We start from the raw sequence: 115,728 nt of genomic DNA on the forward strand, positions 1-115,728 counted from the left end.
CCCCCCCCATCCTACTCCTCCAAGTTTGAATAACCTTGCTCGATCAAACATCGTTTTGTCATCTATTGCAACTTTGATTGTGCTGCTTGTTGCTGGTCACTTGACATTTTGATCAATCGGGCCTGTGCTCAAATCAGAAATTGAACTGAGGCCCTTCTTGTTGGGAGGCAGTGTTACCAGCGCGTCAACTGCTGCCCAAATGTACAACTCTTAACTCCAACCTTGGAATACCGGGTGTCGGAGGCCCGTGGTGAGAGTTGTTGAAATGTTAATGCAGCCATAGCCCTCTTTGTTTCCATGAGAATTTTAATAATCATGTAACCTTATTGGGTTAATGTCTGTGAAAATTGCAGAGTGAAGGGGGCATGACCAGGGAGTTTATTGGCAACATTTTCTTTTTTCTCTCTCCAGACTTTGCCACTATATGGCATCACGTGACCAGTGCCGGATTATCCTAGGAGCAAAAGTAGCTACCAATGCCACGGGCCCCGCACTTTCAAGGGCCCCGCGCTAAATGATTTCAAGCTCTCAATTCCTGTTCAGTGATTCTGCACTTGCTCTATTACTGTAGTACTATACCGCCTTCAACTTTTACGAACGATTGGGTGTTTAAGATTATCTGGCTTATAGCAAATGAAAACATACAATTACTTTACTGTGCAAGTTAAACATTTGTGTTTTAATATTAATGTGTTTTTTTTAATTTATGGCCCCCTTTATAACACGTGCTACAGGCCCCGCACGAGCTTCATCCGGCACTGCTCGTGATCAAAGATGCCTCGCACCCCTTGTGCGCAGCTGCACATTGGCAGCAGCAACGAGCTGCCGCGTTCGCTTCTTTGCCCCCCCCCCCCCCCCGTGAATGAAACTGCAATACGGCGACGACAACAAGTGTAAGGAGCTCCTGGAAGCGATCGGAGACGGTGGAACGCAACGCGTCAACTTGCGAGGGCGCCTCGCTGCAACCGAGCCTTAACCCAAATGTCGCTGTGCGCCGAACAGGAAAGCGTTCCAGTCCGCGTGGTCTGACTGGTCGCCCTGCAGCGCCTCGTGTGGCAGTGGCGTCAGCTCTCGGGCCAATTTCTGCATCGGAACGGGCGCATGCAACGAATTACATCCCTTGGATCAACGCTTCCAGGTCCGCATCTGCAACGCAGGCGTCTGTTGCCCAGGTGAGGGGACTGGGCAGAGCTGGCGTGGCTGTTCGTGGCCGCTCTGCGGGGCCCGTTCCAGGGCTGATTTGTGGCCCAGGCAAAGACCACTCCGTGAGAAAGTTGAATGGTGCGTCTGTGGTCCAGTACAGGCTGGCCAGTTGGTTGCCTCGGTGAAGAAGGTCAATCGGTGTCAGTGTTCATTTTGTTGATGAAATTAGTGATAAAAAATATATATTCACCAGCGCAGTGTTTTCATTTTACATCATGGGATCCCCTTTGCCAGTACCAAAATATTATCGTTGGTTTCTCCCCTTTTTTCTGGCAACAAAACAGCTGTGTTAAGATGTTAAAACACCAAACTGAAACCTTTTACAAGGAATCATGTCTGCATTAATCACAATACTTGTGGTCAGAATGCAAACAAAAAACATACTCTGATAATATATGCATTGTCCTTGAAACTGATTGCTGCACACCAGAGACAGCTTTCAATCAGTCAGGATTTCCCAAACTCCATTTCTCGTTTGTGATCCACCGTGGTTTTTCTTTTCGAGTCAGCCCTGCAATTGACCGCTCGTGCTGCTGCTGCTGCCCAAAGGGCCTCCACTGGAGGGACCTCTCGTGAGAGCCCTCAAGAGGATATTTGACCTACCCTAAACTGATACGAGTATATCCTCAGTATTTCTCAGTTCGTTGCAGTGGTGTGGCTATTGAGTGTGCCAGCAATGCAACTGCACTGTAGGGGCACATGGGCTGGAGACGCCAAGGCACTGAGAGCTATGAAGAGAAGGGGGCAGAGAAGAGGGAGGGACAGAGAAGAGGGAGGGACAGAGAAGAGGGAGCTCCTCATTTCATTACTTGCACGAGGGCCCACTGCCAACATTGTTAATTCATCATCATCATTTATTATCCATACCGCGCGACCCATGCAGTATGTATGCAGGCGGGGGAACAAATGGGTGTTTGAGATCAAGTTATCCGTACACTAACTGAGTTATCCGTACACCTTCTGAAAATAACGTTCTGTAAATAGACGTTCGCGTTAGGGCGCCCAAACATCGAATTGTAAGCCGCGAAAAGCCTTTAGTGTGCCCATCGGACCCTGCACCCTGCCCACCTTTGTTAGATTTGTTTGTTTCCAGCCTGCGTGTGTTTTTTTTGTTTTGATGGGTTTTCTCATCATGTCCAGAAAGTGTTGGATTTGAATCATTGTTGTCTTTAGCCAAGTGCTAATGGGGTTCCCCATAGAGTAAAGGTACAAGCCCTCTTGATATATGGGCTCACAGAGGGATAGGTCAAGAGTGAACATGACAGACTGGACTATATTGGACTGATGGAACTTTCTACAAACAAACTGAGGGCACCCCAATGGGCTCCCCCCTATCTCCAGTTGTAGCCAACATTTTCATGGAGAAATTTGAGACTGACGCCATCCAGACTGCCACTGCGCCCAACCTTATGGAAGAGGTACGTGGATGACACTTTTGTCATCTGTCCACATGGCCGGCCTGCTCTAGACCAATTCTTCGACCACATCAATTCCATACACCCAGCCATCAGATTTACCATGGAAGTCGAAAAAGATGGCAAGCTACCTTTTTTTTGGATGTCCTAATAAAAAAGAGACCTGTTGGTTCAATGAGCCACTCTGTCTACAGGAAAGCTACCCATACGGATGCTTACCTGAAACCGGATTCCCACCACCATCCATCCCAGAAGAATTCCCTCATCAAGACTCTGTACCATAGATCCCAATGCATATCCGACCAGGAACACATAGCCAGTGAACTCAAGCACGTACACCAAGCTCTTAAGGCTAATGGTTATTTTGACTACACAATCTGCAAAGCTATCACTCCAACCATGAAGAAGGACCCTCTTGAGGAGCCTTTCAAAACCATCAACTTTACCCTACATTGCGGGGATCACAAAAAAGATCTCCAAAATCTTGAATAAACACAAGATCCAGGTCCGATTCAACACATTACATAAAATCCGTGATCTGGTTCCGTCTGTAAAAGATGTGATTCCGGACATACAGTACCCTGGCGTCTACAAACTAAGTTGCCTCTGTGGAAGTAGTTACATTGGAGAAACCAAACGACATGTCTCGGACCGCATTTGTGAACACAAAGCAAACCTGAAACACGGTAGGACCAACACCTCGGCCGTGGCAGATCACTGTTATAATTGAGCAGGTTCACATGACATTGACTTCTCCAAGACAGAGGTGCTTTGCAAGCTATCTGGCTACCATAAGAGATTCGTTCATGAGGCTATCCACATATACAAACACAGAGACAATTTCAACCGAGAAGATGGATTATGGCTTAGCAATCATTGGAAGGAATTGATAAACCATTTCAGGTCTTAATCGATTGATCACGCTTACGGTGGCTTTCAGACCGCATCTATTATTTTCGTCTCCCCCTTCCTCTTTTCCGAACATAGATGGACTCTTTTGATTTAAAGCTTTCGTGACTGCAGTAATTCATATTCTTAGTTCTTTCGGTAAAGTAACGTTGAAGGGAAACAATAAACTAATAAAATATATATAAAACAATAAAAAATTCTCAAGACGTTTCGACCATAACACAAACGGTCGTCATCAGGTGTGTCGGTTTGCAAAAATGTATTTATTTTTAAACGGTGCATTTATTTATTTATAAAAAAAAACGTTAGCGCCACGCGCAGCGATTTGGCAGTTTATTTAGAAGGACTAGTCCATCTATGTTCTGAAAAGAGGAGGGGGGAGACGAAAAACCATTTCAGGTCTTAATTGATTGTTCAAGCTTACAGTGGCTTTCAGACAGCATACATTAAATTTTTCGTCTCCCCCCTCCTCTTTTCAGAACATAGATGGACTAGTCCTTCTAAATAAACTGCCAAATCGCTGCGTGTGGCGCTAACGTTTTTTTATAAATAAATGCACCATTTAAAAATACATAAATTTATGCAAACCGACACACCTGATGACGACCGTTTGTGTTATGGTCGAAACGTCGTGAGAATTTTTTATTGTTTTATATATATTTTATTATTTTATTGTTTCCCTTCAACGTGACTTTACCGAAAGAACTAAGAATATGGATGGACTCGTCCATCTGAACAAACTGCCAAATCGCTCTCCGTGGTGCTAACGTTAAAAAAACGCCACTTTTTTCAAATTTTCTTGCTGTGGTTTTCACACCTGATGATGATTGCTGCTTGTGTTGCAGTGGAAACGTCGTGAGAATTTAATTGTTTTACATTTTTATTATTTTATTGTTTCCCTTCTACGGGACTTTACCGAAATAACCAAGAATATGAATCCGTGCAGTCACAAAAGCTTTCAATCAAAATTTAAGTAGAACGTGTTGTCTACATTGATTTAAAGTTGCGCATTTTTATGTGACGTCACATTTCTCAAACACCCCCCCCCCTCTCGTCACACATCGTCACAAATATCTCACAGCCCCGCCCCCCCGATGCGTGACGTCATTTATGGGCGGCCCCTTCGTCTGTGCAGGCTGCACGAGTGGGTGGGAGGGATCTTTGTGTTGGCGTCAACGGCCCAGCGAGCCGGGCAACGCGCCACGATTGGTCCAACGCCTTCCCCCGGCGGTCGCCACGGCAACGGTTGTTTGGCGCGCTCTGATTGGTCCGTTCAAAATCCGCCCGTTGTTTTTGAATGCGAGGCGCGCCCCGCCCCCCTCCGCCACCACCACCTCGCCGCCACCACCACTGCTAAGTTTCAAGCAAAAAGTTTGGCGGCGTTCGTATAACCTTATGCGAAAACAAACCCCCCCCCACCCACCACCCCACGACTATTAAGCGTATTGTTTGACGTTTGAAAAGTTTCGCTAGGTTTACCTTAAAAATGCGGCCTCAAGCGACGAAAATGAGAGCGGCGTGCGAGGAGAGGCCTCCCGAGGGGGACACTCCGCGGATGAAGGACTCGCGCAAGTGAGTTTGGGGGACGACTCCCAGACGACAGGGTCCTCGCATCCACAGCTGGATGAAGGCCTCGCCGCGCCTTGATCCGTCACGGCTCTGCGTTGTGGCGATGTACGCGTTGATTTCGTCGATCCAAAGCGCTTCGCTCCGCGGCTGGCTCCCACCAACCCCCTCCTCCCGTTCCGCTGTTCCGTGACCGTCGTGACAGGCTCCTTGAAGTTCATCACCGGTTTTTTAATTGCCCTGTTAACCTACGCGGTGCTCTATAATCTCGTGTGTTCCGTCATGCCGCCTCGGTTTCATTCCATGCGTCCCCTTCCCTCCGCGCTTGTTGCAGCTGCCACGGCTTAATGGGGGCCTGTGATAATGGATCATAAATACGCGTGCTCCAAATGTGATTTAATGTAACGAACGAGCCAGGAGAACGTGTCTTGTGTTGCTTTTTCATTCATTCATCATAAGACATGCACGTATGTGCGCGCTGTGTTGAACTTCTTTCGCACCGTACGCATCCAAACCGTGCTTAATCGGAGGTTTGAGTGATTGCTGAACCGGTGGATGAAGGCTTTCCACCGTGCCGTCTCCATCTCTCACGATCCTGCGAGGGGATCAATAATCCATCTACAAACCTTATAAGTTCGCACGAAAAGTACTTGGGTGAATTGTTCAGGGACAGTTTGGTTCAAGGCGGGTCCCATTGGCTGTCATTGATTTGTTTTACGTATAACCGCGTTCATTAATTGTTAATTTGCTCACTTTTACAGGAACGTTTTAGTGAGTGGTATTCTAGGAGGGTTCAGCGGTCGGGTGTTGGGGATGATTAATAAATACTTGAGCGCTTTTGCATTGATGGTTTGTTTGCCTGTCAGGCAGGTAGTCGACCCCTTACCAACCTAGTCGTTTCGTTTTATGTTTAACCGCTTTGGTAATGAATTGACGTGGCATATTTAACATAATGGTCGGTTCCTTTAACCTACATGTGTAATTCGCGTGCAATGATCAATTCTGCACTATTTGATGCATGTATTGTAAGAATGTGTTTAATCATGAGCATCCGGCATTGTGTGCTTAATGTTTACAACACGGTATTTAAAAATGATAATTTTAAATGGATATACACCATTGAAATGAAGGAGAAATTATTGAGAAAACAACGTTTTATTTCAAAGTCTCTACATTTCCCACCAATCTTAATGCACTTACTGAATATTTGAACACGCCGTATCAAATGGAGCCATCACTATCATAATACACTTAAGAAGAAAGATGGTAATTTGACATCAGTGGCGTGTATATACACGAATCGCCCCGTTTCTGCTGGATACTTTTTGGCTGAAGTAAAACGAGTGTCTTAATAGTGTAACATTCTTAGTAATACTTACCCCTGCCCAAGTAATGTGGAATTTTAACTCCTGGTTGATAGTGACTTTTTGAAAGCGTTCACATACGCCAATTATGTTTGAAAGTCAACGGTGATGAGGTGCATTTAAACTTCGAGATCTTAATCTGTACGAGCAAAGGAAATGATGGGGGCTGGATTACTGCTGTGATTTTTTTGCTATTTAAAAGTGAACTGACCAAGTTCAACGGCTTCCTGAAATCTGATTAGATACGGAATGTACGACGCAGTCTTGATGTGAAACATTTGTCTACACACAACTAACTGCCTTTTGTTTACAATTAAATGTATATGTTCGTTTTTTTATTTGACACACCTAGTGCTTTTAGCAACATTTTATGTTTACGTAAAAATAAACTTGTAAATGCAGTAATTATGTAATTAAATTTGTCAAGTAATTTTAAACCCATGTGCATTATCGACTCAATCTTACTTTATGGAGTAAAAATTGTGTTATATTGAAAATGCAGTGCCTGGTGGAGACTGCTCCGTGCCATTTAGTTAATGTGGGTTAAATAGTTAATATTTTGTGCTTAGTGGTGTAGTTAAGTGAGTAGCGTGGAAGTAATTGCTTAGTACTTAGTGCTGCCTTTTATAAGGCTAATGGGCCCCTGAGAGACCCTCTGTATAGGAATAGGTTTTACCCTTTTAACTGGCACAAAAAACTGACACCTTTATTAAAAGGGTAAAACCTATTCCTATATCTTGTTTCTGGCAAAGGAGGTCTCATAATGTAAAAGACCCTCTGTAGTTAGCTAAACATTGCCCCAGTGTAAGACTATGTTGAGACCTACAGGGGGAGCTGTGTGGACATCTTTTGGAGGGGCCGGTGTGCGGTAGTTGTTCATTGTGCCAACGTAATCACTGACTATTGTACGCTGCTTGTGACAGAGTGGTGCACTTGCCAAACATTGATTTAGTGGTTTAAAAATATGGTAGTGGAGGGATAAAAAGTATGAGTCCTAAGACAAGAATACACACGACATGTCCATATAATCCTTACCGTCAGGATTGTTTGCTGCTGACAAACAGTAGATGCCAATGATGCTGTATTTACGTAATTAGGAACCATGAAAGAGTTAAAATGCTCAAATGATCACAAAAGCCAATATATTGTGTATAGAGCTGAGGGGTGGCTCAGTGCTTCTCACACATTGCATTATTAACCCATCCACCTGATTTGATTCACTCATACACACCCCCCCTCCCATTTCACGAAATTTCACCACTCACTGTGGTAGTGTACGGTCAAACAAAACCTCATGACGGACAATGTCGGATGGGGGTTCTTCATCCGGCAGTGGATTGACATTTGGCTGTGAATTATTATTACAGATTAGTAGAAAATTGGCAAAATGGTAATACGCGCAGTCGAAAATTTTTGTGGAGAGAACTGTTTAAAAAAAGAAGCTGGCCAAAACATGATTATTTTGAGTAATATGTGAACACATATATACTTAACCGTTTAAATGAAATTGTGTACTTTTGCTAAAGCAACAATTTTTTTCCATTCATAGTACATACTTTCAAATGTTATAATTAATGTAGAAATACTATATTTAAAAACGTGTAGCTTTTTTGCATTACCCTTTAATAACCAACTGTCTAATATTAAGTTTTAACAGATACAGGCGGTTACTAATTAACATGTTTAACTGCATCTGGCGCTCTCAGCTTTTTTTGCTTTAATTCACAATGGCACGAAAGAAAGGCTCTCAAAACAAAAGAGCATCGTGCCAACTTGAAAGTGGCACGCGCTCGTGGCCCACGGTCGATTCAAACTATTGGCAAGAAGCAGTTGCTCGCGGCAAGTGCCTGCCTCCTATTTATTGCGAACACACAGGCCTGTCACTCAGTGCCATTGGTGGCCCGTCGGGATTAGAGGCAACTGAAACCCTGGGCTTTATATAAAGGATTTCCCCTGGTGCATCTTATTGCGCCGGGTGGATGATGGTGGGAAGGTCACCCTTGCAGCTGCCCTTCGCATTAAAACTTGATGGAGCCAAGAGCACAATAAAAGTGCGTTTCAAATCCCCAGAGAATATATTTGACATTGACTCACCAGGGACTTGTTGGAACGAATTTGCTAAAAATTGAGAACAGAGTTGGTGAACCTTTTAACAATCCCTGGATAACTAATGATTGCCAAAATCTCAATGTTAAACACTTTTTTGTGGCTAGAAAAGAGAAGTAAATATACAAATTGTGTCGCCTTTCATTACAATGATATTAACTTTAAGATGGTAGGCCGCTCTTGAGTTGGACTTGGCTGTCGGTGTATTAGGAAACATACCATTCATGTTTGGTGAGTTCAATAGTAGGTACACACCACACTAGAGCATTTACACTACACGCAGACTTTCATTTCTGTAGATGAAACTTAAATTCATTTAAATTAATTAGAATATTTTTTAATCTAGCAATAGGGCATCCCTCAATTCCAAAAGACTGTGCCTTAGTTATGGCGAAGTGGTGGGGTGGCTGTTATGTTAATTTCAAATGAATATCGTCTTGCTTTCTTCCCCCATATATAACTTCTGTAAAAAAGAGCGAACCAGTAATGCAAACCGAAGACAATTTCATCCGAAAGATACAATTTTAGCCACACATCATGGCATGCATTATTTTGGCTGACCTAGGTTTTTATTACATTTTGGTCAGAGGAAATAGTGATTGCGGTAGGAGTCACAAATGATAAAATGTCTGCTGGTGACGTCTTGACTGCCCGTAATGTGAGTGAGCGTGCATATCTGATGTTTGTCCTTTACCTTGTCTGCCCCACGTGTGAATGTGCAGGCCTCCCATCCGAAGGGGAAGTTCCTTCACCTTTCTCACCCCAGGTCCCTATGCTGACTCCACACTAGTAAGAGCAAGGCATGCAGATACATAATGGCTATGCCTACCCCCACACTGGTGGAAATGAAACACATGGAGGCATACCTTTTCCATCCTTCCCAGCTCCAGAATACCATTTTTGTTATGAGCTTGAATATGTATTCAATGCAATTTTTGTTAAATCATTCAGCAAGGTTTTCATTGCTTCGCTATAAAAAGTACAATGTTATCTTGGATTACTTTCGCAGTTGCTGCCTATATTAGTTCTTGAATGTACAATGCAATGGCATTCTCCTTTTTATTTTTATCTCTCTTACCGCCACCCCCACCCATCCCTCATTCTCTTGCTGCCCTCTTTGCTTTGTGGTACACCCACTCGCTCCTTTGCTGTAGCGCATCCTTTATGTTCCCAGTACCTTTTGAAGGCCAGTTTTAACTTAATCGGTGAATGTCTTGTGTTTGTTATTCCAAGTGCATATTGATCCAATATTTTTTTTATCGTAGACTGTTGCATTTTTAGGCAACTTTGGGCCAAATTTTCTTCCCGATTAATTATTCACATAGTTGTGTGTTTCTTGAATGACAAAAAAATGGGTCCTCTTTGCATTTCTGAAGGTAAATTATGATTTTGGCTGCATTAAACAAACCTTGAACTTTTAACAATGCTGGTGATGGGATGACGGTTGAGTTAGAGCACTCATATTGGAAGGTCACCAAATAAGATATTTACACAAACTATATTTTTTATTTTACCCGGTAAGGCCTACTGAGCTATATAGCTCTTTTTCTGAAGCGACCTGGCTACAACTGATAGCTCAACGAAGTGGCTTATCATGTGGAAATGTATAGCAGCCATATACCCTAAAGGCATGTTTTGAAATGGAGGGAAAAACCAGAGGACCCGGAGAAAAATCCATTTGACCACGAAGAGAACATGCAAGCCCCACATATACAGGCGTCAGGGTTGGGATAGAACCCATTGCCTCCTGTATAACAGTCGAGGTCGTTCACATCTCGCCACGAACTGATAATCTGGCCACTACAGAATGAGGTAGTATGCAGCTGCACAGAATTAGTAACTTTACCTTCAACACTTCTGAGTCCAGGATCCTGCTTTGGATAGTGCTTAACTATACATGTCGACATGAAAAGCGACACCTTTTACCATCTGAATAAAAAAAATTCATGAACAAAATGTTGTCTTTAAAAATGGCAGAGTATGTCCACTTGGCTTAATTGTTTCATCCTATTGTGTGGCAATGGGAACTGCTTATTGAAGTGAAAATGTATCATTTTATTCTACAGCCCTGCTGAGACACCCTATTGGGTGACATCTGGAAGCAAAGGTGCATTGCTCGGCATTGGAGTCATTATCTAGCATTGGTCAATATTTCAATCCGCATCATAACCGGAACACTTTAAGTAACACGAACGCCTTGATCCCCGTTCTGCCAAACATTCTGCCACCAAATATCTGCATAGACGTGCAAACTCCAAAGAAGTTACGTTTTCTTTCCAACAACAACCTACCCATCAACCTAAACCTCAACAATGTACCTCGCTGGCGACTCCCGATTCGCTTTCTGGGATCGCAGTGTTACCGTCCTCGAATTTTACCCAGATCGATAAGAACGCTGGCGAACAGTGGAACAGCACAGCTTCTCGTTTGAAATTCCCAGAAGACACTGGTGTACCATTAATCACATAAAAACATCAACAGACCGATTGGCACATCTTCATGAATGTAAAATTTAAGACAAGCCAAAGTACAATTGTGGCCAAGGAGCCCAAATTATGGACCATAAAGTGAAACCACTCGCTAGCCTGCGTTCCTTCCATGGACGAACAGCAAAACTACACGTGTCTAGCAGGGCTTGATATTGGCATTTAGCTCCCGACATGTTTTTCCATGTGCAAGAATAGATGGAATTGGTCTATTTTATTGAGTGTGCGGAGATGGCCTTTGGTTCTCCAAGTGCCATGGTGCCAAACGAGATGACCTTTCCATTAGATGGAAGTCATTAATGGCAACAGGGACCCAGCAAAATAAAATATCGCAATAAAGTAGCGGTCAGCAAATCCATGGGCACAAATCCATGTCCTGTGAAAAAGAGCTTCATAGCTCATTTGATTCCTCCAGTCTATAAGATTTTGATTCTGAAATCTAGAGGAAATACTTGGATGATCAAGTTCCTTACAGCTAGTGGAATAGTACTTATTAGAACAGGCAAGCACATGTTGTAGATGAGTACAGGTCAATTAAATATTAGGTGTGTGTTGCACCAACTTTAATGTGTGGTTTGTCTTGAAATCTGTTGTTTGTTATTATTAGATACCATCAACAGAAAAATAAAAATGCTCTTAATATCTGTTAGAGTAAAACCTTGGATTGCGAGCATAATTCGTTCCGGAAACGTGTTTGTAATCCAAAGCACTCGTATATCAAAGCACTCGTATATCAGTTGTGATCACGTGACGCTCGGCAGACAAAGCGTATACGTACTACTCGTATTGCAAGACCTCGCTCGTTATGAAATTCATATTTATTTACAAATGTTGCTCGTCTTGCATAACACTCGCATTCCAAGGTTTTACTGTATTTTGAAAAATAAGCAAATGAGCTTTAAGTCTTTGCTCATATTTTATATATTCTGGACACTATGCGTGGTACATGTACGCATATACGTGTTCATTACTTTTAATTGCACGCAGTTCCTATAAAAACAATTTTTAATCTTTGGCTGTATTATACACAAAACATAACATTTCTTAACAGCAATTTTGTAACTACAACTTGAGTTTACTCAGGCCAGTCACATGATTGAAAGCAAACATGAAATGCTTTGGTGCACACAATTTCCAGTAATTCACTGTCACAATATACAATTTGGGCCATCTATTTACATGTATAAGCAAACTCCATTTTAAAGCCTTTCATTATAATGGTATGTATATGGTTGATGTTGTCCCGCACCTCTGATTAGCATAATTGGCTACGTACGGTGCGAAAGAAGTTCAACATACATACAGCACATACGTTCAGCCTCTTCAGAAGCGGACCCCTGGTGATCCGCGAGGCTACCACAGGGGGTCCACGGAAAATCTAAATAATATCACCAAGGAAATGTAGACATTTTAAATAACTAGTGGCTTGTGGTGGTCCGCGAAATGTTTGGAGGTTGAACAGAGGTCCACACTCAAAAAGGTTGAGAACTGCTGGCTTAGAGAATGTTGGAATCAATGGTAATGGATATTTTCCAATACCACTACAACATGTGTGTACTGTAATCCTAAACAGTTTTCATTTGGCATGGCAGGAGCGAACATTGCTGATCTGGAGAAAGTGTATTTTTTGCTTTTTTCCATAAGCTTTTTAATGTTATCATTTGTGAGAATTGCATCAAATGCTCTGCCAGGAATTGATCGATAAAGCAGGACCTCTTTGGGTGAACGTTTTTTTTTTCAAAAACATCGGTTGCGTTGATATTTACATATATATGGTAGCAATTGTGTATCTTTTTTTGGCATTGTGCTTTACAGTTACCCACAGGCTTGGCAGCTTGTTTTATTCGCTCTTAGATGCTAAGCAAGATCAAGGTTATTTATACATTGTTTGGATGGGCAACCTTAGGGGGAAACGTTGAGGTCACTACAGGATGTGGTGGTTGCTCATTTAGTGGTGTGGGCTCCCATCTGGGCTTTACTTCAAACCAATGCCCTGACATGTGCTATTAAAAGTGCTGTCTTATCATTTGAAACTCTAACTTGATATTCTCACTTATTTATGATGATCGTAGAGCATGTGGTTTTCGTGAATAAGAAGTATTAATGCCAGTAAACTATAAAAGCTCAAATTTCACTACAGATAAGTATTATTTTAGGAATGGCAAATATAGACACGAGTCAAATGAATTTTTTCTGTAAACAAGAAGCTTCTAAATATTATCTGAATTATATAAACATCTACATAAGACTAAAACATTAAACTGTGGCAGTCTTAGCGATTTCCGTATGTGCTTATATCATTGGCAGCTTGCCTCAACAATTTAGTGAAAGATGATTGAGGACAGTGTATTTTTTTATTCATTAAAATTATACCAAGGTACATGGTGTTCCAGGACACACATTGTAATTGTCACGTGTACCTTTGGAAGTGTGGTGATAATCAACAGGAGTCACCCTCCTTTGCTCTCCTTCAATTATTAATTTGCTAATACCTCAAGTCACCAAATGGGCCCCGGTGTGACGTCTACCCCAGGTGCCGAGGACAGCCGCGCTGTGAATAATTTAAGAGCGTCACGCGCGGTTTTCTGTAGCCATTGATGCACGCACCGGGATACTCACAATGGTCTTATTGTGAGAACCTAATTATCGGAGCACTTCTGGACTTATTTATTTCCGTGTAAAGTTTGCTAGATATTGCAGTGTTTAGTGTACATTCTAGTAAAAAAAAACACTATTTTGCTAGGAGCAAAGAGCAGTTTGTTTTGGTGGCTGCCTTGCTGACCGCTTGCTTTATTATGTTGTTGGTTCCGCATTAGTCTTGTGCCGGTACAGCTACCTCCAATGTAAAACTGCTTTTAACAGTCAAACAAGTGTAGCTGTGACCTGTCAGTGGTGCCTATATCCCTCAACTCTTGAACTCGCGTCCAGCCGTGCCCACACCAGATAATCTGTAAATTAAAACAAGCTCAACACTCCCCTGGGGGCATCATGCACCGACACAACAGCACACCCACGCACATTGACGTGCTTAAAACTAAATTCTGGCCCCAATTGCCCAGACATTTGCGATGCTCCCTTAACGACGTAGCTTTGCATAGTAATCTGCTGGTGTATATCCCGTTATCAAACACATTGCCAAGACCAACGCTCGGAGCATTCCCTCTTCGTGAGTCCGGTATTTGAGGTGCTAAAAGTTAGCTCGGCGGGGTCCTCGTGGCTGGCACCTTTGGACGAATGATGGCCGAGCGCTCTGGCTGTTGCGCGCACTTCCGTGCCGCTTTGAAATCGTACGTGTCATAGCAGTCCAATGCTTTTTTGGGCAGCAATTTGGACTCCTTGGAAAACCAGAAGCAGACATGTATGGCTGTCCCGGCGGTGCATGCCCCCATGATGTCAAAGGCCCTTCCCCATAAGCTGTCCATTGCTGAGGATGTATTGATCCTGCAGTACACCATGCAAGGATGGTTCTTGATAGGAAGTCTTACAGGCCATGGTCATGATTATCAGGGCAATTACTTATTTAGCTTATTCTGGGACATTTTCTTTAGAAGGCCCTGGAAAAGCAGAAACTACAGGGATTAGAAAGCTATTCTGCCAGGCAGCCATGAAAGCAGCTGGAGATGGTTGGTGGCATTCTTGATGGACGCCACCTTTGATCTCGTAAATCAGGCTTCAAGGACAGTTGGTGCTGCAGAGGGGAATGTGTGTACATGATGGTAAAAACGGGAGGCGTTGGTTGGATTACTTTGTCGATTAGGAACGCTTTTGTGTATGTTGGTGTCATTTATGCAACTGCAACACACAATGCTGCGCAATCTGCAAACACGGAAGCGAATATATTCATAAGTTTTCGGCCAATTAATCAGTGTTTATACATGTGGGAGGAAAGCAGAGCACCTGGAGAAAACCCACTTACAGATGAGACAGATGGATATTACTACAACATGCTGTGCCACCTTCTGGCAATCCCAGGGTATGGCACCTTGACACCCATGGGAAGGGAGTTTCCCAACATTTGGGATCCCCCAATCCTTGCCTCCGCAGTGCTGGATTAGGAGTTTGATAGTCTGAAGGAGCCAAAGACATCCTTTTGTGGTAAGAAGCACAGGGTCAACTAAACTCACGCAAAATGGTGCAGGGATTCTCGAGGTTTGGAGGAGTCCTTCCATTTTTCCAATACAGAGACTCGTCCACTTACGAACGAGTTAGGTTCCAGAGGTCTATTCGTTATTCGATTTGTTCATAAGTCCAACTTTACTCCTGTCGATTTCAAACATCTTGTACGGCATGTTCACTAAACACGGAATAGCTTTAAAAGTTGTATAATCTCTTGTAGATGTAGATGCCACTTGTTCTTCTTTCTACCACCCTCAACACTTTCACCACTCTTACGCTTCTGAGACACGGCGGGGGTTGACGATGTTCGTGAAAAGCACAGAGAGCGTCGTAGTGAACCGCACAGTGACAACACAACAAGAGACAATGACCGCGGCCCAGGCAGAAATGCTGGGAATGCTGGGTAATGACACCGAACAACCACCGCCATCTATCGCGCGGCAGTGGAACTTACGACTCTCGGTCTAAAACAGGCAACTGGACATGCGGACAGCTTTGTTCGTATCTTTGAAAGTTCGTAAGTCGAATGTTCGTAAGTCGAGGAGTCCCTGTGCAGTTGGAGGATGCGGGGACTTCTAGAGGAGTCAGGCAAGGGCCAGGGGGCAGCCTGAGAAATGAGCTACGTATCGGCCTCCCCCAATCCCAAGAGTTAAGAGATTACCTGTCAGGGAGGCCCTCTCTTCAAAAAGAGTCCCTTGGTCATTGAGTGATCTGATCCTGTATGGTCTGAGCAATGTAAAGCAAATACATGAACCCTAAGACACGTCGCATAAAAACCTGAAAGGCACTCTCACTGTCTTTGCACCTTGCGACTGCGAGTTTCTGCTCATTAAGAGATAAGAACAGACCAAACTACAGATACGTGTACCACTAGTGGTGGCACAAGCCACATGTGTAGTCTGTTTTGTTTGCATGAGGCCAATAAGTGTGTATGTGTCGCTCTGGAACGGTTGCAGAGAAGGAAGAGGAATCGCAAGCAAGATGCTGACTCTGTCAGTCTCTATAGCCTGGATGTGAAGGTAAGGTTGTGATTAAGTTTATTGTGGCCAGGTGATGGGAGTACAGGTCAATAGTAGTATTCAGTGTCTTGTGTGTTCTGCTTTAAATATTTCATCTTTGGCTGCAAAATATCCCACAGCATAAGTCCTCTGCAGTCAAAGATTCTGTTGAATCACAAGGCAAGGAGGCAACTATTTGTATCTAGTGACTTTATTGGCAACCAGTAAGCAGGGTGAAATCTCTTTCACGTCGAAAGTGACGTTAGTTGCTCTGCAGAGAGTGCCATTTTTTGCCTGAAGCTTAGCTAGCATAGAGCAGTACTTAAGAAGTACTGCTTTAAGAATTGTTATGCTATGGATTAACACCAAAAAGTATCAGTTCTAGGCTATGATGTCTTATTTTAAATGCCACTTCTGGTTTACGTGGGTAATTTGCAAAAGATGTATTCTAGCATAAGTAACCAAATGTGTATTTTAGCTTATAATATCGTCTTAACGATTAATATCGCTTAAAACACTGCTAAAAAGTGTCTGATTTATCATCGAGCGGTGAAACACCATTTAGTAACGCTGCAGTGAAAACAAATCGTTTGAGTTATCAGTTGACAGATTATGAATGTCATCTTTGCGGTGGAAGCCTGCTTATAAAGTTTTTTAGCTTTGACTCGGTAGCCTCCAACCGAATTGCACGCCCACTCCTGACCCTGCACTGGCAGGCAGTTTTTTATCGCCCTTCATCAAGATGTAAGGAGCGTAAAATTAAGCCTATTAAAAAAAAGCAGTTTTGAGCGCGGCATGAGCTTTTGCACCCTGCACATAGAATGCCTAATTATCTTGTGTCTTGCCGAGATTCGGGCGCCTCCTTTACGGCAATCATTTGTGGTTTTAAAGAGCTTGCTCAGTTGGTGCTGTTTTTTTACGCTTGTCACATGGTGTGAGGTTCCAAGCCCCTTTAACCACTGTGATACTAAATGCTCATTTTTCAGCTTCCCACATTTCCCTCGATTTGTTTCCTGCCAACTCTGTTTATAGTCAATAAACCACATTTTTAAACAACTCTGTATATAAGCAGACAATGCGTCACCTTTCCATATCGTAATATAAAATACTTTTTTCACATCCCATCAGCCACAAGGTCTTGTCATCGGGCAAGCCAATGCTGATACAATTATACAGTAGCATATGGAATGTATACAAATATTCATATTTTGTGGAGGGACAGATATGAGAAGATGTAATTACTACTTATATATTTTGTTCCTTTGCGAATTATTATTTTGTATTACCCTGAAATGAAAGCTGTTCCCCCTTTTGTTATGGACAACGGCACCACTTGTCCTCAAACACTGCATGCACCCAGATGCTGAGTTTTTGACGAATGTTGGTTATTACATTCAGTAAAACCGGGTGAAGATGAAGAAAAAATAATGTACCCTACTGTCTTTCATTTATATCATACAGCACAGACTACGGAGTAACTCGGTTTCACCTGTAAATTAAAATGTTCAGTGAAGCCCTGTTTCCATGCTTCCGGGTGAGTTAAGTGCGATAATTGCGGGGTAATTTGCCAGACATTTGTTTTCAACGCCAACACGAAGTTGCCCACTCTCGTGGGTAATTTGTCACGGGGCCTTTCCTGTGCACTGGATAGCAGATGGCATCACTCCCAACAACAGGGTGCCCATCTGCAATTGTATCAACCTATGGGTCCACGTGAAAACTCCGGCAAAAATGTGCACAAAGGAACCACATTTAATGCATCCCTGCAATGTCCCCTCATGGCCACTGCAGTCTGGCCATTGTGCATATACAGTGAGGGAAAAAAGTATTTGATACGCTGATGACTTTGTACGTTTGCCCACTGACAAAGAAATGATCAGTCTATAATTTTAATGGTAGGTTTATTTGAACAGTGAGAGACAGAATAACAACAACAAAAAATCCAGAAAACCGCATGTCAAAAATATTATAAATTGATTTGCATTTTAATGAGGGAAATAAGTATTTGACCCCTCTGCAAAACATGACTTAGTATTTGGTGGCAAAACCCTTGTTGGCAATCACAGAGGTCAGACATTTCTTGTAGTTGGCCACCAGGTTTGCACACATTTCAGGAGGGATTTTGTCCCACTCCTCTTTGCAGATCTTCTCCAAGTCATTCAGGTTTCGAGGCTGACGTTTGGCAACTCGAACCTTCAGCTCCCTCCACAAATTTTCTATGGGATTAAGGTCTGGAGACTGGCTAGGCCACTCCAGGACCTTAATGTGCTTCTTCTTGAGCCACTCCTTTGGTGCCTTGGCCGTGTGTTTTGGGTCATTGTCATGCTGGAATACCCATCCACGACCCATTTTCAATGCCCTGGCTGAGGGAAGGAGGTTCTAACCCAAGATTTGACGGTACATGGCCCCGTTCATCGTCCCTTTGATGCGGTGAAGTTGTCCTGTCCCCTTAGCAGAAAAACACCCCCAAAGCATAATGTTTCCACCTCATGTTTGACAGTGGGGATGGTGTTCTTGGGGTCATAGGCAGCATTCCTCCTCCTCCAAACACGGCGAGTTGAGTTGATGCCAAAGAGCTCCATTTTGGTCTCATCTGACCACAACACTTTCACCCAGTTGTCCTCTGAATCATTCAGATGTTCATTGGCAAACGGGCATGTATATGTGCTTTCTTGAGCAGGGGGACCTTGCGGGCGCTGCAGGATTTCGGTCCTTCGCGGCGTAGTGTGTTACCAATTGTTTTCTTGGTGACTATGGTCCCAGCTGCCTTGAGATCATTAACAAGATCCTCCCGTGTAGTTCTGGGCTGATTCCTCACCGTTCTCATGATCATTGCAACTCCACGAGGTGAGATCTTGCATGGAGCCCCAGGCCGAAGGAGATTGACAGTTCTTTTGTGTTTCTTCCATTTGCGAGTAATCGCACCAACTGTTGTCACCTTCTCACCAAGCTGCTTGGCAATGGTCTTTGTAGCCCATTCCAGCCTTGTGTAGGTCTACAATCTTGTCCCTGACATCCTTGGAGAGCTCTTTGGTCTTGGCCATGGTGGAGAGTTTGGAATATGATTGATTGATTGCTTCTGTGGACAGGTGTCTTTTATACAGGTAACAAGCTTGGATTAGGAGCACTCCCTTTAAGAGTGTGCTCCTAATCTCAGCTCGATACCTGTATAAAAGACACCTGGGAGCCAGAAATCTTTTTGATTGAGAGGGGGTCAAATATTTATTTCCCTCATTAAAATGGAAATCAATTTATAACATTTTTGACATGCGTTTTTCTGGATTTTCTTGTTGTTATTCTGTCTCTCACTGTTCAAATAAACCTACCATTAAAATAATAGACTTATCATTTCTTTGTCAGTGGGCAAACGTACAAAGTCAGCAGGGGATCAAATCCTTTTTTTCCCCTCACTGTATCATTGAGTGAATCCACCTTGACTGTGAAGACTGTCGTGATGCAGTGTCCAACCACATCACTGCCTTGTTGGCAATTTTCGTGACGAGAAAGTTGCATCTGGAGAAACGCCCGTGGCTACACTGGCCGGTGTGGGCCCCAGTCGCTGTTGCTGAGTGAGCTCAGACTGCGCCTACTCTGTGTGTGTGTGTGATGCACGCGAGAGGATCCCTGTTGTGTTGGGGCGAGGTTGGGTGACACCTATTTTGCACAAGGATGCTCTTGCCATGACCAGATTCCAGGCTCAATCCAGATACCACTTTTCCCAAAGAACATTGCGTCTAATTGTGTAATTTGCACAGCACCATACCGCATTTAGTTTTTCGGAAAATAATCTTAAGTATACATTTTCATCAGTAACTACTAGCAACCCACGCGTCATTTGGAAGTCACCGTCCATCTGTCCATCCCATCCAACCAGCCAGTATAACTTTTAATGTTATATACAGTCATTTTTTCCTTCACCTTTCTCATGCCTTCTTTGTACCATATATCTAAATTTATCTTGTATTCCCGCTTTGTCTCTGTTTCTCTATTCCTCTCTCCCCTCTTCTACCTCATTCCCTCGATGGTGCTGTCCTTCCTCCACTATCTCACCTACTTCCCTCCCCGTTATCTCTCTCCCTGTTTCTCTCACCTCTCACCCTTGCTCTCCTTATGCCTACCATTCTTGTCTCAATATTGCCTCTCCATAATCTTCCCTCCTAATGTTTATCGCTTATCCTCGCTCTCCGCTTTTCGTTTTGCTCTCTAAGCTATCCACACTCTCAATGTTTTTACTGCCTTGGGCGTGAACACATCCTGGAGGAATGTGTTCAGTGCAGCGCTCTGCGTGATAGGGAGGGACAGAACACGTAGGCTCGCAGCTTGGCTCCAAAAAAGCCACGGCAAGAGAGGGTGGCACAATAAGAAGCCACCTTGCTCTGTCCGAGCTTGAAGCAGTGCTGCAAGCAGCCCCCAAAGTCATAATTGCCCCGCAGGAGCAATCTGGGGCCAGCGCTGTGCCCCCGTCCGCTTGTGAATGAGTGGCCGGGCGAGGAAAGAGCTTCTGAAAAGAAGGGGGTCTGAGACCCAACTTGTCAAGGTGCGGAGCGATTCGCGCCATCGGCTCTACAGCACGCACAATTGACACCGTGCTGTGTGTAAGGCAAGCCTGAGTAGCGGGTTGTAGCCCTCTAAGCATGCCACAATGACAGAGATGACTCGGATCTTGTCAAACACACAAGCAGAGAGGCTAGCGCGGAGACCCACGGCCTCAAGCAGAGGAGGCTGTCAGCTCGGCTCAGGAGAAATCCTGCTGGGGTATGTGGGAGGCGCGTGGGAGGCTTGAGTATGGTGATATTGAGCCTGTTGCTGGACCGGGGGCACAACTAGAGCAGCCAACGTTTTGGAGCGCAGGCGAGTTCCCAGGTATCTCAAGAGTCCCCCAGGGCCTAGCAGAGAGAGAGAGAGAGAGGAGGAAATACAAAGTTGGGGGCCCCGCAGGACGAGTGAGATGGACAAGGAACTCCCCCCCCCCCCCCCTTAAAAAAGTGACAAAGAGCGCTGCTGAAGGATGATCAGGCCCTGTTCCTTCTGGACGTGTCAGACAAGGTGACTTATTAAAGAGCAAGAAGGCAGCCTTCATGGTCACCTCGATGTCTGAGAGCAGGGATTTACCTGGCTTACTGCAGAAAACTAACCCGGAAGAGATTGGCTATACAGTATTCAAAAGCAGGGCAAACAATACAGCCCTTAAAGAGCTTTATTCGACCAGATGCAACTCGACGTGGCATTTGCCACGGTTGCTAAGTTGCATCTGGTTAATTGGAACACTGGGCCGTCGCACCATCAGTGGTGACTAAATATTCCCTCTGCTTCAAGAGATTGAGAGCGCCTTTCTCACTGAATGCTTCCTTGACACATCTCTAGTTTGACAGTTTTGGCAAATTGAATGATTTTCATCGGGTTTGCCTCTACAAGAAGTGTTTAGTTCGTGCCAAGGTGATGAGTCGAACTCTTACAGCTACTTTATTTATAACATCTAAGCTTCGGCACACGGCGATGCTTAATTCCTCCTGTTAAAATCTATTTGGATGTGCCTGTTGAGAGTTAGCTATGTGTCGGTGTTAAGTATCATGCTACCCCCACTATGTTCACTGTGGGGATGAATGGTAGTGGGTTGATTTGTGAAAGGGTCGGGGTGATAGGTTGGGGGGGTGCGGGCAGGGCTAGGGGGAAGTCCCATCTGCATGATGTCTGCCTTCAATCCCTACCCCCTACCCTCAGTGGATCTTTACAAGTCTTGCCTATCACACGCCTTGCTGGGCTAGTCGGCGTGGAGCCATGTCGGATAGGCGGCGATAAACCGAGCTCTGGCCCATTGTCCGAGTCGGACCTAAACCACTGGCTTCACCCGATTGCATGCACCCACTATGGTGGCCAAGGATTTTCCACTGTACTTTCCTGCCAAGAGGAGGAGCAGGGTTCGAGAAGCACTCGCCATTCACACGTCACCCAAGGAGGCAGAGGTAACGTATGGGGCGAGCGAGTGTGTCGTGGGTTCCTACCGCTGTTCACAATTCACCTTGTCTTTAATACATCGTAGGTATCCATTGCGATAGGGCTGTGCTCCGTGATGAGCAAGATTGTTTTACTTCAATATATACTATATGTCTTTGGGGTGCTGCCAATGTGTTCTGGTTAGCACACTGAACTTGTACTCCAGAGATCGCTGGTACGGATGGGACATGAAATAATAATTGCAGGTTTTCTCTTCATTGTATTTTTCATTTATACCGATTGGAAATATTTCACGTAAAGTTTAAGAGAGGATAATATCCACGAGTGGGTCATTGTGCTCAAAGATCCTCTGATAAGCCTATTCAAAGTGTTACTAAAGTGTTAGCGCTGTGTTTAATGGCACACATCCGCGTAAAGTGGGCTGTGTCAACAAATAAACAATGCCGCTGCCTGCGTTTCCGCAGCTGCAGCACCAGAGGCCGGCCATTCGAATGAAAGTGATCACAGCGTTACAAGCGCAACACAGGCAAGCGGCAGTGAGCTTTCCGATTGTGACGCGCGTGCTTGGCAGGGTGGGCACCATTCCTGACCGTTGAACAGCTGAGGCAGCAAAAACCGCTACAGCGCCGCGCTCGTAAAGAAGTGATGCGCTTTGGACTGCGGGAGATGGGCCATGCTGTGATGGGGGTGGGGGCAGTTGGAATGGCCAAACAGGGTGGCAGGCACAGGTGGGTAAACAGCCACAACCGAAAGGCGGCGTTGAATGACAAAAGTCCCTTATCGGCAGGGCTTCTTCAATTATAATTGAACAATTAGGATTGCCCAGTGGCTGAATGTGTCGGCACGCATTTGTATGGCCCTTGTGTGCAGCCCCGTGCTGCGTGGTTTGCGGCTTTTACGCTGATTTTCATGATTCTTTTCTTGTTTGTTTACATTCAGCAGTTTGGAATTTGTATTTGTCCTTAGATGCAGCGTCGGCACAGATTGGTTTTTTTTTTGCGTAGAAATGATCACACCGAGATCATGTCACCAGGGAGGATGTCAACTGACGATGAGATCTGGTCTTGGAATAGCAACCTGCATATGGAATGTACGCTATTGCACGATAACAGGGAAGCTGCAGAAAAGAGATTGGAACAGGAATTGTAGCTGTGCGGATCCGCAGGCTTCTGTATTACTTTGTTCGAATGGCAGCTTGAGAATTGCTGATGGTGGTTCAAATTTTGAATGGGCGAATGCTGAGGGGGGGGGGGGGCGACAGGGACATTGCATAGAAAACAATCATTTGTACATCTGTGCTTCTCTCCTTCACAGTACCGCACTGACCGGCTTGTTCACATATGGTCAAATAACCCACATGGCATGGGGCAGGCTCTTGTATAGCAGTGGATTGACAAAATGACTGTACATGTACATGAATGAGCGTGTAATGCAGTTAATGACTTGAAATGAACAAACTAATGCCTGTTTTAATCTAGTTGAATAAGACCCTGAGGCTAGTTTTCCTCTCTTTGCTTGGACCCCTTTTAAGTTTGATTATCCTGTTGAGCCCGAGGTTAAGGTTTCCTGAACGGGTGGCTGGTTTATTTATCTCGTTCGTCAGAGAGGATGTTTACAAAACATGGCTACACTTCCAGAGAGCGGGCAGCCGAAAGCTTTGCTGCTGTGCTTGTCTGATTGTGTCCTGTAAAGGTGTACCTCGTGATAGTCGCAGAGTTTAGTGATGCAGAACAGTGCTTCAAAATGTATATCTGCAGCTCAGCTGTGTTACTCGGGACTTATAGAGTGTCAGGACATTGTGCTGGCACTGCTGAAATCCTTGGTTTTAATCCAGCTTTCAGCCACCTGTGAATAAGTTGGGTTCCCAAGTGTAGCGAGTTGATGGTTGGTCAGATTGAACTAAAACATTTCATATTCAATTCATTCTTTAAATAAATCTCGGATAGTCAATCTCTGAGAATGAAACAAATTCACTATGATCTCGTGTAACAAACTCCTTTACAGCAGCGTATGTGAGAAGGTATACGTCATAATTATTTCCACGATGTGATGTCATCATCCAGTGGGGAATTGCTTTCTGTGAGAGTTTGTAATGGAGATTTGTTTCATGCCCGAACACAGAATGTACAGTGACTGGAAGCACTTGCCTAGGTTGGACATTTTTTTCTTATTGAGAATTTGAAAGAATAAGAGGAATTACCTGGCAGTGGATATAAATTCATACTCATATCCCCAGGAGAGGCGTTATTACTGTAGTTTTAACATGAATAATAGGATTTTCCAATAGTGTACCTGCTCAACATCCAGATCAATGCATGATCAAACAGGAGTTTGCACCGGATGGATGCATTCCAAAAGATCTCTTGTATGGAGAAGTTTTGGATACTGTAATCCCACGGAGATGACAGGATCAGGTTTAAGGGTGCCTGTAAGTCTTCAAGTTCATCTTGTGTCTATGTATGTTAAACTTCTTGGCACCGTTAAGCCTAGGTGTTTAACATTAATAGCTCAAGCTGGGGAGCTAAAGCTTGCAATAGATCCTGCCGGAGGGCTCCACTGCAGGTACCCAAGGAGCTGAAGCGAGGTGGTTGAGAGGAACGCATGGAGAGAAACGTGAAAAGTGCAGCTGGACTCAGTTTCTGCCTAGCATTGGCTTTATTTGCTGACTTGTTGTCTTATGCTTGCACTGTTTGTGCCAAGGACCGTTCAATGTGATTCGGACTTTCTTAGTAACTTGCGACGCTGCAGTGTGGCACTCAGTAACTCGAACACTCTGGTGTTTTATACTATCATTTTTTTTTCAAAATGAGCAAATGCCAACATCAATGTCAATAAAATGAGTTTCACAAGTTGGAATAACAAAAATGCTAAACTTAAACAAAAATGTGTAGTAAAGCAAAACTAGCCTGGACATTGCTGAAATAAAAAAAACAGCAATCACTTCAAACATACTTCACATTTGTTTACCTTTTATTCATCAATTTGATCTGTCCATAGAGAGTTCCGAGGCGCAGTTCGCTCCTTCACGTTGCTCTATGTTCCGCCGCCCTCTTGATTTGCCTATACTTCCCTCCTCGTTGAACAATGCCTGTTTATCATGGCCATATTTATTCACAGCCTCTGTACAGTGCGAAAGCAAGTTATGAGATGTGCCGGGACCAGCTTTTAATACAAGCGGGTGAATCATAGCCCTCAAAATGGAAAGAGGGGATCTCCCCGCCTCTCCCCTCCATTATTGCCAACTTTACTCCTCTCCCAATGTTGCTGTGTTGGCTGGCGCTCGCTGCAGAAGCCATTCCACCCACGGACAGCTGTGGGATTGTCTCCAGGGGGGCTAGCCTCACAATGGAAAGGTCACCCCGTGACCCCGAGCTGATGCCACCACCCACTGCCACTTTTTCAGTCGGGCGGCAGGGCTCGGAGCCTGCATCCGCCACCGCTCATTTTGCTCTCGCCTTGTGTCAACTCTGGCAGCGTATGCATCCAAGCAGTGGGTGGGAGAGTGGCTCCCTCCTCCTTTCTTATGGCTTTTTACGTTCAAGTCTTTTATCTTTTGTCGGGCTCTATGTGGGTACGAGTTCCAAAGGATCACACAAGGAACACTGATAAGCATTTGTTTTTGTCATACCTTTAATGGCTATCAGTATTAGCCAAGAGGTTATCCCTCTTCCAGTAAAAAAAAACAGTTATGTTATACAGTACTATGGCAGCCTCAAACCTGTCTCACCACCGATGCATTTTGGTGTTCTGGACCCACATCGTATTCAGCAGATTGACAACTTTAAATAATTAGGCATTATCCTGGACTCTTTGAAGACCCAAATTGACTACATGGCCAACAAGATCAAACCAAAATTGGATTCCTATACAGAAACACATGCTGTATTCCACCTCTACTCTGCCTAAATGTAGTTAAAGCCACCATCCTGCACATATTTAATTTTTGTGACACCACCTACTGCCTATCTTCTGAATATGCCTTAAAACGCCTTATTTTAACATACTGTTTTACTATCCGTTTGGCCATGACGCCCTCCATTCATTCTTGTAGCTTGTACATTAACTCGATTCTGTCCCCCGTGGATATCTGGAGTGACCATCACTGGGTTGTCTTCATCCTAAACGTCTTAAACAAATCCGTCATTGACCCAAAAGACCACTTCTTTCCTCGAACTCCCACCCACAGCCTCAGAAGTTCCTCCTTGTTCCTACAAAAAATCCATTGGTGACAACTTTTGTTTTGGTTAAAAAAAACGTCTTTCCACGTTGTTGCTCTGCGTATTTGTAGCCTTACCGCTCATCTAGAGCTTGGTTCCCTCTCTTCACTTCCCATAATTTCCCTATTAAACCACAAAGCGTACTTGTAGCTGTACCTATGTTCTGTCCCCTCTTGCTCCCACATATTTGCGCTGTCTTTTTCGATTAGCGTGTGTTTGTATCACTGTGAGACTAAAGTATATACAGCTTACTTGCACCTGTAACAGAACTTTTCCCGGTGCCTCTTGCTCTCATTATATTTCCACTGTTTTATATATATTTTTTTAATTGTGTGCGTTTGATCATACGACCATTAATTACCTCTTTTTTTCGTTGTTACACTATTCCTTCAGCTTCCTGTACTCGTTCTCTGAAAGTATTGATGCGTTTGTTTTGTTGTTGCTGTACTCGCACACAAACGGATCTCCTTTGTAAAATAGCCTGGCAGCTGACGAAAACGGGATCACTTGCGTAACAAATCAAATTAACTTAAACAGTGCCGTTTTCCAGAAGATACTTAGATTGTTGATGATGAGACACAATATCTTTGTACTTTTTGCTCTGATTAATATAGTTGGTTAAAAATAAACAATTTCCTCTGTGACTGATTGGCAAGTGAACATGGCCCTTTTTGACCAATAACCATGTGGTAAGGCATGGTCTATATCCCAGCATCTTTTTGTTATTTATATCTGACGTCATTGCTATTTTGGCTCCAACATGTTTATGTATGGTCTGCTTTAAATAAATATCTTTCAAGATAGCAGGGAGAAAACAATCTTCTAAACTCACCTCATGCTACTAATACATATTTCATCAGGGACAAAATGAGTTTCAGATTATTCGATAAGTATTCTCACAATAAACTGCACAGCATGGAGCGGCAAGGAAATGAAATACACGAGCACCTTTCACACCACAATGTCTGCGTAATATAAAACTTTCCTTCCAAGGCCACAACTAATTAAATTAAAATGACGTATGGCAGAGAACAGACAAAGACATACAGTGAGGGAAAAAAGTATTTGATCCCCTGCTGATTTTGTACGTTTGCCCACTGACAAAGAAATGATCAGTCTATAATTTTAATGGTAGGTTCATTTGAACAGTGAGAGACAGAATAACAACAAAAATATCCAGAAAAACGCATGTCAAAAATGTTATAAATTGATTTGCATTTTAATGAGGGAAATAAGTATTTGACCCCCTCTCAATCAGAAAGATTTCTGGCTCCCAGGTGTCTTTTATACAGGTAACGAGCTGAGATTAGGAGCACACTCTTAAAGGGAGTGCTCCTAATCTCAGCTTGTTACCTGTATAAACGACACCTGTCCACAGAATCAATCAGATTCCAACCTCTCCACCATGGCCAAGACCAAAGAGCTCTCCAAGGATGTCAGGGACACGATTATAGATACACAAGGCTGGAATGGGCTACAAGACCATTGCCAAGCAGCTTGGTGAGAAGGTGACAACAGTTGGTGCGATTATTCGCAAATGGAAGAAACACAAAAGAACTGTCAATCTCCCTCGGCCTGGGGCTCCATGCAAGATCTCACCTCGTGGAGTTGCAATGATCATGAGAACGGTGAGGAATCAGCCCATAACTACACGGGAGGATCGTATCAATGATCTCAAGGCAGCTGGGACCATAATCACCAAGAAAACAATTGGTAACACTACGCCGTGAAGGACTGAAATCCTGCAGCGCCCGCAAGGCCCCCCTGCTCAAGAAAGCACATATACTTGCCCGTCTGAAGTTTGCCAATGAACATCTGAATGATTCAGAAGACAACTGGGTGAAAGTGTTGTGGTCAGATGAGACCAAAATGGAGCTCTTTGGCATCAACTCAACTCGCCGTGTTCGGAGGAGGAGGAATGCTGCCTATGACACCAAGAACACCATCCCCACTGTCAAACATGGAGATGGAAACATGCTTTGGGGGTGTTTTTCTGCTAAAGGGACAGGACAACTTCACCGCATCAAAGGGACGATGGACGGGGCCATGTACTGTCAAATCTTGGGTGAGAACCTCCTTCCCTCAGCCAGGGCATTGAAAATGGGTCGTGGATGGGTATTCCAGCATGACAATGACCCAAAACACACGGCCAAGGCAACAAAGGAGTGGCTCAAGAAGAAGCATATTAAGGTCCTGGAGTGGCCTAGCCAGTCTCCAGACCTTAATCCCATAGAAAATCTGTGGAGGGAGCTGGAGGTTCGAGTTGCCAAACGTCAGCCTCGAAACCTTAATGACTTGGAGAAGATCTGCAAAGAGGAGTGGGACAAAATCCCTCCTGAGATGTGTGCAAACCTGGTGGCCAACTACAAGAAATGTCTGACCTCTGTGATTGCCAACAAGGGTTTTGCCATCAAGTACTAAGTAATGTTTTGCAGAGGGGTCAAATACTTATTTCCCTCATTAAAAGGCAAATAAAATTAAAAAATTTTGGCATGCGTTTTTCTGGATTATTTTTGTTGTTATTCTGTCTCTCACTGTTCAAATAAACCTACCATTAAAATTATAGACTGATCATTCCTTTGTCAGTGGGCAAACTTACAAAATCAGCAGGGGATCAAATACTTTTTTTCCCTCACTGTACCTCTCTTCTCTAGAAATACATGTTCAAACTTTCCCAAATCTCGTGAAACGTGCGCTTGGAATTTAGAAATCAGTTTGATCTGGAAGCTGGAAAGTATGGCATTGTAATATGTCTATGTTCATTCTCTCCATGGGAACTTGCTGAAGAGCAGCTTTTATGGTTCGTTCGTAAAGAGTTCAGATGGCGAAATGTTAAAAAAAACAAGTACAATAGGTTTATGATGATGAGCCATCGTAAAAAGCACTCAGCTTTGTAGGTACATATGGGTTGGGTAAGAAACAAGGATTTTGCGTAACGTGAAGTAGAGCGGATGGCCTTGTCGAGGGGACATTTGTGGACATCTGAAGGACCAGAGTAGTGCCTGAGTCGCCCCCAAAATAGAGCCTGCAATCAGCTGGAAGGTAAATCGATAAACTCAGTTCTTGCGTGATTATAAGATGAATTGCAGCCGCACAGTGTAACAAGTGCCATGGTCAGCAGAAGCCATATTTGGGTGGTGCAGAAGGCTTTATATAGTAAAACTAAGAGGGCAGCCCATGCGATGGACAGGTAACATGATACCTGACCCTTGTAAAAAACACATTTACCACTCACCTGATACTTATCAGTCATCAGCTCACCTGTCTCTCACTAGTTTACACAATATGGTAGAAAGCCGTTGAGATTGGTTGGTTCCCCTCGCCCCTGCACACATCTTCCCCAATGATGCACACATCATTCCCGGTGATATATACCTGTCCGTTATATAATTTTGAAAAGGGTCTTTCTTCACATGCTTGGGTATTCTAAATGGTAGACCTGACAGTGCCAAGGCCGATCAGCCAAATAACGGGATCACAGGTCGAAATTTTTCCATCAATTTGATCTAATTTGTATAAACTATATATGAGATTTCGTTTAAATTGGTAGTGGTCTAGGAGGAGTTCTTTGGAGAAAGATACATTATTACATATGTACATGCGTGCAGATGAGCCGCATATATAGACCAGTGTTCTTCATTGCAAGGCCTGCGAGCCACTGGTGGCCACTGGTGGCCCCTGGTGGCCTTTAGTGCGGCTCCTGACGTGTGGCCCCTGACAATACACAAATTTGAAAACACCCCATCATCACTGTGCTGTCTAACCCCAATGGTTTCGAATGTGCGGTGGCCCTCACACTGATGTCTTATCGGTGACAGTGGCCCCCCCTCTGAAACTTGGTGAAGAACACTAATATAGACACAAATTAGTATGTAACTTATACATGAGTTAAAAAAAAAAGTTTATGGTTAACATACCAATGAAAACAATTTGCTAACATAGCTTTCTCTGAGCTGAATTCCAAATTGACTTTGATCAGACCTGTCCCGAGGCTTCCACGCTTGCCTCGGTTCCCTGCCCATGTCACACTTATTCAATGTCTCATGAAGCACTCGGCTATGCAGAGACCTTAATTGAAAAAAAAACTCTGGCCGTGCTAATTCCGGCAATGAGAAGTGATGAGGCTCGGGGCCACAGCACTGCCAGGCCCCCTGCTTTGTTTGGAGAGAGTCACGCATCGGCACGCGTGATTCCGATCGACCCCCTCCACTCCCCAGCTGTGGGGGAAGGGCGGGTAGCGGTAGTAGTTCGGATGGCCGCTGCCCGATAATTAACGACTACAGCCCTTGGGTAACGTGTGTGGAGCCAAGTGGCTGTGGCTGCCGACCCCGCTGGGTTAGGGAGGGATTTTGCCGAGTGATAGCAACCCTAAAGCTGACCGCTAACAGGTTTGCCACCTGCTGCTGTCGGAGGCTCCAGGGAGACCAGCAGAGGCAGAGAGCGCTCGAGTTACCCCCCCTTGTGCATGCACAGGCTGTGTAGAGATGAGAGCAGACTGGGGAGTGCTGTGTGTCTGTATGTCTGAATGAGTGGGTGGGTATATGTTTTAGGAGGAGGGTGGGGGAGTGCGTGGGATTGTGCGATGTCTGAGGTCTGGTTGTGCCAGCTGACGTCAAAGGCACCCCACGCCCCCCCCCCCACCGCCTCTGTTACGATTCATAGCCACTGACATGCTCAGTCGTCATTGCGCTCTTAACGCGCTGGCGGGAGAGACGCTTGCGTTGGTACCCTTTTCACCGGTCCACATTTCCAGCGTTACCGCGCATTCGGGGAAAGCACAAAAGAGCAAAGGCGTGCGTCTGAAAGGTTAAAGCTGCCTCCGCAGCCCAGAGGCAGAAGGGAGAGGACATTGCAGCAATACGAGTGGGCTGTCCCTTCATAGGTGGAGCTGTAATACAAATTAAATTAATCATCAGCTAGAGGGAGTTGTGGGAGGATTATTTAAACGGAGCAAGCCAAAACTGACATCGCTTCAAGATAAAACTCTGCTTCAAGATAAAACTCTGCTTCGTGTAGCAAGAAATAACTTCCCGTACCAGGAGCACGGCAAAAGGCTGATGATAAAAAAAAAACCATTTGAAAACCATTATTAAGAACAACGGTCAGGGACAGCTAGAAAGGTGACGACCGTATTTTCAAGCACAGGAAGCGCTGCTGGTTGGCATTTAACGACTGTCGGTGGAGATTATCAAGTTAATAGAGGAAGGTTGGAAGGGATAGCCAACGGCTCGATATAAAAAAGCCCACTGTGGCCAAAGCGAGACGAACATGCCGGTCAGCTGAAAAAAACGGGACGATTCGTAATCCGAGTGGAGCTTGGTGCCACCTGCGCAGTCGGGGCCAGATGTTTGTTAAGCAGACAACGCTCAAGAACTGGGAGGTGGAGGCAACAGAAAGTGGGGACGAGGTAGGCGCTACACACCCGGCACCCTCGGCTTGCGACACGTTTTTAACTTAATATGTACATGGCGATATAGACCAGACAAATGTAATTCGGCAGACTAGATAAGTGCTGTCCGTGAAGCATGTTTCTTTGTGGCAGTTTAACATGTATTTATTTGCACGTATTACACATTGTATTGTAATTTTTAAACCCAGCTATATCTGTGGAAATGTTTTGTTCATGGGCTCATCTGTTTTTTATTCCCATGTGGTCTCCTCTGTTTAAAATAATCTTCATCATCTTGAGGCATGGTTCATGTGACTTTGATAAATCAGCCTTTTCTGACATCAGTGTCCACGATCCGTTGTAGCTAAATGCACTTTTTAAAATATAAACTATCCTCGCCTGTGTATGCGTGTTCACTTGCAAGCGGGCATAGATTACAAATGTAACCATCTTTATTTTTTTAAAGACAGCATTTGGTTGCTACATGTTGAGCCAAAACACATGCAAAATGGGACATTTGTTCTTTCCATTTCACTGATCGTCAGGCAACAACTAATAGGGGCCATGTGTTTACCTGCATATTTAAATTACAATAAGTGTCCTGGCTAATCCGTTGATAGTTCCAATTGAAGCTTAATTAGACTTCTGCTTTTACATTTTTCCAAGGTTCATGGCTCTGTGTGGCTCAGGCCTGTTTGCATGCGGCTTGCTTGTGGCTTGTGTTAATGTGACTCAAGCAGCAGCGCATCAACTATGTGTTTCTTTGTGGCCCCTGCACTGGTTCCCATTGGGAACCGCTTAAATTACTACCGCATTGTTGAACCTGGTAAGTGAACGGGCACATTGCTTGTGAATGGTCTGATGTTGGTTGTTGTTTGTGTGCTCAATCAGGCACCATGTTACGTCTACTATAGACGGTGTCGCCAATATTCAGTGATGCTTGAATTTTAAGTCAAGGTGTTAATCACACTCTGGCTGCAGTTACATTGTAGAATACATACACCAGGTGTGTTTGATCTTATGCGGATAGTCTGCACATTTGAATCAATCCACCCCTTGAGTCTCCACAATAGTTCTGCACCCACACATGCCTGAGATTCATGGTACCTGCCACAGCACGTCCCCCGCGTGCCAGATCAGCATTTTGAATGAGTTATTATATTAATTATACGTTAATATGTTTTACCGTGTGCCGTTACAGGAGCCCAGCACGAAGAAGGTGAGGCCCCTCTCCCGCGTCGCCTCGCTGGCCAACCTCATCACCCCCGTCAAGGCTGGCACGGTCAAGCGGATCGGCCAGACCCTGCAGGTGTGTGCTGCAGCCTCGGCTCCATTCATCTGGGCTAAAAACATTGTCCTTTAAATTAAAGTCGCACAGCCCTTGGGTTTTATGGAAGGTGCAACCAAAAACAAAGACGAGAGATGCGAAGAGTGACACAGACAAGGAGATGCAGATACACACAAAGACCAGGTAGACACATGGAGACACAGGCAGACATAGAAACATGGATGCACACAAAGACATGGAGATACAGACCGATACACAGAGACACAAAGACAAGAAAACATACGGACACAGACATAGAGCCGTGAAGACAGAGAAAGATTAAAAAGAGAGATAGGGAAACCCTTTTTGGTAAGTGAACTTGGACATGACATGTCGCTAACCACCAACATCTGCAGTACATGGGTTGAGAGACTTCTGTACTCTAGCATCTACACCTTTGTGTGTCTCAGTGTTTGTATATCTGTATCTGTGTGTCTTTATATCTCTGTGTGTCTCTGTTGCTCACACGGAGATGCAGAGACAGACGTATATATGAAACTGAACCGTCCGCACTCCTTGTGTTTTCACTGCTTGGGTCACATACACATGGAAGCTCAAAATTTGACGACAAAAATCCTCGATAACAGATGGCGGTGATGGCGTGAGCGAAGGCCATTGTGCTCCTAAGGAGCCAGGCCCAATGCAAGCAGTTCCTAAGACAGGGGTCACACCTTTAAAGCGGCCTGGGGCCAGCACGGGGCCCTTATCCTCCGCAGGACACCCCAGCGTGACAGGAGCCTGGGAAATGTAGGGTCTGAAACCTGATGCGCCGAAGTGGAGTGCAGGTTATCCACGTGGCCAGCAGCCGCCCGCCAGTACCCAAAAGTCCCAGCTTGCCATGCTCCTCTGCACGAGTGTGGGAAAAATAAATTCAGCCAGGAACCCTTGGGTTATACCTGCCTGCCTCAATGAGGTGATATACAATCACACGTGCTCAAAACGACATCGGGTACCCTGCCGATGTTGCAGAAGAAGAAGCAAAAGTGGACCGTGGCCTTTAAGAAAGCTCGAGCCAGGAATGCGGCCCTGACATGAATGCACCAAGTGTGCTAGCCCTCCCCGGAGCACTACAGCTTGGACAAGTATTCATTCCCAGGGCGAGTGGTACTTTATAGACGAGGAACTCATGAAAGAGGCCTCAGAAACATATGGGCCTGGGCAAAATGACACCTTCGAAAGGCCCAGCAGAGGCCCCTCTCACAAGAACTTGGGAAAATTATGTCTAACTTAGGGAAGACGATCCTCAACCTCCTTCTGGACAGTGTCCAAGCAGGTTGGGGGCAGCTAGTGGCCCAGGACATGCCCGGGTCCTGCAAGCCTCCCCCAAAGAGGAAGAGCCGCCCGAGATGAGGCGTCTGGTAACAATGAGCTCTCTTCGTCTAAGAGACCAAGGAGGAAGGAGAATTCTCAGAAACTCCAGCTCTGTCGAGGATGAACCGTTTTGCAAGATGCTACCAAGGCACCTAGTGGGGTCTCAGCACGGTGTCCCAGACCCTCAAGGTGGAGAGGCCAATAAGGGCGAGAAGCCAGCAGTATTTAAAAAGCCACTCGTGTCAAACGAGGCAGGAAAGCCCCTGGACCAACATTTGCTTGACATTGTCTGATACGACTAGCCAAGCCCCCTTCAAGCTGTGCAGTAGATGGGGCAGGAGGTGGACTGTTGTTGGCCCCACCACGGCCGTGGCTGGGGTGCCACCTGACACTGTTTTTAGAGATATGGAGGGAAAACGACATGTGACGAGTGAGTCATTCTGACTATAGATGAAGTTTTACGCCCTGGAATTCGTTGGGCCCTCATTTCTGGATAGAATCGTGGCCTCTGCTGGACCCGTTAATGAAGGAAGTCTTAGAAACAGATGTCAAGGCTTCTGGACCTTGGGACCATGAGAAGGCTCCTGAGGGAACAATTAGGATTGGGGTTTTACTCGAGAATCCTTATTGTGACGAAGCTGTTCTGGACCTCAGGAGGCTAAACAGATACCTGCAGTAACACCGGTTCATGATGGATTCATTGACCTCCATCCTGATGTTAATTTTGGTCATAGACCTGCTGGTATTAGTAGAAGGGAAAGATGCATACCTACACATTCCAATAATATGTGACTAACACAAATAACTGCAGTTCACCATTCAAGGGGACACTGGGAGTTCCCGGTACTTGCATTCAGCTGCCCGCCTCCCTGAGGATCTTTACGAAGATTCTGGCAGTTATGGTCCCAGATTTACAGGGCAGAGGGCAGCATGTGTGTTTGTACCTGGGCGACTTATTAAGAGGTCCGTTGTGGAGGTGGTTAAATCCCTAAAAGAGCACAGGTTTGGGCTCAAGGTTCAAGAATGCAGCTTCCAGCTGGCATGGCAGATCAAACATCAATGCGTGTGGCTGAACACGACCTCGACCCAGGTGTTTTTTCCACAGGTAAAGGTGATGTGGCTCAGGAGCAAAGTTGCAGAACTTGTGTCAGCCAATGGAGAAAAAACAAAACGATTCCTGGTGTCACTGGGCCACATGGCGGCCACAGTAGAGATGGTCCAGTTGGGCAGGTTGCACATGTGAGCCTTGCAATGGTGCTGCTGAACAATTATGACCCTCTTGAGTGCAGGTTTCGACAATTCGTCCCACTTTCCCTACCAGCAAGTGGTTGCTGAGCTCTCACCTGCTAGGAGACCATGTCTCTTGGGTTATTTAGGGAATAGGTGGTCCTGCAGACAGATGCTAGCCTGAGTAGCTGAAGCGCATGCAACGAGAGGAGAGTCCTTGAGGGACAATGGTCTGTGGCAGATAGAGGAAAGCATAAACCTCCTTGAGGTGAGAGCGATTCGGTTGGTGTTAGCCCCTGTCGGGGGCGTGGTGGCAGGCCGAAATGTCCTGGTGTCATGCGACAACGTCACACCACCGATTAGCACGGTTGGCTATGTACGGTGCGAAATGCGTTCTACATACATACAGCAATAGCCATGGTGGACAAGCAAGGCTGTCCCACATTTGACAGGCTCATGCAGGAATTGCACGCCCTCGACCTGGGCAAAACACAATCTGGTGAGGCTGTTGGCGCCTCACCTCGCCAGGGAAAAACCATTTGGTAGATTGCCTGAGCAAAGAGAGAATTTATCTCGACAAGTGGGCCCTGCAATTTAAGGTGTTTGAACAAAATGGTTCGCGTCCAGGAAAAACACCAAATTGGAGCGGTTCGCATCCAGGTTCAGGCAACAAGAGGCAATGGTGACGGACGCTCTAGTTTTAGTGGACTGGTAGCCTTGGCTACTTCTTGCCCCTGTTCCCTGTGATTCCAAAAAGGATGGAATAGATCGGCAAGGAAGGGGGCATCCAGGGTGCTGATCACGCCCAATTGGTTCCAGAGGTGATGTTTCTCGGACCTCCTGGGGTGGTGCGTGTACAGTAGGCTTAACCAAATTGGTCTTGAGGTTCTTAAGGGAGATGAAGCAGGAGTCGCCCCCCCATTGTACTTGGGCGATGCTCCCTAAAATCTGCACATGTACCGAATGTTCTTTATAAGCCACCGTTCCAGCTACGAGCCATGTGCTCAGAACATCTACTGACGCTAAAGATGGGTTTTCTCTTGGCCATCAACTGAGCAAGGAAGTTGAGTTAGCTGCAGGTTTTGGTGGTGGCCTATGGCCTCACCTTGTTTTTGCGGCTCAGGTGCTTTCAGATTTGCACATGAACCAGGAAATTGTGCTCCTGTCCTTCTGCCCATGTACCTTTCGTTCCCCTGAAGAGTTCAGGCTTTATAAATTAGAACCAGTGAGGGCCTTGGCTCTTTACCTGGACATTCCCAAGGCCTGGAGGAAGTCAGAGCAGCGTTTTATCCTTCGTGGTCAAGAAAAAGACGAGGAAGCCATTGTGACATCAGAGGATGCCCTCATGGGTTCGTGAGTGTACATCGGAGGCTTAGGTAGTCACCGACACGCTCGGCATCCCTCCCACCATCCACTCAAATGTTTTGTTCGTGATTGGGTCAGTTATTTGCGTTGCATTAACCCTGTTCAGTACCATGTGCCTTCAATAGTCTTGTCACTGCTAAAATGGCGGCAGAGAGGTCATGTGGTGCGAGGGCCTCCCCTGTGGGGGGAGGGTCAGAGTTCACCCATCCATACGAAACAATTAAATAATTATCAAATTATAAGTTTGAGTGCCCGGCACAGAGATGAATTTCATTTGTATGTGAGCCAGAGCTTGTCAGTGACCACCTATGAAAACCAGGTTTTACATAAGTACTAAAACCCAGTTTTATTTTTTTGTGTTAAATCTCACCTGTCGCCATTGTTTGCATTCACGTGTGGAGAGTAATTGTACCGGTTGCAGCAACAGCTTTGTTAAACATTTTTTGCAATCTGTTCTTCCATCTGGTCAAATTTACTCAGGCATGAGAGATCGAGAAAGACTGTTCATGGTCAGGGCTTAACGGATGCATTGCGATGTTATCAGTTTTCCTCTCCACTGCTGCATTGGTTTAAAAATAAGCCCGTGTGACAAACATGTTTGCGTATTATTGGCCAGCATGAGCCCTCTGAAAATCCATCTAATACGGTGAAATCGAAATTAACCATAAAACCGACAGCTCGTTGTGGGAAATTACAAGATTATTGATAAATGTGAGTTTTTGTTGCCGATTGGTGACGTTTGCATGCTTGTTTTTTTCAATGTACATCATCTGCATCATGTGAGCCCCTTTTTTCCCCTTTAACATGAGTACAGACAGTGCCTTGGGCAAGCTAAATACTGTTATGCAACCTGTATGGTATTCATCAGTCATAATTATTCCAAACTGTTTAATAAGGCCAGCAGCACGGCAATCACAAGACACTGCCCGATATGGAAATATAGCAGTACAATGCGTGCTGTGTGTTAGTTATGTGTTTGAGATAAAACTGTTATAAAGAGAAAAAACATGCTCTGAATATAATGGAACAAATGTTTGTGATGGTAACTTTTCTTCAAACAAGTGTTGAATAAAGATATCTTGATGAAAAAAAATCCATATAATCAATCCATATAATTGTGCTAATTGAGATATCAGTATAAGTGCTGAACTTATATATGGCTGTTTACCTTGAGAAATGTAGAACATTTTAAATGCCAAGATATATAATTTAAAATTCCTGATTGGTTATGTTAATCCACTGGTGTCGGTTCAATAATTGTAGATGCAGGGTCCTATGAACAAGAAACATTCATTTGGTAGAGGGACATTAACTTTAGGGGTCTCTATGAAAAGTCCATCTGTCTGCTGACCTTGTTAACGCCTGTGTGGTATCACTGACTTGAACAATTCTACAAATCTCGTTGAGCCAGTTTTGAAATTACTGTGTCAGAGGGTATATTTTACAGGCATTTTGTCAAACCATTCCTGGATTCAAGGCCCCCCCCCCCACACACGATGTTGGTCATGGACAGGGGTCGGCAACCAAAATAACAAGAAGGGCCATTTTAAAAAAAAATATTTCAAGAGCCACAAACACATGTAAATAATGCCACGAAGCAGCCCTTTAAAGAGCCGTGTGCGGCTCCGGAGCCGCAGTTTGCCGACCCCTGGTCATGGGGGTTGTTTGACCATATTTCACCATACTGGCCTTTGCAGGTTGGTGCAGGGGGAGGGGACGGGATGAATGACCGGTTAGCCGTGGCCAGCAATTGAACTCGGGTTGACGGATTCATAGCGCAGTGCGCTAACCACTGCGCCACCACTCCACCCCAGGGAGTACATAGCCCATACATTTCATATCGAGGTAGCAAATAATCTTAAGGGGATATACATCTTAATACCCATTGTTATAATTATCTCTACATGGAGGCTGTAAGTGAAAGGGTTGATTAAAGAAACACCTCACCCAAATATGAATAGCTATAATCTCGTAAATACTTACCTTGGCTGTGTGTTTTGGGCAGTCCGGCGCGAGTTTGAAGCTTCGTGAAAAATGAAAGCTCCTTTGATAGTACAGTGAAACACTCTATAGTCACATAGTTTGATGTCACTCGTGTGCATTTTTAATAATGCAACAACAATGCAAAATCATAAGCTATCACGCGAATTCTCGCAGCGGTTTTTGGCTTGCCATCGAACAGAGACAGTCACTGCATCGCGTCCTTTCAGAAGCACTTTCGCGGTCGTCTGGAATGCTCTTCCGATATGAGGAAGCCACTGGAGCTATGCACTTTAAAATTTAAATTGAAAACGAATTTCTTTAGAACTGCGTTTTGTGTTTAGTTTGTCCTCCCTCCCCCCCCCCCCACGGTTGCCTACGTACGGTGCAAAAGAAGTTCATTATACATACTTGTCATGAGATTGCTATTAATGGAACACCTAACCTTACTTTGAAATTACTTTTTTCTCATTCATGAAACTTCATTTTCTTATCCGATAGCCAAATATACACAGCCTAGGTATGTATGAAAAAAACAAGATTACTAAGTTAAAAGCCAGTGAATAACCAGCCAAAGTGGGGGCCCTTTGTTTATTGTGCTACACTGATTTGTCATTTATTCTTGTTCGCTTCTCCAAAGGCTATGACTGAACTTGTACACCGTTAAAAGTATTTTCTTGTAGGCTCACGCAGCATGCAGTAAGGTCCGAGGGAAATCTTTACTAGGTTGTTTTACAGTGGAAGGGCGTTGTTATACAGGGGTTGGGTAGACGTGCGTGTGGGCGTGTAGGCGCTGCAATGATTTTGGGGTGCGGCCGGGAGACCCGAGCCCATCCCTCCTCCCAGGGCACGTATGGACACGCTCACGCAGGAACGTACTGGGCTCTGAGCCACCACTGATTGCAGTGAGTGGTGGCGACAATCCGGGTGGAAGCCCAGAAACCTGTTGGAAGCAAGGCAGAGAGTGTATCACACAACGTTTTTTTGACAGGCTTCCCCATGGTGATTAAGTGTTTTACCCCATTATTTTAGTGCAAGGCTATCACGAAGGTGCTGCGTTTCACACAAGACTTGTCGGTGGTAGTTTCCTAGTCGGGGCGATGGTAGTCTCCTAGTCGGGGCGATGGTGCTTACGTGGCTTTACCCACATTTATTTTTCAAATTTGGACCATGACACCAGCACATGACACGGGCGCACAATTTGTGGTAAATATACTTGCAATATTTACCAGGGCGCCTTGGTGGACTCGAACCGCAAACCTCTGCAACAAGCGGCAAACGCGGTACCGCTGGGCTCATGTCGCCATTATTTACAAATGTTTGTAGATTTACGGATTTCTTAATAAACATGTATTATTACAATCACTATATGTTTATGAAGTCATACAAGTAATGAGTAATTGGCTGATTCACACACTCTTATTGTTTTGCCCCCGAGAAGGATTTTTGTTGTGAAGCCCCCCCCCCACCGCTGCCTCCTATGCCCCCCCCTCCCACCACCACCCACTCGTGCCGTCTCAGTCAAATCAAGTTGCTTTAGTCCACAGTTGTCAAGTGTCACGGAAAAAAAGGAACAAAACAAAAGAGACACTGCCCTTTTTTTAAAATCACAAGTGCAAGCCTATGTCTGGAGGAAAGGGCAGAGGCCAAATAGGAGGGGTGGGGTCTCAAAAGAAAAGGGGCAGGGCTTTAAGATAAAAAAGGGTGCAGGGTCCGAGTGGGATGGTGTGGGACTACAAAGGAAGGGGTGGAGCCTGAAGAGGATGGGGCATGGCCTAAAGAGGAGGGGGCATGGCCTAAACAGGAAAGTGTGGGGCCTAGAGAGGAGGGGGCATGGCCTAAACAGGAAGGTGGTGGGGCGTTAAGAAGAGGGGGCATGGCCTAAAGAGGAGGGGAACGGGGAAAAAATACTCAAATCAGCATATAGAGGAGCACTTCAACAATGATCTTCCATTTTGATGTAAGGAAATTAAAGCGTGGAATCAATAAGTGCAGCAGGCAGCAAAAAGTTAATGTGGCCGACTTGTCCATATACTGTAGATGCATGCCCACTATACAATCTACATTCACCAGGGGATAAAAACATCAATTCGAGGATAGAATTTTCATATTACAATGAATCATTGAGGAGAGTATTGTTACCTCTGTACAGTTTATTGTATTGCAGCGACCGTTTTAAGTATCTGAAATGTGTTGACAAAACCAGTTGGAACTTAAATTTCGATTTAAAGCTTTCGTGACTGCAAGGATTCATCTTGGTTCTTTCGGTAAAGTCACGTAGAATGAGAATAAAACAATAAAACAAAATAAGCCAATAAAATTCTCACTACGTTTCGGCCACAACACAAGTAGCCTTCTTCAGGTGAAGGAACAGAACTGTCGGGACGACAGCGTTTCAATGAAGCGCTGTCGTCCCGACAGTTCTGTTCCTTCACCTGAAGAAGGCTACTTGTGTTGTGGCCGAAACGTCGTGAGAATTTTATTTTTTATTCAGTTGGAACTTGTAACTGATCAAACCTTTTCTGGTTCATTTTTTTTTAAACCTTTCCACATGATGGAACAGGAACACTGTTTACAAGTTTTGAAGATTTTAAGAAATCCTGTAAACCCTTAGCAAACACTACTCTCATATATTTATTTTGGGGGGGGGGGGTGATTTTTATTTTTAAGTAAATATAACCTAAAGCAAGACTATAGAAGCAGTCTGGTATGTGTGGTGACTGCTGATAGAGTAGCATTTATAGAGAATATTCTAACTGATCCTATCTTAATAAAGGTATCACACTACTGCAAAACCCACCGCTTGAATGACTGGGGAAGTGTTCCAAACCCATTAGTTCTCACGAAAGGGCAACTGTAAATTGGATATTAAGACCTTCACGACCACGGTTGGCTACGTACCGTGCGAAAGAAATTCAATGTACATGTAGAAGCCCAAGGCACAACGAAGTGCTGTGTGCATGTTATTCTGTCAACAAATTGCTCCTTTGTCACATGGCTAGTACATGTGCCCTGTGTAGACAGGGCATTTTGGGCTTTGTCAAACAAATTATATTGTCCATGACACTGAATATTCTGCGTCATTAGTGCGGGCATTTGTGCGAGCTGAGTGTGGTTGAGTCAGACCTGACAATTTGCTTTTGGCAGGGAGGCCACGTGCTGTTCAAGAACAAAGCTACAGGTGTGGGTTACTTCGTCAACCGCACCACACAGTCTTTAATGGGGCCAACAGTGCATGTCTACTGAATATAAACTGCTTCCAAAACCACTGCTACACAGTCCAGGCAGCCTTGTGCTCATTATTTCTTTCAATGAGTGCCCAAATTAATCGTATGTAATCCTATTGCTTTAAAAAATATATATAGTCATAGAAAATTTAAAGGATGAAAGTTTTACATGCCTGATGAGGTGATAGTGACTAAAACGAAACTAAGCTTTTTATTTTACCAGGTAAGGCCCACTGAGCTATTTAGCTCTTTTTCAGAAGCGACCTGGCCACAAATAGCTCGGCGAAGTGGCTTATCACGTGGGAATTTAAAGCAGCCAAATACTCTAAACGCACGTGTCACTGCCTGGTGCGGTGGCTACTACTGCTTTTACACAAAGCAAATGTATGGATCCTGGTCCGGTATTTCACCATGTATGGCACTCCCACATTTTGACAGCGTTTCTTGTTCCCGGACAAAGAAGTTGTGATGGGGTGGGGGGGAAATGAAAAGCCAAAGGGGGGGAAAAAAATTGCTCATGTAACTGATAGGAGCCATTAAGGAGTGACTGCAGAGAGAGAGAGAGAACCCGCTTGCTTCGCTGTTTGTGAGAAATGGGGAGGTGCTGAAGTTGCTGAGGGTGCTACCATAAGCTGGGCACACTTAGGGGGTGGGGGGGGGTGAACTGGGCCATCTCATCTATTCCCTCCCCACTGCAGCACAGCCCCTGCGGGGGACTGTCTGTGCTGTCACATTAAGTTATGTCACTTGTATGGACGAGGTAGAACCTGGTCTCGCTTAGATGAGAGGACAGGACAGTGCCTTGTTGCTGTGTGTTGTGCGGAGGTGAACACCATGATAGTCGTCTTCAGCAGCCATGGCTTCGGTAAGCCTCCTCCTCCCTCCTTCTCTGCCGCCGTAAGTTTCTCTTGCAGAGTTAAAAAAAAAATGTTTGTCGGATCACTTTTGTGGAAATAGCGAGCGGATTGATTTTTCCGGAGGATTTTTTTTCCCTTTGGACAAATGTTTTCTGTCGTGTGATCCATTTGCTGTTCAACTCTTGTCCTTATTGTTGTTGGTTGGACTGCCTCATTACAGTAACTCTTCCTCTATTCTGAAACCAAATAACAAACAGTGGTGGTGGATATTATTACTTTTTATTTACTGTATTTTGTGGACATGTGTCTGCTGTATGATGAAAATGCCCGACTCTCGATGACCAATGGCAAACTTGCAAACGTTGGCCGATCGTGCCGTATTGGCGACGAGTGACCTTAGCCATCGGCACAGAGGTTTCGTTGCTGAGCAGCTCGCCGCGAGAGAGCTTGTGTGTACATCGCCGTGAATCACACACAGGGGCTCACAGTGAGGAGGGGACCCGCTCGCACAAAGGCTGCCCGTGTCCTATTTCGTTGCTTTCTTTATTTGTCGTAATTAAGTGGGGGGAAATGTCAGATAATGCGTGTGCAGCGTCAGCCACGGCCGTGGCAGCGAGTGCGGCACTCCGAGCCGAGCGCGCTGTGACTCCAGCAGTGGCGTCCCGCTGATGACCGTGGTGCAGACGGCGTCACTCGGCGAGCCCCGCGCACGTTTATTTTTTCCCCCTCCCCACTGTGCACGTGTCCTCCGCACCGGCGGTGTGCGTGGCCTGTGGCCAGGGGGGGGTACCCCTTTTGTAGGTAGGACGCACAATGCCACAGAGGCCTGTGCCAGCCAAAACCTCAAGGCTGCCCACACTGATGAGCTCATGAATGGAACAAGACCCTCATGAGTCTCATGAGGGCCCGAGTCAATGACAGCCAAAGCAGTCAGCTGCATAAAAAAGCCCCAAGGGGATTTGGGGACTGAATGGTTGAGACTCTCAGGCATGAGTGAGGAGCTCAAAATACCCTCTAGGCTCTGAACCCAGTTTGTCCTTAATTCAAGTATCGCTGGGCTTCCAACATACATTGCAAATTCAGCCACTTTTTGTTTGTTTAAGTATGCCTATTTCATAATGCCAATCTATGTAGTCCACAGCTTGATATAGAAGTTTCAGATTAGGCATTACAAAAGGTGGATGTGTCTATAGATGTGTGTTTGTGTGCGTGGAGCGCTGGTGCTGTCATTTTCATGATGCATTATCCGACTGCATTTGCTTTTCGACCATGTATAGCAAATGACATGTGATATCTGAACTTGGCCTGGGGTTCTTTTAGTTTAACTTAGCCATAAATAAGAACCTGCTGCAGTGTGTAAAAGCAGCAGCGGTTGGGGCCCACAACATCCCCATCTTGTGCTATGTCAGCCTTAGGATGTGCTCACGAACATTTATTATAATAGAAACCCCTCTTAACGACGGTAATTGGTTCCACGAAACCGGTTGTTAAGTGATTTGGTTGTTAAGCGAGTATCGGAAATACACGTTCAAAGCTTACATTGTTCCGATAGCATCGAAAGCTATCGTTTTTCACCCAAAAAACGCAGTTATAATATTTAAGCAATGGATATTAATACATAAAGATACTAACAACATTATAAACACACAATATTAAAAGAAACATGGTTAATCAATGCATTAATTAACCTGCAGCAGCCCGTTAATAGGGGAATGGTTAGTAAGCGAACACATTGGGCTCTGTAGAGGCCCGTCGTTAACAGCGGTGGTCGTTAACAAGGGTTCTACTGTTTTTGCTTACTCACTTCCCTTGTCTCTAAAGTCCACAGTGCTCAACGGAATATCCGTGTGTGTGTGTGTGTGCGTGTGTGCGAGCAGCGGTCCATCAGCTTCCGTAGCGAGAACCAGGCGCCTACTTGCTCAGTACGGCCGTACAGCAAGCACGTGGCCCCCACACCGCCGAAGCGGCGCAACAGCCGCCTGTGGAGCGAGACGTACGATGCTGGCGCGCACGAGGCATTCTCGCGCAGCGAGATCAAGCGGCAGGAGGTGAGAATTAATGCGTGCGCTCACTGCTTGGGCACGTCCGATGTCACGGCGGGGGGGGGGGGGTGGACGCGAGGGATATCTGTGAAATAACGTGCGGCAGTTTGCACGGGATGGCCACGGTGTGACATTGCATCACTTGTTATTGGAACAAATGAATTGCACGATTGACTTATGTAGTTCGCTGAGAAGGCATACACATAAAGTGGCTGAGGCAGCTGATGTGTCTGAGCACAGAGCGAGCACTGCAGAGATCGTCACTGTAGTTAAACCGAATTCTAACTATAGTTTAACCGAATTCTCAAGCGTATTGAGTTGATGGGCTCATCGGGGTCACCAATAACTCTACAAAGAAGCCATCTTAAAATTACATGTTTACATGTAATTCATTTGGTGTATTGCTAGTTCTGAGGACTAAAAATGCATCAGGGTTACTGGCACCTAATGAACATTTTTAGCACGGCATGTCGGAAAGTGCATCATCCTCGCGGAGTGATAGGTAAAATGTGCGTACCTTTGCAGCCAAACAGATGGTGCATTTGTGTCACAGCAGAGCCGCCGTGCAGCACAACGTACATTATCCCTCACCGTGTTAGTCTACACATATCTGCGGCATTGCAGGTGAAAGATATTTTTTGTTGACTGGTGACTGCACTGATGCAGAGGCCCCCATATGCGTGGGAGGCATCCAATTGGATTCATTCAGTTCATTTGGTGTCCGAAAGCGGAGAATTATCTTTCGGCCGCATGACGATCATTGCATTTCTGAAGAACTATAACCCAATAGCTGAGTTTTTTTACGAGTGTTTTTGTTTTTCTATAACGAAAGTTGGCACGTAAACACGTAGCTTGTTATTTACCAGAGGTAAAATTGCATATGGAGTGGTTTACTTGGGCTGTCGCTTATCCGCATAATGGCTCCAACAAAATAGCAGAGTTGCTTCCACTTAACAATGAGGGCTATGCATAAGCACTTTACAGTGATCCCACTGTTGTTAACTAAACCCACTGTATAGGACTTGTCGGGCAGCTTGCAGGCTTGTTTATGCATCCGTCAATTAAACAACAGCATTTAGTCGTGACACTATGATTACATTAATTATCTGTTTTTTTTATCTCCGTATTGCACAATGGTATAAATATTAATAAGATTCAAACCGACATTTACACTGAACAACATCATTCAGGGATCCAGGGAAATTTGGACTAGCTTTAAATTAGCAATTCCCAAATTCCAGTCCTGATATTTTTGTTTCAGTCTGCTTTTTACTTGTCTACCCAACGTCCTCTATTAATGTCTAAATTATACGATGATGCCATGATGGTACAAATGAAAAAAATAATTGCGGCGAGTACTGGAGTTTTTCGTTTGCCCCACTCTGCAATGCAGAGTGCTGTTTACTTGTTATTTTTGCTTTTTGTATTGTCTTCCCTTTCTTTAATGTACTACGGGGGGAAATTACGTGGTGGTGGGGGGGGGGGTTTGCACATGAATAAAAGAGGCAGCTGGCCAAATGAATGAATAGATAAATGAGAATCAAAGCCATGAGCGGTGAGCAACTTCGTCCACAACCATCACCGAGCTCTGTTGCCACTGGTTGCCCGGGACACGCTTTTAGGTGTACAGAGGTCAAGGAATGCAGGGAGGCAAGTTCTGCTGTTTTACTGGAGGGGAACGGACAGAGGAGGGGGGTGAGCATTTGGAAAGGGGGGGGGGGCTTTTAGATTTTTTTAAATATTCCAGTCCCTTTTTTTAAGCCTTGCTTTTTATTTTAATGCACAACATTCAACTGAGTGAAGCACATTTACATATTTTTCATCTTTTCCCAGCATCTGCCACGAAGTGCACCTGCAATAAGCAAGCCAAATTTATCCCAAAAATAATAACGATAGCGCACGGAAGTGATTAAAAAAAACCGCCGTGATGTAGCATGTGTGTGATCGCGATGGATGCATACAATTTTGCGGACAACGGTGTAATATAACATTGTTCAGGTGATATCTCTGACGTCTGAATGCTTAACACAAACATTGTCCCAAATATGGTCCCTTTATATGGCTATAGTCTTTGAAATTTGTCACCCACATCCTTTGACCTCTTAAAATCACAGTTTTTGTAGTCTCTCCCCTTTGTTCTTCGTTTCATGAAAACTGCTCATCAGGTTCAACCTATTTTTTTCCCAACTTGATTTTGCTGAATAAATCACAGATCATTCTCCATTGTTATTTTGCATTTGACGAAATGTAGCTCTCATCGTTGCGTGTGTGTGTGGTTTTTGTTGTTGTTAGCTTTACTACGCATGGCAGGCCCCTCAGATCTGCTTTGAAACTGACCCGCAAGCCTCCCGTCGTCTCCGGCCTTCGTGCCGGATTAGGCACACGAGCAGTTGGGTTGAGAAGGGTGTGTGGTCATGCGCCGCTGCAGAGCCGGCCAAAGCGTATCGCACAAACCTTGCTCGCGCATTGTAATTTCTGTTTGCGATAAGATTTCTCGTAACTCTTAAGCATACGAGAGTTACGACATGGGCCTTTGCATACATTTGCAAGAAATCTAAAGAGTGGTCAGTGACCACTCGTGTAGGTCTATTGTAACTGAGAATAATTAGCAGCATAACGTAATGATAAAACAAATTAATAATAAATAAATTCCGTTGCTCTCAATATTTCTAACATCGCTAGTATAAGCAATAACAGTGTTATCATTGATATTAATAACGACATACTTTCCTCAGCCACAACACATGGAGTGATGACATCATGACGGCCTAGTTGGATGGGTGCTTGTTTATGTCCTCCTGGCAAGCGATTGGCTGGTGTCTTGGGAGTTATGACGTTTCCCTGAGCCAACAGCTCTTACTTGGGAGCTAAGATTTCACGTTGACTTACTATTCGTTTTCAATCATGGCATTTATGATCACACTCTTAAGCATAGCCTTCCAGCTTCACAAGAAATCTTGAGAGCATTCTTCTGCTCTCAGTTCCCCCCAGGTGTCTTCATTAATAGCTGACTGGAAAACCACAATGCACCATGACTTCTGAAAACTTTTCTTATTGTGCATAATCAAGGTTTATTTTGGGTTAGATCGCAGAAATATAAATGTGTCTTTAACCCGCCACCACCCGACACAACCAATTAGTAAGGTTTGTAGCGTAAACAAAACGTGCCAATTGGTTACTACTTCAGCACACTGGTGTGTTCGAGAGCAACCCACAACATTTACAATTTGAGTACGACGTTTCGCTGGTGATTACAACGAGCCTTATCAGTCCATTTGGCAGAACCGTGCCATGCAGCTCCCGACTTGAGCAAGACCTCCCTCGTGATTTGGACGCTGCAGGCTGTGCCAGGTGCATTGCCTGTTGCATGTGCAAATCAGCTCAGGTGCTGCTGCTAAGGAGGCACCACAGTCAGTTGGCAAGGTCGGCGTGTGGGGGATGGGGTGATGCGTGGGTACTCCCACGTCTTCCAAAGCGTCTGGCCAGTGTGGACGTGCCAGGCCCTCCAGAGGGGCCCTCTGACGCTCCCTGGAGTGGTGGAGGTGCTTTCTGCCAGCAGTGGCGTGAGCCATTGTTGGGCTGCACCTTCATTCACTGTGACCTGTTTTTATTTCGTCTGCAAGCCCTCGGGGTATGTGTTGGTAGATTGTAGTGCAAATATGTGTGTGTTGTCCTTCCCCCGCGCCTCCGATTATCACGGTTGGCTACGTACGGTGCGAAAGAAGTTAAACATACGAAATTTCGTTTTATAGAATCCATACTCGTGCTCATGGTGCACGCATTGAATCGCGTGCGTGAGAGTCGATTTTTCGATTCGGGCACATTTCTCCTCTAGGTTACAGTGAAAAAACAAGACAGAATAAACAAGGCCGAAAGATTGTTGCGACGAGGTGGTGCAGATGTGCCAGAAACATTTTATTGTTTACTTTCAATGGCACATGCAACGGAGGAGCGCATTTGCTTGCACTTGCCGCCTTGGGTCGGCGACCACGTGAGCAGGCGGGCAGGGCAAGCACAGTGCAAACACGGTCGTGTGCGTGACTGCGAGGCCGGCTTGCTCGGCAAACACTCCGGCAGGGAGATTGCGGGGCGCGCCCACACTCAAGCCTGTGCACGCACGGGGAGCGTGAGCACGCACTCATTCCCACACTCGTGGGCCAGATGCGTGAGAAGGAGCAAGTCGTAAATGTGGACGGCGTGCTCCCGCACTGATACGGCGCTCTCTCGTGCGCTCTCTAATAAGATTTTCATTTTCTGCTCTAATAATGTTATCAAGACCCATTAGTGGCCCGCACAGTTATCATTGCTGAGTGCATGTTTAAGGCGGAGTTAATATAGGGGTGGCCCACTCAAAAAAAACTTATTTTGTGACACATACACGTAAAGATGAAAACGTCAGTACGTGTGCATGCACCCCGACACGCAAAAGCCAACTAGCAAACGCTTATTGTGAGCGGGCAGCTGCACAGCGGGAAGGTCGCTGCTTCTGTTGCGCTTAATTAAAACCTGGCCTCTGGAAGGCCACGCAAGCAATTACAGCATTAAAATTACATTTAGTTATTTTTCTGTGAAAATGGAAACGTTTTTCTCAGTGCGCTGCGGACAAAATTTAGTCTCCTCAAAACAAATTGTCTTGGGTTTTTCACTTTAATTAATTGCTATTGCATTGATTACACTATTAGTGTCGGATTTACATCTGTAATTAATTTAGTTACACGATGCATCACCAAGAGATAGCGTATTTTATATGCTTCCATTTGTCACATGTACGAACAAAATGTCATTAACTTTAATTGCGCGTTAAGGCATATAAGCTTTGTCAAAAACACTGACTTAAATGCTGTATTTCACTTCAGTTCTTGGAGAATTAAGATTCTGCTCGACAATCACATTTTTGTCTATTTCCCAATTCTATTACGATTGTACTCTCAGAAATCACGTCATTAGATGACATGATCCCAATATGGGCAGCGCTCAGAATTCAAACCCAGGATGTCATCAGTGCCAGCTCATTACTCTAAGCCATAGTACATGGCTGCACGACTAAATTGTTTGTTTCCACAGCCATGAAGGCCAATACGTTCTCATCGTTCTGTCATTTGAGCGCCCTCTTTGCCCATTGTGTTTTTCCTTATTATGCTCCGATCGTGCATGCACCACGCGCCCTTAACAGGCCTGCGAGTAAACACGTCGTACCGCGGATTATTCCACATCCGTGATGACAGCCGCTTTCCGTTCGCGTTTGACCTCTATATGGGTTTGCTTGCCTCGCTCATACCGAGGAATACAGGAGATGAGACAGAACATTTGTAATCTCCACTTGGCCTGCTGTGCCTTGATGTGTTTGGTTTGAGATAATTATTTACATGATGGAACGCTTTTGAATAGTTTTCATGATGTATGCATGTATGTTGAACTTTTGCATCGTACGTAGCCAATCTGTGCCACTTGATAATACATGGATTGGGAAGATACTGTGAAAGGGGGCTGTAATAGAAAAGAGTTGACGAGAGCTGTACAAAGAGCAGGCGGCTGCCTACCTCTTTGCCTCGAAGCTACGCTCTGACCACAGACCGTTTTATTTATTTCATTTGAAGCTCTTGCTGCTGTGTGAGTTCATGCTCAAACCAACAAATGTATGGTGTGGAAGCGTTGTGTGCGCGGACCCAAATCCTCCTTTTTGGTTTTTCTAGGCCATTTTTGAGCTGGCCCAAGGGGAGCAGGATTTGATTGAAGATCTCAAGCTGGCAAAGAAGGTGAGTGCCACCGCATTGTGCGGTCATCCTGCTTTTACACACACATACTCGTGCTGTGCAGCAGGTGCCGGTGGCTCACTTATATCGTCACGGGCCTTTGTCAGGCACTGCTCGTTCGCGCTCGGCAACCTTGCAGAAATCGTCAATGAATTGGCCATTAGTGTAGCATCGATTTGGATGTTGTGCTCATAAAAGGAGTGCTTATCGGCCAATGATGTACTTATTGTTTGAAAATCTCCATAGTTTTTAATTAACCTTGTCAAAACGGATTAATTCTTTCAGCATTGGACTGCTTTTGTTTAATTAATAAGAGGGACCGACAAATGATCAATTTAGAGCACTTAGCCTACGGGTGAAATTACAATACGTGATGTGGTTATTTGATTTCCATTTTGGTAATTTACGGTTAGCACAAAGGAAAAATAATCTGTGTTATATGAAAATGCACAAGGCAGACATCACTATCACATTCCACTTATACTATCTTCATCGCATATAACATATAACCTCCTTAATTACCTCTGACAATTGGACGAATTGTCACAAATTGGAGTCACAATTCGTATTTTTTCGTCCCATTTTGGATTGTCTCTCATGTAATATCTTTATTCTATCTCATTCATTCCTATAGCCAAATATAACATGTGCATATAATGTGCATACATTGTACATATTACATTCTTATACAAGTGGTTCATAAAAAATTAATTCGACTCCATGAATAATATTTAACACACAACCACAGTGTTTTGGTAATAATGTATACATTCTGCAATCTGTCTTTTCTGCCGATTGATTCAACTCACTGTGGTATAAGTAGCATTGGCTGACACAAGTCTTCTGACGTTACAATCGACTGTTTTTTTCTGACAATTTTCGTTTCAGGTTGAAAGCAGTTATTCATTAACCTATCTGTCCATCTGAACTCTCATGAAAGATGATATGAACCGATTGAAAACTGGCCAATTTAATGAAAGAGTTTCCCAAACTTTGGAGACACAAACCAGAGCAAATAGGATTATTAGGAAATATGCAAATGTATATTGCCCTAAAATTAACCCAGTCAATTCCATATTGTATGCAAACATTTCTCACAATTGGAATTATATATGAGCAAGTTGTCCATGCCTGTACCTATCCACCTGCACACCACCACTTCGACTAAATTAACAGCCCGTGCATGCAGCCAAACACATCGCTTTCTCAGCACAATGTATGAATTGCGTCGTCATCGATGAAAGTGCATTGGGGCTGGTTATCATCGTGTGCGCCCCTTGCGTGAATGATCATGCTTGGCTGCATTGTGGTTGAACAGGCCTACAGAGACCCCATGCTCAAGCTGTCCATTATGACGGCGGTGGAACTCGCGCAGATATTCGGGGCTCTCGACTCTCTAATCCCACTGCACGAAGGTGGGAGCCGACGGCGTACTCGCGCGTGTCACCGGGGCATGCTGATGTAGATTAGTATGGTTGGCTACGTACTGCGCAAAATAATTTCAACGTATATAATGTAGTGTACGACATGCTGCCGAGTCCTACAACGTCGTGACTTAAGTTGCCTTAAAAATCTGCCAGGTGTTCTTTAATTATGAAAGCGGAAATGTATTGAAGGTGAAAATGTATTGATGTAAGTTGACATCAGAGCGTATATAACATCGGTTAACATATAACATCGGTTCGACTAGATTCCCAGTCTTAAGAGGCTATTAACCGACCGGCAGATTTAATTATATTTTGATCTAGCATCCTCAGGCATTTGCAGATCCTAGGGTTTCACACTCACAGGTTTTATACCATACACACTCATAGCTCAACCTGCCCTGTAACAGTACCAGCAATCATGAAGCCTTAAGAGAATACATTGCTCCAAAGGATGCTTAAGAGACTCGCGTTTCAATATCTGAACATTAAGTTCTGAATCTTGCTCGGTGTTGACAACATTGCGGGTAATACACTAATTGTTCTTTGTTTTTGGCAGTGAAATAGACCCTTGTTAGTTAGTATCCCAAATCTGCCAAACAGCACAGTGTTCGGTTGCTGCATGGTCCCAAGGTGTTTGTAGAGACATTTTTGAATCAACTATTTAACAAGTCCCACCCTGCTAATGAGACGTAGAAAAGTAAAAAAAAAAACGGTTCAACCATTTAACTGCTTTAACGCATTCCTGCGGAGGGGGCTGGTAGGAATTTTTTACTACCAGTAATACCCACTAGGAGCGCATTTGTTATATATCCGGGTGTCTGGATACACGTGGACAGACATCCACAGACATACACAATTAATCCCCTGCCTCCTGTGAATTAATCCCGGTTGGGCTTCCAGTCCACTACGTTTCCTACCAGTAACATACCATTTACCTGCTTAAACAAAGCCTTTTCTCCAGATGGTGCATTGGCTGATAAACACGAATGTTATTTAATAATGTGGCTAAGATTAAATAACATTCGTGTTGACGTCCCTGCCCGCGTTCAACTTTCCCACAGACCTGCTCACCGGGCTGCAGAAGGCACGCAAGCCCAACGGTGCCACGGAGCGCGTGGGGCACATCCTGGTGGAGTGGGTGAGGCGCTCTCTCACATGCCAATTCGGTGGAAAGCTCAGTGCCTCGGCGACTTGGTTCATTGCCACTTGCCACGGTTGCCAAACCTCAGTGCTTAGCTCGAGCAGCAGAAGATGCAGCAGCAGCACCATGAAAGTCACTTGTGTGTGAAGCCTCCACAGGTTCCTCGTAGAGTTGTGGAATTCCTGCACTTGTTGATCTGCCTGGTGGCCAGGAGATGTTAATACAGGAAACGGTTTTGTGCAGTCATTGAGGGTTATTTCCAAGTATGCACGAGCGACTCCGGTTTTCTGTCTACATGCAAAACATTACATAAAATGGGTTTGGCTGAATATTCAATTTGGAAAAAAACAAACCGTTAGACTCAGTGAGGTATTCCTACATTACAATTCCCATTATTAATAATAGGGGCTGTACTAAGCATTTTAAACATTAGCAATTTATTTATGTTGAATTGGTGGATCAAGCAGTGTTTAGGGGAATGGAGCCATGGGTGTTCATTTGTCCTCCCAAGTGTGTGGCGATCTTGACTACTATAAGGGAGTTTTAACACGTAGGCTTTCGCGACCAATATTATCTATAATAGAGGTTTTTTGGTTAGATCACATAAATATAAATGTGTCGTTAAACCTGCCACCACCCGACACAGCCACCTAATTGGCTTAGTTTAACAGCCAACCAATTAACTGTTAATTGGTTGGTAGCGTGTTTGACGACACATTTATATTTACGTGATCTAACCCAAAACACCTCTATTATGGATACTATAAGGGATTTAAACAACTAGGAGGACAGCATGAGTCTATACAACTCACGAGGAATTCTGATAACAACAGATGTACTCTGACATTACATTTAATAGTGGTGTCACCTGTTAGAGTTTGCCTGTGACCAGATCACTCGAAATGCAGCCGATCTCATCAGATCTCGGAAGTTACATAGGAACGAGCCTGAATAGTGCTTTGGTGGGCGACCACTATGCATGCCACAGGAGTTAGGTGCTGCTGAGGGGCTACGTTGTGAGCAGCAGAGGGCATTGCAGCGCAAGTTCATTGCTGTACTATATCATCCTCCCCAGATGCACGCTTCTTGCTTTGTCAAACTCGCACTACCTTGTGTTGTGAAGTATGGTCGGATAAATCCCACGACCTATGTGGCCTTACGGGGGGGGTGGCACTTCTACAGCAGAGTATTGACAAAAAGTGGATTATCAATAAACCCCTGTTATACACCTCCGATTAGCACGTTTGGCTATGTACGGTGCAAAATCAGTTAATCATACATACACAGACTAGCTTGCTGGACAATACAATGTCCCACACGGTGCACAACGGTAAGAGGTAATCACATGTTTTCTCTACCTTATGTCTCTTTCCGTTTGTCCCTGTCCAACTGCCCAACCCCTGCCCGGCCTGCAGTTGCCGTGCCTCAACGCGTACACGTGCTACTGCGCCAACCAGGTGGCGGCGAAGGCGCTGCTCGACCAGAAGAAGCAGGACCCGCGCGTGCAGGACTTCCTGCAGCGGTGCCTCGAGTCGCCCTTCAGCCGCAAGCTGGAGCTGTGGAGCTTCCTGGACGTGCCGCGCTCGCGGCTCGTCAAGTACCCGCTGCTGCTGCGCGAGATCCTGCGCCACACGCCCAACGAGCACCCGGACCAGCAGTGCCTGGAGGAAGCGGTGAGCGACCGGCAGTCGCCGCTGAACTATATAGCTCTTTTTTTCAGAAGCGACCTGGCCACAAATGAAAGCTCAACAACGAAGTGGCTTATCATCACGTGGAAATGTATATCTCTTAAAGGCATATTTCTGGATGTGGAGGGAAACACCAGGGACAACATGCAAACTCCAAAGATATACACAGCAGGGGGGCTGGGTTTTGCTCCTAAATGTCTCTTCACTTGTGCTGTGGGGGGTAGCTATGCATTGTGTTGGTGGTGTAATAGCACCTAGACCCACATGTCGGAGGGACCCAGGTTCCAGACTTGGAGAGGGTGGGTGGGGTGGGGAAATTGGACAGGTGGCTCCATTTGCTTCTTTCACCAGGGCCCATGGCAATCCGGCTACACCACTGTTTGTTGTGCCATGGGGAAGGTGGAGTCAAGTGAGCGCCGGGTTGCTAACCTGCTTGTGAGTCATGCACAGATCCACAGGGCCCTCAAGGGAAAATAGGGCTCTCGAGATGAGGGGGCGGTGGCATGGTGGGCAGGTAGGGTAAGTTTGCCCTGGGCCTCAGATCTGAGCAGAGGTCCTCCACACAAGGCCAATGGTGCCTCATCTATAATTATTCCCTAGACATCGAAAAACCTTTGGCCCTGATGGAAAGGTCCTTAAAGTTACGAATAAATTTCACAATTGATCGATAAGATTATTTTTTCTTTCAAAACCAGTTGAAAACAGTTGAAAACAGTTGTAATTTGCCTACTATATTTGTGAGAATGATCAAATTCAACCTTGATCACCTAGGTAGAACTAGTTAAGATTGCACTGAGATACAGAATGATTTCCATTAAACATGGGTATAATAAACAAAGGAGTGAGTGCATCATCCGTTTAATATGAATTCTTACTGGCAAAATACACGAGTCTATTGTGTATGAGAATCAATTATTTATAATTGTATTTTTGTCATATGGGTTGTTCCACTGAAGATTATATATACATTTATATCAGTACAGTGAAACCTTGGATTGCGAGCATAATTCGTTCCGGAAACGTGCTCATAATCCAAAGCACTCTTATATCAAAGCGAATTTCTGCATAAGAAATAATGGAAACTCAAGATGATTCGTTCCACAACCCAAAATACTGTATTCATATAAAAATGATCAATACAAAATACCTTTTTATATTTTTGTTATTTAAATTTAATATAAAGTTATCAAATTTATTAATTACATTTAATCGTGGCTGGTGTGAGGGAGACGAGAGAGAGGAGGAAGAGGGTTATTGTGTAGGACGACTTTCACTTGCAGTACAGTTACTAAAGAACAGTCACTACACTTGGACACAAAATAAAAAAAATGCTTTATGCACACACACGTGGTCACAACACTATACTGTATTAAACAGTATACGCTCGCACGGATGTTAACTATACGAGTGAGGCACGCCGACTGAGACCGAGCATGGGAGATGATTACCCACAATCCCTCAGCGAGAGAGAGGAAACAACCATTGGCTCAGTTGTGATCACGTGACACTCGGCAGACAAAGCATATACTGTACGTACTGCTCGTATTGCAAGACATCGCTCGTTTATCAAATTATTATTTATTTAAAAAATTTGCTCGTCTTGCAAAACACTCGCAGACCAAGTTACTCGCAATCCAAGGTTTCACTGTATATATATTACGGGCCCAGGACACGCTAGGGGGACTGTCGCTCGGTTGGCCTTTGAACGCATCGGAATTCCCCAGGAAGAGCTAGAGTCTGTGTATAGTAGTGTATAGTGTAGTGTAGGAGTGTATAGTGTAGTGTATCATAGTGTAGTGCTGGAATCTGTCGCCAGGGAAAGGGAGGTCTGGACCGCCACTACTCAACATGCTGCCACCACGACCCTCACCAGGGCAAGCGGACTGAGAAACAAACAAATATATATTACATGCGCCACATGGGCAATGAAATAAACGATTCCAATAAAATTGTGGTCCCATTCATAACATTGAATCATGAAGGGGGTGAATCATTATACGTCTAATAAACAATGTTTTCCCTGTATTACAGTGGGATGAGAACCCATGACATGTCTCTTAATTTTGAAATCATGAAAGCATTTTACTGTTGGTGCTTATATAAACGCACCTGCAAATGCATGAACACTGACAACTCAACGAACCTTCATGGTTGCAGTGCAAAGACAAGGCATCTGCAGTCAACCAAAACATCCACATGTGCTCGTGGAAAAATAATAAAGATCAGGTTTCCCACGAAGGGAGTTTCTTGGCTGGAGGATTAGAGTTGGCCTGGGGGCCCCCTGCCAGTGAAACCACAGCTGTCACAGCTGGATTACCTGTGCTGTGGCGGTGATTAATGTGTGCCACCACCTCTTTGTGGGAATATGTGTTGTGCTTTCAAACTCTATTCTTTTGTGTGAATATTAATAAATATGCATATACATTATGTGGGTGTCATAGTGGCAAGATGTGAACTATAGGAGGTCGGTGGGTTCGATCCCGACCCTGACGCCTGCTGTATATTTGGACCTTTCTTGTCAGTATCAAATATAACAATAGGTTTTAACCTTTCTGGCAATAAAACAGGTGTTAAGATGTTTAAAACACCAAACAATCCTTTTTCAAGAAATCTTGTCTGCATTAACCACACGAACTTACGGTGAACATGCAAACAATAAAACATACTCTGATAATATATATGGCATTATCTTTGAATCTGATTGGTCCACACAAGAGACATCGTCTTTCTTGAGAGCCTAGTCTCAAAGCACAAAGACAATGCACTATTAGGGCATTTATAGTTTGGGGTGAGCAGCTAGAATATGGGGCCTTTCTTGCCATTATCAAGATGTAACAATATGTTTTACACTTTATGGCAATAAGGATTCGGTTTGGTGTTTTAACATCTTAACACCTGTTCTATTGCCAGATCGGGTAAAACCTATTGTTATGTATATTTGGAGTTTGCATTTTCTCCCTCTGGTCAAGTGGCTTTTTCTCCGTGTTTTCCCTCCACATTTATAAACATGCATTTAGAGTATTTGGTTGCTATACATTTCCACGTGATGAGCCGCTTCGTTGAGCTTTCATTTGTAGCCAGGTAGCTTCTGAAAAAGAGCTACGTAGCTCAGAGTGGGTCCTTACCTTGTAAAATAAAAAATAGTTTTTTTTTTACATCAGCATTTTGATTCAGGATATCGCCTTGAGTGCTCCTGCAACGTCCGTTTTCTTTACAATGGTTTGCATTGCCACATTAGCTAATGTGGTTATTTGAAGCATATTTAGACATACATATAACGAGATGGTTTGGCTTTGGCCTCTTGATCTTTCTGATGGACATGTGACAATGCATCCCTTCACCCCCGCAATTTGAGGAATTGTCATTCTTTGAGATCGTGGAACGGATTTCGAATCCAGTCTTTGTCTTTTGGTTTTTACTTTTTCATTTGCAATACCTTATTTGTTTTGTCTTGTGTGTACAGTGTTATTGTTTAATTAGCTTAAAGGCACCATCTGCATATAATTTGCATTAATATTTAATAACGACTCACGCGCACGATTCGTGTTCACGTCCCGTGAGCGTATGCATTCTGTTTCGTTTGTGAGCCATTGCATTTCTGTAATGATTATAATGATCATCGGCCCAGATCTTGAGTGTTTTTCCTAAAGCGAGAGACGCCCATTGCCCGTGTTGCAGATCTCCATCATCCAGGGCGTGGTCGCCGACGTGAACACGCGCACGGGCGAGTCGGAGTGCTGCTACTTCCGCGACAAGCTTGACTACCTGGACGAGCGTCAGCGCGACCCCCTCATCGCCACGTCGCGCACGCTGCACCTCCACGGCGAGCTGCGCAACAACCGTGGCACCGTGAGTTCACCCTTCTTTCCTCGTCGCCCATGAGCGTGCAGGGGCAGGGTGGAGGGACTCCCCGGTTTCTACGACAGGGGAGCAGAACCTTCTCCACACCGAGGAGGGCCGAATAGCATTTTCAAATCTGGTCAAAGCTTTTTTTTTTAATTAGTATTATATTTTTATCACAACAACATGCGGGTCCTGCAAACCACACCGGATGATTCCAACAACGGTATACAACAACAAAAAATCCACGAACATCCATTCCGGCGTGGCGGGACCACATTAAAGGGGCAAAACAAAGGGGAGGATGGCCCTCCGTTGCCCCAGACGGGCGAAACTCTTATCTCCTTCCCGTTCCGATGACGTCTGCAAGTTGCAGGGTGGGTTCCGTTCACCGCTGAATCTCGGGAACGTGCAAACGGTTGAGCGTTATTTTGTTCAGAGAGGCTTAGCGCCGTTTTTTAAAGGCCCTACTGACCGCAGAGAACCGAAGCGACACGACCGCACTCTACGACAACTGGCGCCAAACTGTGCCACACGCCTTCCTGCATGGCCTTATGGGAGCCTCGGTACGTCTTCCGTACCGAGGCTCCCATAAGGCCATGATGACGTTGCAGAGGTGTACATTTGCAGAAGCGGAATACTGTGTGTACCCCCCGTCCCTCAAACCTTGTGCCATGCCCAAATGTTGGAAATATTTGAAAATGTATTCTTCTGACATCCACATCTGTGCACGGTTTCATTATTTTTGAATTTGTTTCTTCTTCATATTCCGAGCTACAAATGTTGCTGTACCTTTGGCGAGCCGTGTACTAACACACGGTTCGGCGTTATCCAATAATTATGCCAAACAACGTGTGCGTGTCAACCCATTGTAAAGAGGCCCTTGCAGTGACAGAAGTGACGCGTCCTAAATTTCGAAACAGGGTTGCAGAGCCAAAAATATTGTGGCTGCTGGCCAGATACGGCCCCTGTACAATAGATTCCCCACCCCGTTCTACGCGATGTTTTTTTTATTTGTCTTCAGCCCCCTCCCCCCAATTAGTGTGTCTGTTTTGTGCCGGAGAATGGCTCCCAAATATGGCATCGCAGAACTGCCCGTGAAGTCATTTCACTTGGCTTCTTGGCCTTCTGGAAGCACAACTTTGTACATGCTGCCAAAAGGTTTTCATTCCGCTTCGATTATTAGTCTTAATCTTAAGAGGTGGAATATACCCAATGAATTGGAAGAAAAAAAAACCGTACTTGGAGAGTGCTAAGACCAGCGTTACCTCCCTCTACAGTTGTCTTTAGAAGCAAACCCGTTTACTCAAGCGGTCCTGGCTCAATGCTTTTACGCAATATTATCCCCCTGCGCTATCCAGCTACCCGCGGCTGCACGTTCCACATCCCACCCAGACCAGCCCTTCGTTAATCGGGGTGTAACGCAAGTGGGCTCTATCTCAGGAGTAATTTTCAACGAATGAATGCACAATGTAATGGGGTGTCTCGCCGCAAGTGCCTGCAATGAGCAGCGTCGCCCTCGCTAAGTTTCTCTGCTTGGCAGCGATTGGTTCATCTCCATTGTTCGGTTATTTATGCCGAGTGGCTGCGCCGAGTTGCATGAAGCTCATTTACAAAGTAGGAATGTTGCCATCAATGCTAAACAGCTGTAATAATTGCGAGTTGATTTCCACGTAACTTCTTCCTCAAATCATTGACACGGGAGCTTTCTCATTCCGAGGGTGGAGGATTCCTCTGTTGTTGCTGGAATGCTATTTGCAGTGAAGGTCCCTGAGTTTATTTATAAATGTTTCACAGATCACTATGGTATAGGGGATGGATGAGACGGGGTGGAATTGTGTCACGTATTGACGAGCCGTTGTCCTTAGAGTTTCCAGGCTACAAAGCCTTGGGAAAGGAGGATGCAGAGAAGCAAATACGTGCACGGTCATCTTCTTCTCTATTGCTCATCTCCTTACACGATGCGTGACGATCAGGATTCGGCACTGCTTACGTTAGATATCAACAGCAGCTCGTCGTGCCAACGCCGCAGTACATATCCACGAACCCACAAATGTGAGCTGCTTTTATAAGCGATAAGTTATCAAGGCAGCTTTACTGAGCCCCAAGCTCTCACTCTGATAACATCCCTATCGTGAGATGGAATGGTTAAACCACTGGAAAAAAACAAGAGCCAATGATGGCAGTGCTTCTTTCCACAGACATGTCTAGAAAAAAGGCAGGTCAGCATGATGGGCACCGTGGGAGGTGGGAGTGTCTGACAGCGGTGCTCTGCCTCCCGTGTGTTCACATGGCGGCCGGCGGAGCAGCAGTTGATAGCATCAGGTCCTGATCCTCTTGAAACGACGAAGCAAACAAACTGTGGCCCTCTTAGTCACCACGAGGCACTCTGAGCCAAAGAAACCAGGCTGTTGGCTGTGTCACCAATGTTTTGTTGTTTTCTTATTCGACAAAAGTGCACAGCACCCTGGTGATGAGATCCATGAGTCACGCAGTGTTTTTGTTAGCACATGTAATAATCCTGTGCCCCGTGGACAGTTGTTTGAACTGTGAGATCCAAGTGGGCAAAGAGCCACTTTCCACGAGTCATTCTTACTCATTGCGATTCATTTATCAATATAAATATTTTACTGCACTAGCTTTACTACCCGGCTTCGCCCGGGACTTGGATTCTTGTCTTGGATTAATCCACTGCCTACGCGGAGGGTGGGGGGGGGTGCGTGACGTCAGCAGGCACACTGCGTGACGCTGCCGTATGCGGGTGACACACAGATGTGACGTCACTGCTCACTTGCCGTGCAAAATATATCCATTATTGTTGGGAAGTATGCTAAACATTTCGAACAGACACACATTCACAAATTTCCCTTTTATATATATGGATAAAAGTTACGGTCTATTACTGGTGTGGGAACATGACATGTTCAGTTCCAGTGCAGCATAGTTATAAGCTTGACGTAACATTTGCATGTGCATGTACACAGTATACGTGCCTGTATATTAGCCATGGATCTCTAACAGCTGTTTCTTGGTATTGAATTGTGTTATTTATAGATGGGTTTTCAACCATTCTACACTTCAGTGAATAGAACACACTGGATATCCTTGTTTGACACATTTGATCAATATATGAACATAAGGCTTGATAACAACAGAGATAGCCTTGTTTTTATATATCAAACGTACCAAAGTAGTACACAGCTTTGAAAGTGCCAGAGAAATTGTGGGCATTTGATGGAACTGTAATGTCACATTTGGTAGCCTGTTTGGTATGTTAAACATGCAGAGTTTACAGTACTTTGGATTAACGTTTCACTAAAAAGAGGGAAATGATTCTGCGTTGTAATGAGCCGATTGCGACAATTTAAAGTGGCAAATTCCAGCAATCTCCATTAGAGAACGATCAAGAAAAAATAACCAGCCTTAGCTTTGTGGAATCAGCAGGCGTTTACTCTCATTACGGTGGCGGATCGACGTGACCATCCACTCCGACTCTCTCACTGCTCATTCTGCGGAGGCTGTTCTGAACCTTACAGAGGGGAAAAAGGGATGTCGGATGAGGTGGTTCAAAAGGAGAGTACAGCTGCAGCACGGGGGAGCAAGACGTATGGGGTGCGAGAGGTCGGATCGTAATGACACTCCCGATGGTCACATTACTGCAGGTGGTGCTTCTCGAGGAATGGTAACAGGGAGGTGTGCGGATTCAGAGATGGGTGTTTATTTTTTTACCGAATACATTTTTTTCAATATAAAAATGTGAACCGATATCCATTTAACACGTAGGCTTTCGCGACCAATATCGTCCATAATGCAGGTTTCTTTTTGGGTTAGATCGCGTAAATATATAAATGCGTCGTTAAACCCGCCTGACAGACAGTTTTAAACAAATCTGGCTGTCGCCTGATGAAGCTAGTTGTAATTACTGGCGAAACGTCGTACTCAGATTGTGAATGTTGTGGCTTGGCTCTCCAACACACCGGTGCGCTGTACTAGTAACGAATTGGCCACGTTCAGTTTACGTGAAAACCCTTACTAGTTGGCTGTGTCAGGTGGTGGTGGATTTCACGACACATTTATATATTTACGCGATCTAACCCAAAAAAACACTTATGGACTATATCCATTTGTCAATCCACTGCTAGATGACGGCCTTCTCCCAAGCTGCGTTAGTGACGGATGTTTTTTTTTACCATACTTCACCATGCTGGGCATTGCCGGGTTGGTGAAAGAGGTGGGGCAGTCGTCAAAGCTGTCAAATGCAGACATTAGAATCAGAATAATAATTTCTACTGGAGGAATCCAATGAGCTATAAAGCTATTTTGTCCAGTAGTGGGCCGTGTAAGAACGTCACAAGAATAAACGATACAAAAATACGATAATATGGTATTTTTTTTATTTTATTAAAATACAATAGGAGTGCAATGTACAAGAAAGGTAAATAAATCGCCCAAACGCATGCAAATACAACACTAAACCATCCCTATCCTACCAGACAAAGCCCACTGTGAGGGTGTTAACTTATTTTTCAGAAGCGACCTGGCCACAAATTATAGGGGCTCAGTCGTTTGTGCTTTTATTACATGCCTCCGGCCCCTTCAATGTCCCCCAGAGCAACCACCATTCCCATGCTAGGATATTCCACTTGTCCTGAGAACGCTTATGCTTCTGCCCGTTTCCAGCAGCCAGCATATCGAGTATGCACTGAAAATGCACGGGAGTATGCATTAATTGCAATCATTGCAGCACTAATGATAAATTAATGGTTTATCACCGATGGCTCGTTGACGTGGAGTGATTAAGGCTTGGCTCCGAGTTAAAGATTTTTATTCCCAGATCACTGTGATGATACACAGCACATCTAAATCAGGCATTTGTGTATTTCATGTCCAAGGAACACAAGGGCATTCTGTGCTCTTGTTAAATGCTTGAAATGAAGTCAGTTTCGACGTTGAGCAAATCCCTGGCACTCATTATTGTTAACAATTTCAGAGCCTGAAAAGAGTAGGAAACATTTGTTCATTTCAAGTACAGTAAAAACTTGGATTGCGAGTAACTTGGTCTGCGAGTGTTTTGCAAGACGAGCAATTTTTTAAATAAATATACATTTGATAAACGAGCGAGGGTCTTAGCAATACAAGTAGTACGTATACGCTTTGTCTGCCGAGCGTCACGTGATCACAACTGATATACGAGTGCTTTGATATACGAGTGCTTTGGATTAAAAACACGTTTCTGGAACGAATTATGCTCACAATCCAAGGTTTTACTGTATGTTCATATATATTGCATCTTTCTCAATTTACATATTTACTTTTCTTCAGGAATACTCAAATAACCCTTGTGGATGCATATTTCGACTGTGTCCTGGGCTCTATGGTAAGTCGTAGGGCTCTAGTAACATCACTTCTATGATGTGTTAAAATCTATAGATGTAATGTGCTATCGTGTGTCTGATGGTAATGTTAAAGAAGTTTTTTTTCATTGATGAAGGATTAAATTCACGTCAGATAAGTGTACACACAACATTGGTACACATTTACAATGTACGAACAAATACCTTTTTCAGTTGTCTTCCTTTATCTGTGATTCAATCATGTGACTACCAAAATATTTGGAATGGTACAATCTAACATGTTGCATTGAAGTGGTAGGTGTGTTGAAATACCACATGGGGAAGTACCGCTATATGATACTGTAGGTATTCTGTATGTATGTGTTGGTATGTGGGGAGCGGTAGTGTAGCGGTTAGCGTGCTGCACGACAAACCCGGTGACTCCAGTTTGATTCCCGCTCACAGCCAACACCAGTGACGATTATCTCAACCAGTCCTGTGCCTCCCCTAGGTCGCCTCGGCCTCAAATCAGTACCTTGTACGGTGTGTAAAATCATCGCGACTGGGGAGACAAAGGTGGCTGGGCGTGGTGCTGGCCACCCACCCCCTCGGGTGCCGTTCCGGCCTTCAAAGGTTCTCTCGAACAGCACTTGCCCCAACAATCTCTTACAGGCTATACGGGGGATCTTTGTTTTTGTTTAACTTCTTTCGCACCGTACATAGCCAACCATAGTAATCGGTAGGTGCAGAGGAAGGGCAGGGCAAAGCCCTCTTTGGACACCTGGTTCAGGTTGCTGGCTGTTTGGTAATTTAAGACTCCGTCTATTGCCGTCGATGATGCAGCCCCAATGCGGTTCGTCGCGCTCACGTGGCCGAGTGTCAGGGAGCCCGCTCGCCCGCGCTGTGACCCTTCTCAACAAGCTCTCCCCCCACCGTCCCTCCATCTGCAGAAGCTGTTTGTGCTGCTCTTCGGGGACGTGCTGGTGCTGTCCCGCCCAGCGTCGCGAGGCAACGACGGCTGCTGCTACCAGGTGTACCGCCAGCCGATCCCCCTGCGAGATCTCCGCCTCGAGGACCTGCAGGACGGCGAGGTCAAGATGGGCGGCTCCTTCCGCGGCGCCTTCGGCAACAATGACAAAGGTGAGCCTGCTTCTTGGGGGGGGGGGGGGGAGGAGGGGCGGAGAGGGGACCAGCTCTTTGTAGATGTACAGGAGAGTGGCGGAGGTAAATACATCGTGAACGCAGGAGGGAGAGGCGGAACTGGCGTCGTGGCCGCGCTGCAGGCCGCCCGTGTTTGTGCTGTAAAACTAAGCTGTTTTTATTTTACCAGGTTATGCACACTGAGCTATGTAGCGCTTTTTTCTGAAGCGACCTGGCCATAAACGATAGCTCAACGAAGTGGCTTGTCACGTGCTAATGTATAGCAGCCAAATACTCTTAAACGCATGTTTATTCTAAATGTGAAAGGAAAAACCGGAGGACCTGGAGATAAATCCAAGTGACCACTGGGAGAGTGAACATGCAAACTGCAAATATCCAGGCATCAGGGTCGGGATCTAACCCACTACCTCCTCCATGCCAGGCGAGGTAGTTAACATCTCGCCACTGTGGAGCCTGTAGATCGCACACCTAAGTAGTCTTCATGTTGGTGTTATAGCACAGGCCTCATGTCTCTGTAGTCTACACATTGGTGTGGTACTTCAGTTTTAGGTGGGAAGGGATTCCTGCTCAGCTGTGAAGCAGAGTAATTCCAAGTGTGAGGACACTCTAGCATGCACATATCAGCAATGCAACATTTGCAAGGTACACATCATGCGGTCCCTCGCCAATGACGATGACCTCTCTTTCATCGGGAGTCAGTAATCCTTCGTCATCTTACGTGGTTGTTCTGTTTGATTCCTACGAGTTCGCTTGTGACTAGCAAGACCGGCGTTTGAACGACACACTTTTCCGCATAGATCACATGCACAGTGGGCTGAGGGTAACTCCTGAGATTCGGATGCACTGGTCGACACTGTAACCACTTCTAACCTGGCTTGTTATTTCGTGGTTTCAAGACCAAGGCTGTGCACAAGAGTGCATTTGAGTATGCAATGAGAATGTTTTTTTAGGAGCATTGGTACTACACTGTGCTGCTTATGCTGATTGTTAGACTTGCATAACATTTTGGCAGCTGTTCGTACATTAGCCCTTCGGATTAAGTTGTCATCTGATGAGGTGTTGGAGCCCCTTATTTCGGCTACGTTTATAAATATTATGGTTGGATCTGCGATGTATAATTACATAATTACATGTCATAATTATCACCTTGCACGGATAACATTTCACATACAGTGAGGGAAAAAAGTATTTGATCCCCTGCTGGTTTTGTACGTTTGCCCACTGACAAAGAAATGATCAGTCTATAATTTTAATGGTAGGTTTATTTGAACAGTGAGAGACAGAATAACAACAAGAAAATCTAGAAAAACGCATGTCAAAAATGTTATAAATTTATTTGCATTTTAATGAGGGAAATAAGTATGTATATGTCTCTCACTGTTCAAATAAACCTACCATTAAAATTATAGACTGATCATTTCTTTGTCAGTGGGCAAACGTACAAAATCAGCAGGGGATCAAATACTTTTTTCCCTCACTGTATCATTGAGTGTTTCCACCTTGACTGTGAAGACCATTGTGATGCAATATTTCTTAACAGTAGCTTAGGTGCCACTTGTTACTGCGACGCAAAGATGTTAACGCCCGCCGTTGTGCCCTTTCAAGCAGCAAAGAACATCTTCCGCGTGGGCTTCAAGGACTCACTGCAGGGCCAGTCGCACACCTTGCAGGCACACGACTCTTACAGCAAACAGCAGTGGCTCAACAGCATCCGCTCAGCCATCACTGCCCTGGGGGTGGCCGAGCCGGACGACGAGACGTTGGCGCAGCCCGAACAGCCGCCCTCGGGGACGGACGACCCGGAGGGCCTGGGCCCCGTGCCGCCCTCGCCGATGTCGGTAAGCGACACGCCGCCATCCCTGTCCGGCACCGGCACGGAGGACGAGCTGTCGCCGTGCAGCAGTGGCAGCCGCCCCGTGTCGATGGCGGAGGAGGAAGACGACGAGGTTGAGGAGGACGGCGCTCCCAACCACCCCTTCCCACCGTCGGACAGCGACGGCGGCAACGGCGGTAGCACGGGGAGCGACTGCGCCGTGTTCTCAGCGTCGGGCGAGCGCGACAGCAGCGACCGCTCTCCCATCCCCAAGGAGATGGACGACTCCGATTCGGACACGAACTCGTGCGGCACGCCGGCCATGATGGACGTGAGCCACGGCTCTCGGCTGGACCAACTCCTCGAAGCGGCAGAACGCGAGGCGGCGACGGACAGTCTCGCCGCGGGCGTGGCGCCGTGCGGCGACTCGTCCCTGTGCGAACTTAAAAAGGAGACCACCGTGTGACCGCACGCCCCTGACACGCTCCAGGCGGGGGGGGGGGGGGGTGGGCCACGAGGTCACGCCGTCCCGCGCGCGTTCGCCGTCTTTCGTTTTTCCTCAGTGTTGATCGTTGAAGTGAAGTGTTGCCAGCAGATGGCTGTGTGTGTGTGTGGCCGGTCCTGTATAAAAACTCGAGCTGCGCGCATCGCGACGAGTGTCCATAAAAGCATCCATCCGCTAATGCGTGTGAAGGTCGCGCGCTGAGCAGCAGAGCAGGGCGTGCGCGTCATTCGTTTTAACCGTTACCATGTCAGTTGGCGAGAAGCTTTAGCAGTGGACGGTCGTTTACCAAACAGAGTTATTCTGCTGCCAGTTTACAAGGAGACGGGGGAACACCTTAACGTATAGCAGCTGTCCTCACTGAGCAAGACACGCTGGGTGTTTGTGTGAAACTCTCCGGATGCCGAGTGAGCGTCGAAGCGCATTGTATAAAGCTCCAGCGTGTGTGACGTTGAGTGTACGTACGTGATATCGGTAATGGGAAGCCATACTTAAAACCACTACAGATAGTAAAGTACTGTACGGTCAGATTGTTACACACCGCAGCGAGTGAAACGATTAGATTTGTATCGCTTATTTTGGATTAAAGCACTCATTCTACCTGCCTGTCTCCAGGAAATAATCTGACATTGAAATGGTACTAATAAATTAACTGGACATTTTCTACACTTTTTTAAAACCAGACCTGTAACCATTAATATAATTACTGAGCATTTTTAAATTGTAAATTACATTGTCTCGTTAATTTTGCTGTGTAAAACAAACAATGGATAGTGTGATATCTAAAATATAAGATTAAGCACCTAGTGGCACATGTTAGAATGTGGCCTGTCTGTACATAACTCGCTTGTTCATCTCTCTAATGCAGCTGACTTTGCTTATAGTTTACCAGAAGGGGGGGGGCCTTTCTCTGCATGCATTTGGGCTCATTAGTTTATAGAAATATTTTTGTATTGCCGAGTTCAACGCGTGGGTAGGAATTGTAAACTGCAGCTTTGGTTAGCATTGCTGGTGGCCACGCTAAGTTTCCGCAAAGTTGATCGTGTGGAGATAGACCACGGTTCTAGTCGCCAGGTGTCCTAACCTCGCACGTTGCCCCGAGACTCTAAATGCTTTTGAGGCCCTTGTTTAACTTAGGCTTTTCCTCCTTTTAATAATCCGTGCCCTAAGGATGCGTTCACTTGAGATCCTTTCTCTGCCTGTTTGTGGTCACATTTGTCTCTTAAGCAGGCACTGTAAGCAATGGCAATCAACATTGCATTTCTGGAGCAGCTCCATAAGCAGTGTGTGGCTCTCTCTTCTCTGTTTGGTTTTAATTGTCCTCGGGAATTTGTCCATTGAGTTCAATGACTTTGCAGGAAATGTCAAGTTTGTTTTTATTTCTTTTGGGTTCATTATTGCCTGGGATAGCATGTTTTTCCGAATGGCCTTCAGGCCGTGTTTGTCCCCTGCACCTCACATTTTCCAAAATGCAGTGGCAAGCAGCTGGCTATGAGTTGCTGATGAGCTCGAACGAGCAGAAGCTCGCACCGATGTTGCTAGCTTGTCTCACTGTGCCACACTTGTTTGGACCAGAGTATATGCCTTGTACAGCTGAGGGCACAATGAAGTTTGTGGACAGTCACGCAGAACGCCTATAGACGTGTGTGCTGTGTGCGTGTTCTGCATTCACCGTTAGCTGTAAAAAGTCATCACTTATTCTTTCTCCTTACATATGTTAATATAACTATGGATTGCATAAACCTCATAGGGTATACATGCACTGCAATTGCAAACAGAACTGACTGCTGGACTGAATCATGACCTTGATTTGTGACAATTCATAGAATCTGGGAGCAAATGAATTGTTACATGCCTTATGAATCTGTATAATTATTCGTAGTTTTTTCCAGAAAAAAAATCCATTGTTGCTGAGGTATGAGCCCTTCACGCAACCCTCTTTGGACATTATTAGGTAGTCTTTTGTGACACTTTGAGGTGTGCCGATTGCTCGCAAACCCCTTACCTAAAGCGTGTTTACCCAATTCGTGTATTATTATTATTATCTTTGTGCCTATGACATCTTGATGTTCAACGGCACTGCTTGCGGCCTCCGGTTGCAGCGATCAGTGCTTGCCGATAATGGAGTATACATTTATGACGCATTCTCCTTGAGGTCTGCCTGTCTGTGAAGTTCCAAAAACTCCTGAAGATGCCAGCAGAGCTGTACACCGAGTGGCCTGTACACACACGCACGCTGGACAATCTGGCGGATCTGGGCATTTGCTCGTACACAAACCACCGCGTGACCCCAGTACGTTTACATCTGAATGGGCCACATTCGTGTTGCCCTTAGGTGACCTGAACCCCCTGGGGTGAACTGTATCTGTAAATCTGAAATAATTTCAGATGTGATTTCATACGTATGATCAGAACTGCTGCCGAGTGGCAACAGGCGGAGGCACGAGCCTCGGACACTACAGGGGGATTTGCCGAACACGTTTTGCCACGAGCTGCAACGCTTCTTCGGGTGGGGGGGGGGGCTGTGCGTTTCTCGTGTGTCTGTGTGGATTTTATTCGGATTCATAGGAGAATCGTAAAATCCCTGGAGAAGGTTGCATCGGGCCTGTTAAACGTTGTCTTAGGGCACTGCTTATTCCGTTCATGCTCACTCACAGTACTGGTCAAATGCATGTAACTATGTGCGTACACTGTATTTTTATATGCCGGGTGATGTGAAATGCTGCGTCCACACATCTGTCGTCAGGGTGGCCGTGTGCACAAAGGAGGCATTCACCCTTGCTTGCCGATGCAGCGTTTGGAAACCCTCACAAGCCATGTGCGCGGGCACAGCTATGGACGACATTCTGAGTCATCCACTGTGTATTGTGTAAATTTATGCTCAGCTAAATCACTGTAAAACACTTATGGTTTGCAGGGGAAGTAAGAGCGGGATACATTTCTATGCGAGCTGCATTTCTCGATGAAAAGCTGCAGATTTGTATACCAGGAGGATAGGACAAGGCAATGGAATGGAGAGACGGAAAACGGACGTGTAATTTTTCAAGTGCCAGATGCCGAGAACGTGTCTGTCATGTGTTTGTGTTACTAATGAGATAGATTTGTATTTAAATCCAAAAAAGTATTGAATAAATATCCATGCAGAGGCTTGCTGTTTTCGCCGATAATTTTTTGTTTTTACATAAATCAAGCAGCAAAAAAAGGATGAAACCGCCAATAAAGGGAACGTATTCCACCCTAATCCAATGCGCAATCAACACAAGCGACCAGATTAGCAACTTGACACATCATCTTCATCAGAATGTCATTCACGCCGTCTCCATAAACAATTGGAACAGATTCCCAAGGCGATGCGATTCGACCATTTCTTAAGCATCAGAATGTTGCCCCAGAAAAAAAAGTGTAATCCACACAAACTAGACAACCAGCCACTTAATACTAGCCAAACATCTGACCATAACCAATTAACCACTATTACTAGTCATCACTGACTAAACAACTGGCCAACCAGCCGCTAGCATTATCCCTCCACGAACAAAACCACCACTTGTGCCATCCTGCCTGTTGACCGTAACTCTTCCCTTAAATGAACCTCTGCCAACTTCACCGGTCCCATTTTCATTTTTTGTCCGCCCTTCAGTTTTGCTATTCGTGCCGCCACCGTGTATTTTGTTACGTTGTATCTTGTAATAATAATAGTTTTTTTAACGCTGAATTACGTGCCTAAGTTTGGTTATGAGATCACCAAAACCAATAAGCCCCAGAGCTCTGCCCCCCCCCCCCCCCCCCCCCCATTGTCATTGCTGTCGAGTGCGCAGGCTATGCGATTGTATCGTGACCCACGTGTGACGACGGCTCCAGGTGCCACTCTTAAGAGGACGGTGGACATGGGGGGGGGGGAGGGTCCCATTTAATTCCTCGCACCAGGGCCCATACCAACCACGCTGCGCCAACTCCCATACAACTGCAATATATAACTGCATCGAGTATCTTTTATTCGTACTCCAATAGTCTTTGGTGAAAATTGCTCGGTCTTTCGTTATTTCCCAAACCCGCACCGTATCGGTTGCTCTTGATGTCAAAAAAGGTAATAATTTTTATTTTATCCCCCCCCCCCTCCCCGCAAGATTAACCACACACGCTCAATGGGATATTTGGCTTAATTAGCATTTGCTCTGAAGCTGTTTGCCACCCAAGATGCAAAGCAGAGGCCTCTTCAACGCCGCCCACGCACGACATTAATATTTTACAAACGTGGCTATCTCCGGAGTGAACCATCCTGCAGGTGGTGCATCCCATTAACCTCCGTCACGCGCTAATGCTCCCCGCTGTCGCGTTGCGGTCTTGAACATCGGGCTGTGGAGTGCCTTGAAGGCATGGCAACGAGTCCCGCTTCCAACATCGTTGCCAAGATCATGCAAGCGCGCAGACAATATCGGCATTGTGTTTATACGAAGCAGTGGCCGATGGTTACCGTTGCGTGCGTGCGTGTTTGTTTACGTCGTAAAAAAAATTTGTGTTTTGCGGAGAGGCAACCGAGTCCTATTCAGCGTCCAAGAGCATCACAATGCGCCAAGATCTATCCACCTCTGCGTGAAAGTCTCGCCAAGCCATCGCCATCTCTCAAGGTCCTGTGAAGTGTACATCCCCACGATGCGCTTCCCTCTGGCTGCCACTCCGCGACTGGTCTCGAACCGCTGCCGCTTTCCGCACTTGCGGTTAGCACGGTTGGCTACGGACGGTGCAGAAGAAGTTCAGCATACCGAACATGTATACTGTACTGCTAGTGGCGTATCCTGCTCTCAAGCCCGCTTACTTTTACCCTATTCCTAACTTTGCGTATGTTCTCTAATCCGTCTGTTCTTCTTTCTGTCATTGCTCAGGAACCAATACCACTCCAAAAAAATGATCAAAAATACAAACAATTTCGGCAGTTTTGTCAATTCATTGCTGGAGGTAAGGGTCCCCCAAAATGTGTTGGCCGTGGGGGGTTATTCGACCATAGTTCACCACGCTGGGCTTGGATATCGCTCGCCAACTAATGTTGGCCGTAGCCAGGTTTAAAGTTCTTACAGCAGAAAACGTTGCTTGGTCTGCGAGAAGGTTCCCAGCGTCAGGTTAACTCATAGACGAGTCAAGCCTGCATGTTGGTATTTAAAATCGATGACATTTTGATTGAACCCGGTTATGACAGGGGTAGATGAAAACAAGAACATTTAGAAGGGAAAACAGAAAGAGTCGAAGCAACGTGGGTGGGTTGGCAACTTGCAGCCTGGAAAAGAAAACCACGCTTCATCTAACAGCAGACAGGGGAATGTGCTGATGATTTTGTTGAACCAAGTGGAGGAACTTGGTGGAAAGTGGCCTTTCTTTTTTAACACTGCTCGGCAACTTTACGCGGCGCGGGGAGAGCTTCTCTTGACACGGTGAAGTCACGGGACAGGCTGCAACTTCTGCTTGTACCAAACCCGAGCGTCGCCGTGTCCGTCCAAGTGCTCGCCGAGCTGTGCTGGCTTCCGATTGTCGAACGAATACCTCGTTATCAGGTCGCGCTCATTCCGCGCAAAGTGCTCGGAAGGACGACCCGCGGAAGTGGATATCACAGAGCTTCCTCCCGAGGTCCCTTTGAGTGATCAATCTGCGGTCCACTCACAGTAACGGGTCGCCACTTTCCCCACCTGCTCTGCCCAACAGGGTAAAATGGTCCATCGCATGACGTTCGAACCGATATATATATGTATTTTTTTTATTCTCAAAGTGATCATTTAGCCAAATGAAGTGCCAGAACCAAATTGGGCGCAATGGGGTTTTTTGTGTGTGTGTGGCTGTGTGTGTGTGCATTAATTGGTGACCAGCACTGACCCAATGAAGTGAGAACACGATTTGACCACAGACGGCTTACCTGGAGGTCAAACCCAGGAACTGAGGGGTAACGGCCTCGGTGCTTCTGACCTTTGTGCCACGCGGCGGCCTCTCGTGCGCTGGCTCCTGACCTTAACGGCTTCAAAGGACGCGGTGCTGTGCAGCGCCGTGTCCCAGGGCGCCCACGACAAACTGGCTTGGCATTGAGGCGAGCGAGTCCGTTATGGTGCAATTTGCTGTTTAACTGAATGCACGTGGTGTCGTGGCCCAGGCTCTCCGGGTTACGTTGCGCAGTCGGTGTTTGACCGTCGGGGGCGTAACGAACGAATTTATTTTTTACCCCCCCCCCCCCCCCATTCCTGTCGCTGTGTGTGTGTCCCCCTGCAGCGTCGCCGTTCCGCTGCTATGCGCACTAATGCCTTCTTCATTGAGGGCGATATTTGCACGTGGAATAAAGATCGATCTATTGATCTGTGGTACTGGTGTTTATGGCACCTCCTGCACATGTTCCTATCTACGGTTCACTGTGGCTTCAATAGTTTCCCCGGCACGAAAACTGTGGCAAAGTTGATCTTTGTTAGGTATTTAATTACCAGCTCTCTCTCTTTTTTTTCCCACCCCACCCATGCTGGGGCTGTGCCCTTCCCTCAGAAATGTCAAGAATGGTTCCATAAAGCGGCACTAATTAGGGGGCCCACAGCTGATGCGGCCACCGCTCAGTCAGGCGTCGAATTTGTATTCATCGCCTTTCGGGATGGTTCTTCAGACATCAAAGTGTGACATTTTGGGCGATGATTAATCGCGCGCTGGCTTGCGTTCACTGTGCTCGTTACCTCTTCTTACCTCGCCGTGTGCATCCTCCATCTCGGCGTCCTTCCCGGAATCCCTCATCGCCTCCAAGCTTGTGCTGCCGCTGCTGCTGCTCCTTCTCCACCGGCGTCAGGAGGCAGGATTCTCAATCACAGCTGGCCACGAGCTCGTCACGCCTGACAGCTCCTTTCAGTTTAATATGGAGTAGGCTTCCGCGACCAATATCATCCATAAAGGTTTTTTTGTTTTGGCGGGGGGGAGGGGGGGTTAGATCGTGTAAAAATATAAATGTGTCGTTAAACCCGCCACCATCCGACACAGCCAATTAGCAAGGGTTGTCACGTAAACAGAACGTGCAAATTCGTTACTAGTACAGCAACACCGGTGTGTTGGAGAGCAAAGCCACAGCATTTACAATCGGAGTACGACGTTTCGCCAGTAATTACAAGCTCCCTTCACCGGCCAACGTCGCAGCGACTCCACTCAGAAGGGTTCCGCAGGCGACACAGACACGGGGTGAGACTGAGAAAAGAGAGCCGTGGACAAGTCACAGATGAGGGAGAGAGATTAATTCGGCTTTTTATACAGGGTGCTTCAAAAAAATGTTTTTGCACTTATATGGGACTATGGTTTTTAATGGGAAAAGAACGGATAAATACACTATAGCATGATAACAAATGTGATGTTTATAGCTTCACAAAGTCAAAGAGTCTCCACTTGTTCGCCATCATTGTCAACACGTGGCCTGGAATCTTCTCCAGGTGATCTCCAGAGCCCGGAGGCAGCACATATCTTTTGGCATTGCTGCAAATTCTCGGAATTGTTAACATTTTTTTGAAGCAACCTGTATTTTTTTTCCATTGGCTTTTCACGTTCATCACGATACGTTGTTGCTCACTAGGGTCACTTCAGCCTTAACTGAGTGCCGGCAGATGACGGAGAGCTCTGCATGCAGATCTAAGCTACCCGTCGGAGGCCGTTTGACTGTGGGAAGGGCTGCGTGCAGGTGCAGCACTTGTCGTAGTTATAAAAAAAGAGAGAGCGAGAGAGTGAGCGAGCGAGAGAGAGCGAAATAGAGTAGGAATAGAGGGGGCAGAGAGAGAGGGGGGTAGAGAGGGGGGTAGATAGAGAGGTGGAGCAGAGAGGGGGGTAGAGAGAGAGGCAAGGGTTAAGGAGAGCAGAAAAAAATATTTTGTTGGGTCTTTCATTTAAAAGGGGGGAGGGGGGGTTAAATAAAGCAAAGCATAAAAAAAACGAAATGATGAAGGGAGCAAAGTGCCGACTACACCGAGCATCTTCTTATTTCCTCTGATCGTAAAAAAAAGAGTGCCGGCTGCAGTGTGTAAACGACCGCAATAGATGTGTAGTGACATGGAATGGGTCACTCGGGCGCGCAGTAGCGCTGGTTGCTGGCAGGGAAGGGGATCTGCTGTTATAGCAGCCCTGTCTGCCAACAGGTCACGTGATAAGCCCGAGAAAGGGATGTGGGGCAAAGGTGACAGAGGGGGCACGTGAGGTGAAGCCCGGGAACCTTGTAGTAGGTTCTAGAGAGGGGGCGTGGCCGAAGGCGGAGCAAGGCCACGCTGGGTGGATAAAAGGGGGACCCCGAGCAAGGTTCGGGGCTGTTGTTTGGAGTGGAACCGTCTCGCTCCTGGAGTCTTCGTCACCGTCCCCGCTGTTGCCCGAACTTCCTACCTTCTTGACCTCGTGGCGCCCTCCTCTCCACCGCGGCACCACGCCGTGTCCCAGCAATCACCGTGTCCTCTCAACGTCAGATTGTCCGTCGGATGAGTAAGGATGCTCTTCACATCATCAGCCTCCGTGGCTACTATTTTGCACCGCTGATTCGAAAGTGACGTGTGCATGTCCCGTTCCTGGATAATTTCCCTTTTATGTTTCCGACAAATAGACAATGTTCTTTTTGTCAATCACATCATGCAATCTGTGTAATTGTATGCATTTAATTTCCAGCGAAACGTCCATAATGCCGCCGGTTGCCTCTTCTGCCTTTGAGGTAGCCTATCAGCTGTGCTTGCATTACACTTAAATAAAATACATCTCGCATATCACATGTCGGTGCCTTTATCTTAATCAGACGTGATGTAACACGTGGTGCGATCCGTCTGTGTACAGGTGCCAGGTGGATTGTTGCATGGTAGAATTGTGAGTTGGCTGATGATGGTGTAAAAAGTAAAGCACTGTTTTGTGATATATTGTCGTTATAGTTTGTGAAAATATTTAGTACAATTATATTTTTTTACGTGGCAAGCTGTCACAGTTTTTCGTTGTTGTCTTGTTAAAAAAAAAGTAATGCAAAAAATGCGTTCACACTTAATTTACTACTTAATGTTGAAAACAAATTTAAAATGTTAGCAAAGAGAGTGGCACAAACAACGATGAAGGCTTACACGTTCAACGGGCATTGGATTTCAATCGAAGTGCAGTTTGGTGAAATCACTCATTAAGTGCCTCCGAAGCCTATGTTTTAAAAAAAGGCAGATATTTGTTATGTTCTTGAGTGGGATATTATTATAAGGTGTGTGCATATATATATACAGTGAGGGAAAAAAGTATTTGATCCCCTGCTGATTTTGTACGTTTGCCCACTGACAAAGAAGTGATCAGTCTATAATTTTAATGGTAGGTTTATTTGAACAGTGAGAGACAGAATAACAACAAAATCCAGAAAAACGCATGTCAAAAATGTTAGAAATTGATTTGCATTTTAATGAGGGAAATAAGTATTTGACCCCTCTGCAAAACATGACTTAGTACTTGGTGGCAAAACCCTTGTTGGCAATCACAGAGGTCAGACGTTTCTTGTAGTTGGCCACCAGGTTTGCACACATCTCAGGAGGGATTTTGTCCCACTCCTCTTTGCAGATCTTCTCCAAGCCATTAAGGTTTCGAGGGTGACGTTTGGCAACTCGAACCTTCAGCTCCCTCCACATATTTTCTATGGGATTAAGGTCTGGAGACTGGCTAGGCCACTCCAGGACCTTAATGTGCTTCTTCTTGAACCACTCCTTTGTTGCCTTGGCCATGTGTTTGGGTCATTGTCATGCTGGAATACCCATCCACGACCTATTTTCAATGCCCTAACTGATGGAAGGAGGTTCTCACCCAAGATTTGACGGTACATGGCCCCGTCCATCGTTCCTTTGATGCGGTGAAGTTGTCCTGTCCCCTTAGCAGAAAAACACCCCAAAGCATAATGTTTCCACCTCCATGTTTGACGGTGAGGATGGTGTTCTTGGGGTCATAGGCAGCATTCCTCCTCCTCCAAACACGGCGAGTTTAGTTGATGCCAAAGAGCTCCATTTTGGTCTCATCTGACCACAACACTTTCCCCCAGTTGCCCTCTGAATCATTCAGGTGTTAATTGGCAAACTTCAGATGGGCATGTATATGTGCTTTCTTGAGCAGGGGGACCTTGTGGGCGCTGCAGGATTTCAGTCCTTCATGGCGTAGTGTGTTACCAATTGTTTTCTTGGTGACTTTGGTCCCAGCTGCCTTGAGATCATTGACAAGATCCTCCCGTGTAGTTCTGGGCTGATTCCTCACCGTTCTCATGCTCAATGCAACTCCACGAGGTGAGATCTTGCATGGAGCCCCAGGCCGAGGGAGATTGACAGTTATTTTGTGTTTCTTCCATTTGCGAATAATCGCACCAACTGTTGTCACCTTAAATTTGGATTTAAAGCTTTCGTGACTGCAGTGATTCATATTCTTGGTTCTTTCGGTAAAGTCACGTTGAAGGGAAACAATAAAATAATAAACGTGACTTTACCGAAAGAACCAATAATATGTTGTCACCTCACCAAGCTGCTTGGCAATGGTCTTGTAGCCCATTCCAGCCTTGTGTAGGTCTACAATCTTGTCCTTGACATCCATGGAGAGCTCTTTGGTCTTGGCCATGGTGGAGAGTTTGGAATCTGATTTATTGATTGCATCTGTGGACAGGTGTCTTTTATACAGGTAACAAGCTGAGATTAGGAGCACTCCCTTTAAGAGTGTGCTCCTAATCTCAGCTTGTTACCTCGTGTGCACGTGGCTCCGCTGGGTGTGTTGCATTGCAGGGCCCTGAGAGATAGCGGCGGTTTTGGGTGCCTTCATCTAGCGGCGAATTACTCATGACCGGCGATAAGGCAACAGGTTAGCCACCTCTTCTTAATCTAAAACGAACTTAAACGAAGCAAATGCATGGGGAAGCCCAGTGGTTGTACTCAGTGACGGATCAAGCTAGTGCGGGGCCTGTAGCATATGATGTTATAAAGGGGCCCTAAATTACAAAAAAACAGATAAATATTAAAACACAAAAATTTTACTTTCATAGTAGAGTAATTGTATTTTTTTCATTTGCTATACAGCCAGATAATACGACAAATCGCTAACCTTAAACACCCAGTCGTTCATAAAAGTTGAAGGCGGTATAGTACTTCAGTCATAGAGCAAGTGCAGAATCACTGAACCGGAATTGATAGCTTGAAAGCGTTTAGCGAGGGGGCCCTTGAAATTGCGGGGCCCGTAGCATATGCGTAGCTACTTTTGCTACTAGGATAATCCCGCACTGGTAACTTGTACTGACTGCACGTGAAATTCCACGTCGCATTGCGTTCGGAGCAGTCGCTTGCCACTCAGTGGCACGCATTGCAGTCTCGCCCCCGTGTGGCTACCACACCGAAGTGATTTTGCCGTCAAAACTCCGCGCCAGTGAGACGTGAATGGGATCGACGACGCATCAAACTCAAAACACGTTTGTCAATAATGAAACCAACAAATTGTGACGTTTCGGGCCGATGGCCCTTCTTCTAATCACACGCGCATCTAATCTCGTGTCAGAATCTATCCGTGTGTACGGATGAAAAAAGATAAGAATAGGTTTTTACCCCTTTCTGTCAATAAAACAGATTGTGTTGAGATGTTCAAACACCAAACAAAAACCCATTGCCAGGAACCATGCCTGCATTGACGATAGGTACTTGTGGTGAACATGCAAACAAAAACACTGGGGGTTAGGGTCATCAGACGGGGCTAGTGCTAGTGACTGGTTGTCTAGGTAGTTAGAGTCATCAGACAGGGCTAGTGCTAGTGACTGGTTGTCTAGGTAGTTAGAGTCATCAGACGAGGCTAGTGCTAGTGACTGGTTGTCTAGGTGGTTAGAGTCATCAGACAGGGCTAGTGCTAGTGACTGGTTGTCTAGGTAGTTAGAGTCATCAGACGTGGCTAGTGCTAGTGACTGGTTGTCTAGGTAGTTAGAGTCATCAGACAGGGCTAGTGACTGGTTGTCTAGGTAGTTAGAGTCATCACACGGGGCTAGTGCTAGTGACTGGTTGTCTAGGTAGTTAGAGTCAGCAGACAGGGCTAGTGTTAGTGACTGATTGTCTAGGTGGTTAGAGTCATCAGACAGGACTAGTGCTAGTGACTGGTTGTCTAGGTAGTTAGAGTCATCAGACAGGGCTAGTGCTAGTGACTGGTTGTCTAGGTAGTTAGAGTCATCAGACAGGGCTAGTGACTGGTTGTCTAGGTAGTTAGAGTCATCAGACGGGGCTAGTGACTGGTTGCCTAGGTGGTTAGAGTCATCAGACAGGGCTAGTGCTAGTGACTGGTTGTCTAGGTAGTTAGAGTCATCAGACGGGGCTAGTGATAGTGACTGGTTGTCTAGGTAGTTAGAGTCATCAGGCAGGGCTAGTGCTAATGACTGGTTGTCTAGGTAGTTAGAGTCATCAGACAGGGCTAGTGCTAGTGACTGGTTGTCTAGGTAGTTAGAGTCATCAGACGGGGGCTAGTGGTAGTGACTGGTTGTCTAGGTGGTTAGAGTCATCAGACGAGGCTAGTGCTAGTGACTGGTTGTCTAGGTAGTTAGAGTCATCAGACGGGGGCTAGTGATAGTGACTGGTTGTCTAGGTAGTTAGAGTCATCAGACAGGGCTAGTGCTAGTGACTGGTTGTCTAGGTGGTTAGAGTCATCAGACGGGGCTAGTGATAGTGACTGGTTGTCTAGGTAGTTAGAGTCATCAGACAGGGCTAGTGCTAGTGACTGGTTGTCTAGGTGGTTAGAGTCATCAGACAGGGCTAGTGCTAGTGACTGGTTGTCTAGGTTGTTAGAGTCATCAGACAGGGCTAGTGCTAGTGACTGGTTGTCTAGGTGGTTAGAGTCATCAGACAGGGCTAGTGCTAGTGACTGGTTGTCTAGGTGGTTAGAGTCATCAGACAGGGCTAGTGCTAGTGACTGGTTGTCTAGGTAGTTAGAGTCATCAGACAGGGCTAGTGGCAGGTTGTCTAGGTGGTTAGGATCCGTAGAACAGCTTCTAGTTACGAGTGGTTGTTTCACTAGTTGGCTGGGGTTATGGTCATCATATGGGCTCTAACTAGTGACGGGTTTACTAGATGGTTAGGGTTTCCAACATTTGTATTTTTAAAGCACTAACATTTTTAGTTTGCATAGAGAGGGCTTCGTGCTGAGTATACTGCACATGCATTTTCATGAAAATGCCAAATAAAAAAAACCTGTGGATGATTCATTTTAATCAAGAAATAGAAGACAAATCTCCCACAACGGACGAGGAGCATCGGGCATCGTTTGCACGTTCAAAGACCAAAACACGTGTTGACGCTTACTTGACGGTCACATCGTTTTGTTACTCTTGGTGGTCCTACGATGTGTGGCAGGAGCTCCTTCAGGGAATGAAATGGAGGCAACGACAAGTTTACTTTTGATTGGTGTGTTACTACCACAGCTGCTGCCGCTGTTTGAAGCAGTGCCGAGCCTCTGGTGGCCAAAGCTACGAGTTAGCGGCCCCCCCTTGACAACCGCCACGAGATATGTTTTCAACAACAGTGTCAAAGAACAACAACAACAACACTTATTTTGCCAAGGCGGTGCGCCCCGTACAGCGTTAAATGTTCGAGACCGTGAGCGTCAGGACGGCAAGAGGAGGCTGCGATATTATAAAAGCCTCTGGCTGCGACCGTGCGAGACTAATTAAATATTGGGGCCCCACCTGACCGATTGCCGCACCCCCTGAGCTGATAACGTCGTTACTACGTCACTGATAATGTAGTTACTACGTCACTGATAATGTAGTTACTACGTCACTGATAATGTAGTTATACGTCACTGATAATGTAGTTACTACATCACTGATGATGTAGTTACTACGCCACTGATAATGTAGTCACTACACCACTGATAATGTAGTTACTACACCACTGATAGTGTAGTTACTACGCCACTGATAGTGTAGTTACTACGCCACTGAGTCCAGCCGCAATATACATAGTGAACAACTCCAACCCGACAGAAGTGAACTCCAAAAACACAGCCACAACAACCCACGCGGCGACTGTAATCATCCTTCGTCACGTGCTCAAAGATTCTCTAAGCGTGAACGGACGTGTTGCATGTTTATGTAATAAGCAAACGTGGGCGCACGCCAGACGCTGGTGAGGGTTATAACAGAATGAGTGGTGTACGATGCTAGTCATCTTAAGATCAATGCTGCTTTGAAGCATAATCAAGGCAGGGTGATGGGTTTGCGTCTTGTCCCGTGGTGCAGTCGATTTCCTAAGCGAAGAAGACAAAATACATTGTTGAGCATCAACTTTCGCATTAGATGCAATGCCACTTGGATTGTTCTATAAATTAAAAAAAACCTGGTTGTATCGTTCGTTCACATTAACGTTCATATACAGGGCGTTCGGACCGTGGCCCAATCGTTTGGGATGCGCTTAATCTTGTCAGACTTCAGAAGCTAAACAGGATTGAGTCTGTGTAGTGTGTGGGTGGATGGGTGACCACCGTACATTAAACAGGTGCGTCAGGGTTGTGCTGTGTTGTGGGCAGCAGAGGGCAGTCCTACAAAAGGTCAAGGCACAGCCTTGCAATGACTTGCTCATGCCACCGCTAAAAAGCTTTAGAGAGCCCGTCGAGAAGGCATGTTGGCCTTCTCTTCATAGCTGGGATCGGGAACATCAGAGCACGTGATAAAATCGTGTGACATTAAAGGATGAAAGCTACTTGGATCTATCAACTCCAGTTTGTGTCCGAAACAGTGGACAAGTGGCATTGTGGCCATTTCTGGGCGTTTTTTGTACCTCAGAGGCGTCAACATTAGCACGGAGCTTCCACCTTTGGTTTTGTAATTGGGGATGACGAGGGTAGGCGATTAATCGATTAGAGTACACCATAAAGGCAGGGGGAAGAAGGGCAGTTGCATGGATTTCTTGGCTGAAAATCCTCAAGCGGAGCCCATGACACACCACTGTGTTGTGCCATCATACTCGGCTAATGATAATGAATCTATCATCGGTAGCAGAGACAGTGATAACAGTTTAACACGGAGGCTTTCGCGACCAAAATCATCCATAATACAGGCTTTCTTTGTTTGGGTTAGATCGCGTAAATATAAATGTGTCGTTAAACCCGCCACCACCCGATAACAGCACGGCATGTTCTGTTTACGTGACAAACTTTACTAATCGTCGGGTGGTGACGGGTTTAACGACACATTTATATTTACGCGATCTAACCCAAACAAAATAAACCTGTATTATGAACAACAACAACAACAACACTCTGGCAAACGATTTTTTTTTTAATCAGAGGATTTGACTTGGCTAAGTGAAGGGCTCCTGAAGTGCTGCGTACAGAGAGAGGGCTTCCCGGCGTATGAGTGTGCGGCCCCAGCGCGTACCTCTAGTTCTCACAGTCCACATCGCTCGGGTTGTCTCCGGAAGCGTTCTCATCCCCGCTGCCCCCATCACAGGGGGGCTTTGTGGGCTTGGGAGCTCCATTGCAGCCTGCAGGAAGTTCAAAGTCAAAAAGGGTGCTACAGCAGGAGCCCGAGCAGCAATTGGCATCATCATCATCATGGCTAAATATTCACACCGCACCTCTCACGCGATGCATCTCGAGGCCCCCCAGCAGCAGGGGACCCCCCCCCCGTGGCAGCTGTCCCCGTGCGGCGCAAGGTCAGCACAGCACCGGCCACAGCGAGTGAGCGTTAGTCTGCCAGCATGGGGCGATGCTGCTTCGTGGTTTCCCCAGTTAAGTAACTTGTGCGTATCTTTATAAAATTTGGCAAATTTGGACCATGATGCCAGGACATAGGCCACTCTTTTTTTAATGTTACGGGGATATTTAATGTCCCACTGTTAACCAAGAGGAGGTGCATTTCATGGTTAATGCATCCGCAGTATTAACCAGGGTGGCCCACACTGGGCTCGAACTGCAAGTCTCTGCAACAAGCGGCAAACGCGCTACCCCTCAGCCGGGTCACCGCCCGCAAAGATGCGAAATTGCTTCACGAATTTTTCGGCGTGGCCATGCCCAAATCTTCCTCGCACTGTTCCAAGTTTAGTTTGCGCTGCCGTAAGCACAGCCCAGTTACGAGTGGCCGTGGACACAAGGCGCATCGTCCCGCGGCTAACGTCCGCCTGGCCGGGAGGAACACAATGCTGTTGGTGCAAGGGTCAGGGTGTCTCACCGTCTTTCACGCCCCTTGGACAAGCGGGCAGGGCAGGGCAGCGCCGCTTCTCCTCCGCGTCGTTGCGGGGCGTGCACTCCTCAGCCGGAGTTCCCCAGAACGTGATGGGGATGTTCTCATTGTTGGCAACTTCCTTGACGGTTCTTGAGGAACAGGGACCGTGGACATCATTAGGTGGGTGGCTTGCGGGTGGCTGTGCAAAGCTAGAGCCATATAACTTGCTGTGCAAAATATTTTTCTAGGTCCAAAGATTTACAAAAAAATTTTTTACGGAAGCAAGACATTCCTTATTGCTGTCATCGGCCATGATCTATTCGCTGTTGGATGAAGGCCTCCCCACGCTGAGCAGTACGAGTTGCTGATGTGGGACATGTGTATGTGAGAGCAAAGAAATACAGTCCAACAACGAATTTCGCTGCAATGCTGTCTGCTGCCCATCGGCACAAGGCCTAGAATTAAAATAAACTTTAACTCAGGGTTAGATTTTGGGCTCAGGAATTGGGCTAGTTCTAAGTTGGGTTGTCATGATATGGCAATACTACAATGTATATTGTAGGGTACATAGACTCCACATTATATCAGCCGTTTTGCTAAATATATCGGATATACCATTGCCAATTGTTTTAGAAATAATTTATTACATTTAACAATACACAGACGTGTGATTTTATGAACAGCAGGAAGACCTGACGGCCATAACGCCTTGCGTGTATATCATGTGACCACCACACTGCATGTACAATGCTGTCAGCATTGTCTAAACCACCAGCTCCACAAAGTTCAACGTGTGGCCGTCTCACTGTTGAAGCCACCAACTGTCTCTCTGTCTCACTTCTGCCAACAGGAAATCGCATACTGGTTTCATCCTTATTAGGACTCATCAGTCCAATATAGTACAATCTATAATATTCACTCTTGCCCTATCCCTCTGAAAGCGCATATATCGAGAGGGCTTGTACCTTTAGCCTATGGGGAACTCCATTAGCACTTGGCTAAAGGCAACAATTATTTAAATCCAACACTTTCTGTACATGATGAGAAAACCCATCGCAACAGGAAAAACGACACGCAGGCTGGAAACAAACGGATGGAAGAGGTCAAAATATCTAATAGATGGACTCTCTAGAGCTCCTTGCTTCCAGGCCCTTCCGCCAGCAGTCGTGAGCAATGCATTTCCAAGCTGCACCTTCACCATGGCCCTATCGTATCACGAACAAACAGTGACACCGTGGCAAAGCCTGGCTGTGAACAACGGGAGATGGCCGACGTGGTTACGGGGCTGGTAGCGGGGGACAAGTCTCACTTCCAGCTTGGCAGCGGCGTCTTGCAGACGCGTCGGCGCACACTGATGGAGCACTGACCGCATGGGGGCTGGCAGAGGCTCCACTCGCCCCACTCGCCCCACTCGGGATTTTTCACCTTCAGCTCTGAAAAAAGAAGACAACGTGAGGAGCCACCCCCCCTCCGCTTCAGCAACGTGACGCAGACAGCGGTCCGAGTCTCTAGGTAAGGGCTTAACGCGTTAAGTGAAGATTCCTACAGCACATCGTTTTTGCTGTGCATGTACACAGACAGCCCTCTTGTCGTCACACTGTCTTATGAGGGCCTACCACCTCTTTCTCCAAGAGGAGGCCAAAATACTTTTTTCGAGAGGACGTCTTTGGAGCTCCTTCTAGTGGAGGCCTTTCTGCCAGCTGTGGTGTGAACAAGCAGGTGCAGGGTTGCACCTGTACCACATTTTTCAGTGCTGTGGGGTGGAAGCGGCGGTGCAGTGGTTAGCGCGCTCCGCTACGAACCCAACATCGTGAGTCCGATTCCCGGCCACGGCTAAACATCGATCGCCGGACCAGTGCTCAGCCTCGCCACCGTTCAGCCAGGCACGCTGACCGACGTGGTGAAGTGCGGCCGAAATTAAACCCCTGACCGACGTGGCACGACGAGGCCTTCGTCCGTCAGCGGATTGAGACCCTCCGTGTGTTTCCACGTGGACGCGTGCGAGGCGCCCGTTACCGCGGGCGGTGCAGTTTTCCAGGTTGTAGCAGGCGCGGATGATGAATCCCTCGCCGATGCACGCCGTGCCCTCCTCTTCTTGCCCCATGCAGATGCGCTGCATCGTCTGCTTGCCCACGCGGGGCCGGCAGCGGTTTTCGTACGGCGTATTGGACATGCACGTCGACCAAGACGACCACTCCGTCCACTTGCCGTCGGCTGCGGGCGACAGGGCATCACGCGGCAAAGGAACCCGAGCTGTACTTGGTAAAAACCGTCAACGTTTTTTTTTTCAACACTCCGCCGAATTTTCTGATAAACCAAATCAATTGGCATTGCGTGATGGCTGACCCCCTCTGATGGCCCATCCCACGTGTTTCACAACCCATGCAGTAGCCATCAGCCGTGACCAACAAACGACGCGTAGTTGTGTAGGGCTTAACCGAAAGCTCCAGAGAGCTCCGTCCTGGAAGAGGTGGGGGTACCCACACTTTGCCCCACCGCGCACAGCCTGCCGATCAACTGGTGTACCCATTGAATCCGCTGGGTGGACGGTCTACACCTCTTCTCATTTCACTACATTCCAGTCGTCTGCATCTCTCATGCCACTGCATCGCTATCTCTCGTCTGTGTCTGTTCTGTGATCTCACCAGGAGTTTACAGAGTGAAAGAGGGGGTTGGGGGACAAATATTATCTCCGCTTTGAGCCACAACTCTCACCATTTAGCCAGCAAAGTAGCTCCCATCGGTTGGCTCATTGTAGCAGTAATGAACATTGAGAATTTGTCACGTACGCAGGTTTTATGCACTCTCTGAGGGAGAGAGACAGAGATGTGGAGGCACGTGAAACCACAGACATGCGAGAAGGCAGAACCGGCACTAATAAAAGCCTAGGCTCTGTGGTCCTATATGAATTGGGTAGTTTCGTGACTTTACCGAAAGAACCAAGAATACGAATCCCTGCAGTCGCGAAAGCTTTAAATCAAAAATTAATTGGGTACTTTGACCAAATCCATTCATGAGGGTGTATACATGTGACAGGAAACCAGAGTACTGCGAGAAAACCCACGCGTGCCAGGAGGGGAGTAACACTCAATTCCCATGCAGACGGAAATTAACCCATTTGTTTTACTTCCATAGCACCCTGGCCACGAGCCACAGGCAACGGTGACCTCGACGCCCAGGGGTAGGGATGGAGCTTCGCGACCATCGTGCGATCCACCGTACCGGGGCACTTGTTATGGGAGTCGCACAGCTCTGCTTGGCTTTGCCGTCCGTCCTCGCTGCCGGGGCACAGCCGACCCCCGTACCGCGGTGCGGGGCTGTCGCAGAGCCGGGTGTGGACCCTCGTGCCCAGCCCGCACGTCACGCTGCACCCCGACCATCCGCTCCACCCGCCCCACGCGCCGTCCACTGCGCACATGCCGCACACGGGAACACCACGGACACGCCACGAACGCCATGCACGCCACGCACGCACACCATGCACAGGCACGCGCACCACACACGGGCACCCGATACTCCCATCACAGAGCACTGCTGCCGTGCTGTGGCGAAGAGGCTTTGGTTCCGTGTAAGACCCCGGTAATCAGAGGCGGATCTGTGATCCTCCCCACGGAAATAGGTGAACGGTCCCGAATTGTTAAGATTTTGAATAAAGCCCTGCATGAATAATTTGCCTGATGAATTAAATCGTTAAGTTTTTAGTTTAACCACCAGACTCAGCACCGCTGCTCAGCTTCCAGGTTCTAAAGACACCTGCTTGGAGATGGATGATTGAGCGAGAGAAAACATTATTTACTATTTTTATTTTACCAGGCAAGGCCCACTGAGCTACATGGTTCTTTTTCAGAAGCGACCTGGCCACAAATGATAGTTCAACGAAGTGGCTTATCACGTGGAAGTTTATAGCAGCCAATTACTCTAAACGCATGTTTCTAAATCCTGAGGGAAGCCGCGGAGAAAAATCCACACAACCGCGGGGAGAGAGACACGCAAACTCCATATTTGGAGTTTGCGTGTCTCTCTCCCCGCGGTTGTGTGGATTTTTCCACACAGGCGTCAGCGTCGGGATCGAACCCACGACCTTCCGTACACCGGGCAAGGCAGTTAACATCTCGCCACCAAGATGTGACACACTTTAAAGTCACTTTCCGTCACCTTCACCCATGCCCCCTCTGTGGCACCGCCAACCGTACCAGGGCAGGGGTCCAGGTCCAGGCAGGGCCCCGTATCCTGGGAGGCGCCAGGGCACTGGGACCCAGCCGGCGCCAAGGAGGGCGCGGGGCTGTCACAAGCACGGCTCCGCCTCCGCACGGCGCCGTCGTCCCGGCACGTCTTGGAGCACTCGCCCCACGACAACCACGAGCCCCATGCTCCGTGAGCTGCCAGGAGGGCATCGGGCAAGGGGGGGTGATGGGCAGGGAGGGGGGGTAATGCCGATGATAGGTCGTCCGCGCGGCCACAAATGAGACTCCGATGGCCCACACAATTTATCAATTTGAGGCTAAATTAAAGACTTGATTTTCGAACTTGACATACTAAAGGCTTTCTTGGCCAATGCTACGACTTTCTTTTTGCGGAAACTCTATTTAAGGATAATAATTTTCAGATAGTGTACGGATAACTTGAATGAAGCCGGCCAAAAGGAGAGTCGTCTCAAGCAGTTTAGTTTCGCAATTTGGTTTCTTCTCGTTTTTTGTGCATATCGTCTAGAGCAGGGGTGGGGAACCTTTTTTCTGCCAAGGACCATTTGTATATTTAGAACATCATTCGCGGGCCATACAAAATTATCAACTTAAAAATTAGCCTGTTATATTTGATCAAACATTTAATTAACTCACCCCTAATGTGATGGCTGGAACTGCTTATCTTTGGCGAGGCGTGTGATGATGTTAGCTGGTATTGATGATGTTGCTACTCGCAACTGCTTTTCCAGGTTTGCTCCTAGATTTATTGAATTTCGAGTCGCGCCTGCGGTTGCCTTGGCAGGGCCACACCAAATGATTTCGCGGGCCTTATACACCCCGTGGGCCGGACGTTCCCCACCCCTGGTCTAGACTGTTGTATTTCAACATTTGTCATTTTTTTCAATCACTTCTTTACTGAGCATTTATCTCAAACACGCATTTGTTCCCCCACCTGCATACATACTGCATGGGTCGTGCGGCATAAATAATAAATTATGATGATGACGTAGCAGTGTTGGCAGTGGGCCCTCGTGCAAGTGATAAAATAAGAACCTCACTCTACTTTGTCCCCCTTCTCTTCATAGCTCTCAGTGCCTTGGCGTCTCCAGCCCATGGGCCCCTACAGTGCCGTTGCATTGCTGGCACACTCAATAGCCACACCACTGCAACGAACTGAGAAATACTGAGGATATACTCGTATCAGTTTAGGGTAGGTCAAATATCCTCTTGAGGGCTCTCACGAGAGGTCCCTCCAGTGGAGGCCCTTTGGGCAGCAGCAGCAGCAGCACGAGCGGTCAATTGCAGGGCTGACTCTAAAAGAAAAACCACGGTGGATCACAAACGAGAAATGGAGTTTGAGAAATCCTGACCCGCACCGCCACCCCAAACTCACGCCCTCTCCATCCACGGCCAGCAAAGTACTCACTCGGGCAGATCTGTCCGGTCTGACAGGCCACGCTCTCGCTGCCTGGGCCGTCGCAGCGGACGCCGCACGCATGGGCACCCTCACACGTTCTGGTGCGACGTTTCTGTCCCGCCTCGCATGTGACGGAGCAGGCAGACCACTGCCCCCAGCTGCCCCAAGCACCTCGCACTGTGTTGTGCACGGATGTGCAGACAAGCGGCGACACACGCACGCCAAGGGAAGGGCCCGTCGCAAACTCTTTCACGCATTCACACATTGGCCCATTGGCTCAATCGTTGAATCAAGGTGGTGCTCACAAACTCAAATGGAATCATCAATTCCTAACAATTTGTTGTTATATTGTTGGTTGGCTTCCCGATGTTATGCCATTGGTGCGAGAGGTGTCACGTCACGAGACAAAGTATCCATTCGGATCTCCTCCGGAGTCAAAATTACATTTAATTTCAATTAAGCGCAGAGCCAAATTCTATCTAATGGTCTTTTCATGCAGTCATTGGCGACCACAATGAGACCATCGCCTCAGCACTGCACTTATAGACTGGGGACGTTTACTCACTGGAAGCTGCTTGGATTCAGCCATGCCAGCTCAGCGCTCTGACCTCTGAGCCACTGGGGCCACCTATTTTTTTTTCAACAGTGAAAACTCTCCTATGGATCTCACCGAGTAGTCTAAAGTGGCCCTCGTGTCGCCAACCGAGTGGCTTTGGCTAGAGCCATCGATTTTCCTTGAACTCTGTAACCAATCTTGGCCAACCGTGTAGCCTGCATCTGGGCCAGAGATTCCCGCAATAATTTAGGCAGATTTTATTTTATTTTAGCTGTAGTCTAACTGTAGTTGACAGAATGTCTGAGTCGGTGGATTGTTTAGAGTCACTCTCTTATTCTAATCGACTATAGCAGTCAAAAACTAAATCGGTCTACTCTTCGTTATCAGATGTTGGTGTGAGGGTCGCACACATGTTTTACACTATAAACATCAGATAACTTATTTCAAACAAGATGTACAGTGCCCTGCAGTCTCATATAAAGCTTCTAAGTTATCATAGTTTCCGTTTTCAAACTGGTTCATTTCATATTGTTATAGTCGGTTATGCTTTACAATGTGGTGGTTAGTCACAACCGTAATGCTTGAAAATGTTCATTCGCTCGGTCATCGTTAACCAAAATGAAATGAAAACACTTCGCTGGTGAATATATTTTTTTATCACTAATTTCATCAACAAAATTAACACTGACACCGATTGACCTTCTTCACCGAGGCAACCAACTGGCCAGCCTGTACTGGACCACAGACGCACCATTCAACTTTCTCACGGAGTCGTCTTTGCCTGGGCCACAAATCAGCCCTGGAATGGGCCCCGCAGAGTGGCCACGAACCAAGCCACGCCAGCTCTGCCCAGTCCCCTCACCTGGGCAACAGACGCCTGCGTTGCAGATGCGGACCTGGAAGCGTTGATCCAAGGGATGTAATTCGTTGCATGCGCCCGTTCCGATGCAGACCTTGGCCCGAGAGCTGACGCCACTGCCACACGAGGCGCTGCAGGGCGACCAGTCAGACCACGCGGACTGGAACGCCTTCCTGTTCGGCGCACAGCGACATTTGGGTTAAGGCTCCGTTGCAGCGAGGCGCCCTCGCAAGTTGACGCGTTGCGTTCCACCGTCTCCGATCACTTCCAGGAGCTCCTTACACTTGTTGTCGTCGCCGTATTGCAGTTTCATTCACGGGGGGGGGGGGCAAAGAAGCGAACGCGGCAGCTCGTTGCTGCTGCCAATGTGCAGCTGCGCACAAGGGGCGCGAGGCATCTTCGGTCACGAGCAGTGCCGGATGAAGCTCGTGCGGGGCCGCTAGCATTACCTACTAAAATGAGCCAAGAATGTCTGTGTGTCCCGCGCGTGACGTCACGCCACGTCGATCAGCCCCCCCCCCCCCCCCCCCATGATTAATCATGAACAGGTTACGTCCTCCATATGGACCTCCCTCCATTAATAATAATTAGCGGGTGACGTCACTCCACATGGGGGAGGGGCGAGGCGCCTCCTCCCCCCTCCTCGGCGTCAACTTACAACCCTCACTATAAAGGCAGAACCCTCACGTCACGTGATCTCCGTGACACTGTTGAGACATCGAAGTAAAAAGGACGTCGTGATGAACAAGGGATTATAACCTTTAAATGAAATAAGTCTGTGTCACCGCGGCCTTACAAACTGCACACGAATTGATGCAATGAATATCACGTCGCGGTCTGATTTGCGCTTGCAAGTTTCAGATTTACTGCAATACACCCGTCCTTGGACAGGCAAAAGGGTAATATGTTATAAAGGGGCCTTAAATAAAAAAAACACGTAAATATGAAAGCACACATTTTTAACTGACACAGTAAAGTAATTGCCAACAGCATTAAAGTAATAATCAGCCACGGCAGAAGTGTTGATCCTACTGTGTTTCATTACTTTCATGCGGTTGGCTCACACGAAATTGATTTCTCCAAGACGATGGATCTTTGCAAGCCCACTGGCTATCAACAAAGATTTGTTCATTAAGCCATCCATATATACAGACACAGACACAATTTCAACCAAGATGATGGGTACAAACTCAGGAATCATTGGAAGTACGTCATCAACCACTTAAGTCATAACTGGTTGTGATGTTTTCTCCTTGTAGCCTTTCGTCCCTTTCCTGTCACCTTCTGTGCTTCACCTTGGCGGTTTCTGACCCCAAGGCCCCGCCCACTTCGTTCTGTTACCAGGATGCTTGTGCCACGCCCCTTTTTAAACCTTTAAAAGCAGCTTGCATTCAGTGGCCTTACACCCTTTTTCCTCGTGATGACGATCGCTTGTGTTTTGATCGAAACGTCGTAGTTTATTTTATTTTATTTACTTTTATTTTTTCTATCGACGTGACTTTACTGAAAGAACCAAGAATATGAATTTCTGCAGTCACAAAAGTTTTAAGTAAAAAAAATATATAAAACGGTTGAGCCCAGGCCCAAATAATAGAAATGCCAAGTGACCAGCAACAAGCAGCGCAATCAAAGTTGAAATATAGATTACAAAACGATGTTTGATCGAGCAAGGTTATTCAAACTTGGAGGAGTAGGATGGGGGGGTGGAAGAGATGATGGAAAGGAATTTCAAATCCGAGCAGTCCAAGGAAAAAATAAGAAAGAAGGAAAGTTTTTGGACCTGCAGTGCTGGTGGTTCAACAAAGTACGAATGGGACGAAACGGTCAGTCTGGTAGATCGAGTCCTCGGCATGGGTGGAGGAATGGACGAGCGAAGTTAACGGCACAGTATGCAAGCATGTTGAACTTATTTCGCAACGTACGTAGCCAACCGTGCTCATCGGGAGTATCGCTACGACCAGTAAACAATGGCAGTAGCGATAGGAGAGCGAAAAGGAGACCAGAGTGAATCGGTCATCAGTCGGCCCGACTTGCTTCAACGTCGCTTCGTGCGGCCGCTCACCGGCACGCAGCGCATGCCCTCCCTTGTGGCGCAAACCCAAAGGTCGGGTTCCGGCAGCAGGCCTCCTGGGACGTCTTGTGACCGAGCAGCAGCTCCTTGCTGCACACACCGGTCCTGGGGTCCACCTCTGTGTAGCACGCTCCCGAGGCTGCAGGGCAGGGAATTGCAAGTCAGTGCTATTTTAACAGATTTAAGATCGCGGTTACTGACCCGGTGGGTCAGCGGTTAGAGGCAGTGGCTCGTGAATGGGAAGGTGGCGTGTTTTTAGAATCCGCGTGGTTGTTGACTCAACCCATCGTTTTTATGGGGTCGATAGAACGGTGACCACTTTTGTGGAGAAGTCAATAATTGGTCGTCCCACGTAAAAGGGAAGTCCGCACGAGCGGTCTCAGGGGGACAGGCACTTCATTCTTGCCGCACCCCCAACCAACACACGCACTCGCAGGACGCTTTACCGCCAGAAGACCACCATGCACCCCCCCCCCCTCCTTCACACTCTCTCAGTGCCGGATTAAGCTAGTGCGGGGCCTGTAGCATATGATGTTATAAAGGGCCCTAAATAAAAAAAAACATCAATATTAAAACACACATTTTTAACTTGCATAGTAAAGTAATTGACAAATCTCTAACCTTAAAAACACAGTCGTTCATAAAAGTTGAAGGCAGTATAGTACTATAGTAATAGAGCAAGTGCAGATTCACTGAACCGGAATTGATAGCTTGAAAGCATTTAGCGCGGGGCCCTTGAAAGTGCGGGGCCTGTAGCTTATTTAGCTACTTTTGCTACGAGGATAATCCGGCACTGCTCTCTCTCCCTTCCCTCTCGAACCTTCCAGAAGGTTCCCTCTCTCTCCTCGTCCACCTCCCATTCTCCATTTATCGACTTATCCATTTTTTACCCGCCCCTAAAACCGTCTTTCACATCATCATCATCATCATCCTGTTTTCCCACCTTTTTCTCAAATTTCAGCCAATCCCATGTGCCGCTTCCCAGCAACTGTTGCCCCCCCCCCCCCAACCGTAGTTTATAAATGTATTACCCTAAGGCAAGTGTCCATAAAGAAGGGGTTTGTGTGTGTTTTAGATCGTGTAAGTAAAAATGTGTCGATAAACCCGCCACCACGCGACACAGCCAGTTGGTAAGGCCGTGGTTCTCAAAGCTTCGTGGCTCCCGTACCCCCTCTGGTTGAATTTTGTTTCAACCGAGTAACGCCCTTGCCTGACCCAACATGGTTCTGAGAAATAAATGTGTGACTAATGAACATCAATATTTTAATCACTGGTCCGTTTTGTAAGGTATATCCTAACTAGCCAAGGGGCCATCCATAAATGACGTCACGCGATTTTGGACGATTTTTAACCACCCCCCCCCCCTCGTCACAAAAAGTGAGACCCCCCCTCAAATATGACATCACAAAGCTGTACTCCAACCCCCCCCCCCCAAAAAAAAAACATGCTTCAAATCGCTTTAAACCATTGTCATTGTAGTGCGTATTTAATGTGGCGCTGTACTCTGTTAGAACGTATTCTTGGTTTAATAATAGGGTTTTCCCCCTTTTTCTGGCAACAAAACTGAAATATTTTTACAAGGATTCATGTCTGCACTAACCACAATACCTGCAGTCAAAATGCAAACAAAAAACATATTATAATATATGCATTGTCCTTGAAACTGATTGGTCCACACCAAGGGACGGCTTTCTTTTGAGCCTCAACCCAATTGGTGCTCGACCAGATGACGCCAAAAGGCGTACAGCTCAAAGACAATACACTATCAAAATAATGAGGGCTCGGGGTGAGCATCTACATCATTAGACCTCCTTTGCCAGTACCAAAATGTAATAATAGGGTTTTTCCCCTTTTTTCTGGCAACAAAACTGAAACCTTTTTTACACGGATTCATGTCTGCATTAACCACAATACCTGCAGTCAAAATACAAACAAAAAACATACTATGATAATATATGCATTGTCCTTGATACTGATTGGTCCACACCAAGGGATGGCTTTCTTTTGAGCCTCGACCCAATTGGTGCTCGACCAGATGAGGTCTAATGATGTATTCTTGGTTCTTTCGGTAAAGTCACATAGAAGGGAAACAATAAAATAATAAAAATATGAAACAACTGACTCTACCGAAAGAACCAAGAATATGAAGAATGTGAATCCCTGCAGTCACGAAAGTTTTAAATCAAAATTTAAGTAAAACGTGTTGTCCATATTTATTTAAAGTTGCACCTTTAGATGTGACGTCACATTTCTCAAACCATCCCACCCCCTCGTCACATATCGTCACAAATGCCTGACCCCCCCCAGGTGCGTGACGTCATTTATGGACAGCCCCTAAGTCAACTGCGAGCGGATAAAAACAATCAACGGACGCTCTGCACGCGTGACGTCATTTGTTACGCGCTCGCTCGTAACCCTTGGTTCCCACCACCCGACTCAAAAGAACTCTCTCATCAAAACATTATACCATAGGGCTCATTGCATTTCTGACCAACACCACCTGGCCAGTGAATCAAAACATGTGCATCTGGCCCTCAAGATGAACGGATACTCTGACCGTACCATCCGCAAAGCTGTTTCTCCCACCATACAGAAACAACCACCTGATACTCCAATCAAAATCATCACGTTACCATACATAGCAGGCGTTACAAAAAAAAGATTTCCAAAATTCTAAACAAACACAAGATCCAGGTCCGGTTCAATACAGTACACAAAATCCGTGATCTGATCCCATCCGTAAAGGATGTCATTCCTGACTTACAGTACCCCGGTGTTTACAAATTTAGTTGTATCTGCGGTGACTGCTATATCGGGGAGACGAAACGACATATTTCTGACCGATTCCGCGAGCACAAATCAGATTTGAAACATGGCAGAACGAATTCTTCGGCCGTGGCTGATCACTGTTTCAACACAGCAGGTTCTCATGAGATTGTTTTCTCTGATTCCAAAGTTCTCTGCAAACCTCCCGGTTATTACCAGAGATTTGTCCATGAAGCCATCCAGATATACAAACACAGACACAACTTCAACGGAGAGGATGGTTTCAAATTGAGCAACCATTGGAAAGATGTTATAAATCAAGTCAAACGTTAGCTGCCTTATAATTGTACAGCCATTTCCATCTCTCAGTGGGTTGTATGCCAAACTTTAGCTGCCTTATAATTGTACAGCCATTTACATTGCTTTCTAAAAAAGTGAGGCTGTACTCGATTTCGTGCAGTGAAGTTTAACAAAAGGCTGCTTAACTCAGCCCTCCCCCCCACCCACGTCCCTTCTTGGCTCCTCCCTTAACCTGTATATAATCTCGGTTGTCTCAGAGCTCTCCACGTGACACGATATTCTGCTGTGACTATTCCACCTGAAGACGGAAGCTTGTGTTGCCTCTGAAACGTCGTGATTTAATTTAGTTGTTTTATTTTATTTTACCTACGTGACTTTACCGAAAAAAACAAAGAGTATGCATCCTTGCAGTCACGAAAGCTTCAAATCTAGAACCCTTGAAAACTCGCATTGTTCACGATCAATGAGTTTAGAAATATATTTTATATCCTTCCAGGTTACCATTTAGATTAACATTTTGTCACAGTTTTGCTTTTATTATTGACAGATTCACACATGATTATTCACCAATAACTCTCATGTATAATATAATTTCACACATTTATAAATAACCTCACGTACCCCCAGGGGTCCGTGTATCCCCGGTTGAGAACCACTGCCCTAAGGTGGCATTACATAACCTTTACAAATAGATGCACTCGCCCCTGCCATGGGAATGAGGAATTGCCACCCCTGGCTCAAGGCTGTAAACAGGAGATGCGCACCACCTCCTTGCTCATTTGAGCAGGAAATCACTCGGACGTTTGACTATAACACGAGGCCAACTTTAATAGCAATAAAACACACAATTTATAGCGCGCACATATTGCATGGACCGTGAAATTGCAGGCAATTGTCATGGGCAGCGCATTTGTTACGAGCGACCACAGTGACTTGTTATGGCTTCACATAGCTCCATGGTTAAACAAATCAAGTTTATTTGTTTAACCAGGCGAGAACTCCAACAAGACACCACAGACATTCTAAGTTGCCAGTGATTTGGGTCACAAAAATTTGACAAAAGTAATAACTTAAAATATCGCACACAGCAAGTAAGTCAATAGAAATCAGAGGAAGGACATACACTTTACAGGAGACATCTAAAATACTGTACAAACATGAGAATAGGTTTTCCTCTTTTTTCTGGCAAGAAAATAGGTGTTAAGATGTTAAAACACCAAACTGAAACATTTTACAAGGAATCATGTCTGCATTAACCACAATATTTGCGGTCAGAATGCAAACAAAAAACAAACTCTGATAATATATGCATTGTCTTTGAAACTGATTGGTCCACACCAGAGACTGTAAAAAACCTAATTATGAGTACATACATACTGTCTAGTTTATTGAAAAGTCACCCCTTGCAGCCAAGAGAAACGCTACCATCTAAACAGGAATCAATTATTGAACTGACTCACGATCCCAAATCTCAAGGAACTCGCCCATTGTTTCAAACGCAATACCTACAGAGTCAAGGGTAATGAATTTGTAAATATCCTCAATAACAAATGAGCCTCCGAAATGTTGCCGATATTCCAGCGACATCACCACGGTCAGATTCCGCAGTTCCAGAGGGTCGGGTGGATTTTTCTCCGGGTCCTCCGGTTTTTCGGGGTTTCCTTCCACGTTTAAAATCAACAACACGCGTTTAGAGTATTTGGCTGCTATACATTTCCACGCGATAGGCCTCTTCCTTGAGCTATCATTTGTGGCCAGGTTGTTTCTGAAAAAGAGCTCTATAGCTCAGTGGGCCTTACCTGGTAAAATAAAAATGGTTTAGTTTATTCGTTTTTAGTTCTTACCAGGCTGTGCTGCTCCTGTGCTCACCAGGGCAGCTATCACGGGCAGCCACAACCACGCAGCCTCCACGGTGAGCGACATGGCAGAGTGTGGCCCAGAGCCATTCGGTGCCGACTCTTATCGGCTCGAAGCGCCGGTTTGTGATGGGGCTGTCACTCGCTCACCCAGCCATGCACTGCCAGCATCCTGTTTTTCTGCTCGTTGGGCATAAAACGAGAATGAAAGACACGAACAACAACAACAACAAGAAGAAGAACGATTGTGCCTGTGAAAGGCCACAACATAATGTGCAATGGAAATCTGATTTGTGCAAATCTTTATGAATCTGGAAGTTATTTTTAGTTCATGGTCGCCTTAAAACGTTGCCTTCAAGGCAACCAATTTGCTGCCAGGATTTGGGTGTCATATCATTATCATAATCAGTCATGATCAGTCTGCTGCTGGGTGAAGGCCTCCACGAGCTGCCTCCATCTCTCAAGATCCGGCGATGCAATAAGCAACCTAAGTACGTGAACGTGAGCTGATCTTCATTGCTCCATCTCCTCGACGTGTCCCACTGGACGCGTTCCATTCCTTGGCTGCCCGTCGATCACCGGCCAGCGGCCCTTGTAGCGGAGTCTCCTGCCCAGCTTGTTTGATGAGATCAGAATTGTCGGAGAAAGACACCTGACGAGGAAAAGTCCACACACTCAGAGGTGCTTTCCTAGGTCAAAACGGGGCATACTTTTCTCTATTTTAGAATTTCAGTTACTTAACTGAGTAAAGTGCTGTGGGTGGAGTGGTGGTGCAGTGGTTTTCACACTGCGCTGTCAACCCGGCAATTTGAGTTCAATTGCTAACATCAGTGGTGTGTGATCTCTGAACCAGTACTGAGCCTCCTTGCCTTTCATCAACCCGGACAGATGGCTATGTATGGTCCGACAACCTCTCACGACTGACACGGCATGGGGAGGCTTTTATTCAGCAGTGGATTAAGGAAGGGCTGTAGATTATTTGTATTACTACTATCCAACCGTGTTAACCAGAGCTGGGCTCTCCAATTATTTAAGTCGATCGATTACTCAACCCATTACCGATTCGGTCACTCGACTCATCAATTGGCTCACACAAAAATGAAGTTGAGTTAAATAAAGTCTCACTTCTTATCACACACGTGTGTCGCTGGACGGGAGGTAATGGGCCCGAGTGATAGGCCACGCACAACGTAGTTCATTTACAATTTTCTTAGGAATCCAATTGATTTTAAATTGACTCATTGTCCCTGGCCTAGTTTCAATGCACCCTGCCGAGAGCTCTATATTTAAACATGGGCTATTTATTTAACCTTCAGGGTTCCCCTGCTGCAGGGAACACAAGCCACACACTGCACTCCGAACAGAGGAATTTACCCATGACCAGCTGGGAGCACATTAACGCCTCGTCATGTGGTTACGCGGTCGTGTGCGACACAGTATTGCCGCAAAGGCGATGCCTCCTATAATGTGATCCGTGCAGCACCGGTGGCACGTGAGCCATCTGACAAATAGTCCATGCACGTGTATGTGTGTGCACGTCTTTTCCCTTGTAATACCGTACAATGTATAGCATTGTACGTACTGAAGGTATTAGAGTCAAGAGAGCAGTAGTTGCGTGTGTGTATATGTGTATGATGAATGTGTAGTGGAATAAATAGGCGCATGGGGGGTAATTGGTGAGATTGCGCGGGAGCAGGGCAGTAGGGGGTCATATTGGGACGATGAGGTAACGATTGGGCCAATTAAGCTGGGGGAGCCAAGGACGACTGTGATTGGCTGGAGTTGTTGTCAGTGCTGGAGTGTGATTGGCTGGAGTTGTTGTCAGTGCTGGAGTGGCGTCTTGAAGTCTGGCGAGGTAACAGGCGCACGGGCACGCGGAGCGTCGTTGGGATGCGGGTTAATTAATTGGGGTGTAATGAGAGCGGGGATAAATTGGGGAGACGTGATGAGAAACGGGGAGTTGGAGTCGGGGGCTGGACGAGGCAAGACGTGGAGCAGCTGAAGAGACGAAGCAGTTAGCAGTGGAGAGAGTATAGTGATAGCGAAGAGCGGAAGACAGAGAAGAAGCAGTTAGCAGTGGAGAGAGCACAGTGATAAGCGGAGAGCAGAGACGAAGCAGTTAGCAGTGGAGAGAGCATAGTGATAGCGGAGAGCAGAGGCGAAGCAGTTAGCAGTGGAGAGAGAACAGTGATAGCGGAGACGAAGCAGTTAGCAGTAGAGAGAGCACAGTGATAGCGGAGAGCGGAGACGAAGCAGTTAGCAGTGGAGAGAGCATAGTGATAGCGGAGAACAGAGACGAAGCAGTTAGCAGTGGAGAGAGAACAGTGATAGCGGAGACGAAGCAGTTAGCAGTAGAGAGAGCACAGTGATAGCGGAGAGCGGAGACGAAGCAGTTAGCAGTGGAGAGAGCACGGTGATAGCGGAGAGCGGAGACGAAGCAGTTAGCAGTGGAGAGAGAACAGTGATAGCGGAGACGAAGCAGTTAGCAGTGGAGAGAGCATGGTGATAGCGGAGAGCGGGGAGCAGAGACGAAGCAGTTAGCAGTGGAGAGAGAACAGTGATAGCGGAGAGCGGAGACGAAGCAGTTAGCAGTAGAGAGCACAGTGATAGCGGAGAGCGGAGACGAAGCAGTTAGCAGTGGAGAGAGCACGGTGATAGCGGAGAGCGGAGACGAAGCAGTTAGCAGTGGAGAGAGCACGCGGACAGCAAAGACGAAGCGGTTAGCAGTAGAGAGCACGGTGATAGCAGAGAGCGGGGAGCAGAGGCGGAGCAGTTAGCAGTGGAGAGAGCACAGTAATATCGGAGAGCAGAGACGAAGCAGTTAGCAGTGGAGAGAGCATAGTGATAGCGGAGAGCGGGGAGCAGAGGCGAAGCAGCCAGCAGTGGGGGAAGCACAGAGACATCGGAGCTGACGGAGAAGTGGAGATTGGAGAGACAAAGGTGGCGAGCGAGTCGAGTGAAGCACGGCGAGCGAGCTGTGGCAACAAGGGAACTATGGAGCATTGAGGACATGTGGAGAACTGTAAATAAAGTGGTGTTGGAAGAAAGACAAAAGTTGTCCGAGTGAAATCAACCACAACAAATGTATACATTTCAATTATCACCTCCCATGTCAATCCACTGCTGTATGTTGAACTTTTTCCGCACTACGTGACAACCCTTACTAATTGGCTGTGGCGGGTTTAACGACAAATTTGTATTTACGCGATCTAACCTAAAAAAATATACAACCTCTTAATTATATTGGTCGCGAAAGCCTACGTGTTAGACTATATTTACTGTAAACCGACATTGTAAACCATCGGATTTATGAATCCTGAAATCTTTGATGTCGCTTAATTACAATTTATTTCTGGGGCTTACAATGAAGAAAAGCTGGCTGGACTTCAGATTGTCGTTAAAATGTTGGTACGTGAGCGAGCAAAGTTTGGGAACTCAGGAATTTTGCTCTTTGGCTACGGCAGGAATCACGAGCCTTTAGTGAAGGTTAAATTATTTTCCCCAGGTTAAATAAGCACTTGGCGAGGCAGAGAGTGCAGGGGAAACCGGTGGAATTGGGATAAATGCCAACGAAGAAAATCATTGACGCTGCACCTGCTCTGCCGTGTTAACAAAATAGCACGTGTGCGGTTGACTGCAGTCGACCTCAAACACAAAGATCCCCCGTGTCGCCTTAAACAGACTGCTGGGGCAAGTGCTGTTCGCGAGCACCTATGAAGGCTGGCACGGTGGCACGCACCACGCCCGGCCGCCTTTGGCAGGTGCTCACTTGAGGCCGAGTCGGATCTCGGCCGCTGGTGTTAGCCGTGAGCGAGAATGTGACTAGGGATCTCTCCCAACCTCGTGGGGCGGCCCCCTGACCGCTACACGACCGCCTGCCCCCGCGTCGTCAAGGTCTGTCACAGGTCTGGCGTGGCAAGGACACCTTTGAGCGAGTGGAAATCGAGGCAGTAATTCGCCGGGTGGCGGAGGGAGGGAGCCGGGGAAGGAGGAGAGACCCCCATCGCATCCCTCGTCCTGGCGCAGGCGAGCTGTTGGGTTTAACATCGTGAGTTTTGACACGTAACAATCCACATGAACGCGTAAATGTGGCCTACAGCAGGTAACTGCAGTAGGTTGATGCTGCCGTGGTCTGATGGCTGTTAGCAAGCTGGGCTCACAATACGGAGATCGCCAGTTCGATCGGACCTCCCGGCGTGGCAGCTGACACAATGGGCACGTCTGCTTAAATCTCCCCCCCCCCCCTCCCCCGGCTCTGTCCACCCACCAGCAGGTGAATGTTGTCACCACGGTCCATCGGCAGTGTACATGTGGTGGTGGGTGGGTCACAGCGTGGGGTGCTCCCCCTGATGCCTGGCCACTGGTCTTAGGTATTTCACCCACATTTGTTTACTTGATTGTAATAAGTGAGACGTGGGGCTGCGCCTTCACCTGGGGGTGTGGGGGGCTCATTCCCCTCCAGCCAATTGCCCCCCCCAACCGACACTCAGCATCCCAACGCACGACTACGAGCCGATTGAGAAGTTATCTGCTGCTCCTGAGGCTCCTCACCACTCCTGGAAGCCACTTGCATCGTGAATGTCATGCCGCGTCACTGTGAACGTCACTCATAATTCCCTCCTCACATGTCGACCAGACGGACTGTGTCGTCACAGTCAACCACTACACTGCAGGTCACAACACGCTCACTCACTCATCCATGCACTCACTCACCCACTCACTCACTCACCCACCCACTCACCCACCCACTCATCCACTCACTCATCCACTTAGACAGCCACCCACCACACTGCAGGTCACCACCACACTTCTCTTTCCACTTCTTCCCTCTTTGTAATCCTCCTCCCATCGTCGTCTCTCTCCCTGCAAGCTCTCACCGTCACCTTGCTTAATAAAAAAAACGTGTCACCACCTATTTATTATACACATATATGAATAACAAACTGATATATTTATCAGTTTAACTGATATATTTATCAGTTTAACACGTAGGCTTTCGCGTGTTGGGCCTTTGGGCCTGTGCTCAGCAAGTGTTTAAAAATAATTCCAAAAAGTCACTTGCAAGAGTCAATAAGCCGAAGTGAAACTCTCCTCGTCTGATCACGCGAGCAGTGGCTGAGTGAGGGTTCAAGAATTGCAATCACCACCAGTGGACTGCTGCTGCTGCTGCTTCAGCTAAGTGTTTGTTATCAAGTTCCCATCATCATCGTCATCAGCAGTGATTCATTTCCACACGGCATCATTGTTCGCCCTCTTTGGGAGCAACGCAGTTCGCCTCCTATCGCCTTCACAGACTGTTGGAGCAAGTGCAGTTAGCGAGCACCTATTGTGGGCTGGCACGGCACACCAAGGTGGGTGGCCAGCACCACACCGGGCCGCCTTTCTCTCCCTAGTGACGATGTGTACTCATCGCACCCGGTATTCAGTCGAGGCTGAGTCGACCCAGGGGAGGTCCAGGACCGGTTCAAAGATTCGTTACCGTGATTGCTCACGAGCTCAGATCGCCGGGTTCGTAGCGCCGTGCGCTAACCACTGCGCCACCGCTCCACACCCCACACCACCGATCAGCACGGTTGGCTACGTACGGTGCGAAAGAAGTTCGACACATACGAACACTCCCCCATCTGCATGACAGCCAGCCATAGCAAGCGGCGAACGCGTCCACGAAGCCACGGGCAGCGACACGGCCCAGGGGCCAGCGCCACTAATGGCAGAGGTTCACAATGGTAGGGTCGCCTTCATCATTACCGCGAGTGTCATCACCAACATGCACTACTTGGCCATCGCGTGCTGGCATCAGAGGTCCACATTTGCCAAATGCGCAAGTGACTCAATTTGGGATTATACTCCACAATGATCGTCCCCTCTACTTGTCAGACTGATGCCCCAGGTCACTCCTGCAAATGCGACTCATCCTGACCTTTTGAGTACACTAAACACAACTCTTGTTGAACCATTGACCGAGTCGTCCTGAATGGCCCCGACCCCAAAAGGTAAGCAGGGTTCATCCTCAAATTGGCGACCACCAGTTCGTTGTCGGCATGGTGTTGTGCGGTGACCAGGGCATGGCAGTCCAGCTGTCTCGTTGTAATTCACCAATATCCATTTACGAATCTCTTACAGCAGGTTGAGCCTCGTTTGTTCGCACTTGGATGAGAGACTGCCTGGGAATGGCAGGTGTTCTATAGGCTGGGCTGCGAGGTGGCCAGGAGATGGTAGTACGGTACAGCAATGGGTTCTTGCATCGATCTTTGCAGAGCTTTGAGCGTTACCCTCTGGTACGCATGAAGTCAAACACTCATTACCCGAATTGGCCAAACATCTCAATGCCAAGACCATGAACACAACAGAAAACATCTCGAGAATCAACAAAGCTTTCCCGAGTAAATCATTGTCATTTTGTTTTAGATTTCAAAAACATTGTTGGAAGAAACAGGTACATATTTACATGTCACGTCTGTCATTTCCACTGCCTTATAATGAAATAGTTACCTCGCGATTTGGGCAATGGCCCTTCTTTAGACTATTAGAGGGCAACTGAAATCCCACCTTAGACTGTGAGATGCATTAACATCTCATATAACGTTGACACAAACAGTTTTGATTTATGTGTGCCCAGTCCGTCCGTGAACGCGTAATAGTGAGTGCGTAGCATTGAGACCACGTGGTTTTCCGGTCATTCCCCCCCACCCGATCCATGGCAATCCTTGAGTTGTTTTCAGTGAAAACAAAAACTCTTAAACTGCTGCGAGGTTTAAATGGGCCCAGCAGGAAGTAAAACAAGACAATGCCAGCTCATTTGCGGGTATGCATGCCTTCGAAATTCGCCGACTCGTTTCAGAGAAACGCTGTTGTGTTCACGTCTCCAGGGTCAAAGGGAGTTGTAGGTAGTGCAGCGGTCAGCGCGCTGCGCTCCAAATGTAGAACACCACGGGTTCGATTCCCACTTATGGATACCAACACCAGTGATGATTATCTGAACCGGTCCTGGGCTTCCCCTGGTTCGACTGTCTCAAATGAGTACTTGGTGCGGTGTATATACATCGCTACTTGGGAGACAAAGGCGACCGGGCGTGGTATTGGCCACCCATCCACCCCCTCGTGTGCCACAGTGCCGGCCTTCATAGGTGCTGCTACTCGCTAACAGCACTTGCCTCAACAGACTATTAAGGCTACACGGGGCGGGGAAGCTTTATCTTTGTAAATAATAGTGGGGGGGGGGGGGTCCTCTGGACAGCTCCGTGGCGTTGCAAGTTACTCGACAGAGAACATTTAAAGTTTGATGTTTGTTTCGTTTAACCAGGTGAGAACTGAAGAGGCGAGGACAATCTCATTCGCAGGACTGACCTGGGTCACCAACATCGACAAAAGCAACGGCATTGTGCATTGGGTAGAACCAACAAGAAATCCAAACAATTGCAACCGCGTCGAGACCAGGACAAGACCAACCGCATTACAGAATCAAATTGAAAACTTCACGAAAAAATGTCAATATTATATTAAATGCATTTCCAGTGACAAACAAAAAAGTCGTCTCGAACAAATTCCTTTAACCAAAATCTGACAATGTTTCCACACAGTCCACCCTCTCCTGCAATGCACATGTCGCAGTAACGCAACATGCCTCCCAAAGTGCCAGCAAACAAAAAGATTCGACACAACACCGTAGGCTTAAGTAACACAGCACACGTGCACCGTATACACAAGATGTACGTAGACCGTATACGCAAGATGTGTGTGAACACCCCGCACCTGCGATTTGCACGGTTGGCTATGTACGGCGCGAAAGAAGGTCAACATACATGCATATAAACTTCGTGTCGACCAGGACCACACAGTCTGAGCTTCCGTCGCCCATAAACCACCTGAACGGCAATGCTTTGTTAATAATTAACCCTCTCCCCCACTGCCCTGGAGATGAATCCGTAGCTTTGCCACAAGAGGCTTTTGACAAGCAGCGAGTTGAAGGGAATTCTGTCGTCCGTTCTTCTGTGCTGCTGCTGCTGCTACTGTTTGTTGCTGGTGGCACAGCCTTGTTCGAGCGGACAGCATCGATCTGCTTCACGACTGCGCTCGAAGGTGAACGAGGGCGGGGGGGGGGGTGGCTGAGACTTCGCACGGACAGCGCCCGGCTGGAGGGGAGCGCAGTGGCGCGACTCTTGAAGTGGAATGGGAGCAGAGGCTCGCGCACGCGGCCCCAGGTGCAGTGACCACGGGCAGCAGCAGCAGCATCGTCGGGTCTATGAGCTGTAACAAATTGGGGGGGGGGGGGCGGGAGGCCACAATTCGACAACAAAATCAGGTCTTCGTCGACAAGTGTCGTATCGTCGAGTCTGCATCGACTTTCTTTTGTTAAAGCCGTCTCGTTCATGGAGTTTTGACCGTTCCATAAGCCTCAGCGTGACACTGCCGTGCCATTTGCGTATTTCGCACTTGAACACCACAATCACTGGGAGCGTGCCCAGGCAGCCGTGCTAATCGGAGGTTGCGCAGCGGCAGGAGGGGGGGGGGTAAGGACAAGAAAACGTCAAGACGTTGCTCAACGTCGTGAGCGCCACGACGGACACCGATCGATGACTCGACGCGTCGTCGGTCCATCGCCTCGTGGCCTCCGTCGCCTGTCGCCCCTCGCGGCCTCCGTCGTCGGTGCTCGGCTCGACCCCGGTCCCGAGCGATGGCGCGTGCCGTGCGCACGCGGTGGCGCATCTCGCTCGGAGTCGCCGCGCTCTTCTCGCTCTGCGCCGCCGCCTGCTTGGCCGCGGGCGTCAAGGGCCACCTGCTGGGGGCCCTCGTCGACCCCGGATTCCGCCTCCACGTCACGGCGGGCGGCTTCTACTCGGGCGGGCTGGCCTCGCTCGCCGGCCCCACGCTCCTCTGCTGCCTGGGCACCAACGCCTGCCGCCGGCCCCGCCGTGGCCGTCGCGGGAGGGAGGCGCCGGACCCCCGGGGAGGCGGTCGGGACGCGCGGGGCCACCCGGCGGGAAGCGGTGCGTTCCTGCTGGGCGTCACGATGGTGACGATGGCCGTGCTGGCGGCATTCGTCGGCACCGTGCTGGACGGGGAGGCGTTCAGCAAGGCCCTGGGCAAGTGGCGCGGTGGCGGTGGGGAGGGAGCGGTGGGGAGGGAGTCGGTTTCGCGACGCGCCGAGCGCAGCCGTGAGGCTCGGTGGCTACGAGACGCGCGGCGTCGATCCAGAGAGGTCGTGGCGAGTGACTTTCGTCCGTTCGTAGTATATACACGGGGCCATGATGAGTTACGACAATTAGTTGCCCACGGTAATAATAATAATTTCCTTTGTTTATGCAGGAAATCCACAGGTCACAATACTTTTTTGGGAGGGCTCTCAATTGGGACGTTTGGCCACGAAATAGGTGCGTGACATATCGCAGGAAACCAGAGACCTTAGAGAAAGCCTACGCATCGGGGGCGGAGAGGTTGCACTCAAAGCTGCACCGATGGATTCACGATGTATTTGCCTTGCTGCCATCATCTGGCCAACTTGCAGCCCCAGCCTGCAACACCCCTCTTAGTCCCAGGCATTATACCATCCAAGTACGTGCCATCCTGTGCCAAAGTAGCTTAACCCTGCTTAGTTTAGGAGCTCTGACGATATCGGGCACGTTCAGAGTGATCTGGCAAAATAATTCGGCTAGTTCACGTGCAGGCGAAAGATCAAGATAAATTATTAAAATTAATCTTAGCACGTTCTGCGTTATCCCGCGGCACGCGATTGTAATAAGGGGAGTCTTTCAAAGCTTAGTAACTGTCATTTTGGTTAATAATTTGACCAAAGTGACCCCAGTTGTAGTGCATGCTCGTCAATGTGTGATTTATAAACTGACGACATTGCTCAGAGTCAAGTCCAAAAACGCATTTTCAAGTTTTAGTGTGAGAACATTTCTCGTTTCAATCTATTTTTTTCACGTGAAATTGGAGGCCTCCACAACATTGTGGCTCTCACTCAAGTTGGCTCATTTCTCTTGGGTGCATTCTCATCTTTAAAGTCGAATAAACGTGTTAATTTTACATAGGTAAGTAAATAAATACGTTTGTTGACTTCGTAACTTTTCGATGTTGCTGTCGCAATATTCAATACAGCGATACCCCGATTTACCTCTCACCCTTTTACGCCGTTTCGCAAACACATCGTCGCTTTGCCATTAACGCCGATTCGCGTCGCCGACACACCATCGTCGCCTCTCAGCCTTCGCCTCCACATACCGCAGGCGGGCGGCAACCCGCGGTCCCGGAGCCGCGTGCGGGCTCTGTAAAGGACTAAAGGACTGCTGCTTCGTGACCGTTATTTGTCAAGGAACCCACCGTCTCGAATTTACGCGCGATCGGCGGCTCTTGATTTTTCTGAACTTTTTTTTTAAACCGAATTCAACAAAAAAATGTCTATATTCTTAGCTCTTTCGGTAAAGTCACGTTGAAGGGAAACAATAAATTAATAAAATATATATAAAACAATAAAAATTCTCACGACGTTTCGACCATAACACAAACGGTCGTCATCAGGTGTGTCGGTTAGCATTAATTTATTTAATTTTAAACGGTGTATTTATTTATAACAAAAAACGTCAGCGCCACGCGCAGCGATTTGGCAGTTTATTTAGAAAGACTAGTCCATCTATGTTCTGAAAAGAGGAGGGGGGAGACGAAAAATTAATGTATGCTGTCTGAAAGCCACCGTAAGCGTGAACAATCAATTAAGACCTGAAATGGTTTATCAAATCTTTCCAATGATTGCTAAGCCAGAATCCATCTTCTCGGGTGAAATTGTCTCTGTGCTTGTATATGTGGATAGCCTCATGAACGAATCCCTCATGGTAGCCAGATGGCTTACAAATAACCTCTGTCTTGGAAAAGTCAATGTCATGTGAACCTACTTAATTATAACAATGATCTGCCACGGCCGAGGTGTTGGTCCTACCGTGTTTAAGGTCTGCTTTGTGTTCACGAATGCGGTCCGAGACATGGCGTTTGGTTTCTCCAATGTAACTACTACCACAGAGGCAACTTAGTTTGTAGACACCAGGGTACTGTATGTCCGGAATCTGTCTGTAAAATATGTGATTCCGGATATACAGTACCCTGGCGTCTACAAACTAAGTTGCTTCTGTGGTAGTAGTTACATTGGAGAAACCAAACGACATGTCTCGGACCGCATTCGTGAACACAAAGCAGACCGTGAACACAAAGCAGACCTTAAACACGGTAGGACCAACACCTCGACCGTGGCAGATCATTGTTATAATTAAGTAGGTTCACATGACATTGACTTTTCCAAGACAGAGGTTCTTTGTAAGCCATCTGGCTACCATGAGAGATTCGTTCATGAGGCTATTCACATATACAAGCACAGAGACAATTTCAACCGAGAAGATGGATTCTGGCTTAGCAATCATTGGAAAGATTTGATAAACCATTCCAGGTCTTAATTGATTGTTCACGCTTACAGTGGCTTTCAGACAGCATACATTAATTTTTCGTCTCCCCCATCCTCTTTTCAGAACATAGATGGACTAGTCCTTCTAAATAAATTGCCAAATCGCTGCGCGTGGCGCTGACGTTTTTTATAAATAAATACACCGTTTAAAATTAAATAAATTAATGCAAACCGACACACCTGATGACGACCGTTTGTGTTATGGTCGAAACGTCGTGATAATTTTTATTGTTATATATATTTTATTATTTTATTGTTTCCCTTCAACGTGACTTTACCGAAAGAGCTAAGCATATGAATTACTGCAGTCACGAAAGCTTTAAAAAAAAAAGTCTCTTCTTCTTACTTTGGTTGCCGACCGGACCTACCCTGCAGAGCGCTTCGCTTTACGCCGTATCGATATTCGTCGTCGCACCCATCGGGAACGCATACACCGCCCCACCCACCGACGTAAACCGGGGGGTATTAGTGCACATGCTTAGGCCCTTGCCTCCCATTAATGATCCCTAGGCCACCTAGTAACCGTGCCTTGACGGGACCCCTGCGCGCAGGCAAGTACGAGGAGGAGTGCACGCGCGGCGGCGGTGGCGGCGGCAACGGCTGGCGACGGGGCTGCGGCGCGCTCCACCGCTACACCACGGTGCTCGTCATCTCGGCCTCGCTCAACGGCATCGAGTGCCTCCTGGGCTTCGCGCTGCTCATCGCCACGCGCGAGTACAAGCTCGCCGAGGCCCGGCGAGACCGCGACGACGGCTACGACGTCGGCGGCGGCGACGACGCCGGCGGGAACGCCGCCGGGAACGCCGCCGCGGATACGGAGAGCGGTGGCGGAAGTTCGATTCTCGCGGCCTTCCCGCCCTTCGGGTTCTACGCGAACCCCGCGGCGCTCGGTGGCAACGGTCGCACGGGGCCGGACCGCGACGTGGCGCTGCCCGGGTACGCCGAGTCGTGTCGCCACGACTACGACGGCGCCAGCGCTCCTCCTCCCGCCTACAGCGACATCTTTCCGGGGAAGTGAGCTCAACGGTGGCGGCACTGCAGCCGCCGCTGCTGCTGGGACACGGCGAACAGGGAGAAGCCACCGACCGTTGGATGCGGGGCGCGAGGAAAACTACCGCGTAGCCGCATCCTCAGCCCAAACAGCACCGGGCAGCATCAAGCGGAGGTGTCGAGTGCCGTTAGCCAATGAGCACGGAGGATGGTTCCTTCCGCCTCATTGCGCCGCTCGCGTTCAGTCACGAGGTCGGCCACCGAGCAGCGGGCGGCCGCCTCCGCGTTCCCCCTCGCCGCTCGCTGCAGTTCCCGATGTCTTCCGTTTGAATAGCAGTTCGGTAATACAGATGCATTGAAGCCAATGGGCCAAACCATACCGACCAAATGGCGATGTGCGTGTAACAAGAGCGCTTTGTCAATCCACTACCGGATGAGGGTCTCCCCACGTCAGGCAGCATAGATGTGAGCAAAGTACACGACAAAAACAACTCTTCGTGCCCTCTGCTGACGCCCGCCTTGTTTCACGGTTGCCGAGCAGAGATCCAAAACGCTAAACGGCACTCGCGTGGACAGGTTCGGACGATGACGTGGAGGATTATCTTCTGACCAAATTGGATGCGGAGGGCTCAAAGCTCCACACAGACAAGTTAATTACCCCAACCTTCCCAACTCGCTTTGCTGTTCTTCCATCTCCCGGCCAGTTCAAAAGGCCCAACGTGCTTTGGAGTTTCACAAATCGCGCGTGTGATCCACCAACCCTCCCCCTCCAAAGCACTGAACGACGAAGACAGCGATGATGCTGTTCATTTTACCGCGCCTCCGATTAGCACCGTTGCCCATGTATGGTGCAAAAGAAGCTCAACATAGAGTACAATATATGTACATACGTACCGTAAAAATAGGCGCCGTCTGATTCGCAGCGGACGCTAAAGACCCTTTCTGATATCATTCGCAAACAGTAAGCCACACTGCGTGCCGTCCTCACGGTCCAAATTATTACGAAAGAATGACCCGCAAATTACTCAAAACGCACGGAGCAACCGCCGTCCCGCATCTACGACAACTTGGCGGGACCCTCTTGAAAAGGGTCGTGAGACTCGGTGATGCTCTCCTGGGTAAGCAAGCGTCAACGCCACCTGCAAGGGAGAGCAGCACCGTGGAGGGCAGGTGGTGACTTTTTTAGCAGTTGCAGGGTGTGGGCAGGAGGAAGTGATGGCCGAGGTGTTGAGGCAACAATGGCACCGACCACGATGGCCCCCTTCGACTCGAGTCACCCCTCAGGAGCTGCGTCAAATAGACTCACGGTCATAGACTCACAGTCGAGCAAATCTGAGATCGAAAACAGCCGGATGAACCGAACGTCTTGGATGCGATTTTATATTTTGATCGCAGTGTTATCATTTTGTTTTTTTCATTGGAGCTGTGCGATTGGGTAGAGACAAACAGTAATTATTCCCATTATGTACCTGGGAAAACCTCACCGAGCCTGAAGGGGTTTTATTGAGGATCCTGCATTGGGATATTTGGCCATTTCCTTTTTCTGTAGCTTTTCGGATACAATTGGAGCGCTCCTTACGAGGGGAATAACAAAGCTCCACACAGATATATGTGAAGTGTCTGCTGGACCACCATCTCATGGCCAAGTCAGCCCAAGCAGACAAAACGGCCTAAATCTACCACACCTGTAGATCAGAGCCGACAACAAAGATGAAACGCTCAAACTCGCTCAGTTTTCATTGTGCACAGATTTGATTATCTAAGACTTTAAACGTCTGTCCTAAACGCTCACGTTAACAGTTCCATAAATATTACCTTGATTCACACCGCACACACACAAAATAACATTGCAATCTTGATTTTGTGCTGTACAAAATATACTTTATTAAAAGACATTATACTTGCACACTTTCCGATTAAATTCTGAGTGGGCGTGCGGCTTTAAGAGCACCCAAGGCGTGGAGAATGAGAGCTCCAACCAAGCCCGTAGTGGTGACCCTGCCTCTTTGTAAAACTCCACACACAAACACACACAAAGATGCACCGAATCTCCCAAAGAACTGCCACCCCATTATACTATTCCACTTCGCGTAAATATTATAAAGTACAATAATATATATTTAAAAAATTACTATTACACTTCACGTAATATTATAAAATAAAGTATGAGAAATTTAAAATGTTTTCAAGTAAAGAATGCACACTTTCCTTTGTAAAACACAAGTGTATTTATTCTGTGCTCAGTTGGCCTCAATTTCCTAATACAGTTTCTGCTCTTGAAGAAATGATTGCTTCAACAATTCAACTGTCATTAATTCATCGGCTGCGTTTACACTTACAAACAGGAGCCTTTCTCTTTATTACTCCACTTCCCCATGGCAGATCTTTGGCTCAATCTTCCCTCCCATCCTGTCCTATCTTGAGCCGATTCTTCACTGCACGGCTCCTTCCGTCAATTGAGTCAAGCGACTTCCTTCAATTTCTGCCTCTTGGCCTCTTTCCCCAAACACCCAAACTTCCATCGCTTCTGTCGTCGTGGTTTTCACATCTTGGAAAGTGTCTAATTCACATCGTTTTGTCCCCTTTCTAGATTGTTCTAATTAAACGTCCGTCTCTCCTCCTGAACCTACGCCAAGTTATCCTTCCGTTCCCATTCAACTCTCCTGCGATGAGTTCGAGTAACAGAGGTATAAATATATATCCCGATCTCAAGTGAGAGAAACATTCAATTCACGTGCAAGTTTGGATTATTTCCACGTGTGTGCTTTATGCTGTTAATACCTGTGACACCCCCGCATCCTACTTCAGACACAAACCTAATTCCCCACAAAGTAAAATAAGATGTCTTTTGGCAGCTCGTGATTTGGCGAGGGGGGCGGTGGCGGGGGCGGGGGGGGGTAGCAATTCGTTTCCGATTGTAAACCCAGTGATCAGTCACCTTTGTGCCGGCTGGAGACGGATAACAGCAGGGCTGCACGCTCTCACGTCACGACCGTCAGCCACCAAATGGTCAAGAAAACGAAGACGGCACAACGGCCGCCAGTTATCGTGACACTTTCAGTCCTTGTAAAGGCTGCTGAATGACGACACTCGGCCCTGCGTGGCTGTTTAATTGGCCAGCGGTGAGGAACCCTTGCCTGCTCACTGTGGGTTCGGAGAAGGCAGGCTGCATGCACGTGGGAGCATAGTACAGGAAAACAACATAGCCCCACAGCAACCTATGCCCACCTGTTTCACCTTTGGCGATCGCCCATCGTAGCACTAAATCAAGATCAACTCTGCTTAGCATCTGACCGATTTTGGGTCGAAAGTATATTTGTAAACAATGAGATTGGGTTGATGCTGTTGATGCAACACTCTTAACAGGACAGGTCTTATATATCGTACTGGAGAAAACGGCACCGCCCAGAGAAGACCCCCCCCCACACACACACACAGAGGCAAGGGGTCAATACGCAGAAGGTCCGCACAAATACATTCAAGTACCCACCGCTGTACCGGCATCTCCTGGTCATTTTGCAACTCAAGCCTGCGACATCTGGTGACCGACTATTTAAGGCTCAAATCTGCTTCGCTTCTGATATTATGAAATCGGGCACAATGCAGTGTGCCCTCCCCCGCAGTGGCAGGCAGGAACGCTGGCATGTGTGTTTCTCAGTCCTTCCTGCAACGGTCTTTTTGCATTAAACCTCAGTCAGCAGCAGTAAAAAAACACCCTCCATAAAAATAGGTTTTTGGGTTAGTTCAATGGATATAAATGTGTCGTTAAACCCGCCACCACCCGACACAGCCAATTAAGTTTTTCACGTTAACAAAACATGCCAATTCGTTACTAGTACAGCACACCGGTGTGTTGTTAGAGTAAACCCACAACATTTACAATTCGAGTACGACGTTTCGCCGGTAATTACAACCAGCATCGTCAGGCGACAGCCAGATTTGTGTGCGATATTTTTTTTTAAAAACTAATTGCCTGTTTCGGGTGGTGGCGTGTTTAACGACACATTTATATTTACGTGATCTAACCCCAAAACCTATTTTATGGATAATATTGGTCGCGAAAGCGTCCGTGTTAAACTAGAAACACCCCGTTGGTATTTTAAACGAACCTGTTGTCCACCCGTATAAGTTCCCTGGAGCAGCCACCACGTTACACATTAAACAAGGTTTATATATTCTTGGTTCTTTCGGTAAAGTCACCACGTAGAAGGGAAACAATAAAATAATAAAAATATAAAACAATAAAATTCTCACGACGTTTCAAATTTTTCCTGCTGTGGTTTTCACACGTGATGACGATTGCTTGTGTTGCAGTCGAAACGTCGTGAGAATTTTATTGTTTTATATTTTTATTATTTTATTGTTTCCCTTCTACGTGGTGACTTTACCGAAAGAACCAAGAATATGAATCCCTGCAGTCACGAAAGCTTTAAATCAAAATTTAAGGTTTATGTATTCGTGCAATCGGTGCACGTGCCGCATAAACATACAGCGCTGTGGTTGGGACACTTGAACCAACGTCCGCCCCTCCTACGTTGTCCTGCAACATTCCACGTTGACTGGAACGTCGGGGGTCAACGATGCACGAATGCGCTGCCCTGCCTACACAAATATCGATGTCACCATTTCTCCCTCTCTCCCCCTCCCCACCCTTTCCCAGCCCCCTCTCTACCCCCATTATGTTAGTTAAAGCTAAACTATTTTTTATTTTACCACTAAAGGTCCACGAAGCTCTGTGGCTCTTTTTCGGAAGCGACCTGGCACACAAATGATAGTTCAACGAAGTGGCTTATCACGTGGAAATGTGTAGCAGCCAACTACTCTTAAACGCGTTATTCTAACTGTGGAGGGGAAAACCGAAGAATCTGGAGAAAATCCACGCGACCACGGGGAGAGAGAGACACGCAAACTCTAAATATACAGCAGCAGGCGTCAGGGTTGGGATCGAACTCACGACCTCCTGCATACCAGGCGAGGGAGTTAACATCTTGCCACCGTGGCACCCTTCATCTTTCCCCTCGCGCTTGCCCCCCCACGTAAGCGGTCAGGTTCTCGCTCGCGCGGTCCCCACGTGGGGTGGAGGCAGGGAGCCCGAATCCACCCCCCACCCCCATTAAGCCCCGGCGCGCTGATCGCCGGGTTTGTTTCTTGTTTAGTTTCTCTTCTACCCCCTCCACCCCCTCCACCCCCCCCCACCCAGCCTTGTACTGTGACCGGTGCTTTGTACCGAGCTCGTGTTGAGTCGCAATAAATAAAAACATTGCCCCCGTTTCTTACGACCAGTGACAAACGCCGCTGTGATCTTTCGGGATGGCCTGGGCCGACAAATCGCGCGGTCAAATTTCCCGGCTGCGATAACTTAAATAAGTGACGATGTGTGACTAGTAAGGAAATACTATTTTACCTTAA

The 115,728-nt window shown here is 46.7% G+C and overlaps 2 protein-coding genes across 10 annotated transcripts; one reads left to right on the forward strand and one right to left on the reverse strand.

Moving 5' to 3' along the window:
- Positions 1 to 4,825: 4,825 nt before the first annotated feature.
- ARHGEF3 (Rho guanine nucleotide exchange factor 3) lies at positions 4,826 to 70,866 on the forward strand. 9 transcript variants are annotated; one of them, XM_076072048.1, is made up of 12 exons: positions 4,826 to 5,099; positions 9,286 to 9,352; positions 10,630 to 16,184; positions 32,926 to 33,033; positions 44,896 to 45,066; positions 50,754 to 50,816; positions 52,132 to 52,228; positions 53,302 to 53,378; positions 54,797 to 55,054; positions 58,748 to 58,918; positions 65,193 to 65,382; positions 67,009 to 70,866. In XM_076072048.1, the coding sequence occupies exons 3-12, from the start codon at positions 16,056 to 16,058 to the stop codon at positions 67,680 to 67,682; spliced, it is 1,938 nt and encodes a 645-aa protein (XP_075928163.1). In that variant the 5' UTR covers positions 4,826 to 5,099; positions 9,286 to 9,352; positions 10,630 to 16,055; the 3' UTR covers positions 67,683 to 70,866. The 9 variants fall into 9 exon arrangements, with proteins under 9 accessions (XP_075928163.1, XP_032822552.2, XP_032822556.2 ...); XM_032966661.2 differs by having other exon boundaries at positions 16,122 to 16,184; XM_032966662.2 differs by having other exon boundaries at positions 4,827 to 5,099; positions 16,122 to 16,184; positions 67,012 to 70,866.
- Positions 70,867 to 76,939: 6,073 nt separating this feature from the next.
- On the reverse strand, positions 76,940 to 106,277 carry CFP (complement factor properdin). Its single transcript, XM_076072050.1, has 12 exons — positions 105,683 to 106,277; positions 97,869 to 98,532; positions 92,950 to 93,097; positions 90,891 to 91,060; positions 89,482 to 89,649; positions 88,065 to 88,250; positions 87,094 to 87,279; positions 85,888 to 86,085; positions 85,181 to 85,304; positions 83,878 to 84,020; positions 83,086 to 83,191; positions 76,940 to 81,956 (listed from the first exon to the last, which is right to left on the reverse strand). The coding sequence occupies exons 2-11, from the start codon at positions 97,945 to 97,947 to the stop codon at positions 83,088 to 83,090; spliced, it is 1,506 nt and encodes a 501-aa protein (XP_075928165.1). The 5' UTR covers positions 97,948 to 98,532; positions 105,683 to 106,277; the 3' UTR covers positions 76,940 to 81,956; positions 83,086 to 83,087.
- Between the last annotated feature and the right edge of the window lie 9,451 nt (positions 106,278 to 115,728).

This window comes from Petromyzon marinus, chromosome 36, assembly GCF_048934315.1.
Source record: "Petromyzon marinus isolate PM22_M1 ecotype Great Lakes invasive population chromosome 36, UKy_Petmar_22M1.pri1.0, whole genome shotgun sequence".
NCBI classification, from domain to species: Eukaryota; Metazoa; Chordata; class Hyperoartia; order Petromyzontiformes; family Petromyzontidae; genus Petromyzon; species Petromyzon marinus.

What these genes read in the sequence shown, in the direction of transcription:
- ARHGEF3 (XM_032966661.2), top strand. Translation starts at nt 5,014, where the DNA reads ATGCGGCCTCAAGCGACGAAAATGAGAGCGGCGTGCGAGGAGAGGCCT. An exon ending in CCTATGCTGACTCCACACTA is followed by an intron (nt 9,353 to 16,121) that starts GTAAGAGCAAGG and finishes GAACGGTTGCAG; the next exon opens with AGAAGGAAGAGGAATCGCAA. An exon ending in GCGAGATCAAGCGGCAGGAG is followed by an intron (nt 45,067 to 50,753) that starts GTGAGAATTAAT and finishes TGGTTTTTCTAG; the next exon opens with GCCATTTTTGAGCTGGCCCA.
- CFP (XM_076072050.1), bottom strand. Translation starts at nt 97,947, where the DNA reads ATGTCGCTCACCGTGGAGGCTGCGTGGTTGTGGCTGCCCGTGATAGCT. An exon ending in GACCGGACAGATCTGCCCGA is followed by an intron (nt 88,251 to 89,481) that starts GTGAGTACTTTG and finishes CCCTCCTGGCAG; the next exon opens with CTCACGGAGCATGGGGCTCG. An exon ending in ACGCCGCTGCCAAGCTGGAA is followed by an intron (nt 84,021 to 85,180) that starts GTGAGACTTGTC and finishes CTGTTCCTCAAG; the next exon opens with AACCGTCAAGGAAGTTGCCA.